Genomic DNA, 144,179 nt, shown 5'->3' with positions numbered 1-144,179 from the left:
AAACAAGTCATATATTGTTTCCCTGTACAGGAAGAGTTAAGAAACTTCACTTGTTATCTATGCAAAAGAGCTTCTCTCTGAGCTCTTTGAGCCAACTTGGTGGCTATAGCACTGTTTTCCAACGCACTTATACATCAAAGAATCAGTGACAGACAGCTTCAGGTAAGATTATCGTAGTTTTTTTCCCTTCAGTGTCACTTGAAACCTCCCATTTGTACACAGATGACACTTAGATTTTCTTTTCCTATCCCTGAGTGGTCATTATCTGTCCTGTCAGCAGTCTCATGATCATCCCTCCCTAACCATCAAAACTACTCCTGGAAACCTCTGAAATGATAAACATAATAGTCATTTTCACTACCCCATAGGAAAGTTGCTTGAGGTCACCTTTGACTTCACTTGACTTGACTGCACTCTCCTTCACTCCCCACATCCAGAGCATCTCTAGGTCCTCCCACTCCTGTCTCCACAACATTTTCCAAAACACGCTCCTTTCCTATCCCCAGAGAATAACTCTGGGAACCTGGTAACGCTATATCTCATCTTGGCTACTGGAACATCCTCCTGCTTGTTATTCTGCTAAGAAGACTCCATAGTGAATGCTGCAGCTAGACGTATCTTTCCTTATCTCCACTTCTCAACCTCTGTTTCTCCTCACACATCTCTCTACTGGCTTAGGGCTGGTTCAGACGGACGTTTGCAGAGCGTTTACTGCCAGCGTTCGGGGCTTGGCGTGAATGGGAGCGTTTGTACCAAGCTTTTATGCGCGTTTGCACAAACGCGGCGTTCGGGTCCCGATTTTCACTGGCGTTTAAGGAGCCCCTGGAAGCTACATGTTGCTTCCAGGGACGGTTAACCGCGACGGGTAATGTCCCCCTAGGGGAAAAAAAACCACGACCGCATCCGAACGCAATGCGAACGCTGCTGAAAGCCTGAACGCATCACAAACGCAACGCCAACGAACGCGACGCCTCCAAACGTCCGTCTGAACCAGCCCTTACACTTCACTTCAAACTAAAAGTCGAGCTAAAATGTTTTCTTTTAACTCACTACACAGCTCTTGTGCCAGCTACATTTCTGAAAGCATACAAATATACAACCTTACCTAACCACACTGAACACCCCACTTACGAAAGCCCAATGATACAAATGGCCTAAAAATGTGAAATTTGATTGTGTGGGAAGAAGTCAAAGGCACAGAGGAGGTACAGGGGACAAAGATGGCACTAGTTACTGACTTATGAATGGATTTAGGTTAAGAACGAACCTGCAGTATCCGGGAAACCTATATCAACTATGGCGATTGAGCAATCGATGGTAAATAATGCGGTGGATCATAGCGGTAGAGCTGTGGACGGATGATTGGTTAGGCACACCCAAGCACTGACAACCCAACAACCCAGGGATATGATTGGCCAAGACAAGCTACAGCCTCATGTAGCCTATAGTGTGTACAGTGTACCAAGATGCATAGTTACTGCACCCTGCAAGTTCTGCTCCTGTTGGTTATTTCCGAGCATGAGATTAGTCCTTTGCGTTTGTCTACCCATCTAATGTGTGAATGTAATTAAAAAATAAAAAGCTAAGTTAGAATGATAGATAACGACCGCCTCAGTCAATAATCAGGTGTGTGTACAGTAGCTCCCAACCCCTGACCTGCAAGCGATCCATCATGCATCGCCGAGCGATGGCCAAATGCAGCATGTGCTTGTGTACGCCGCCGGTAAGCTGGGCGCGGCGTAAGCCAAATGAAGGCTCACCCTGCTGCCGCTCAAACCCCCAGCGGCACAGGCGTCCGAGCCATTAGGCAGCTATAAATTTTCGCCTAATGCGACAGGAAGAGGGAAGGGCGCTTCTGCACTGAGTAGTGAGAGAAGAAATGCCTCTCAGCTGACTCAGGTGTCAGTTTACACAGCAGCAGCGGGGCTGACTGGACTTCAGCTCAATGATGTGTGCTGTGTACAGTGTGCTGTGTGTGTGTGTGTGTTGTGTGCAGTGTGTGTACTGTGTGTGTGTGTGTGTGTGTGTGTGTGTGTGTGTGTGTGTGTGTGTGTGTGTGTGTACTGTGCTGTGCGTGTCTAAAGTGTGTGTGTGTGTGTGTGTGTACTGTGTATAGTGTGTATGTTGTGTGCAGTGTGTGTACTGTGTGTGTGTGTGTATGTTGTGTGCAGTGTGTGTACTGTGTGTGTGTGTATAGTGTGTGTACTGTGCTGTGCATGTCTAGTGTGTGTGTGTGTGTGTGTGTGTGTACTGTGTATAGTGTGTATGTTGTGTGTGTGTGTACTGTGTGTGTGTGTGTGTATGTTGTGTGCAGTGTGTGTACTGTGTGTGTGTGTGTGTGTGTGTGTATATAGTGTGTGTGTGTGTGTGTGTGTGTGTGTGTGTGTGTGTGTGTGTGTGTGTGTGTGTGTGTGTGTGTGTGTGTGTGTGTGTGTACTGTGTATAGTGTGTATGTTGTGTGCAGTGTGTGTACTGTGTGTGTGTGTGTGTGTGTGTGTGTGTGTGTGTGTGTGTGTGTGTACACTGTGTGTGTGTGTGTATAGTGTGTGTACTGTGTGTGGTGTGTGTGAGTGCATGCCGCAATAAGTATATTTTATGGTGAAACGCTCTGCTGCATAACAACTATTTTCTGGTGAACCCATGCCGCAATAAGTACATTTTCTGGTGAAACGCTGCTGCATTATGATTTTCGGGGGTCTTGGGGGTGGGGTTCACCACAGGAGTGGTGTTCACCATGAGGGGTGCGGGGTATGGGACTGGGGGCAATCACGGGGGGGGGGGGGGGATGGGGGTGCCACAGGATTTCTCGCCTGGAGTGACAAAATGGCTAGAGACGGGGCATAAAATACTGATACCCCTTCTCGGAGGGAGATGTAATTCGGGGTTCGGCAGTCGCAGAGTCATGGCCGTTTCTACGGCCGTGCGGGGCGTGCCGCCGCCCGGGGCGCTGCTGGGAGGGGGGCGCTGTGATGGAGGGGGAGCCGCAGCCGCGGGGAGGGCAGCCCGACCTCTCCCTCCCTTCCTCTCCCCGGGCCTCCCTCCGTGCGATCCCCCCTCGGAGTGCAGAGTACTGCAGCAGGGAAGCGCTATGCAAAACTACTCACCTCGCTGGCTCCAAGCGCTGCTCTCTCGCCGCCAGTCTCCTCTCTGCCTACACGCTGATACACACACACGCTCTGCCTCCCCGGGCAGCAAAATCTACATCCAAGAAAGTCGTGGACTTTGCCTCATTCTGCTGCGGGATAGCGGCATTTTAACAGGGGCAAACATGCTTAACATAACCAAAAGGTAAAAACCCATTTTTAAGTGGCTTCAGAGTCTCTTTAAGATGTCGCCGCCTGTGATGTAAATCAGGGAGAGGAAAGATTTAACAATGGGCAAACTCTGACTAAATCATTTACAAAGTAATATTGTAAATAAAAGATAAGCAATTATTATGATTGATTAACAAAGCACCAACATATTCCGTGGCGCTGTACAAAGTAAGAAACATGGAGTACATAATAATACAGACAAAGGTCTGCACCAATACACAAAATACAGAATTGGTGACAAAATACAGAGTTAATGACAGGGACAACAGTAACATGATGAATAAAATGTAAAATGAATTCCAAGACAAAAAAGGGAGATAGAGAGCCCTGCCCTTGCGAGCTTACAATCTAAAGCAGGGGTCCCCAAATGTTCAAAGTCGAGGGCCGGGTCAACATACTTCAGACTGCTGGGGGGCCGGAGTATACATAAGATGATGTAGAAGTCTTTGTGAGCCAGACAGTGAAGCATACCCAGGTGACAACCTGCAGTCCAATTAGACAGCAGCGTCACCTGATGTGGAATTTGATTGGAAACCAGCGAATTACTGCTTTCTGGCTTCCATGTGGATGGGAGGTGCCAGCACTGCTATTCCATACGTGGACCTCCAATATTTAAAGATGTAGCTGACCGCATCTATAAGTAATACATTTTCTGTGTGGGGGTCGGTAAAAAAGCCTCAGGGGGCCACATTTGGCCCGCGGGCCTTAGTTTTAGGACCTCTGAGCTAATGGGATGGGGGGGAAACAAGAGGTGGGGTAGGATACAATAAACATAGGTAGAGGCAGTGTGTTTTAGGATATCTAGTAGGAGTGCAATTTGGCCATAGGACAAAGGGAAATGGGCCTAAGGTAGAGCGCATGCTTGTCGGAAAAAGTATGTTTTGAGAGAGAGTTTAAATGTAACAAAGATTGGAGAGTGACGGATTAGTTGTGGAAGGGCAATTTTATTCATTATGTTATTTTCAGCACAGTTATTCTTTAACCTATTTTGGTAGTTTCTACGTCCAGGAACCATGCGCGCTACCGCACGCTCCTGCGGCCGATCGCGCGCGTGCATGCGTGCTCCCGGCCCGCGGTTCGTTAGCCAGGCAATCAATGTATCGGGCTATGGTGCCCGATCACTGATTCATCTCCCCCGCTGAAAAAGCGACAGCTTATCTCGGAAGCTGCGCCTTTTCTGGCTGTTCCCTCCCCGATGTGACACTCTAAGCGTGTGTTACGCTTAGAGTGACGTCATGTAAACAAACTTGTGGCCAAAAAGTAAAACTACAACAAAAAGTAAAAAAAATTAAAATCAACACACAATTACATTAAAAAACTATGGTTTACATCCCACCCTCCCAAAAATACCCAAATAAAATGTTTAATATAAAAAAAAAAACATTACAATAAAAAAAAAAAAAAACATGTAAATATTTACCTAAGGGTCTAAACTTAATGTAAAGATGAAATATTTCTATATTTTTTTTATTTTAAACTTGTAAATAGTGATAGATGCAAAACGGAAAAAATGCACCTTTATTTCCAAATAAAATATTGTCGCCATACATTGTGATAGGGACATAATTTTAACGGTGTAATAACCGGGACATATGGGCAAATACAATACGTGAGTTTTAATTATGGAGGCATGTATTATTTTAAAACTATAATGCCTGAAAACTGAGAAATAATGATTTTTTTCTGTTTTTTCTTATTCTTCCTGTTAAAATGCATTTACAGTAAAGTGGCTCTTAGCAAAATGTACCCCCCCCCCCCCCCCCCCAAAGAAAGCCTAATTGGTGGCGGAAAAAACAAGCTATAGATCAGTTCATTGTGATAAGTAGTGATAAAGTTATAGGCTAATCAATGGGAGGTGAACATTGCTCAAGTGAAAACGATGGAACGCGAATGGGTTAAAGAGAAACTCCGACCAAAAATTGAACTTTATCCCAATCAGTAGCTGATACCCCCTTTTGCATGAGAAATCTATTTCTTTTAACAAACAGACCATTAGGGGGCGCTGTATGACTGATATTGTGGTGAAACCCCTCCCACAAGAAACCCCTTCCACAAGAAAAGTACGTACTTTTTTTGGCAGTTTCCTGTCTGTGAACCTTGTTGCATTGTGGGAAATGCCAAAAACCATGCAGCAGCTACATCACCTGCCAGCAATAAAAATGTTCACTTCAGTTCCTCTTTAACTGTCATTGAGGAATATAGACTGTTTTTATCCTCTGATTTATTAGGTCTAGTGCTTGATTTTAAAGAGATGAACCACAAATTTCAGCACATCCAGCAGTATTTTCGCAGTTCTGCAAGAAATGGGAAACCACATGTAGCTCCATCTGAAATTTCCATAGTTCTGCTGTTATTTCTCAATGTCTTTCCATATATATTACCCCATACAAAGCATGCAGATTAAAATCGGATTCTAGAGTCAGTGCAGAAATAAATATTTAACTAAATCAGTGAGCCACAGTGACCCTTTGTGGTCGCTGGCCATAACCAACCGACACGATGTACCTTTCAGCAACCCTGACTAGCGTCACAGTGACACCTTGTGGTTATTTTAATAATGGCAAAGACCATGATGTAGAAACTAGAAAAGGGAAGTTATTTTAAAGGGAATTCCAGTTTTGGTATAAAATAGCCATAAACATAAATCCAGACTGCTGCACCACAAGTCTTTTTGTAATTTAATGTTATAAAAAAAACATGTTTTCACTTCAATGAGCAGCCAGCTAAGCTATTTGCAACCATGACCACAGTGCAGTACTCTGGATGGAGTGTGAGTGTGATTCTTATATACTGCTTACCATACTTGACTTACCATACCTCTTCTGTAAGCTAGCTCTTATGGACAGGGCTCTGTCTCCTGGTGTTCACAAAGGCCGCCTTCATAGGGTTCTTCTCCTTGAAAATCTACATCTGTAATGTCACGAATGTCCCCACCACTCTACCCTGCTCTACTGGCCACAGAACTTCCCCTGCAAAAATTTGACTCATCTACAGAAATGCTGGATCCACATGTATTGTAAAGCACAGAAAGCCCTGTTGCCAGTGCTGGATTTCTGCAAAAGCCACCAAGTTCCGGGTCTTGGGCATAAGCTGGCCAAGGGGCAGCTGGACATGGAAGAGGGATTGAAGCATATAGAAGAAGAGGCTACCAATAGAATATACAGAGTAAAGAGCTGAGCAGCGCTACTTAAAAACAGATGAATGCTTACCTGCAAAAGTGTGCAAGCCCCACTAATGGGATAAAGTACACACTGAGCACACACATGACCTGTCTACCGCTTGGAGGATGTTGGTTTCCTCTAACAGCTTGCATGCAACTTGTTAGGTACTCGTCCCTCCCACTGTCGTAGAAGTCTTTCCTCCATGGGAGGGGACCTAACACTAACTAAATTATACCTATGCATATGCATAGCCTGGGCGCGCTACCAAGTAAAATTGAAAATTGCGTAAAAAAAGTGGGATCAGCGCATCACCAGGCCGCCACCGATTGGCCTCAACTCAGAGATGCGCTGAGCCCCCCCAGAGACTGCAAACGCACCTTGAACCAAACAGAAGCTCTGCATATACACCAAAAGCAAAACTGTTAAGTGGGAGCAGCTAGTTAAGTTAGTGTTAGGTCCCCTCCCATGGAGGAAAGACTTCTACGACAGTGGGAGGGACGAGTACCTAGCGAGTTGCATGCAAGCTGTTAGAGGAAACCAACATCCTCCAAGCGGTAGACAGGTCATGTGTGTGCTCAGTGTGTACTTTATCCCATTAGTGGGGCTTGCACACTTTTGCAGGTAAGCATTCATCTGTTTTTAAGTAGCGCTGCTCAGCTCTTTACTATGTTTTAATTTATTTCCGGCCAGCTGCTCCCACTTAACAGTTTTGCTTTTGGTGTATATGCAGAGCTTCTGTTTGGTTCAAGGTGCGTTTGCAGTCTCTGGGGGGGCTCAGTGCATCTCTGAGTTGAGGCCAATCGGTGGCGGCCTGGTGATGCGCTGATCCCACTTTTTTTACGCAATAGAATATACAGGTTGCAAATAAAGAGGGCTGCACAATGAATAGGACTAGGGTGCAGCACATGGTAGAGGAGGGGGTAAGAAAGTTGGCCTAAAGGCAGAAAAAGTATAAATCAGGCCTTGCCTGTGGCCAGAAAAGTGAAGTTGAGCAAGTATCTGCTTATGGCCTACATGTGAGTCTTGGTTGCTGACACCACAACACATAATCCTAATGTGGCAAGGCAGACAATCTTCTGCTACATAGAGGAGCACATTGAAATCGGCACCAGGCTGCTTTTTCACCATTTTTAGGCATTTCTAACAACAATTCCAAGCAGGGGATAAACAATCTTTTCAGACATGCTTGATTCTGATGAGCACCTTGTGTTCCTGTGGACTTCTGATGGGAAATAATCTCTTCCAGGCTGTGGAACAAGTGCCAAGGCCAAGGCCAAATATTTAAAATTCCACAATCCAAGGACCAGTGCCAGTTTTCTTGCTGCCAACATGGTTTATCACAGCTCATTCTCCAACCAAAGAACTGGACTTCCACAACAAACAATTGCTGCTCATGCCTGAAAGTAACGACCATCGTCAGGTCTGTCATTTCACTGCAGATGTTTGAGGGAAACCTGTCGTGAGAGGAATATGGAGGGATATAAAGTCTGCCACATTGAATCCCTATTACTGTATATAATCTACAGTGCTACACTGAATACTAAATACCACTGACTGTCAAGGGATGACTTACTAAGACTGGAGAAAATTAGGGTTGGTTTATGAAACATCTTTTTGAGTTCTTGAAGGCATTTTAAAGCCAGTGGGGGGAGGGGGGGAGCTGTATTGGAGACATTGAGCAGAAAAGTGATTATCACACACCTCTTTAATTCATTATTAGTGAAGGCACACATGTTTTTTTTTTTGAAAACTCTTCATGAAGCTGTAGTGCTCTCAGAGCAGGATCATCCACAAGGCAACCTAGGCAACTGCCTGGGGCCTAGTGGGCATCAAGGGGCCCAGCTGCCACTTTCTTTGACCACTCTCCCACTTCAACTTTTCAAAAAGTCTGTAGGAGGAAGTGAAGGCTAGTACTTTGCCTTGGGCCCCATTTCATTTGAATCATTTTCTGGGTGATCTTCAGTTATCCACTGAGGAGGATGGACTGCAACTGGCATGCCTGACCTGTACTATCACATTGGGAAGTCACAGAGTTTCAGCTCCCACCTCAGAGCTTTATGCTCCAGTCATGGGAAGCAGTGATAGCCAGCAAATTGCACAGATATTGTCAAGGTTCATAAATCATTGGTGTATCAATAAATATGATGCTAATAAATACATTTTTTGTAAATGTTTATGTCTGTAAAATAATAAACAGGTTAGTTGCTCATTCCAATTGTTATTGATCCCCTCAATTTACTTTGGGTGATCAGGAAGCCAGAGCCAGTGAGCACTGGCCTCCCCCTCCTGATCAATACCAACCCACATGTGTACATTCATTTTTGTGGCTTGTGTTTTCTAGTGCAGGACATTGACGAATATTGTTTTTTGTCAATACCTGTCTCTTATTCCTTCTCCCATTCTCACACTAACCTTTTCGCCTTTTCATGTGCCCACCTGGCACACTGCACGCCAAGAGATGTCATTGTTTCCAAGGACAACGTCTCCTGGCATGCGGGTTGTGGTGGGTACACACACAAAATTAGCGATATTCTACTGCTGAATTCTGATAGTAATATATTGATAATGTTTACCGATATTTTACTGTGGCTAAACCTAACCCTACTCTCACACAAAACCTTCCCTCTACTGATGCCTAAACCTAAGACCCCACTAAGGTTGTACCTAACCCTAAGCCTTGGTGGTTCCTAACCTAAGGTTGCGCCTAACCCTAAGCCTTGGTGGTTCCTAACCTAGACAACCCTTGGTGGTGCCTAATCCTAAGACCCCCCCCCCATGATGCCTAACCCTAACCATCCCCAAACCTTAACACCCCACCACCCCTGCTGCAAAGCTGTGATATATGCAGCAATGGAGGTTAATCTCAGTGCCTGAATACCGGGAAATACAAATTGCAGCAGTGCATAGCGGGAACATTTCCGCAAGCCCCCAGGAACCGCAATGTTATTGGGCACCTTTGGGCTCTGAACTTTTACCTTGCTTGCTGCTAATTGGGTACCAAAATTTACCTTCTTTGCCGCATATCATGGCCATAATAATAGCTGAGATTTGCGGCAAAGATGGACTCCTGACCCCTTTTTTTTCCTTGATTCGTTTCCCCATCCTGTGTGTCCCAAAAAATATATTTCTTGCCAAGATAAAAAGATGCCAGAAGCATCTGCTGCCCAGTCTCTACCACAGTGGCATAGCTAAGGAGTTGTGGGCTCCGATTCAAGTTTTACATTGGGGCCCCTCAAGCACTATATACCTAACAATTGATACGGCGCACCAAAACCCGCCAATGCCAACTACAGTGTCAGAGGTGCAAAAAGCGGTTGGGGAGCAGCTTGTTAATGATTAGCACTATGCAAAGTATCTATAGAAGTGATTATTATGAGCACAGGACCAATAGAGAGCTAATATTGCAGTTGAGGGAGGGCCAATCGGGCCCCCTCTGGCCCAAGGGCCCCAATGCGGTTGCTACCTCTGCACGCCCTATTGCTACGCCTCTGCTCTACCATATCCTTTTTTTCACCCATTTAAAAGCGAAGCCAGCTGTTTCTGTGTATGGGAGAGTCACTGGTCAGAATGCTCTGAGGAAGATGCAGTATCATTCCTGCAGGTGAAACAATAGGAGGGGCAGTTGTGCAATCAGTGAGCAATCCTTTATCTTGTGATGTATCAACCCAAGGATCGGTGTAACATCTAATTCCACCCAAACTACATTTTCTTTACATGATGATTGTACATGACCTGACAATGTGTTTACCCTCATCAGGTCAGTCTTCCACAGCCATATCCAGTTCCTTCACTGTGAGCAGCTTGATTTGTTAACTAGTGTTTCTAGTTTTGACTCTGCATGTACTTCCTGTTACTTACTCTAAACCCTGTGCCAAATGACTAATGATTGCACGTGGAACCACCCTGGAACCTGTTTGTATTATACATACTGCCACATCTGGAAGCTTTTTACAGCACTTTCTGACTCAGTCTACAGTTTCATACAAGCTTGCAGTATTTGTCACTGGGAGAGATTGTTCTGAGGACATTCTTGGATCAATCGGATGTACAGACACACTGCTAAGCAGCCTGTTCTGTTCTGTGGAGAGGTGGGGGGGGGGAGCAAGAGGTGGTCATTGTTAAGGCTACAACAATAAAGAGCAGAAGTTGGGAATTCATGATTTTATTAGAAAGGCTATTATAAACTAGATTCTTAGTGTACAGCAATGTAGAATGCAGGAGAAACAGATATTATTCAGCCTCATAGCTAATGGCTCCTGGCTAACACACACCAAGCATATTTTATTCACAGCTTCCTTTAAAGACACAGGATGCAATAAAAAATGTTTTTACTAGAACACACTGCAACCTTGTGGTTATAGCTGGTAATGAATAGATGTAAATTTGAAAACCAGCTCAGATGTAGTTCTACCACTTAATGTACAGATGTCAAGGGCATCCAAACCCCATATACGATAAAGGCTTACTTGCCTTTGCAAATCCAGATTATAAGGTTGCAACAAATGCTCTTTGCATGGATCAGTCCAGTCCACGAAGGCTTCAGGTACCAAATAAATAAGCGGTCAACAGGTGTGCTTCAATGGTTCTTTCTAAATGTCTCCGTGTGAGCTCACAAGTTCATAGGAAAGCATCCATCCCATATACCAACAAAATATATCTAAGTGTAGATTGCTTTTTATTTAAAATACAGTAAAAACATCCAAATATCCAATAAAATCGATAAAAGCCTGAACAACCTAAATTCGGGGACTCATGGCCAAGGGTACCCCGTAATAGGATTCCACGGGATAAAAACATTCAAATACTGGTACTGCTAGTCTCCCACCCGAACAGTTTCGCAGTTCTGCATCCTCAGGGTTATCGGAGGATCTAGCAGCAAGCACCATTTATATACACTTTGTAAAATTAACCCGGATGGCACTTCTGTTTTTTGAGTATCACCCCTTTTAGAAATTTGGCCACTGATTGGATATTGGGCAAGTATCTCAAGGTGGGCATTATTGAAATTATAGTTTTTAACATAAAAATGGTAAATACAGCATAACTCATGTTAAAGCGGTATAAAACCTTGACATAATATTCAATAAAAACATGTTTTCCTACTTTTTATATGCCATACGGTTAGCATATTTGCTTTTGTGCATAAGTATTATTATTCATTTAGAAATGATACGTTCCCAAAGTACACTAATTTTACCCTGAGAGCTGACTTTGCATTTTATTCATAACTGCTTTATTCATCGTCTAACTTAAGCATAAATGCTTTCTGATTGTCTCACTGTCTTTAGGAGACTCTGCAGTGCCAGAGAAGACATTATTTACATTCCTCACTTGATACAATTAAACACAAGATAACATTATCTACAACTTCGGATGCATCCAGCTCTGCTGGCAGGGAAGCTTCTATAAAGGTGCGTACACACGCACTACGCAAGCCAAAGACGGGTCCGTCAGACACTCCCGCTGGGCGGACTTTCCCGTCGTTGCCTCTGGTAGTGCGTGTGTATGCACCTTTAGACCTGTGTTAACCCTTTGAATTCTGTTCTAGTAAAAAAAAAATGCTGGTTGTATATAACATGCTGTAAATAATCTATTAGAGCAAGGTAGAAATGCTGGGTTTCATTCCGCTTTCAGCTACAACTGAAATGTCACATGTATCAAGCCAGATGTGGTTAACCTTCCGAACTGGGTTGGCAGCGGCTAGCAAGCCTTTATTGTTTACGGTGTTTGGGCACACTTTACATCTGTATACAATGTGGGCTCTAGATTTTCAAATTTGCATCATATTTACAAATAGGACTTGCAGATTCTGGCGGCAGCATCACTTACTTCAGAGACAATCATCAGTGCATTATTTGTTTTTATTTATCCAGTTCACCACTGAGGGGTTTTTACCCTTATGGGCCAGAGCAATTTTCACCTGTCAGCACGCCTGCCTTTCATTTCTCAATATCTGTATCACTACTTATCACAACAAAATGATCTATATATTTTACTAAGAATTATTTTTTTCTAAATGAATTTTAATGGGAATAATACAAAACAAATGGGAAAAAAATCATAATTTCTCAGATTTCAGCTATTATAGTTTTAAAATAATACATGCTGCCTAATTAAAACCCATATATTTTATTTGCCCATTTGTCCCGATTATTACATCATTTAAATTAATAAAAGTGTTTTATTTTTGTAAACAAGGGAGGGGAGGTAAGGGGTTAATTAATGGGTATTTTATTTAATGGGATGTGTATGTAGGTGTAATTTTATTATTTGGCCACTAGATGACCCCAACTTTTATTTTTATTGTCTTAGTTTTACTGCATACACGCGTTCCAGGAAGAAGCGTGTGTATGGCTTTCACTTTCCGTTTAGTCAATAAAAACGGCATCACATTGATGCCGGTTTCATTAACTGAGAGGGAATGCGGATGTCTCCTTTTAAACAATACCAGTTGCATGGCTATCCTGCTGATCTCTTTGGCTGCAGTAGTGGCTGAATCACACACCTGAAACAAGCATGCAGCTTATCCAGTCTGACTTCAGTCAGAGCACCTGATCTGCATGCTTGTTGAGGGGCTGTGGCTAAAATTATAAGAGACACAGGATCAGCAGGGGAGTAAGGCAACTGGTATTATTTTAAAAGGAAAAATCCCTATCCTTCTCAGTCTCAGTTTAGGTTCCCTTTAATCACAGGAAGTTATATCCTTGAATGGGAATTGTGTTCCCAATTACTGATCTGTGTACTAACCGGCAGCAACGTGAACGGGCACAGGGACAAGCAGGATCATGCACAGTGGCAATCATGGCGGGGTATGTATATCTACGCTCCTGGAGCTAAGATGAAATCTCCGGGGGTGTAGATATACTGTATGGGAAAAATTAACTGGTTAATGCATAGATATACACATAATAGACTGTTGTTGCTAAATACACATTCCAACTGATTGATATGACAGAACACTAAAAATGTTGCCAGTGGCAACAGTGGATACCTTTTCTCACACTAGATTTGTGAATGAAAATTTAGTGTGCGTAAATAACTTTACTAAAGCCCACCAATCAAGGGTCAATATTTCATTTGGATCACATCTGCCCAGAACTTTATCACTGCCATGTCATTGCTTGATAAGCTTTCAGTTTTGTGTGGTTTATGGATAACCTAACGCATTGTAATATGCCTGGAGATTGGCTAAAAGCCTAGAGTGTGAACCATGTGACATTCTACCTGGAACTTGTTACTCATCTGAGCTCAAGATATTATTTTCACAGATTTTCTAGTTCTGACCATAATAACAGAAACTGCCTGAAGTGTCTACTAATTGCATTTCTGACAGTCTGTCAGTTATATCCAAGAAGATAATTTACCTCATAACATCTTTCTATTTGCAGCATGACTATGCGTTCCTAAGCAAGAAAGTACAGTGGTGTGAAAAACTATTTGCCCCCTTCCTGATTTCTTATTCTTTTGCATGTTTGTCACACTTAAATGTTTCTGCTCATCAAAAACCGTTAACTATTAGTCAAAGATAACATAATTGAACACAAAATGCAGTTGTAAATGATGGTTTTTATTATTTAGTGAGAAAAATAACTCAAAACCTACATGGCCCTGTGTGAAAAAGAAATTGCCCCCTGAACCTAATAACTGGTTGGGCCACCCTTAGCAGCAATAACTGCAATCAAGCGTTTGCGATAACTTGCAACAAGTCTTTTACAGCGCTCTGGAGGAATTTTGGCCCACTCATCTCTGCAGAATTGTTGTAATTCAGCTTTATTTGAGGGTTTTCTAGCATGAACCGCCTAAGATCCACTGGATCTTCACGACGTCTGATGTTCCCTGGACGTTATCTGTGACCTGAGCCATTTTACAACCTTATAATGTGGGTTGTTGGGAGCTGGTAAGCCTTTTCTAACTTTGATGTTTGGCGGATACCTACCTCTGAGCATTTGATATATTGTGGTGAAGAATCAATCTACCATTCCCTACATATAATGACTTTCTAAACCTGCTCTGACCTTTGATGTATGTTTTGGGTCATTGTCCTGCTGCAGCACCCAAGATCGCTTCAGCTTGAGTTGACAAACAGATGGCCGGACATTCTCCTTCAGGATTTTTTGGTAGACAGTAGAATTCATGGTTCCATCTATCACAGCAAGCCTTCCAGGTCCTGAAGCAGCAAAACAACCCCAGACCATCACACTACCACCACCATATTTTACTGTTGGTATGATGTTCTTTTGCTGAAATGCTGTGTTACTTCTACGCCAGATGTAACAGGACACGCACCTTCCAAAAAGTTCAACTTTTGTCTCGTCGGTCCACAAGGTATTTTCCCAAAAGTCTTGCCAATCATTGAGATGTTTTTTTTAGCAAAATTGAGACGAGCCTTAATGTTCTTTTTGCTTAAAAGTGGTTTGCGCCTTGGATATCTGCTAGCAGACCATTTTTGCCCAGTCTCTTTCTTATGGTGGAGTCATGAACAATGACCTTAATTGAGGCAAGTGAGGCCTGCAGTTCTTTAGATGTTGTCCTGGGGTCTTTTGTGGCCTCTCGGATGAGTTTTCTCTGCGCTCTTGGGGTAATTTTGGTCGGCCGGACACTACTGGGAAGGTTCATCACTGTTCCATGTTTTTGCCATTTGTGGATAATGGCTCTCACTGTGGTTCGCTGGAGTCCCAAAGCTTTAGAAATGGCTTTATAACCTTTACCAGACTGATAGATCTCAATTACAGTACTTTGTTCTCATTTGTTCCTGAATTTCTTTGGATCTTGGCATGATGTCTAGCTTTTGAGGTGCTTTTGGTCTACTTCTCTGTGTCAGATAGCTCCTATTTAAGTGATTTCTTGATTGAAACAGGTGTGGCAGTAATCAGGCCTGGGGGTGACTACAGAAATTGAACTCAGGTGTGATAAAACACAGTTAAGTTATTTTTTAACAAGGGGGGCAATCACTTTTTCACACAGGGCCATGTAGATTTGGAGGTTTTTTTTCTCACTAAATAATAAAAACCATCATTTAAAACTGCATTTTGTGTTCAATTATGTTATCTTTGACTAATAGTTAACGGTTTTTGATGAGCAGAAACATTTAAGTGAGACAAACTTGCAAAAGAATAAGAAATCAGGAAGGGGGCAAATAGTTTTTCACACCACTGTATGTCCTGCTGCACACAGCTCTACTCACTGTGGGGTGAATCGTGTCTTGGTGGTTCAGAAAAGGCTCCAGGAAGTGCGCTTAGCACTACACACATACTCATACTGTGCTGTGTGATCTGGTTTGCATGTATTCCTGTATTGTCTTCAGAGCTGGGACAAGGTCCTCCAGCACCCAAGGCTGAGACACCAAAGTGCGCCCCTCCATCCCTCCCACCCCAGCCGTCACATATTGATTGCTATTAGACTAAGAGGCGCTCCAGGGCCCTCAACACCTTAATCTCTAGTTATCTGGCTTACAGTCACTGCCATGTATCCCCTTTTCTTATTTCTCTCTGCTTCAAATACTTCAGGGGAATGATAGCTGAGTGAGTTGTGCGCCCCCTCCTACACTGCGCCCTGAGGCTGGAGCCTCTCTCGCCTCTGCCTTAGCCCTGATTGTCTTATCGCTGTATGTCACCCCTTAATAATGTCTGTAACCTTTGAGTACTTGTTAAATGAGCTCGGCCACAATACACAGGCGCAAACTGCTCACATCTGTGCATTACTTGGAGCACAATGGGCTCTGTGTTTTCCGCTGGGCCTGAGCATTGGCTCCTTGCTACTGCACAGGTGTGAACAGTCCTGCGCCCGTGGAGTGCAGCTATGCCCATTTGTGTACAGAAGCACAGCCGCAAACTTCTGAGGCATACATTTGAAATCGGCACCGGTAGACTTGGGCGCAGGATACAGCCGGTATATGGCTGATCCTGCTTCTGCACAAGTCCGGGCTGTATTAATTACTATTCCCCCTCCAGGTTGCCATGGATAGTGGGGGAATGATTTAATTTGGCTTACAGCAATTGCGGAGGCCGCATTATTGTGTTTTTTAAGCAACCTTGGCTCCGTCTTCTGACGGCGCCGATGTTACTCACTGAGCGCTGCTCAGTTGTGATTCCCTTTATTGCCTATCGAGGCGCCGGCTGCGCCCAAATCTTGCAGCGCTGAAAAGCACTGCTCCGCTTCTGAGGGTCACAACACTGGATAGGTGGTCAAGAGGAGGAAATAGAGGCTTCCCTCTATCGAGGTAAACTTTGAGAACTGTGGAACTCACAGTTTTACTTGTAGTATCTCCTAACCGTGACCCTAGTTATCCCAACCCATATTCCCCTACCCCTAATTCAACCAACCATATTTTCCTAATGATAACAAAAAATGTCTGCTACTACTGTGCTAGTGTTTCGGATGCAGGGGAGCAGTTTAAAGAGAATCTGAAGCGAGTATAAAACTCGCTTCTTCTCTTATATTCAGCAGGGGTATGTGTGCCCCTGCTAAACCGCCACTATCGCGGCGCACAACGGGGGTCCCTTACCCCCCAAATCCCCTCCATCTTCGCCGGGGATCTCTTCCGCATTGAGGCAGGGCTAACGGCTATAGCCCTGCCTCACGCGTGTCTGTCAGCGCGTATCTCCGCCTCTCCCCGCCCCTCTCAGTCTTCCTTCACTGAGAGGGGCAGGGGAGAGGCGGCGATGCGCCGCTGATAGACGCGCTGTGAGGCAGGGCTGCAGCCGTTAGCCCTGCCTCTAGGAGCAGCAAAATCTACGACCAATTTGGCCATTGATTTTTCAGGGGGGGAATTGGGGGGTAAGGGACCCCCGTTGTGCGACGGGATAGCGGCGGTTTAGCAGGGGCACACATGCCCCTGCTGAATATAAGAGAAGAAGCGAGTTTTTTACTCGCTTCAGTGTCTCTTTAAGAGGGGAGACAGTTTGGGGGAGATGCAACACAAGACACCGCTGCGCCATGAATATTTAGAATATTTTGATTCTTGGTTTCTGTCCTCTAAACCTCATCATCTGCTCCTTTTACTCCCAGTGGAGCATATGACATCTGTGAGGACTCTCCTTTCAGATCTGTTCTCTTGATCTTATTCCAGGTTTTTCCCATCTTTCCAATTTCTTCTTCCAACGATCTTCTCCATGTTTTCAAGGCCGTCACCTTCTTTTTGATCCATGTGGATCTGGAGCTCTTCTTTAGATTCCTCTAACTTCCTGAGCGTGTGGCCTATCCAACCACACTTACTTTTCCTTAATTGAATTTCTATTGGTCGTAGGTTGATGTTTTTCCACAATTCTTCATTTGTTACTTTCTCCGGCCATTTAATATTCATAAGTCTCCGTAGGCATCTGATTACAAAGGTCTGGATTTTTTACGGACTTTTCAAGTTACCCTATACGCAGAAATAAAAATATCTCAAAAAGAACAAACTTTTGCATTTTTAATACCTATGTGAAAGCGGTCCTTCTACATGCAAGTGAAATTGGAAAGGTCACACAACCCAAATCCAGACCCTCTAAACCTAGATGCATCTTATGGTAAGGTGTTTATTACAGTACGAAAAATACAGTAGTCTACACATTGAAGAAGGTTTTTCTACTTTTGCAGAGAGGAGTTCTTCAAAATGGGAGTAGTTCAGAAGTGGAATATCTTATTATATGAAGTAGTGATAGCAAGTTTTATACTTGGATGCTTTCTTGACTTTGTAGGAAATCCACAACTATGACTGCTAGATAATCCTAACATTTGTATAGACTCAAAGGCCTAGTGCACACCAGAGCGGTTCGGCTGCATTTTACGATCCGCTTGCGGGTGAGGATCCGCTAGGGTAATGTATTTCAATGGGCTGGTGCACACCAGAGCGGGAGGCGTTTTGCAGAAACGCATACTCCCGGGCTGCTGCAGATTTTGGATTGCGGATGCGTTTCTGCCTCAATGTTAAGTATAGGAAAACCGCAAACCGCTCTGAAAAACGGCACTTCAGAGCGGTTTGCCAGGCGTTTTTTGTTACAGTAGCTGTTCAGTAACAGCTTTACTGTAACAATACATGAAATCCACTATACCAAAACCGCTACACAAAACCGCAAAAAGCTAGCTGAAACGCTGCAGAAAAATAAGAAAAAGCGTTTCAAAATCTGCTAGCATTTTGCGGATCTGCTAGCGGTTTTTGGTGTGCACCAGGCCAAAGAGCTTGAAAGCTACAGCCTCTTAGGGCGTGCTTGGTAGGCTACCCTGCAGTGTTAGGGCATCTTGCCCAAGGTCTCCTTACTGAATAATTGTTTGTTTCTACTTTATGTTCACAATATTTTTACTGTATCAAAACTTGTTATTTTGTTAGACAATTTTTGACAATTTTCTGTATTCTTATGCACGATTTTGTTATAAAATAAACAATTACAACTCTTTTCAGTCTAAGCGTTTGCTCTGAATATTCTCTGCAAAGAATCCTGACTTTCAGAGAAAACCTAAGCATAACTGGTAATTAATTAACAATTAATGTATTGTTATGCCTAGTTAGGTATTATAATAACACTTTCTCCTACAGGATTAGCTAGATTAAAGCTGGCCATACACTAGGCCGATTCCCGCCAGATCGACAGCAGATTCGATCACTGGGATCGAATCTGCTGTCACATCGTTCCTGCAACACGCCGAATTTCGATACATTTCGTCCGATCCCGTCGATCGCTCCGTGCGGAAAATTACCTGCGATCGCGCGCAGTAGGGAGCGCGTCGCTAGCGGCGTTCGAGTACCCGACGACCGACGCTATAGTCCGCATACATTACCTGCTCCGCCGGCACGATTGCCCCCGGTCACCGCTGCTCCGTGTCCGCGCTGGTCTGGTCTCCGGGTCCAGCATGCTTCACTTCTTCTAGCCCGGCAGGAAGTTTAAACAGTAGAGGGCGCTCTACTGTTTAAACTTCCTGCCAGGCAGGAAGAAGTAAAGCATGCCGGTGTTGTGTCCGATTACGCTGCCTGTGGATTTACGCTGCCCCGCATGCGCAGTAGGAGACTGTGTGGCCACAGTTCCCATTGAATGATGCTGCTGGAGGTAAAATAATAAATATCTCCGCTTCCACACCTCTTACACTCCCCAAATTCTCAGGCTAGGGAGGGAACCCCCAGAACGACCTCTATGCCAAATTGCAGCCCCCGAGCCCCGCTGGTTCCCGAGATAGGTTACTGTAATCTCCTGAACCAGCAGGACTCGGGGGCTGCAATTTGGTATAAAGGTAGTTCGGGGGGTCCCTTCCCTACCCTGAAAATTTGGGGAGTGTAAGAGGTGTGGAAGTGAAGATATTTAGTATTTTACCTCCAGCAGCATCATAAACTTCACACTGAGCATGCGTGCTACTCAGTGTGGAAGGGAGCTTCCAGGCAGCGCAATCAGACATTACACCGGACCTGGAGACCAGAGCGGAGACAGAGCAGCGGTGACCAGGGGCAGTCGTGCCGGCGGAGCAGGTAATGTATGCGGCGGGGGGGAGCGGCGGCAGCAGCAGCACCACCACCACAACAGATTGTGAACGGTTTCAGGCTGAAATCGGTTCACAATCTGTTTGCAGTAAAGGTAGCCATACGATCCCTCTCTGATCATATTCGATCAGAGAGGGATCTATCTGTTGGTCGAATCTGATGGCAAATCGACCAGTGTATGGCTACCTTTAGAATTGCGTCTTTTAACGCTAATGGAAAGTGGTGGCATCTTATCTGGACAAGATTGCAGATTATATCGACTGTACAAACAATCAAAATAATGTTGTGTGTGGACTTATCAACCAATCCAAAAGGTTACTTTGTCCACAGTGCTGAATGCCTTCAAAATTCCCTCAGGGTCTGAGCTGGGCCAGTTCTAGACATTTTGCTGCCCGAGGCAAACTTGTGAAGATGCCGACCACCCTTTCTCCCCCCCCCCCCCGTCCCATAGGTAGTATAATTGCCCCCAGTATAGGTAGCCTGGCAGGGGTAGCAGGCAGGAAGGGGGGCACAGCAGTGGGGAGGGCATTGCAGGAAGTGACGAGAGGTAGAACGCACGCTGGAACGTGGAAGGAGGTCAGTCATCGCTTCCCCACTGGCTGCCTACCTATACACTGTGGTAATAGCTGGAGAGGGAGAGACTGGACGGAGGGACCCAGGTGAGAAAGGGGGGGTCCAACCCCCCTCCCCACCGCTGTGCCCACTGCCCCCCTTCCTGCCTGCTACCCCCTCCAACTCAGCGACCCCCCCTCCCACTGCCCAGCAGCCCCCCCTCCACTGCTGCCGCCTAAGGGCTGGTTCAGACGGACGTTTGGAGGCGTTGCGTTTGCTGGCGTCGCGTTCAGCAGCGTTCGTGTGCGTTTGGATGCGGTCGCGTTTTTTCTTCCCCTAGGGGGACATTAGCCGTCGCGGTTAACCTCCCCTGGAAGCTACATGTAGCTTCCAGGGGCTCCTTGAACGCCAGGGAAAATCGGGACCCGAACGCCGCGTTTGTGCAAACGCGCGTAAAAGCTTGGTACAAACGCTCCCATTCACTTGAATGGGAGCGTTTAACACCAAGCCCTGAACGCTGGCTGTAAACGCTCTGCAAGCGTTCGTCTGAACCAGCCCTTAAGAACCCATCTCATGGGCGGCCTGGGCTGGGCTGGGTCTGAGGACTAAATGGAAAGCTGTAGCAAAGGAAACAGGAATTGGAGGATGATGTCACATTGGTGTAGATGGATAAAGGTGATACGTTGATCCAGTCAGGAAAATGATTTGAGAGGTTGAACTGTAATTCTTAAAAGAACACTGAAGTGAAGAAAAAAAACAACAACTTATGATGTAATGATATGTATGTGTAGTACTGATAATAGAACATTAGTGGCAAAGAAAATAGTCGCTTAACTTGCAATTACAAGCCACACTATAACTTATAACAGAAGTAGAGCTAATGACCCTTTCAACTTCCCTACAGTAGAAATCTTATCTAAATCTGTCTCTTACTGTTTCTTTGATGTATAAGTGCTCCAGAAAACCGCAACCCAAGTTTGGTCAGAGTGCTCAGAGAGGCTCTTTTGTATAGATGAAAACTGAAGTGTTCTTAACTCTTCCTGTACTGGAAACAATATGAGACTCATATCTGTGCTACTCATGTTTTATTTCTTGGCCGTACTACACATACATATCTTCTCATTTGTTTATTTTCACTTCAGATTCCCTTTAAAGGAAACAACAATCAAATAATGCTGCCCTATGATAGACTTACCGTACCCGGGGCTTCCTCCAGCCCGTTGCAGCCGTCAGGTCCCACGCCGCAGCTACGCTCCCAGCCGCCGGCCCAGGGTCCCCGCTAGTGCAAAAGACGACCTCGAGGTCGTCTGTAGTGCGCAGACTTGATTGACAGTGGCGCTCACGCACGCGAGGAGGTCGGCCTCTGCACCGGCGGGGACCCCGGGCCGGCGGCTGCGAGCGGAGATGCTGCGTGGGACCTGTCGGCTGCAAGGGGCTGGAGGAAGCCCCGGGTAAGTATATCATGGGGCACCATTATTTGACTGATGCTTCCTTTAAAGTGAATGGGAACCGCATTTAAAAAAAAAATGAAGCAAATACTTACCTTAGGAGAGGGAAGGCTCTGGGTCATATAGAGTCTTCCGTCTCCTCTCTCGGTGCCCTCTATCCTGTGCTGGCTCCCCCCCCCCCCCCCATTTAAATCCCCCGCCGAAAGGGAATTTGGAAGTCTTCGGGAGCCGTGTCCTCCCGAAGACGTGCAGCACCATACTGAACAGGCGTGAGCGTGCAAGAGAGCGTGCTTCCGCAGGCGCAGTACAGGGCCGCCCTTCTTCAGGAGCACTCTGGCTCCCTGAAGACTTCTGAAGCCTCCTTCGGCCGGGTAAAGCAGTATTTGACTAATTTAGTCAAATACTGCTAACGGGCAAGCCAGCACTGGAACGAGGGGATCAGGAGAGGAGCCGGAAGGCTCTATAGGACACAGAGCCTTCCCTCTCCTTGGGTAAGTATCTGTCTCAATTTTTTAAATGCGGTTCCCATCAATGTACTATTTCCACAATGTAATTCACAAAAAGGGTTTTTTCTTTCCCGCTTCTCAGGGACATTTTGCGGGAATACTTTGCATTTCACCCAATGCTGTTTCCCCTTACACAGCAAGATAGAGACATTTCGCTGTCGGTATGGGGAAAATGTACATAAAGAAGTCACTTTCTCCTGACATGCCCCGAAGCTTATGAGAGAAATGCCACAGCTTGACATTTTTTGAATTATTCTAGTGCAGGATTCTTTGGTTTCATGCACTGTCTGAATGCACAGAAAATAAAGCAATTTCCAGGAGAAAACATGAACTCGTCTGACAGTCTGTAGAGCATTCCTGAGAACCAGGAGGAAACTTAGTGACATTAACTCATGACATTATACAAATGCTAAACCAACCCCAAATCTTCCCATGATCAATTATATAATTACTATATCAGTTGCTGTCAGTTATAACTGAAAGGACAACTGATGTGCAAGGTAATGTCCATCTTTCCCTATGGCTCAAGCGATATTACTTGTTAATGGAGTGCTGATCTGCAAGCTGTTAAGGGGTCATTGCCATGTGACCAATGGAGGATGGAGAATCCATTGATCACAGTGGACAAACTAGACACGGGAAAGAACGTACACTACATTGGAGGCAAGTATGATGTGTGTATGCTTATTTTGAATTTTATTTTTCAGTTCAAGTTTGCTTTAAAGAGGAACTCCAGTGAAAATAATGTGATTAAAAAGTGCTTCATTTTTACAATAAATATGTATAAATGATTTAGTCAGTGTTTGCCCATTGTACAATCTTTTAAATCCCTGATTTACATTCTGATATTTATCACATGGTGACATTTTTACTGCTGGCAGGTGATGTAGCTGCTGCATGTTTTTTGGCAGTTGGAAACCGCTGTAAACAGCTATTTCCCACAATGCAACAAGGTTCACAGACAGGAAACTGCCAAGAGTACGTATTTTTCTTGTTTCTTGTGGGAGGGGTTTCACCACAATATCAGCCATACAGCGCCCCCTGATGGTCTGCGAAAAGCAATAGATTTCTCATGTAAAAGGGGGTATCAGCTACTAATTGGGATAAAGTTCAATTCTTAGTCGGAGTTTCTCTTTAAAGGGAACCTGTGGTGGGGACTTAAATTAAAAAAAAAAAACAACAACAATGCTACCTGATCCGGGGGGCTGGGCGGATCGGGTAGCCGCCATCTCCGCTTCTCCTGTAGCCTGCAATGGCTTTGTTTTGGTTTTGTGACTCCTGGGGTCATGAATCTGCAAGAGCTGGATTGTGTGTCTCACACAGAGTAGCGTGCAGGGAGGTGGGGGAGTGGCCAGGGAGAGAGAGCTGCCCAATTGCAGCTGGGGGATGTCTGCAAGAATGCTCCAGTGGGCGTTTGGGCAAGGAATGCCTCTCCTCCTTTCCCCTCGAGATTGGTGACAATTGCAAGTCGGCAATCTCGGGAGGCTTATAGCGCCGCGGTGGAGCGGGGGGGGGGGGGGGGCAGAGAGCGGGGGAGGGGGCACACAGAGGCATGTCCTGCAGCAGGACATGCCTCTGTGTACACCCCCTGGGGTACACTTTAAGCATGTTCCGCCTGCTGTTATAATACTACATAAGCAGTGATGAAAATGGCATGTCTGTGACGAGGGTGGAGGGTCACCAGGAGAATCCCTGAGCACAAGAGACAGGTGGGTGGCTGGCAGGTGGGTTTTTTTGCAGATATGACAGGTGCAAACTATAACATTCATTTTGGTTGAGCTTGAAAAACCAGGGATACATTGCAGTTTCCATATGCAGGTGTGCTGTTTACTAAAGGGCTTTGCCACAGTGATTGCCCTGTATGTGTGTGTACAGGGATTATTTAGGTATCAGGTATTCACACTACACGTTGCCAAGTTAAATATGGCCACATTGTTGTGTAACACTTCTGGGCAATCCTATCCAGCTTAGCTGTTTTATGTTTTTTCTCTTATTTCCTTCATCACAAAAGTGATCCCCCACTGTGCCAGCCACCACTGGAGGGTAAAGAAATCAGTATTACATTTCTTCTTAGCTTGTCTTTAGTTAAAGCGCACTCAGAACTTCTGAACTCAGAACTTCCTCTCTGTTCTAAAAGGTAAGCAACAGAATAATAACCTTTAACCTCCTTGGCGGTATTCCTAAGCTAGGGTCAGGGCGGAAAACTGCAGCTAAGGGCGGTAATCCCGACCTCTGCTCGGGGTAGCCGCCGGAGGGTGTGTGCAGAGCAATGTGCGCAGCGGGCGTTATTACACACCTCCCGGGGGATCCCGACGTCGGCTGGCATTCTTCTTCCGCTCCTCCAAAGCTCTGCTTCCTCCGGGTGAGATCGCCAGCTGTCGCCATTACGACAGCCAGCAATCTCACTTTAGAGTTGCAGTGCCACCTGGAGGATGGAGGCATAACTGCAGCGCCGGAGCCAGGAAAGTGAGTGATTACTGGAACTGCTGCAGATCTCCCTGGCAGCATGATTTTTCCAGGTTTTAGGGTCTGAAAGGGTGCAAAAAAAATTTGCACTGCTTTTAGACCCTAAAATCCGGAAAGAATCATAACACCAAGGGGGCTAAAGAAAAACATTTCTTTATTACAGGTGATAGAAATCCTGCAATAGATCTGCAGTGCATCTACTTTCTGCTTTCATGGAAGCAGACATAGGGTTAACTTCCTGTGTCTACAAATTAGCTGTTCTACCGAGGCTGCCGAGATTCCTGAGCTGACAAAGCTGAGAGATCAAATTATGCTTGTGATCAGTGACAGATGAGGAGGGATTAGGATAAACTCTCTAAATACATACAGGGGCCCATATGCAATTAACTTTTTCTCCTGAGTTTTCTCCCAGGAGATATTTTTCATTGTGTATTTAAAATTATTTTTAAGCTCTTTGCAACTGAAAAAGTACCAACAAGTAGATTACAGAGTACTATCAAAACAAGTTTGAGTATTTTCTTGCTTGCTCGTGGTTTAAAAGGCATGTTATTGTCAAGTTATATAAAAATATCACCTAGGGGAAAACTCAGGAGAAAAAGTTAATTGCACATGGTCCAGGGTGTCTATGTTTCCTTCTGTCCTGTGCAAGAGTTCAGGTCTCATCAAGGTAGGGAACTGTGGACCCCACCCAGGGCCGGCCTTAGGTTTCACAGCGCCCTGAGCGAAACCGGATTTTGTTGCCCCCCCCCCATAAGTAACATAGTTGTCCCCATATAAGTAGCATAGTTGCCCCCAGTGTAGGTAGTATAGTTGCCCCATATAGGTAGCATAGCTGCCCTCAGTGTAGCTAGTACAGTTTCCCCCAGTGTAGTAGCATGGTTGCCCCCAGTGTAGGTAGTTTGCCCCAGTATGCCCCCAGCAGTGTAGGTAGTTTGCCCCCAGCAGTGTAGGTAGTTTGCCCCCAGCAGTGTAGGTAATTTGCCCCCAGCGTAGGTAGCTTGCCCCCAGCGTAGGTAGCTTGCCCCCAGCGTAGGTAGCTTGCCCCAGTATGCCCCCAGCGTAGGTAGCTTGCCCCCAGCGTAGGTAGCTTGCCCCAGTATGCCCCCAGTGAAGGTAGCTTGCCCCAGTATGCCTCCAGCGTAGGTAGCTTGCCCCAGTATGCCCCCAGCGAAGGTAGCTTGCCCCAGTATCATGCCCCCAGCGTAGGTAGCTTGCCCCAGTATGCCCCTAGCGTAGGTAGCTTGTCCCCAGCGTAGGTAGCTTGCCCCAGTATGCCCCCAGTGTAGGTAGCTTGCCCCCAGCGTAGGTAGCTTGCCCCAGTATGCCCCCAGTGTAGGTAGCTTGCCCCAGTATGCCCCCAGTGTAGGTAGCTTGCCTCCAGCGTAGGTAGCTTGCCCCAGTATGCTCCCAGCGTAGGTAGCTTGCCCCCAGCGTAGGTAGCTTGCCCCCAGTGTAGGTAGCTTGCCCCCAGTGTAGGTAGCTTGCCCCCAGTATGCCCCCACATAGTTGTCCCCATATAAGTAGCATAGTTGCCCCCAGTGTAGGTAGTATAGTTGCCCCATATAGGTAGCATAGCTGCCCTCAGTGTAGCTAGTACAGTTTCCCCCAGTGTAGTAGCATGGTTGCCCCCAGTGTAGGTAGTTTGCCCCAGTATGCCCCCAGCAGTGTAGGTAGTTTGCCCCCAGCAGTGTAGGTAGTTTGCCCCCAGCAGTGTAGGTAATTTGCCCCCAGCGTAGGTAGCTTGCCCCCAGCGTAGGTAGCTTGCCCCCAGCGTAGGTAGCTTGCCCCAGTATGCCCCCAGCGTAGGTAGCTTGCCCCCAGCGTAGGTAGCTTGCCCCAGTATGCCCCCAGTGAAGGTAGCTTGCCCCAGTATGCCTCCAGCGTAGGTAGCTTGCCCCAGTATGCCCCCAGCGAAGGTAGCTTGCCCCAGTATCATGCCCCCAGCGTAGGTAGCTTGCCCCAGTATGCCCCTAGCGTAGGTAGCTTGTCCCCAGCGTAGGTAGCTTGCCCCAGTATGCCCCCAGTGTAGGTAGCTTGCCCCCAGCGTAGGTAGCTTGCCCCAGTATGCCCCCAGTGTAGGTAGCTTGCCCCAGTATGCCCCCAGTGTAGGTAGCTTGCCTCCAGCGTAGGTAGCTTGCCCCAGTATGCTCCCAGCGTAGGTAGCTTGCCCCAGTATGCCCCCAGCGTAGGTAGCTTGCCCCCAGTGTAGGTAGCTTGCCCCCAGTGTAGGTAGCTTGCCCCCAGTATGCCCCCAGCATAGGTAGCTTGCCCCAGTATGCCCCCAGTGTAGGTAGCTTGCCCCCAGCGTAGGTAGCTTGCCCCAGTATGCCTCCAGTGTAGGTAGCTTGCCCCCAGCGTAGGTAGCTTGCCCCAGTATACCCCCAGCGCAGGTAGCTTGCCCCAGTATGCCCCCAGCGTAGGTAGCTTGCCCCCAGCGTAGGTAGCTTGCCCCAGTATGCTCCCAGCGTAGGTAGCTTGCCCCCAGCGTAGGTAGCTTGCCCCAGTATGCCCCCAGTGTAGGTAGCTTGCCCCCAGCGTAGGTAGCTTGCCCCAGTATGCCCCCAGTGTAGGTAGCTTGCCCCAGTATGCCCCCAGTGTAGGTAGCTTGCCCCCAGCGTAGGTAGCTTGCCCCAGTATGCCCCCAGCGTAGGTAGCTTGCCCCAGTATGCCCCCAGCGTAGGTAGCTTGCCCCCAGCGTAGGTAGCTTGCCCCAGTATGCCCCCAGTGTAGGTAGCTTGCCCCAGCGTAGGTAGCTTGCCCCAGTATGCCCCCAGTGTAGGTAGCTTGCCCCAGCGTCGGTAGCTTGCCCCAGTATGCCCTCCCTTTATGTGGCAGAAACCGACTCACCTGACATCCAGCTCCAGCGCCGACGTCACTCTTCTCTCCCCGGCTCCGCTCCATCTGTAGTTAGAGCAGGCTACAAGAAAATGGCCGCCGTTTGTCTGCATTTGTGGACATCGGCGGCCATTTTCTTGTAGTCCTGCTCTAAATATGGACTGAGAGGACACCGGGAGACAGCGGGGCGGCGAGGGGCGACAGGGCACATGCGCCCTTGAGACGACGGCGCCCTGAGCGACCGCACAGGTCGCTCATAGCAAAGGCCGGCCCTGACCCCACCCCTACTTGTTGGTGTGAGGTATCCAGGTGATCACCAGTTACCCTTCAGACCAATACCCCTAATCTCCACCACGTTCTTCACCTGCTAGAACGGGAGACTGATAACGTCTAACCAACTTCGGTTGCCCCAGGACTTATTTGTGCTCCGAGCTGAGGCCGAGTATTGGATCTGAGGCCGAGGTAACCAATGAAGCACCCAAAAGCTCAGCTAATACAAAGTCAGGAACGAAGTCTAAGTTCATACACAGGAGGTCAGATGACTTATTAATCCAAGGGTTAAACAAACTCTAAAGGTGCGTACACACATGCGACTATAGTCGTTTGAAACGATCGTTCCCCAATCATTTCAAATGACGATCGTTTAAAAAAAAGCAGCCAACGACCATTAAGTCTAACGGCGGATGAGGTAGACGTTTGCAAAAGTAGTAAATCGTTGGAAACGGTCGTTCGTACTAGGCTTGACATGCGCATTTCGCTATTTCTCCATGGAACTTTTCATTTTTATGTGCAAGCGCAATAGTTGCTTTACGTGATGTAACGTTCGTTCTAACGATCAGATCGTTACACACCTTTAAAAGCTAACTTTACTTAGGTCGTTCTTTCCTCAATTAAAAGTTTGTTCGTCGTTCACAACGAACGATCGTTGTCGCATTTGTGTACGTAGCTTTAGTCAGGAAACAGCCAGCGGTCAAACACAGAAGATCCAGCAGATAGGCAAATAAACCAGGGGATGTGACGGAAGTGTACTCAAACCAAAGCAGAGGTCAATCTAGGCAGCAAACTAGGTAGGTCAAACAAGCTGAGATCAGTCACAGAGCAATCCGACAGCGCATCCTTTGCTGAACAGGAAGCTGAACAACATAACACAGGCAGCCAATCAGGAGGTGGCAGGTTTCAGAGCAGATAAACTGTACTTTGGGAACTTGTCATTTGTAAACAGACAATAATACTTGTGCAGAAAAGCAAATATGATAACTGAATGGGTAATAAGAAGTAGGAAAACACATTTTTATTGAATGTTTTTGTCAGTTTTATCCCACTTTAAACAACAGTTGCCTGGCTGTACTGCTGATCCTTTGCCTCTAATGCTTTTAGCCATAGACCCCGAACCAGCATGCAGTAGATCATTTCCGTCAAATCGGACAAGATTAGTTGCATGCTCGTTTCTGGCCAAGCAGTTCATTTCGCGAGCACCGAAGCTGGGCACCATCATAGCAGCAATGCTATGCTGCGCGCCCCACGTAAGAGTAATTCGGGGATTCTGTGATCACTAGACCCCAAATTACATCTCCCTCTCAGTTGCGACAACTCGGAGGGGGAATAGTATTTAACCACTTAACGACCAGCTAACTCCGATAGGCGGCGCCTGGTTGTTTGTGGTTTTGCATGGAGCGGCCTTTCCATGCCAGTTCACAGAGGGTGTCTCCGTAAACAGTGTGCGAGCCGCAGCATCGCCGTAAAGGAGATCGGCGATCCTCGGCCTCTGATTGGCCGGGGATCGCCGTCATTTGATAGGCTGAAGCCTATCCTACATGGCGCAGGACGGATATCCGTCCTGCGCAGCCCAATGAGGGAGAGGTAGGGAGGGAGAGGAAGGGAGCGCAGAACACGCTGTGGAGGGGGGCTTTGAAAAGCCCCCACCCCCCCGTTCGGCCACACGGAGCGGCGGCGATCAGACACCCCCAGCAGGTCATCCCCCTAGTGGGGAAAAAAAGGGGGGGGGGGAGTCTGATCGCCCTGCCTTGCACACGATCTGCGTTGTGGGCTGGAGAGCCCACGCAGCGCAGATCTGACAGAACAGCCCTGGTCCTTAAGTGGTTAATGCCGCCGGGGAGTTTTGCAGCAGCAGGGAGAGCCGTCATTCAACTCACCCTAAGCCCAACTCACCAGCGTCTAAATAACATGTACCCCGTTTCTGCTGTTATTCAGACACACTACTGCAGCCAAATAGACCAGCAGGGGTGCCAGGCATTGCAGGCAACTGGTATTGTCTAAAAGGAAATAAATACAGCAGCCTCCATATACTTCTCGCTTCAGGTTCCCCTTAATGTAGCTCCCACCCGTGCAATGAATAGACAAGCTAAAAGATTAGATTGTCTTTGGACTTGTATGCTGAGATATTGGCTGAATATCAATGATCAGGATGTATTCTGACAGGCAAGTGTGCCTATGTCAGTCATGAGGCTGAAAGCAGGAAAAATAATCCTACAAGACACAGTTAACTAAACCAAAGTTTTTGTATTCTCCTGGAAACTGCCGTAGGCAGACATAGAGACAGGGAAAGAGGTATGTTTACCGGCAAGACAGTGGGAAACAAAACTGTACAACTAATAAAGATGAATTCTCAGTTATTTGGTTGACTTCTCATGAAAAAAGTCACTGGACAACCAATCAAGTCAGGACAAGCACGGCAAGGAGGCAGACTGAAAATACGAGAAACAATCTGCATCAGAGACCCAGGCAAAAACCAATACAACCATTGCAGTTAATGTTTTCTAATCAGTTGACACCAGCCCAGTGTTTGGCTTCAAACTATGACTTGTCGTTTGTCCCTGCACATGGGCCTGACCGCCTGCCCATGAATGTTGAGATACAATGGTTGTTTTTTTTTTTTGGGGGGGGGGTTAGCCAACCAACAAAACACTCTGGTGGATGCATGGAAATGTACTATAAACATGATGCCCTTTCACATCCAAAACATAACTTTTATTTGGTGTGAATAAAACAGCCACTGGTAGAAAATGCCAACGGTAGCGTGCTGTAAGAGTAGTGAAGGACTAACCGGGTCAACCCAACCCACAGTGATAGATAAATCCCATCTGCAACTACAGTCAAATAAGGACAGTGGATAGAAGGTGCATAAATAAGAAGGTGAATGAATAAGTAAACGTACTCTACATGTTTCACCCTTCACAGGCTTCGTCAGGGGTATATTCAGTGTGAAAAAGCAAAAAGACAGTACCCCCCACCAATGAAGAAAAATACTGTCTGTTTCTGCACAATTCAGTTTACAGACATCGATAATACAATATGCTAGGCTGCACTTCAGTATAGAATTTTATTATTTATGTGATTTATTTCATTTATAGGTTATTATTTATTTAAGAGATGCACATTCCTTGTTTAGGACACAAAATACCAATTTATTAAGTGATAATATACAAAATGGTAGAACAGTATAATAAAACAAACAAACGAACAAACAACATCCTATATAATGCTTTGCTTATAAAATGAAAGGGTAATAAATCAGAATAAACTTTAAAGAGACTCTGAAGTCTCAAAAAAAGTCATTTTACTTCATTAATCTGTTTAATATGTAAGCCCTAACTAAACCGCTGCTATAAACTCTATAAATCTAAATCCCCCCAAACTCCCCGGGGCACACTACAGGGAGCACTTCCATGTGAGGCAGAGCTATGAGCTGCAGCTCTGCCTCTATGGGCGTCTATCAGCGGCGGATCGCCGCCTCTCCCCCGCCCCTCTCAGTCTTCCTTCACTGAGAGGGGTGGGGGAGAGGCGGAGATCCGCCGCTGATAGACGCGTGTGAGGCAGGGCTGCAGCTCATAGCTCTGCCTCACATGGAGGCGCACAGGGCAGCAAAATCCACGACAAAGAAAGTCGTGGATTTTGCAGGGGAGAGGGAGGGGGAGTTTGGGGGATGTAGATAGTTTACAGTGGCGGCGATGCGGCGGTTTAGTTAGGGCTAAGGTATTAAACAGATTTGTTAGATAAAAAGACTTTTTTTTAGAGACTTCCGAGTCTCTTTAACTATGGAGGGATTTCCAGTTGTCAGTGGAAGCCTTGTACACACACATGGTCTGTTTGGTGGGAGGTGGTCTGTCTGGTTGGTAGCTGTAGATCTGTTGTGCAGTCCCATCAACGGACAGTCCATGAACTTTTATCCTGCTTTTATATAACATCCATGCTGGAGATCACCAGGCATTATCCTAATGGCTTTGTAAGGAACATGAGGGCCAGTACGCAATTAACTTTTTCTTCTGAGTTTTCTCCCAGGGATAATTTTTCATCTTCTCTTTAAAATAACTTTTCAGCCCTTTGCAATTAAAAAAAGCATCAACAAGTTTGTGAAAAATTACTGCCTAAATTTATTTGAGTGTTTTCTTGCTTGAGGGTGGTTTAAAATGCATTATATTAGCAAGGTGTGAAAATATACCCTAGGAAAAACTCAGGAGAAAAAGTGAATTGCATATGGGCCCAGGTCACTTAAAGGACACCTGAAGTGAGAGGGATATGGAGGCTGCCATATTGATTTCCTTTTAATACCATTTGCCTGGTAGTCCCGCTGATCTCTTTAGCTGCTGTAGTATCTGGATCACACACCTGAAACAAGCATGCAGCTTGCAACAAAGTCCTATGAGCTTAAAGGACAACTAAAACGAGAGAGATGTGGAGGCTGCCATATTTATTACATTTTAAGCAATACCAGTTGCCTGGCTATCCTGCTGATCCTCTACCTCTATTACTTTAAGTGATAGACCCTGGACAAGCGTGCAGCAGATCATATGTTTCTGACATTATTGTCAGATCTGACAGGATTACCTGCATGCTTGTTTCTGGTGTTATTCAGACACTACTGCAGCCAAATAGATCATGCCAGGCAACTGGTATTGTTTAAAAGGAAGTAAATATGGCAGCCTCCCTATTCCTCTCAGTTCAGGTGTCCTTTAATGAACCTATAACTGTACTGCATGAAAAACACAGTTTCATAAATCATGCATATAGAGTAAACGTGCATAGAAAACCAATAACTTTATATGAGGCAGCTCTATGTATGTAAAGCCTTTGTAGGTCACAGTTGCCGAGCGTCCTCTGATAGGCTGCTCCCTCACATAGCATGTCACTGCTTTCATCTCTACCAGGGAAACGTCTGTCTCAGGTCTCCATGGATGCTGTGAGGGAACAAAAAAAGAAACCAAAATGAAAAGAAAATGTTGTTGAGCTCCTACACAAAGAATTTGGCCAGTATTCAGTAGAGTTACTCGTGTACAGCAGGCCTCATAGAGAAATGTCAACAGGTTAATCAGGTGAGAGATTCGTAAACCTCTGATTTGCTGTGGTCACTTCCTGTTTTCCCCTGCACAGGAAACAGATACAACACATGTTCATGGCCAGTAAATAAAAGTCTTACAAATCTGTCACCTGATCAACTACATATGTTTCACCAGGATGCCTGCTACACAAGAGCAGCTCTGTCCATGACTAATTTAATCATTAATACATATATTTCAGTTTTCTGCCCTTGCCAATGCCAGCCTCTAGTTTAGGTGATGACAGACCATCAGGGACGGATCTAGTCCAAGCTGCGCCTGGGGCAAGGTCAGGCAGGTTTTGGTGCCTAAACTGCCATTCATTTTGCCGCCTTTTTAAGAATTCAACAAACTGCGCCTGGGGCAAAAGACCCGTCTGCCCCCCACCAGATACGTCCCTGCAGACCATGTGTGTTGTGTGTATGAATACAGCACAAGAGAGAATTTCATGTATGAGGGGGAAAAAAATGTGGATCTGGGCAATCATATTTCCAGAACGTACAGTGGCTTGCAAAAGTATTCAACCCCCTTGAAGTTTTCCACATTTTGTCATATTACTGCCACAAACATGAATCAATTGTATTGGAATTCCACGTGAAAGACCAATACAAAGTGGTGTACATGTGAGAAGTGGATCAAAAATCATACATGATTCCAAATATTTTTTACAACTAAATAACTGCAAAATGGGGTGTGCGTAATTATTCAGCCCCTTTGGTCTGAGTGCACTGTTGCCCATAGACATTGCCTGATGAGTGCTAATGACTAAATAGAGTGCACCTGTGTGTAATCTAATGTCAGTACAAATACAGCTGCTCTGTGACGGCCTCAGAGGTTGTCTGAGAGAATATTGAGAGCAACAACTCCATGAAGGTCAAAGAACACACCAGACAGGTCAGGGATAAAGTTATTGAGAAATTTAAAGCAGGCTTAGGCTACAAAAAGATTTCCAAAGCCTTGAACATCCGGCGGTGCACTGTTCAAGCGATCATTCAGAAATGGAAGGAGTATGGCACAACTGTAAACCTACCAAGACAAGGCCGTCCACCTAAACTCACAGGCCGAAAAAGGAGAGCGCTGATCAGAAATGCAGTCAAGAGGCCCATGGTGACTCTGGACGAGCTGCAGAGATCTACAGCTCAGGTGGGGGAATCTGTCGATAGGACAACTATTAGTTGTGCACTGCACAAAGTTGGCCTTTATGGAAGAGTGGCAAGAAGAAAGCCATTGTTAACAGAAAAGCATAAGAAGTCCCGTTTGCAGTTTGCCAAAAGCCATGTGGGGAACACAGCAAACATGTGGAAGAAGGTGCTCTCGTCAGATGAGACCAAATTGGACCTTTTTGGCCAAAATGCAAAAACGCTATGTGTGGCGGAAAACTAACACTGCACATCATTTTGAACACAGCATCCCCACTGTCAAATATGGTGGTGGCAGCATCATGCTCTGGGTTGCTTCTCTTCAGCAGGGACAGGGAAGCTGGCCAGAGTTGATGGATGGAAAGATGGATGGAGCCAAATACAGGGCAATCTTGGAAGAAAACCTCTTGGAGTCTGCAAAAGACTTGAGACTTCCAACAGGACAACGACCCTAAACATAAAGCCAGGGCAACAATGGAATGGTTTAAAACAAAACTAATCCATGTGTTTGAATGGCCCAGTAAAAGTCCAGATCTAAATCCACATCTAGAGACTGAAATCCTTGCCCATTCTTTGCAAAACAATGCAAGAATCTGTGGCAAGATCTGAAAACTGCTGTTCACAAACGCTGTCCATCTAATCTGACTGAGCTGGGGCTGTTTTGCAAAGAATGGGCAAGGATTTCAGTCTCTAGATGTACAAAGCTGGTAGAGACATACCCTAAAAGACTGGCAGCTGTAATTGCAGAAAAAGGTGGTTCTACAAAGTATTGACTCAGGGGGCTGAATAATTACGCACACCCCACTTTGCAGTTATTTATTTGTAAAACATGTTTGGAATGATGTATGATTTTCGATCCACTTCTCACATGTACAGCACTCTGTATTGGTCTTTCACGTGGTATTCCAATAAAATGGATGCATGTTTGTGGCAGTAATGTGACAAAATGTGGAAAACTTCAAGGGGGCCGAATCCTTTTGCAAGCCACTGTATACACTTCGGCGTCATTCACACCTAAAATTGAAAAGGCAAGCATTTTGCGTGCTTTTTGTTTTCCCCCTCCCAGCGCTCCACTGAGTGCTGCATTTCTGGTAAAATCGCTTTTCTAAGCGCTTTTCCAGAGCGGTTTTGCAATTCACTCCCTGACGCGAGTTGAGAAGTGAACTGTTTGACTCGGAAAAGAATAAATACAATGTATTTATTCTTAAAAACGCAAACGCAATCGATGCATTTTCCTATACCTTAAAGAGGAACTCCAGTGAAAATAATGTAATTAAAAAAGTGCTTCATTTTTACAATAATTATGTATAAATGATTTAGTCAGTGTTTGCTCATTGTAAAATCTTTCCTCTCCCAGATTCACATTCTGACATTTATTAAATGGTGACATTGTTACTGTGGGCAGGTTATTTAGCTGTTTCTAGCTGTTAGACAGCTGTAAACAGCCATTTCCTGTCTGTGAACATTGTTACATTGTGGCAGTTTGCCAGGAGTACCGAGGTATTCAGAGCCTCTTGTAGGAGGGGTTTCAGCACAAAATTAGTCACACAGCGCCCCCTGATGGTCTGTTTGTGAAAATCATTCTATTTCTCATGTAAAAGGAGGTATCAGCTACTGATTGGGATAAAGTTCAATTCTTGGTTGGAGTTTCTCTTTAAATTGAGGCAAAATAGCCCCAAAAAGGGTTCAGCTCCGCTTTGCTGCACGCACAGCGCATGGACCACGCTGATATAAACCTTCTCATAGAGATTCATTGCACAAGCGTTTTGATGGCGATTTTAAAAATCGCCTGCACTTGAAAAAAGACCGAAAACGCCCATAGTGTGAACGAACCCTTCAACTAATGACTTTTTTTTTGACAATGGCAGCTACACAATTTAATGTTTGTTGCATAATAAGAGAAGATGTTTTTCAGCAAATATGGATCCGCGCATCATCTATACACCGACACCTTTCTGACCAATAAGCTTATTGGACCATTTATCCCTCAGAGGCTTGGTTAAGAATGTTTCATTGATATAGGGCTACATAGCTCTGCATTGCAATAAGCAGTACTTAGGTTAGATGTACAATTGAAACTTTGAGTTTGAGTAATTTTAGTAATGTTATAAAAAAAAAAAAGTGGTCAATCAACTGCTACTCAACTGGTCAATCCCATGTTGAGAAGTAAATCAGTTTGTAAAGTTAACCTTGTAGATAATGTTGGTGTTCAAATTCGGGACCAAGTGGTTCGGAACAGGGGTCGAGTGGGGCGTGGACGCAGGGGGACGGCGTCCACTTACTATTTCCCGAGGGTGGACGCCGTCCCCCTTGGCATTTGTGGAGGGGAGCAGCGGAGTGGAAGGAGAGCTGTGAGCAGCGATGGGGGAGGGCGGACATCCCCCCCCCTCCCTGACCTTGAGGCTCTCCTTCCCTCGCTCTCCCCTCCAGAAGTAATGTGCGAGCAGCCAGCAGCGGGCGGGACTTACCTCTTCTCGTTCCGGCGCCGGATCTGCGTGCCGCTGCTCTGGTCTGGACCAGACCAGACTTGCGGCACGCAGATCCGGTGTTCCGACGACGAGGAGAGGTAAGTCCCGCCCGCTGCCGGCTGCCCGCACATTACTTCTGGAGGGGAGAGTGAGGGAAGGAGAGCCCCAAGGTGAGGGAGGGGGGGGAGATGTCCGCCCTCCCCCACCGCTGCTCATAGCTCTCCTTCCACTCCGCTGCTCCCCTCATGCTGGGGGGACACATGACTACTTATTCTTAGGACATATACCCCTGACTACATATACTGGGCACATATACCCCCTGGCTACATATACTGGGCACATATACCCACTGACTACATATACTGGGCACATATACCCCCTGGCTACATATACTTGGCACATATACCCCCTGGCTACATATACTGGGCACATATACCCCCTGACTACATATACTGGGCACATATACCCCTGACTACATATACTGGGCACATATACCCCCTGACTTCATATACTGGGCACATATACACCTGCCTACATATACTGGGGCACATATACCCCTGGCTACATATACTGGGGACACATACATCCCTGGCTACATATACTGGGGACACATACCCCTGGCTACATATACTGGGCACATATACCCCTGGCTACATATACTGGGACATATACCCCTGACTACATATACTGGGGACACATACCCCTGGCTACATATACTGGGCACATATACCCCTGGCTACATATACTGGGACATATACCCCTGACTACATATACTGGCACATATACCCCTGGCTACATATACTGGGACATATACCCCTGACTACATATACTGGCACATATACCCCTGGCTACATATACTGGCACATATACCCCTGGCTACATATACTGGGCACGTATACCCCTGGCTACATATACTGGGGACATATACCCCTGGCTACATATACTAGGCACATATACCTCTGGCTACATATAGTGAGACTACTATACTCATGGCTACTTATACTGGGGACACCTATAGACCTGGCTACCTATGCTGGGGGTACCTATTTTGGTACCCCAAAACATTTAAAACACAAACAAATAAGAAGTACATTTCTCCCAGAGTAAAATGAGCTATAAATTACTTTTCTCCTATGTTGCCGTCACTTACAGTAGGTAGTAGAAATCTGACATTACCAACAGGTTTTGGTTTAGTCCATCTCTTCATGGGGGATTCTCAGCATGGCCTTTATTCTTTATAAAGACATTCCCTGAAAATGATTAATACAAAGATGCTGACCAGCCTCCCTGCTCGCTGCACACTATTTTGGCAGTTGGACTGAGCAACTGCCATTCGCTAAGTGCTTTTAAAAATAAAAAAAACCCCGAGAACCCCCCTACGAGAAGATGGGCTAGTCCAAAATATGTCGGTAATGTCAGATTTCTACTACTTACTGTAAGTGACAGCAACATAGGAGAAAAGTAATTTATTTCTCAGAGTATTTTGATTTTTAAATAATTTTTATATACAGTAATAGCAGTGCTTAGTCCAGAAAAATGATATAATAAACCAATCAAAAAACAGTTACTTGTGCTCACCATATTTTTAAAATCAGATGCACATATGTAACTGTATATTTCATGTGTATGCAGGAATCTTTTATTCTTATATATACTGTGTATATATATATATATATATATATATATATATATATATATATATATATATATATATATATATATAATTTATATATTTACTTATTGTATTTATAAAGCGCCAACATATTACGCAGCGCTGGACATTAGTTAAGGTTACAGAAAATATTTAGGGGTGACATACAGCGATAAGACAATACATGAATAAATGCAAACCAGATCACGCAGCACAGTATGAGTACAAGGTAATGCTTAGTCAGTCACTGGATGAGAGCATGGAGATTAGGCAAGTTGAGTTCACTCAAATGCATAGCATGAGTGTATGGTAATGGCGGTGCGTGAACAGGTAGGAAACACAAGGAGGAGGACCCTGCTGAAGGCTTACATTCTAGGGGGAGAGAGGGAAGGACACGAAAGGTAGTGGACCAGAGTTCAGCTGCGGGTTTAGAGCCCCAGTGAGGGGGGGTAGGCCAGAGTGAAAGGTGTGTTTTGAGGGCCTTCTTGAAGATGTTGAAAAAGGGGGTAACCCTAATGGGGGGAGGTAAGGAGTTCCATAGTGTTGGAGCAGCTCTTGAGAAGTCCTGAAGGTATGCATGGGACTGGGTGATGCGAGGGGGCAGTCAGGAGAAGTTCACTGGAGGAGTGGAGTGAGCAGCTAGGTGTGTACCTCTGAGTAAGATCCGAAATGCAGGTTGGGCAGGTTTTGTGGACAGATATCCTACCTAATAAAACCTAACTGTCCTTGACTACACTCCTGTCCCTGTGTCCTTGGGTCCGTGCTTTTTTGCTACTGCGCATGTGCGCTGCATGGACAGCTGTTGGGACAGGAGGACGGGGCCAGAGAGCCGGGCGAGCGTGTGCGCGGCAGATGGGTGCGCGCATGCGCGCTAACATGCGGCATTGGCGGCGGTATCCCTTACCTAGAGCCAGTTTTTGAAGGTACACTAGGTAAACTAGTAGAATATAAATCTGTTATTTAGACATTTATATATAAATCTATTATCTATAAATGTTGTTTATATATACAGTATGTTATATATAATAACATCTAAGCAGTAAGGATATAGTCCAAGGAGTAGTTGTGTCACTAGTAGGGATGATCAATGAGATGCAAATAATTCTGTGTTGATGCAGGTTTATGCAAATTGTGTATGCAAATGTATGCAGCTTGAAAATGGACTAATCAAATTGCACCTTTGATTGTTCCATTTTAAAGCTGCATACCTTTTTATACAAATTTTGCATATTCCTGCATCAACGCTATTTTGCAAACTGACATTCATAAATAATTTTAATATGTATTTTAGTACATTAGCGTCCGGCTAAACAGAAAGCAGCGTGTATATCAGCGTATGCAGACAGAGAGGAGAAGACCAGCGGCGATTGGAACCAGGTAGGTGAGTAATTTAGTACAGGCTTCCATGCGCATTGCTCTCTGCAGTCTGGAAGGGGAGCACGGAGGGCAGCCCTGGGGAAGGAAGGGAGGGAGAAGTCGGGCTGCCCTCCCCGCGGCTGCGGCTCTCCCCTCCATTATCGGGGCACCTACCTAATACTGGGGGCAGCTACCTATCTAACCTATACTGGGGGGCACCTACCTAATCTAACCTATACTGGGGGGGGGGGCAGCTACCTATCTAGGTTAGATAGGTAGCTGCCCCCAGTATAGGTTAGATAGGTAGCTGCCCCCAGTATAGGTTAGATAGGTAGCTGCCCCCAGTATAGGTTATACTGGGGGCAGCTACCCATCTAACCTAATACTGGGGGCAGCTACCTATCTAACCTATACTGGGGGAACCTACCTAATCTAATCTATACTGGGGGGCAGCTACCTATCTAACCTTTGCTGGGGGGGCACCTACCTAATCTAACCTATACTGGGGGGTACCTACCTAATCTAACCTACACTGGGGGGGGGGGGGGGGGCAGCTACCTATCTAGGTTAGATAGGTAGCTGCCCCCAGTATAGGTTAGATAGGTAGCGGCCCCCAGTATAGGTTATACTGGGGGCAGCTACCCATCTAACCTATTACTGGGGGCAGCTACCTATCTAAACTATACTGGGGGAACCTACCTAATCTAATCTATACTGGGGGGCAGCTACCTATCTAACCTTTGCTGGGGGGGCACCTACCTAATCTAACCTATACTGGGGGGCACCTACCTAATCTAACCTATACTAGGCAGCAGCTACCTATCTAACCTGGGGGGCACCTACCTAATCTAACCTATACTGGGGGGCAGCTACCTATATAACCTATACTGGGGGGCAGCTACCTATATAACCTATACTGGGGGCACCTACCTAATCTAATCTATACTGGGGGGCAGCTACCTATCTAACCTTTACTGGGGGGCACCTACCTAATCTAACCTATACTGGGGGGCACCTACCTATCTAACCTATACTGGGAGGCAGCTACCTATCTAACCTATACTGGGAGGCAGCTACCTATCTAACCTACACTGGAGGCACCTACCAATCTAACCTATACTGGGGGCAGTTACCTATGTAATCTATACTGGAGCACCTACCTATCTAACCTGTATTGGGGGCACCTACCTACCTAGCTAGCCTATACTGGTGGCAACTATACTGGCTATATAGGAGGCACCTACCTAACTAACCTATACTGGGGGCACCTACCTATCTAACCTATGCTAGGGGCAACTATTCTGGCTACCTATATTAGCCCACTGCCTTACTATTACAGTTACCCCCACCTTTGTGATGTCATGTCCACACCCATTTTTTTGCCGCTTCGCTTTTTTTGGGGGGGTAAATTATCCGCACCGGGTGTCAAACACCCTAGCTACGCCACTAGGTGCAAAGTCTAGCCATGGAAATCACCATTTACACCAAACTAATAAAACTGATCACGTTAAACCAATCAAGTTCCATCCCACTGGGTAAGGGGCTGTTATAAAGAACACTGCAGTAGCAGGGCAGCAAAACAGCAGAATGGAAATATCCTTACAGCATCAATATGTGGACGAGTTTTCAAAATACTTAAAGGGAACCAGAGAGGAATGGTTGTGTAAAATAGAAAAAGGCTTTTATACATACCTGGGACTTCTTCCAGCCCCATAAGCCTGGATCGCTCCCACGCCGCCGTCCTCCGCTTCCTGGATCGGCGGTACCGGGCCCGTCACTTCCGGCGGACGCGGCCAATTGTCCGCATCACAGGGGCTCCCTCCATACCCGTACGCATGGGGCTGCGCAGTAAGCAGCCACATGCGTACCTGTATGGAGGGAGCTCCCTGTGATGCGGAGAATTGGCCCCGTGCGCCGGCCGACTGGCCGACTTGCTGCAATGATGGGACCCGGTGGCGGCGGATCCAGGCAGCAGAGGACGGTGGCGTGGGAGCGATCCAGGCGTATGGGGCTGGAGGAAGCCCCAGGTATGTATAAAAGCTTTTTTTCATCCTCTCTGGTTCCCTTTATTATGCGAATGGGTTGATGGTGGAAAAAGATGGCATCATGTGAATGTTCATGGTATGTGGATGTTATGGCTATGCCTCTCTTAGTGACTGTTTACATGTTGTCTTTTGCAGTTGCACAGGATGCAAAGGCCAGCCCTGATGCTATGCAGCTATTGGCCTGTGTTTGGCTAATGATGTGCAAAATGGGAGGTGCATTTATTTGTTACAATTATTACAAAAGCCTAGACTATGTAAAAACCCAAGAAAAAGAAGGTTTACATATTAGTCATCTCATAAACAGCTGTAGTGTGTTTTCACAGTCAGGTTCATTGTGGTACTCACTTGGCAAACCAGTCTCACAATTATGACCTGTGTATCCTGGTTTACAGGCACAATTGTATCCTCCTGGAAGGTTGCTGCATTGTCCACCATTCTGGCAAGGGCTCCTGTTACACTCATCCACACCAATGTCACATGATTCACCTGCAGCAGCAAAAGAGGCTAGATTACCCAGAATCCTCTGTCATTCCTGCTGATTTCACAGTGTATGCAGAAAACAACATGTCTAATCTAGAGCATGATATCTTTGGAGCTTTTGCAATATAATACCCACAGACATTTATTTTGACAGCTTCCTTCCCACCCAGGCACATGACCACATCAACTTGTCAGCTATGTTCAGAGGGACTGTGCATGGCAAAGGTGGGCTTGTGGATGGATCAAAGGCTTCCCTCCACTTAGGTAAGTAATAAACTTTTTACTTTTTTTTTGTAGGCATGATACAGGTTTGCTCCATATGGGACGGATGGATTTAAATGGTTGTACCACATACAGTGGCTTGCAAAAGTATTCGGCCCCCTTGAAGTTTCCCACATTTTGTCATATTACTGCCACAAACATGAATCAATTTTATTGGAATTCCACATGAAAGACCAATACAAAGTGGTGCACACATGAGAAGTGGAACGAAAATCACACATGATTCCAAAGATTTTTTTTACAAATAAAGAACTGCAAAGTGGTGTGTGCATAATTATTCGGCCCCCTTTGATCTGAGTGCAGTCATGTAACGATCTGCTCAGCTGTCTGCACGGGCAGACAGCTGTTTGTCCTTGGGCTGCAGGTCTCTGGAAAAGAGACCTGCCTGTGCTTTGCAAGTTTCAGACCTGCTCTGCTGCTGAGCAATTTGCATACACTTGTCATGCAAACGGCCTAGCTGCCTCCTTTTAAGGCTTGCAGTATAAATACCATGTGATCCCAGAATCCTTTGCTGCTCATAGAGGTTTGTTCCTGCTGGACTCACCTGGAGTGTCAGCCACTGCTATCTTAGTATAGTTAATTCTTGGGGAGTGCTCCTTGCATTCCTATTTAGTGCAGTCAGTGTGTGTATAATTTATACTTCCTATTCTGTCCTGTCTTGTCTGTTGCGATTGCGCTGTCGCCAGCGGCGGTTGATAGCGAATCGCTCTGTCTTGTTTAGCTCGCACTAGCCTCTAGCGGTAGCGGCTGTGGATCCTTCTGATATGTATTCTTGGAGTGTAAGCTGGAGCAGCGGTTGCTACTGGCTACCTCATCTGTCCGTCTTGTTTGGATCGTACTAGCCTCTAGCGGTAGCGGCTGTGGATCCTTCTGATCTGTGTGTTCCTGGAGTGTAAGCTGGAGCAGCGGTTGCTACTGGCTACCTCATTTGTCTGTCTTGTCTGTTTGTGCTCATTTGTGTTACTTGTGGCTAGTTAGGGTGGCACGCTTATCACTGGGTGCCTAACGCGCGGTGATCGTGCAGAAACGCGTTCGCTGTTGCGAATGAGTACGGTGTTCGCTTTTAGCTAGCGTTTGTTATTTTCCTTATTCTCTGATTGTTGTTTGCTGTGCCTTTGCTACTCTTGTGCTCTGTCCTGCTCAGTCTGGTGTCACTATTTGGCAGTCGCCATTCTTGCGATTGAGACCATGTGTGTTGTGTGTATGAATACAGCACAAGAGAGAATTTCATGTATGAGGGGGAAAAAAATGTGGATCTGGGCAATCATATTTCCAGAACGTACAGTGGCTTGCAAAAGTATTCAACCCCCTTGAAGTTTTCCACATTTTGTCATATTACTGCCACAAACATGAATCAATTGTATTGGAATTCCACGTGAAAGACCAATACAAAGTGGTGTACATGTGAGAAGTGGATCAAAAATCATACATGATTCCAAATATTTTTTACAACTAAATAACTGCAAAATGGGGTGTGCGTAATTATTCAGCCCCTTTGGTCTGAGTGCACTGTTGCCCATAGACATTGCCTGATGAGTGCTAATGACTAAATAGAGTGCACCTGTGTGTAATCTAATGTCAGTACAAATACAGCTGCTCTGTGAGGGCCTCAGAGGTTGTCTAAGAGAATATTGGGAGCAACAACACCGTGAAGTCCAAAGAACACACAAGACAGGTCAGGGATAAAGTTATTGAGAAATTTAAAGCAGACTTAGGCTACAAAAAGATTTCCAAAGCCTTGAACATCCCACGGAGCACTGTTCAAGCAATCATTCAGAAATGGAAGGAGTATGGCACAACTGTACACCTACCGAGACAAGGCCATCCACTTAAACTCACAGGCCGAACAAGGAGAGCGCTGATAAGAAATGCAGTCAAGAGGCCCATGGTGACTCTGGACGAGCTGCAGAGATCTACAGCTCAGGTGACAGTATCTGTCCATAGGACAACTATTAGTCATGCATTGTACAAAGTTGGCCTTTATGGAAGAGTGGCAAGAAGGAAGGCATTGTTAACAGAAAGCATAAGAAGTCCCGTTTGCAGTTTGCCACGAGCCATGTGGGGGACACAGCAACCATGTGGAAGAAGGTGCTCTGGTCAGATGAGACCAAATTGGAACTTTTTGGCCAAAATGCAAAACGCTATGTGTGGCAGAAAACTAACACTGCACATCACTCTGAACACACAATCCCCACTGTCAAATATGGTGGTGGCAGCATCATGCTCGGCAGTGCATCTCTTCAGCAGGGACAGGGAAGCTGGTCAGAGTTGATGGGAAGATGGATGGAGCCAAATACAGGGCAAACTTGGAAGGAAACCTCTTGGAGACTGCAAAAGACTTGAGACTGGGGTGGAGGTTCACCTTCCAGCAGGACAATGACCCTAAACATAAAGCCAGGGCAACAATGGAATGGTTTAAAACAAAACATATCTATATGTTAGAATGGCCCAGTCAAATTCCAGATCTAAATCCAATTGAGAATCTGTGGCAAGATCTGAAAACTGCTGTTCACAAACGCTGTCCATCTAATCTGACTGAGCTGGAGCTTTTTTGCAAAGAAGAATGGGCAAGGATTTCAGTCTCTAGATGTGCAAAGCTGGTAGAGACATACCCTAAAAGACTGGCAGCTGTAATTGCAGCAAAAGGTGGTTCTACAAAGTATTGACTGAATAATTACGCACACCCCACTTTGCAGTTATTTATTTGTAAAAAAATGTTTGGAATCATGTATGATTTTCGATCCACTTCTCACATGTACACCACTTTGTATTGGTCTTTCACGTGGAATTCCAATAAAATTGATGCATGTTTGTGGCAGTAATGTGACAAAATGTGGAAAACTTCAAGGGGGCCGAATACTTTTGCAACCCACTGTATACTATGGAATATCCGCTCTATGTAATTACTGTAAAACATAAAACAGCACTTTTAGATACCTGTAAATCCCGGCTCACAGACACAGTCGTACTTGTTGATTTCATCCTTACATTCTCCATGCTTACAAGGATTACTGGCGCAGTCATCATAATTGTGCTCACAGTGCTTACCTGAGATACAGGACAGGAAATTAGCACCATGGCATTTACTCTGTTATTCTCGTCATAAGATCTACTGGACAGATTTCACTTTTTGGTCTCTGAAGCCAAGGGATAGGATAAAGAATAATTTGTGCTTCATTATTGTCCTATGTGCCCTATTATTATTAATATTTATTGTATTTATAAAGCGCCAACATATTACACAGCGCTGGACAATAAATAGGGATACATACAATGTAAACAAGGGGTGACAGACAGAGAGGTAGCAAATGGTTATACAACATAGCACAAGGTTATACATACAAACAGGGTATAATATGCATTTTACAGAGACCCAGCAAATCAAGTCCGAGTTAGTCCATGATAAGGGTGTCATTGCTGGTCACAATAAGGGGTGGGGCGGAGGGGGGGGGGGTCACTGCCAAAGGCTTACAATCTAAAGAGTGGGGAAGGGACACATTTTAAAGAAATGTGTTTTGAGGGCTTGCTTGAAGGTGTTGAAGGAAGGAGCGAGTCTAAGAGGGAGTGGAAGGGAGTTCCATAGTAGGGCTGCACGGCTTTTCGGTTTAAAACCGAAACCGCGGTTCGTGTCAAGACGATCTGGTGATCGTCAGTATTCTCGTTTTTTCTGAGTGCCCGCCCACTGCCTGCACGCTTGTCTGGCCCGCCTTCCGCTGTGCGCCGATTGGCCAGAGCCACCAGAAGCAGTGAATATGCATTATTGTTAATGAGCGGGGGGGGGGGGGGTTGGGTTCACTCGAGCGAGCGGCACACAGCTTTACCAATCGCTGGATAGCGATGGAATGACGGCAGCGGTAGGCGGAGCTGTATGCTCTGTACAGCTTCGCCCACCGCTGCCGTCATTCCATCGCTGTCCAGCGATTGGTAAAGGTGTGTGTGCCGCTCGCTCGGGTGGACCCAACCCCCCCCCCCCCCCCCCCGCTGATTAACAATAATACATATTCACTGCTTCTGGTGGCTCTGGCCAATCGGCGCACAGCGGTAGGCGGGCCAGACAAGCGCGCGGGCAGCGGGCGGGCACTCTAGATCATCTTCCCGTGAACCGCCCCTCACATGAACTGTCCCCGCTGCCCGGCTCTTAAAAAGGAACTCCAGTGAACACTGCTGACAGGTGATGTAGCTGCTGCATGGTTTTACTGCTGACAGGTGATGTAGCTGCTGCATGGTTTTTGACAGTTGGAAAAAGCTGTAACAGTTATTTCCCACAATGCAGCAAGGCTCACAGACAGGAAACTGCCAAGAGTACGTACTTTTCTTGTTCTTGTGGGAGGGGTTTCACCACAATATCAGCCATACAGAGCCCCCTGATGATCCATTTGTGATGGGGTATCAGCTACTGATTGGGATAAAGTTCAAGTCTTGGTCGGAGTTTCTCTTTAAGCAATCGTCCGCCTGCAGTATCTGGCTAAATTATACTGGGGGCATAGTAAATTTAGTGCCGAAGCTCGATTTGAAAAAAAATTGTGAAAAAAATCGAAATCGCAATTTTTGAGAGAAAAATTTCAATTTCAATTTTTACCTAAAATCATGCAGCCCTATTCCATAGTGTGGGGGCAGCTCTTGTGAAGTCTTGTAGGCATGCATGGGAGTGAAAAATGCGTGGGGTGGTCAGACGGAGATCACTGGAGGACCGGAGGGGGCGGGCTGGATCTGTTGATGGGCTCAGAAATGTAGATTGGGCAGGTCTTGTGCACAGATTTGTAGGTAAGGCACAGAATTATCCTGAAGCAGATAGGGAGATAGTGTAGGGCTTCGCAGAGCGCAGAGGTGGAAGCAGAGCGATGAGAAAAATGGATGGATCTAGCTGCTGCATTCATGACTGATTGAAGGGGTGCCACTGGCGTAACAATAGGGGATGCGTCCCCTGCTGTCGCGGGGTCGCCCGGGGCCCCCCTAGGGCCTGCTCAGGGACTTTGGGGGGGCAGGAGGGGTCGCAGCATAAGAGGAGAGTGTGGCAGATCGGTGGGGAGGGGGGACATTCCCCCCTCCCTCACCTCAAGCTCTCCTCTCAGCGCTCCCCCTCCTGCAATCATTGGTGGCAGCGAGCAGCAGCGGCGGTGGCAGCAGGCTGAACACATTACCTGCTTCTCGCCAGCGGTCTTCCGATCTCTAAGAGCTTCATGCAACTTCCTGTGTAAACAGGAAGTTGCTCTTAGAGAACAGAAGACCTCCGGCGAGAAGGAGGTAATGCGTTCAGCCTGCCGCCACCGCCGCTGCCACCAATGATTGCAGGAGGGGAAGCGCTGAGAGGAGAGCTTGAGGTGAGGGAGGGGGGGAATGTCCCCCCTCCCCATCGTTCTGCCACACTCTCCTCTTATGCTGCGACCCCTCTTGCCTCCCAAAAGTCTCTGAGCAGGCCCTTGGGAGGTGGGGGGGGGGGGGGGGCCCAGATTTTTTTTTTTTGCAGGGGGGCCTGGGGATTTCTAGGTATGCCCCTGAGGGGTGCAAAGCATTTCAAGGGGAGGCCAGACAGTAGAGCATTGCAGTAGTCAAGGCGGGATATGATGAGGGCATGGATAAGAAGCTTGGTAGTGTCTGGGGTCAGAAAGGGGTGTATTTTGTAGATGTTGCAAAGGTGGAGATTGCAGGCTCTGCTAACATTTTGGATGTGGGGGCTGAAGGAGAGGGCAGAGTGTAGATTACCAAAGCTTCTTGCATCGTGGACAGGTACTCTTACAAGGGCAGTTTGACTGGAGGACCTTGTTCTACAGCCCACATGGCCCTGTCTCTGTACGCTACTCTGTGATAGCCTCCAGCTGTGGCCAAAAGCCTCTTTCATCACAGAACGCTGTTCTTCTAGAATTAGTGGCAAAAGCATTAGTATTTACTTTACATTACACACTATGGGGTTGATTCATTAAAGAGTGTTCTTTCTTTACGTGCGTACGGTAAAGTCCACAAACAGCTGACAAATGTTAAGGAAAACTTTAATACACAAAAAACACACCTGATTAAGGATTACTAAACAAAAATGTACCCTATTGGAAAGGTCGAATAAAATTTAACTTTTAATAAGATTGCATTAAAACATTTGTCATATTTTCTTATTTGCTAGTTAATAAGTAAATTGTGAACCCAGCGGACTGGAGGAAGCAAAAGTTTGGATCACATGACCATCCTCCTAGTTCACGCTAATAAACTATGAACCCTACACCCAAACTCGACATGTTTCATTTCCTAAATTGGAAACTTCGTCAGGAGTGCTAATAATCAAGTGATAGAGTGCTAAAGTGCTATACACAACATTTACAATATACAATTCACATATTTACAAATAATTTAGCAAAGTAGCAGAGTAACGGCCACCTAACCCGGCAGCCTGCTGGAGAATGAACATCCCCATTCTCCTTTTATAGTGTGGTGGAGATCCCTAAGGATGCTGGGTAGGCTGGGGGGAAGTCCCGACCACCAACCTAATCAGGAAGTTGTGTTGTCATTGGTCATTAGGGTTGTCTGTCAAAAAACAGACCAATAAGGGCCAACAGCTATAGTAGCCAATGTGTCCCCAAAAAGGTGCATAGAATCCCGGTGTATTGCCGAGGATCACCTTACCCTGACGTCCACATATTCATATTCCCCTGCTAAGAACTGCAAGAGAAGACTGCGCTTTGAAACGGAGGAAAAGTATCTCTCCGTGTTTCTGGGCCTCTGATTGGTGGTTAGATGTGACGGGGGTGGGTCCATACGTCATGACTGACACCGCCAGCAACCAAACAGAGAGTTACACCTTCCCCAGAGAGGAGACGCCTGCTCCGCGTCAAAGCGGAAATGCAAGACGTGTATAGGTGGTTACCATAGAGACACGTCCACGCTCACAAGGGAGACGTCAGCTCGGCATTCATGCGGAAATGCGGGACGTGTATAGGAGGTCGCCATAGAAACACGTTGCGCAAGCAGTGGGGGGTGGTATATCCATTATAAGGAGCCAGATCATTGGTTAGAAGCGCTCCAGGACTCAGGTAACCAAGGAGACACATAAATAACATTAATACCAGGCGCCCAGTGATTATTATGACAACTTCAAACATCCCAGAGGACTTCTAATCACATATTATTGCAGTCGTGGAACAACTTACAATATGAATTACGTATATCGCCTAGAAGTATTTTACATGCAGGAGGCGACCAATAAATGGTCAGGTGAAGAAAAGTAGATCGTGCTTAGGGGCTACAAACATACATAAAGCCCCATATCCGGGAAATACACGCACGAACTCATATTGATTAACCCTCATTATCACCTCAAATTAGGATTACCAATCTACAGGCAGGGATGAAGGGAGGGGGAGGATCTCATAAGGTGAAATAGGAAGGTATAAAGAAAATAGGGATACAGAGGAAATGATGACCCAAAACAGAGATGAAAGAAACCCACTCAGGGTAAGGAGATACATAGGGGCCAAAACCCCTAAATAAAAGAGGCAAAGGTGAAGCCCTCATTCAATCCATTTGGACTGAGGGTTCCTAGCCTATAAATCCATCTAGCCTCTTGTTGTTTTAATTTTTGGTCCAAATTTCCACCCCTAGGACCCATTTTCCACCTCTGTATAACCCAAAAATGTAGGCAAGATGGATCACTTTCATGTTTTTCTTGCCAATGTCTGGAGACAGAGGTATTCCGTTTATGGGCGATGTCACCCAGGTGTTCTAGAATTCTTTCTTTTACAGGCCTTGTCGTTTCACCTATATATAAAAGGGGGCATGGACATTGTATTGCGTATACGATGCCCTCTGTAGTACAGTTGAAAAAATCCAGTAGGTCATATTTTCGTCCATCTTTGGGGGATTTAAAGCTCTTGCACTTGAGTACATTCACACATGCCTTACATCTCCCACAATTAAACATCCCATTAAGGGGGCCACTCAGCCAGGTCTTTTTCTGCTGCTTTAAACCACCCTGGCCAGTATTAGCTGGCAAAAAGGAGTGCATTAGGTTGTCCCCCAGGTTTTTCCCCCTCCTGTATGTTATTAGGGGCGATTGTGGGAGGTATTCTTTTAGCTGTGGATCTAGCTTCAAAATGGACCAATGTCTCCCCAGAATTCGCTTCACATTGTGGGACTGACTATTGTAAGTACTTATCAATCTAGCTTGGCCACTCTCCCGATTAGTCTCCCTATTTTTGGGGGTCAGAAGATCTTTTCTCTCCACTGTCCGTGCTCTTTCATAAGCCCCGACTATCACCTCCTTCGGGTAGCCACGATCCAAAAAACGTCTTTCTAAGGTTTTACATTCATCAGTAAAATCAGTCACCTTAGTACAATTTCTACGAGCTCTTAGGAATTGACCTTTCGGGATACCCCTCTTCAGGGGTTCTGGATGGAAACTGTTCCACGTTAGAAGTGAATTCGTGGCTGTAGGTTTACGGAAAATTTTTGTGTCAAGACCACCCCCATCATTCTTCGAGATCTGGACATCCAAGAAGTTAATTTTTTCATCATGTATTTCATGAGTAAAGAACATCCCAATATCATTTGAGTTCAGGAGTGCCACAAAATCCACAAAGAGGGATCTGGGGCCGTCCCACAGAATGAAGATATCATCTATGAAACGGCCCCAGAAAAGGACATGAGAGGTAAAGAAAAGCAAGTCCTCACCAAAAACCATCTGATCCTCCCACCACCCCAGGAACAAGTTTGCATAAGAGGGGGCACACGCCGTCCCCATTGCGCATCCCCTCTTCTGTAGGTAGTACTTATTCTGAAATAAAAAATAATTGTGAGTTAAAATAAACTCCAATAACTCCAGAATAAACGATGAATGTTCTTTAAGATGGACACTTCTGGATCTAAGAAAAAAATTGGTGGCGTTCAAACCCAAGCCATGATCTATATTATTGTACAGGGATTCCACATCTAAGCTAGCCAACAAAGTGTTCTCTCCAATGTTCACATCATTTATTTTATTTAGAAGATCCATGGTGTCCCTGAGGTAAGATGGGAGACTTTCCACAAAAGGTCTCAAAAAAGAGTCCACATATCTGCTAATTTGTTCAGTGAGGCAATTGTTCCCTGATACAATGGGTCGACCTGGTGGTGTGTGTAGGTGTTTATGAACTTTCGGGAGCGCATAGAAAGTGGCAACGGTTGGTGATTTTGTTAGAATACAGTCATAATCTTTTTTATCCAAAATATTCTTACCTAGGGCCACCTTGAGTAGTCCTTCAAGTGCCCCATAGAAGACCCGTGTAGGATTTCCCTCCAACCTTCTATATTGGTTTTCATCCCTCAATATGTTTTGGCACATCTCAATGTATGCTACTCGTGTCATCAATACCACATTTCCACCCTTATCCGATTTTTTAATAATAAGGTCCTCATTAGTCATCAGGCTATCCAGAGCTAGCTGTTCATTTTTGCTAAGATTACGGGTAGTATGATGTTTCATTTTTACCAATTCCTCAAGATCTCTTGTTACAGTGTCAACAAAAATTTGTATTGTGGGGTAGCCACCAATACTGGGGCAAAATTTACTCTTACTTGTTAAGTTACTTAGTGGTGCCCCTAATTGTGTTTCCCCTGTTCGATTCTCCTCCAAGAGACCATTTAAAATGGCAAGTGCGTTACTATCCCTTGCTTCATCCCTTTTAGCTTGCATAGTGGGAGAATGCATATATTTATAAACAGCTAGTTTTCTCGCAAATAAATTGACATCTTTTACTGCCTCAAAAAGATCGAAATCAGGTGTGGGTACAAACGTTAAGCCCTTGGAGAGGACTGAGATCTCATCGTCATTCAAAACATAATTCGTCAGATTAATAATACGCATGTCACCGGTAGGATCAACTCTGTAATCTACCACTCCTCCTCCTTTCTCCTCCAATGATTTGCCTTGTAACCCCATCTGTCCCTGTTCCTTAGCTGCCTTGGATTGTTCGGGGAGGTGGGATCTGGCCCTCTTGGTTGCCCCCTGCTCCGTGATTTTCTTGGTTTCCCTGGTTTCTCCCCAGGTTTTGTATTTTTATTTAATTCAGGTTCTGATTCAGTGTCGGTGGTTGTTTCATCACTAGATAGTTCTGGGTCCCGTACAATCGGATCTTTATTGGGTGTCTTTTTCCAACTATATATCTTCCCACTTTTAAAATCGCGCCAATCACGCACAAACTTTTTATGTTTCCTTGTTTTTATGCTCTCCTTATGACTCTCAACTTTTTTTTGGAGTTTCTCTTCCAGTTTTTTATAATCAGGATGTTCTTTGTAATTAATGACTTTTTTATGTTCCGTTGCTAGTTTAACATTTATTTTTTCTAGACACTTAACTTCATAATCCCTCAGGAAAGTCATCAATTCTAGAGTCTGTTTGGTCTTAAGGGCATTCCACCCAGTCATAAAGTCTTTGTCATCAGTGTGTTTATGCGGGGTGACTAAATTGCGAAGACCCCTAAAAGTAATTTGTTCTTTAATATACGTGTTGAAACTCGATATCTCCCACCAACTACGATTGTGATCTTTATACAAATTGAAAATGGACTTAAAAGCCTCATCCACCTCTGAGGTCGGGGAAGAGGTAATTTCTGGTTGAGGGACAGATGAATCATTGCATGAAAACACTTCCTTAGCCTCTGCTAATAATTCAGTCATGTCAGGTATACTGTCTAGGAAACCTGACATTGTTAGGTTTACTGGTAAGATGCTTTTTCCTCTCACTGAAAGGGTAACGATGGCGTCAGGTCGCCAAAAAAACTTTAATACACAAAAAACACACCTGATTAAGGATTACTAAACCCACTAAAGGGGTGGAAATTTGGACCAAAAATTAAAACAACAAGAGGCTAGATGGATTTATAGGCTAGGAACCTTCAGTCCAAATGGATTGAATGAGGGCTTCACCTTTGCCTCTTTTATTTAGGGGTTTTGGCCCCTATGTATCTCCTTACCCTGAGTGGGTTTCTTTCATCTCTGTTTTGGGTCATCATTTCCTCTGTATCCCTATTTTCTTTATACCTTCCTATTTCACCTTATGAGATCCTCCCCCTCCCTTCATCCCTGCCTGTAGATTGGTAATCCTAATTTGAGGTGATAATGAGGGTTAATCAATATGAGTTCGTGCGTGTATTTCCCGGATATGGGGCTTTATGTATGTTTGTAGCCCCTAAGCACGATCTACTTTTCTTCACCTGACCATTTATTGGTCGCCTCCTGCATGTAAAATACTTCTAGGCGATATACGTAATTCATATTGTAAGTTGTTCCACGACTGCAATAATATGTGATTAGAAGTCCTCTGGGATGTTTGAAGTTGTCATAATAATCACTGGGCGCCTGGTATTAATGTTATTTATGTGTCTCCTTGGTTACCTGAGTCCTGGAGCGCTTCTAACCAATGATCTGGCTCCTTATAATGGATATACCACCCCCCACTGCTTGCGCAACGTGTTTCTATGGCGACCTCCTATACACGTCCCGCATTTCCGCATGAATGCCGAGCTGACGTCTCCCTTGTGAGCGTGGACGTGTCTCTATGGTAACCACCTATACACGTCTTGCATTTCCGCTTTGACGCGGAGCAGGCGTCTCCTCTCTGGGGAAGGTGTAACTCTCTGTTTGGTTGCTGGCGGTGTCAGTCATGACGTATGGACCCACCCCCGTCACATCTAACCACCAATCAGAGGCCCAGAAACACGGAGAGATACTTTTCCTCCGTTTCAAAGCGCAGTCTTCTCTTGCAGTTCTTAGCAGGGGAATATGAATATGTGGACGTCAGGGTAAGGTGATCCTCGGCAATACACCGGGATTCTATGCACCTTTTTGGGGACACATTGGCTACTATAGCTGTTGGCCCTTATTGGTCTGTTTTTTGACAGACAACCCTAATGACCAATGACAACACAACTTCCTGATTAGGTTGGTGGTCGGGACTTCCCCCCAGCCTACCCAGCATCCTTAGGGATCTCCACCACACTATAAAAGGAGAATGGGGATGTTCATTCTCCAGCAGGCTGCCGGGTTAGGTGGCCGTTACTCTGCTACTTTGCTAAATTATTTGTAAATATGTGAATTGTATATTGTAAATGTTGTGTATAGCACTTTAGCACTCTATCACTTGATTATTAGCACTCCTGACGAAGTTTCCAATTTAGGAAATGAAACATGTCGAGTTTGGGTGTAGGGTTCATAGTTTATTAGCGTGAACTAGGAGGATGGTCATGTGACCCAAACTTTTGCTTCCTCCAGTCCGCTGGGTTCACAATTTACTTATTAACTAGCAAATAAGAAAATATGACAAATGTTTTAATGCAATCTTATTAAAAGTTAAATTTTATTCGACCTTTCCAATAGGGTACATTTTTGTTTAGTAAATGTTAAGGAAACCCAACTAATCAAAATACTTGCATAATTGCAATTTGTGCGCGTAATAGTCTAAGTTAAACGTGTGTGATCGGCGAAGCGCAATGAAAACGTAGGAAGTATATTTGCAGCGTGCACTGTACATTTATAAAGCACGCTGTGTATGCCTGATGAAAGTTTTACGCGCACTGTAACATGCATAATGAATTTAACGCTATAGCGTTATACATTAGCACGGTTTATAGTGAATCAACCCCTATGTCTCTTCAATAATGTAGTCACATTTTACTTTAAAGCTGGCTATACACATATAAATTTCCACACAATGTTCCAAAACAATCGATTCCCTTTTGAAAGGAATTAATTCAGAAAGAATCAATTCCTACCACACACCAATTTTTAATTCCAGCAGGGAATCGATTTAAGACTAGTTGAACTGCAGCTTCACACTGTTGAATACAGTACACCACTATGGACCGTCGATCTACCACTGCTCCTGCCCCGTCCCCAATACCGACGTGTATATGGGCACCTTAGAGTGAATCCAAACTCAGAACTTCCTCTCTGTTTTAAAAGTTTAGCCACAGCATAACAACCTTTAGGGGGAAAAAAAATCTTCATTACGATTTATGAAAAGCCTGAAAAAACTCAAGTTTAAATTGGTTTCACATTCCTGGGAGCACAGAAAGGGTTAAGTTTCACTGTTTACTTTACCAGCACAGAGCTGAAGCTCTCAGAGGAGGCAGCTGGCAGCTGATTTACACATTCTGATATGAATAATTGGACACTGTGTTGTGGCTAAACACAGACAGAACAGAGCTGTGAATTTTGAGCAACTGTGTTGAATAAAGACTTTTAATTGTGTGCCTTGCTAGAGTTCGGGTCCACCTTAAGCCAGAAAAATTGCTTAACTGCAGGGCCCATAAGATGCTCTGGGAGCGCCGTTATCGTTATCTGGCACTTTACATGTACACGTACTTACTTTTTATTATCTCCACCTCTCATTTTCTTGCTCTAAATCTCACTAACAACAAACCTGTAACCTGTGTAATTTAACCATAATCAGAGGTGTTGATTTTATCTATACCTGTATCAGTATACACAAAGCAAAAATTGTCATCTTTATTCTCATTTCAAAAATACCAGTTGCCTGTTTGTAACAGTCATACTGAAATGGAGGCCTTGTATAGTATCTATCTGGTATTAAGGCAAATTCCTACACTGCCATTCCACCTCATCAGCACCTGCCTGCTCTCATGTTTGGAGCCTCTGTTGGTCCTCATAGTCAGATGAGAAGCGGACTATGGTGCTCAGCCATTAACAGTGCTCCTCTCCACATCAGAGATGTAAAGGCCAGGCTATCATGAGAAAATGGGATCTTTTCTCTTCTGAGTTAAAGGACACCTGATGTGAAAGGGATATGGAGGCTGCCACATTTATTTCCTTTTAAACAATACCAGTTGTCCGGAAACCTGCTGATCTTTCAAGCATCAGTAGTGTCTGAATCACACACACACCTGAAAAAGGCATGTGACAAATCCAGTCAGACGTTATTCAGAAACACCTGATCTGCATGCTTGTTCAAAGTCTATAGCTTAAAGTATTAGAGGCAGGGCATCAACAGAACAGCCAGGCAATATGCATTATTTAAAATGAAATAAATATTGCAGCCTCTTTATCCGTATCACTTCAGGTGTCCTTTAAGACAGTGTTCCCCAACCCTGTCCTCAAGGCCCACCAACAGTGCATGTTTTGTGGAAATCCACAGAGGTGGTTAATCAGCTCTGCTGGGACACTAATTACCTCACCTGTGCATGTTTGTGGTTTCCTGCAAAACACGTACTGTTGGTGGGCCTTGAGGATAGGGCCAGGGAACCATGCTTTAAAGAAAACCTGTAGTGAGAAAAAGTTCCCCAGGGGAGTACTCACCTCGGGTGTGGAAAGCCTCCGGATCCTATTGAGGCTTCCCCTGTCCTCCTCGGCCCCACGGCGGCGGCGAAAATCCTCCCGGAACGGCGGGATGTAAATATTTACCTCCCCGGCTCCAGCGCAGGCGCGGTATCGGCTCTCCGCTCGGAAATTGGCGGAAATAGCCGATCGCTGTTGGGCCGTTCTACTGCGCAGGCGCTAGTCTTCTGTGCCTGCGCAGTAGAGCAGACCCGACAGAGATCACTATTTTCGCCTATCTCCGTGCGGAGAGCCTCAACAGCGCCCCCCGCTGGAGCCAGGGAAGGTAAATATATCAAGACTTGTCGGCTTGTCGAGCCCGGGACTGCGGGACACTTCGGGGGAGCCAGCGATGGATTGCCTGCAGCTACAGCTGAAGGGGAAGTCTCATTGGGATCCGGAGGCTTCCCCCTACCAAGGTGAGTCCCCCCCCCAGGGGACTTTTTTTGTTACAGGTTCTCTTTAAGAATGTCAGATTACACAATATCTACTGTAAGGGAATGCTGCATATGTAGTAAAAAAATTACAGTGCATTTTTACTCTGACAGTCATGTACATCGTATATGTAAGTGTGCATGGTGTGTGCTTTACAGTTTTTTGGGGGGCATAATTGTCCTTTATGTGCGGCTAATAAAGGCTTCCAGTGAATACTCAAACAGCAAACATGACACTAAGGGCCTGTTTCCACTATACGCAGATTGGATGCAGAATGGATGCAGAAAAACTAACTCCAATGAATGCCTATGGGAAAATCTGCATCAGAAAAATTGCGTTTAGTGAAAACAGGTCCATAGACATTCATTGGAGTCAGTTTTTCTGCATCCAATTTGCGTATAGTGGACACATCTGGCTTGCTTGTTCTCCACACACAATCCAACGTACGCAATCTCTCTGCATGATGCACAGTGCTAAGTTCAGAGTCTCACCTGAAGTTCCTGGCTGGCAGTAGCACAGGTATTTGTTGACCAGGTCAATACACTTTCCTCCATGCAGACAGGGGTTACTGTGGCACTTCTTTATCTGGTTCTCACAGCGATGGCCAGTATAGCCAGGGTCACATGTGCAAGTGAAGCTAGCGATGCCATCACGGCATTTACCATGGTGACAAGGGTCTGGCGAGCATTCATCTACATCATCTACATTAAGTTCACAGAGAGGTCCCTTAAAACCTGCAAGAGATGTAAAGAATACATGAGAATGTCACACAGGAGGAAAGACTGTAGACATGTGGTGGAGGGTGGCAGAAGTAGCAGAATATGCCAACACAGAGGGACCAACTAATTTGAAAGGTTAGAATGTAAGCATGATATGCTTGAATTCTTAGGCCTCAGTTACCTTAACTGAGTTTAGTTAAAAGACTTGATTTGCAGAGAGTCTCCCTTCAAGGAGGATTTTTTAAAAGCACTGGAGAACAGTGTGCTTCTGACTACACAAGGCCAGAGGCCTTATCTCTCCACGATGTACAGACATCCAGGCAGCCTTTACTGTAAACATCAAGTGTTTTCATATTTCCTAAAGGTAAACAATAGCCAGGGAACGTTTCACCTAATTTCTGGGTACAAGTAGAGGAAACGCCATATTTGGCTTGTCCCATCGGAGCAGGCGTGGATAGGGTCATCCATCACATACTATTATCAGCCAATTGCATGCGATGGGAACTGGATCATCCCTGCGGGATGATGTCACATTTAACTCTTTAGAGGCTAGTATAAGAATAGCCAACATGGGCTCCCGAGGGGGACTTCTCACTTATGACTTTACTTCTCACTCCTGTTTATACTTTCCTTGTACATTATCTGTATGCTGTATATATGCCTAAGTGCAACTAGCATAGATGTAACAAAAAGAATGCCTGGTCTAGTCACTATGGATAGACCAAGTCTGCATGGAACGCATAAGATTCTACAGACCGTTTGCTTTGCCGAGGTTAACATGTAACGAAGATATAAGATTTCTGATGAACACATCTGTATATTTGTTTTACAAATAAACTCTTGAACCTTTGACAATGTCTAAGAAGTTCTATCTCATATGCTGTTTGCTGTGATGTGTTTCAAGTTATCACACTTCCTGTGATATGGTGCCGAACAAAGGTGTATTGTTGTTGCCTATAGCAACCAACAAATATTTATTACAATTGGTGCCGTGAAACCCAGAAAAGGCAGAAAAGGTCCGGGGCCAGAGATATCAGTCTATCAAGGACTTTCACAGCAGAAAAAGTGGAGAAGACGCTGGAAGGCTTATCAAGAAAGATAAGTGATTGCGGGGCTGCAAGGAGCCCGGAGCAAGGAATGAAGTTCGAGTAATACAGCGGCGAATCTCTAGGACGTCAGAAACTGTGCCGTACACACAGTTAGTGCCAAAACAGGATCCAGAGGAGAAGCAGTCCCGGGCACAGCCAGGCAGATTGCCGTGAGGGGAACACATGGATCCACTGAGAGAGGTCTCAGAGCTCCAGGGGTGTCCAGAAATTTGTGAGAAATATCTGCCATGGCTGTATGAACTGTCATTCGAGGAACGTCGGAATGTTCAGGCAAGTTTTTATTTGTTTGTTAATATACAAGTTTTTTATAATGCATTCTGTGCTGTGTTGCACTGTTTTGGGGATTTTTTTGGCTGCAAAGTCCTCCCCCCCCACCCGCGAGTATTGGGGGGGAGCGCAGCAGAGTGTGTGATGTTTTTTCAGCGGCCCCTCGGGGGCCCTCCTGGTGGGGATAGATATTGAATCCTTGTATACGTCGATTCCCCACCGGGCGGTCCTCGAGGCTGTTTCCTTCTTCCTTGGGGAAACATATCCAGCATTGGTAGAACATAACCAATTGATTGTGGACCTCTTGCAGTTGGTCCTGGGAGAAAATTTCTGTTTGGGGGGAGGTTTTACCACAAGGTGACCGTGACGTCTATGGGGGTGGCGTGTGCACCATCATACGCCTGTCTCCACCTGGGGTACTGGGAGAGACGGGATGTATACGTAATGGAGTTGTTTCAACGTCACGTCGACCTATGGATAATTTTTTTTTTTAATTATTATTTAGTATTTATATAGCGCCGACATCTTACGCAGCGCTGTACAGAGAATATAGTCTTGTCACTAACTGTCCCTCAGAGGAGCTCACAATCTAATCCCTACCATAGTCGTATGTATTGTGTAGTGTATTTATTGTAGTCTAGGGCCAATTTAGGGGGAAGCCAATTAACTTATCTGTATGTTTTGGGGATGTGGGAGGAAACCGGAGTGCCCAGAGGAAACCCACGCTGACACGGGGAGAACATACAAACTCCTTGCAGATGTTGACCAGGCTGGGATTCGAACCAGGGACCCAACGCTGCAAGGTGAGAGCGCTAACCACTACACCACCGTGCTGGTGGTGTGGAGAAGCAGCAAAGAGGAATTGAGTGACTTTATAATATTGTTAAATAAGAACGACAAAAATATCGGTTTAACCTATGTTTGTGACGAAAAGGAAATCTCGTTTCTGGATCTTAAAATTGCGATCAGAGGCAGCTCTCTAATAAGTTCTACATACAGGAAACCGACTGCAGAAAACACGATTCTCCATGCCACCAGCCATCATCCCAGTCACCTGGTGGGGAATATCCCGTATAGACAGTTCCTTCATTTAAGAAGGAACTGCTCTGAGGAGGAGGAGTTCTATAAGGAATCAAAGAAACTTTATGCACGGTTAAGAGAGTGAGGTTACCCTCATAGGGTTCTGAGAAAATGTTGGCGAAGAGCTAAAAATCGTGATCGAGAAACCCTCCTTGGTCCAAAAGAGGAAGACGGGTCGGGCACCGTCCCCAGAGAAAGAACTGTGACACAGTTTGGGTCCCATTGGGATGGTTTGAAGGAAAGCCTAACCAGGGTTTGGCCTGTCCTGACAGCATCCCCAGAAATTGCTGAGATCGTGGGACCCTATCCCATGATCGCAGCTAGGAGAGCAAAGAACTTAAAGGAAGTTTTGGTCTTGTCTGAATTCCGAAACAGAAAAGAGGAAGATGAGAGAAAAACCTGGCTTGGTGCTAAACCACCACCCAATGGGATGCACAGATGTGGGAGATGTAAAGTCTGTCCTCCTATCCAGAAGATAAAACGTTCTGGGATGCGAGACATGAAAGAAAGTACAGAATAGGAGCGTTCATGAACTGTGAGACCACAGGGGTAGTGTAAAGGGTGACATGCCCCTGCGGTCTACACTATGTAGGTATGACTACACGAGCATTTGAGACCAGAATTTTGGAACATATGTCCAATGTTAACAGCAAAAATGAAAATAAGGGGCCTCTAAGAGAACATTATAAACAATACCATGGAGGGAGGTTTAAGGGCAGTACTGTGATAGTATAAATGTCTATTAAAAAAGGTGAGAGGAAATTAGACATAGAGAGGGAGCTATGACGTGCTGAAACAATGTGGATTTATAGATTTGGCACTTTATCACCAAATGGATTGAATTCTGAGATTGATTTCTCAGTATATCTTGAATTAAATCACTGTTCTCCCCCCTCATTGTTTAGGGATCTTACCACTCAGATCTTGGGTGGATATGATAGGCAAATTGGCAATGGTTGCCTAGATAAGTGACCGGAGTGTAAGAGTGAAACATGCATCTATGTGTATTAAATGTTACCATCTTTTTATAATGATCATGTTGTGGATGCAATTTACTCACTACACACCTGCCCCTTTAAAAGAACTAAAAGGATTTATCAGTTGGCACTGCGGTATATACCGTAATTTTTTATTGCATTTGTCTCTGTCCACATGGATTTGTATGTATTAACAAATGAGGATTGTTTCCCTTTAAGAATCAGTGGTGAATGAATGTTTAAATGGTGAGAGGTGTGTCCAAATGTCATGCAAGGATCTATATCAGGGGTCTCAAACTCGCAGCCCGCGGGCCATTTGCGGCCCTCGGTACAACATTTTGTGGCCCGCGCCGGCAAAAGCAAAAGAGACACGGAAGCTAACTATTTTACCTTATAGTTCGCTTCAGTGCTCCCAAGTAATCCGCAGCATCCCCGCTGCTAAACGAGGGCTGCAGAGCCCCCAAATCCCCCAGGCAAACATCCACAACTGCACTGAGGGGCAGAGCTTCCAGCTGTAGCTCTGCCCCTCCTGACGTCAATCGCCGCACGGATCGCCACCTCTCCCCGCCCCTCTCTGTGAAGGAAGAGTGAGAGGGGCGGGCAGAGGTGGCGATCCGCCGCGATTGACGTCAGGAGGGGCAGAGCTACAGCTAGAAGCTCTTCCCCTTCCAAGAAATGCCTGCGGATTGCCCCCCGGGCGATTTGGGGGCTCTGCAGGCCTCGTTTTGCAGCGGGGACACGGCGGACTACTTGTAATGGGAGCACTGAAGGGAACTATAAGGTAGGACACTTCATGTTCAGAAGAAATAATTAAAACTGTTAATAATGACATTTGAGGACTTTTTTTGTGTAATCCCTTATGCGGCCCAGCCTCATCCTGACTTTGCCTCCTGCGGCCCCCAGGTAAATTGGGTTTGAGACCCCTGATCTATATGCACAGTCCCTGCCCCATGTGAAATGGGAATAAATGTATTCTCTCTACACATCTTTTTTACTTTATTAAAAGATTACTGACATCACAACGTTTCGGAGGACTAACCTCCTTTGTCAAGTATAGCCAGTATCTGACACATATAACAACGAATACATCTTATATAGTTCCTCATTTCAAACCTTAACCAATCAGCATTGATTGTCGCTCTATGGCGACCAATTGCCTTCCGTCCGCCAAGCGGACCTAGTGGGGAACTTGTCATTAATATGCACATATGCTGTGCCTCCAATCATTGAGCAGGAAGGAGCGGCTTGACGCGCACAGAGAAGGGGCGTGTCCACTCTGCCGCCCCCGTGGCGCCCACCAATAGGGGAACTGTCCACAGATGACATGGCGTGAGGCCTCGCCCACCATGCGAGTGGACCTGACGGAAGACAGTTTCCCAGAAGGCGGAGCGGAACTCCGCCTTCAGGTCATGCCACGTGACGGTGTGACTGAGCGGACGAGTCATCGTCCGCCCGCCCACCATTGCCATTTTTATCCAGTGTTTACAAACAAAAGTGTTTTAATTAGTGTGACTTGGTGTCTGTTTTGAAGGTATCCCAATAAAGTTTTTGTATTTTTGAATTTGAGGTCTTATGTCACCTTCTTTACCTTTCAAATTAGTTCATACCACTAGCTGGAGACCCAATAAAAATAATATTAATACAAAGGGGCCAGAGGTGTGTGACACCCGACGAACTGTGTGGAATCCTATCAAATAGAGAGGAGCCTTTTTTTATAATTATTTTTTGAACACAGAGGGGCCGCACAGCACAAGATGGCTTTGCATGGAGGAATTATTAAAGTGTCAGATACCACGGTGTCATCTTTTCTTGAGGGCCCTGTCACACTGAGGCGGCACCCCACCTCAGCCTAATGAAAGTCTATGGGGGAGTGCCCTATCTAACGTGTGTCCATACCTACGTTACTGTGCGGCTCCTGCGGCATCCTCAGACGGTCTGCGTCGGACCGGAAGTTAGGGCCATTTTCCACTAGTGGCGATTGCGATGCTGAATCCCAAATTGCTAGTGATTTTTAAATCGCTACGGTTTGCCTAATAAAATTTCCACTACCGCGATTTATTTTTTACTTAAGCGCGATCGCGTCGCAGAACGATTTTTGCCGCGATTTTGCTATGCAGTGCATTGCATAGCAATATCGCCGGGAAAATTTGGAACTTTGCTGAATCGCAATCGTTAGCGTTTAGCGCAAACGCTAGCGATTGCTAGTGGAAAAGGGGCCTCATGGTCTGTAGTACATTGCGTGTCTTAAAAAAAACCACCGCAATGTTCAGCGTTGCGCATGCGCAGAAGCGCATTTTAACAATAAATTTCCGCGCACGTCATCGATTGCCGAACAGGAAGTAAGCGTCACATCCTGCTTGGCCGGATGCCAGACGGGGATTACTGCGTACCAATGCGGTAATCCCCGAAGGCCCGTTTCTGAATCTGCAGTGTGAAGTGTTCACATACATAAGATCTTGTGTCACAGTCAACAGTCAATGCCAGCCAGCATTTCATCATCACCTTTACAGCAAGGTAATGTGAGGGCAACAATTACATTTGGGGATTAGTAAGGGTTGAGCTGGTCTAGATCACAGCTTCCTGTAATTAATCACTCAGGGTTGGCAAAGATAACATTAATTAGGGGCCCCAGTTCAGCCTGCTTGTATATCAGATCTCTCAGCATCAGAAATCAAGACAAACGTGTTAATGGCTTATATTCATAGGGACAGATTTATCAAAGCAATGATGACAGTTTTTTCTTAATTCCTACCAACTTCATCACAGGTCTGGCCCTCCTCCCCACTGCTGTCCCCACTGCCCCTCCATTTGTTGCTTTCCTTCTCCTGCTACATGGCCTCTGAGGGAGGCCTTGGTGACACCCCTGTCCCGTCGGTGCGCTTTGCCCTCCTGCGCCCAGTGGCTCTCATTTTGCATGAATTTCCAGAAAAGTCATACAGTTAGAAAAGTGCAAAACCAGTGCTAATCTGTCATAGAAATAAGAAGTGGTTGATAGCACTTTTAAAACCCATGCAAAGCTGCCACACTGAGGGATGAACTGTCAGCTTGTGCTGTATGTGGTGTTTTATTCCCCACGACTGAATAAAGGTTTTCTTTCACAGCTGTCATTCACATCTCTTCCTTGTAATGCCCAGACAGCAGCTATACTGAGAGATATTTTTTTTTAATGAAAGTAGGGGTTTCTGGACTGGACCCTAGAAAGTGCTCTAACTGCTGCTGTTTTCATATCAAAATACTACTACTTACCTCTCACTCAGGGGATTCTCTCACAGATGGCACTAATTCCGAGAATTCTTCTCATCTCCTCCTGTTTTAGAACAGTTTTAGAGGAAAACTGCACCTGCTTAAAATGTCTGAGACAGTTCTGCACGATTTCTAGAAAACTTCTAGGATTTTTCACAGACACTATTGATAAATCTGGCCCAGAGATCTAAAGCTAGCCATACTTCATATCAACCAGCTACAGAACCTATTCGACCCCTTGGGATTAAGTTTTGTTTCCTGGAATTAAAATTGATTGAGTTTCCACCATTTAACATGCCTCCAACTCTGAAGATATATCAGTTGGTTTATTGTGACATAAACAAAAAAAAAAAATAGGACAAAATAACTGAAAAGTCAGTACTTTCTGGAGCAAACTTTTGTGACAATTACAGTTGCAAGTAGCTTTGGGTAAGTCTCGAAGAGCTTGCCACATCTTGTCAATAGGATTTTTGCCCATTCCTGAAGGCAGCACTGCTCCAGCTCTTATGTTGGATGGCTTTCACTCACGTACAGCAATCTTCAAGTCTGACCACAGATTCTCTAATGGATTGAGGTCTGGACTTTGACTAGGCCATTCTAACACATTTAAATAATTCCCATTAAACCACTCGAGTGTTGCTTTAGCAGTATGCTTCAGGTCATTGTCCTGCTGGAAGGTGAACCTCCATTCCAGTCTCAAATCACTGGCAGCATGACACAGGTTTTTCTCAAGAATATCCCTGCATTTAGCACCATCCAGCTTTCCTTCTACTCAGATTAGTTTCCCAGTCCCTGCTTCTGAAAAACATCCCGCAGCAGGATGCTGCCACCCCCATGTTTTACTGCGGTGATGGTGTCCTTGGGTAATGGAATGTGGTGGGTTTACAACAGACATAGCCTTTAGCTTGGAGGCAAATTTGGCAATAAGGTGCCTTGCTTGGAGCACCAAAATGACTAGAAACAGCCCTGCAATCTGAAGTTCATAGTTTATGCCAAGCACATCTGGTTCATCCAGCAACACAAGTACAATACACATTCATAGTTAATGAAAGGTATAAAAACATGCAACAATTGAGTTACATGTTTATATGATAGAATAAGTACCATAGAAACCAGGGCCAGCCTTAGGTTTTACAGCGCCCTGAGAGAAACCTGATTTTTGTGCCCCCCCCTTCATCCTCTTCGTCCATGTGCACACACATGCACGTACGCACACACAGGTCCACATGCAATGCACCTTTTCTCCTGAGATATCTCCTAGGACAGTGGTTCCTAACATTTTTGACGTCGTGACACATCACGGCAAATGCTCAAATCTCCGTGACACATCACATATGTATAATACTAGAAATACTATTCAAACGAATGGATGGAAAGAGTGCATTATCCTGAATATACTTGAAAATGAAGGCTAGAACCTTTCAGGAATATTAAAAAAAACAATCAGTGGGACAGTTAGTCGCCCCCCATACGTTCCCCCCCCCCCCCCATTTAGAATGATAGCACAGCACCGACAATTTGCACCACACATTATAGCCACAGTGCACCCCCCCCCCCCCCAAAAAAAAAAAACCCTCAGACTCAGTACAGGGAGGTAGCCAGGAATAGGTGCCCCCAATATAGGATCTCATGTGTAGGTGCCCTCAATATAGGTTGCCAAGCATAGGTGCCCCTAGTATAGGAAGTCAGTTGAAGTTCTCCATCCCCCCATAGGTTGCCAAGCGTAGGTGCCTCCAGTATAGGTAGCCAGGTGTTGGTGCCCTCAGTATAGGAAGTCAGTTGAAGGTCTCCATCCCCCCCATAGGTAGCCAAGCGTAGGTGCCTCCAGTATAGGTAGACAGGTGTTGGGGCCGTCAGTAAAGGTAGCCAGCTATTGGTGCCCCTAGTATAGGAAATCAGGTGTAGGTGCCCTCAGTATTGGTAATCAGCTATAGGCGCCCCCTTGGAAGCTGGCGCTCCAATCCGCTCCAGTCGCTCAGGTCAAATGCCGGCTATGATAGAAACCAGAAACACTGGGGAAAGGACCCTGCCCTTGCAAGCGTACAATTTAAAGTTTACCAGCAAAGTGTGGGATTTGGAAATTCGAACAAATATAAAACATCAGCCTTAAAGTGAATCTCCGGACTAAAAATCGACTCAGCAGCACTGAATAGGCCTGGTGCTTCTTTAACAGTATCACAGCATCAGAACTTTGTTTCTCTTATCCAAGCCTCATTTTTAGCTGTACAGAAGAAAACTGCCCGGGCTTTTTTCCCCTGATGCTGTGCAAAGCATGATGGGATTTCTGATGTTGTTGCTCTTGTTCTGCTGTTTTGGCGCAATTTGTTTTTTTAACATTTTGAATTTGACATTTGAAGCCTAGCGTGTGCAGCTGGAAGGGGTTATCAGGACACAGGACGGTTGGAACTGTGTCTCCTGCTCCTTGTCACCTCCTTTCAACCAAAAAGATGGCTGCCCCCATGACAAAGATGGCAGCCCCCATGAATCACAAACATTTGCCTGTTCTTTTAAAACAGGGTGGGTAAAAAATTATATTACCTATCTATTCTAATTAACATAACTAATGTAACATAATGACAGTATGTTTGTTTAGGCTGAAGTTCCCCTTTAAAAACATGACCATAGTGATAGGCATCATACTCTACTGTTCTACTAGTCTAGAATAAAGCAACTCACCTGGCTTACAAATACAGACGAACTTTCCTATTTGGTCCAGGCAGAAGGCACCATTTTGGCAGGGTGATAACAAGCACTCATTAATGTCTATTTCACATCGTGGGCCAGTGAAACCCCGGCGACAGCGGCACTGGAAGGACCCCCGAGTGTTCACACAGCGGCCAAAACGTCCACAAGGATTGGCACCTGCATAAAAGGAGCAACAAATGAATGCATTTAATAGAATGTATTCAGTGCAGATTACTGCACATGGGGCAGTGTAGCTGCAGACTGATGTTAATATCATACTGAATAGCACTGCTACTGTGATTTGGAAAGTGGAAGCCTTCAGCAGCTGTAACAGGAAACAGGGTTGGCGTACCACGCATCTTAGAGATGGCTCCCTATTGTGCATTCACAATATGCAATCACAAAAAGCAGGGCAACCGGGGAACCATTGTTGGGCTTCACGTGTGCCCACGGCTCACTGACGATTGTGGGGAGCAAAGGATAACCTGTATAGACCAAGCCCACAGAAGAGCTACTAAAACACAAAGTTAATGCTGGCCATTACACAAAGGTGTCAGAACAGACAGTGCATTGTAGTTTGCTGCACATGGGGCTGCATATTATTATTATTTAGTATTTATATAGCCCCAACATATTCTGCAATGCTTTAGTGAGAATATAGTCATGTCACTAACTTTCCCTCAAAGGGGCTCACAGTCTAATCCATACCATAGTCATATGTCCATCTATGGACAATTTATGGCGAAGCCAATTAACTTATCTATATGTTTTTGGGATGTGGGAGGAAACCCAAGCAGACACGGGGAGAACATACAAACTCTGCAGTTAGTGCCCTGGCTGGGTTTCAAACCAGGGACCCAGGGCTGTGCAAGGCGAGAGTGCTAACCACTACGCCAACGTGCTGCCCCCTTAGCTTCAGACCAGTCAGACTGCCTTTTTTTAGGAATTGTGGAAATGCATCACCTACCTGCCTAGATAGTGCACTATGTCAGAGACAGTGCCCTTAACTAGGAGACCAGGGTTTGAATCTGGGCTTTTCCTATTCAGTAAGCCAGTAACTCTTCAGTAGGGAGACTTGGGCAAGATGCCCTAACACTGCAGGGTAGCATACTGAACTTAGCGGCTGCAGATCTCTGGAACCTTGAGTCCAACAGGAGAAACCAACAAGAGAAATGCACTATACAAATGTTAGAATCATTATTAATATTGGTGAAGACCACCTACAGAAAATACAATTCTGATCCATGGAGGCTCCATCTTACAACTTAAAGGACTGTAAAAGACCTGCTGCTAACATCTTGGTGCCAGATAGCATATAAATCCTTTTGAGGTATTGTGGAGTACATGGCTCAACTGGTAGCACCATTTTGGTGCTACAAGGGGAACCTACACAAGTGGGTTGAATGTTTTGGCTGATCAGTGTAGATCAGCTGGAGCTAAATGTATCCTATATTTATGCACTGACCACCATATTACTGAAAAGCAATTTAATCCCCAATGTGAGATTGAAAGAGAGAGGTAGGCGGGGGCACATTACCTATTGAGCATTCATCCACATCCTGGTCACAGGAACCTCCAGTGAAGCCAGGTAGACATGTGCAGATTGCTCGCCCATTCACTGGGTTGGTGTCACACATGGCATTGTTGTGGCATGGATTGCTGAGACAGGCATTCTCCAAATGACAAAGAAGACCTGGAAAAGAGAAGACACAAATTATACTCTAGTCACTAGAGTATAGAGTCTAGTGGGTACCTACTGGCTGCACCAACAGTCCTTCAACCTAGATCATATCATTAGAAGAAAGAGAATCTTTGTGCCCCCCCTTCCGCACCAGTTTTAGGTAGATAGAGGTGCCCCAAGTATTAGGTAGCCCCCCAGTGGGCATTTCCAGGGAGTTTATGGCCTATTATTAAAGACTAGAGGAACAATGGAAAGAAAGTGGACTAGAGGAAGGAAAGAAAGAAAGAAAGAAAGAAAGAAAGAAAGAAAGAAAGAAAGAAAGAAAGAAAGAAAGAAAGAAAGAAAGAAAGAAAGAAAGAAAGAAAGAAAGAAAGAAAGAAAGAATCACTCTAATAGAGTAGATCACCTTTTGTTTAACCTCCTGGGCGATAATCCCGAGCTGAGCTCGGGGTATATCGCGCAGGAGGATTTCTCAGGCCCTGGTGGGCCGATTTGCCTAATTTTTTTTTTGTTACACGCAGCTAGCACCTATGCTAGCTGCGTGTAACTTCCGATCGCCGCCGCTCGCCGCCGATCCACGCCGTGCCGCGCAGTTCCTCCCCCCCCCCCCCGGACTCCCTGCGCAGCCTGGCCAATCAGTGCCAGGCAGCGCTGAGGGGTGGATCGGGACTCCCTCTGACGTCCCGACGTCCATGATGTCGGTGAAATCATCCCGCCCCGTCGCCATGGCGACCGGGGAAGCCCAGCAGGAAATCCCGTTCTGAATGGGATTTCCTGCTTACTCTGATCGCCGAAGGCCCAGGGCTCGCTACATGATTTCAAAAAATAAATTTTTTTTTAAAAAGTGCTGCGCTCCCTCCTGGGCGGTGCAATTGTATCGCCCAGAGGGTTAATGGACAACTTTGCTAAAATTGCACTTACCATGTGTGCATAGAACATAAGCATGTACAGTAAAGGCTGATGTAACCAGTAAGTCATCCTCCCGGCCAGTGACGGGATCAGCAGTAGGTGCAGAAAGGGAGGGTGAGATCATTACAGCTCACTGACTAGGTGTGCATCTGGGCCTCCCACTACAGCGCATTTCAAGGCTCCTCCTCTTCAATCAACTGATGAAGCATAGTGGGTGCCCTATTCAGTCTTACGAACAATAAAAATCAAAAGACCTGGGAGGGTGAGCTAGGCTTGAAGAACATTTCATATTTGTTCAATTTAAGATATCCAAAAATGTGTTTCCTACAGACATTTCCCAAGGAACATAAATGCCATTCCCTTACCAGTCTTGCCTGTGGGGCACTCGCAGTAGAAGGAGGCCACACGGTCATGGCAGGTGGCACCATTGAAGCAGACAGCCATGGCACAGTCATCAATGTTCTCACTGCAGCTCACTCCTGTCCAGCCATTAGCACAGATGCATTTGTGTCCACCTTGATTGTTGACGCAGGTCCCACCATTGTGGCAAGCATTGGGCTGGAGATGGCAATAATCTACTTCCGTACATAACTGACCTGTAACAAGAATACGATGTTTATTGTAATTTACATGGATCCCTGTAATCTAATGTAAACTATAACACTGCTGGAGCAAAGGGCATGGTAGGACACATTCATTGTAGAGTCAACAATACATCTTCCATCCAAGCAGTCACAGGTTATATCAGGGAACTCGCCTTCAGGGCTACCAAGGCTCGGGCCCTGGGCGGCAGCTGGCCAAGAGGCGGCTGGACATAGAAGAGGGATTGCTGCATATGAAGGAAGAGGCTGTACATGGAATACAAAGGTTGCAAATGAGGAGCAACACATGGAAATAGGAGCTGCTGCCCAAGGGACCTGCATAGAACTGAAGGAGGCTGCTGCACATGAATGTTAGACATGGAAGAAGGGGCTGCACAAGGAATAGGAGGGGTGCTACACATGGAAGGGACGCTGCAAGAAAGTTTACCTCGGGGGCAGAAAAACTATAATTCCAGTGTGGCCCGCCTTTGGTACTGCTCGTTAACTGATGAGAGGGCAGAGGGGAAATTTCTGTCGCTCATAATCTGGTTTAACCCATGACCACCCCACAACTCTGCAGGCAACACCATCGACTACAGGGGCAAGTATCCAAGCCATATCATATGTATGGTGGTACCACATATACTGAAGAACCTCCCAGCTCTATGTAATCGCTAGAAAACATAAAATATTAGCATTATTAAATACTACAAACTGGGTTAGGAGGTGCCAACAATAGTATTAAAAAAAATATCTAAAAACTGTTTACAAATAGGGGAGGGGTGGTTACTTACTTCCTCCAAGGATGACAAGCAATTCATTAAACCAAATTTATTAGACACACAATGCTAGGCATTTTGCAGGTCTAGCTTGCTTCATCAGGTGAAAGGGCAGTGTCAGGATAGCAAGCAATGGCCCGTAAAGCGCCTCCAAAGATTAAAATGTGTGTCATCTTTGAAGGAGGGTAGTAGTCAATTCCCCCCCACGTGTGCTCGCGTGCACACACACACACACACACACAGACACAGACACACAGACACACACACACACACAGACACACACACACAGACACACACAGACACACACAGACACACACACAGACACACACAGACACACACAGACACACACACACACACAGACACACACAGACACACACAGACACACACACACACACACACACACACACACACACAGACACACACAGACATACACAGACACACACACACACACACACACACACACACACACACACACACACACACACACACACACACACACACTTTTAAAATGTTATTAGATTCCTTACACCATTGTTGGCACCGTCTACCCCGTTTTATAGTTACTTATCTTAGTTGTTTTGTGGATATTTTGCTCACCCTTGTGATCCACACCTGCCTTGTGTTTGGTTGTCTTTCTTGCAACCTAATTTTGTGAGTAGTGTTTTTTTACCTTTACCCTTTATAATTTGTACTAACATACTGCACCACAAGAGGCTCGATGACGTCAGCCGTGATGTCCGATCGTCGACTGAAGCTCATTGGGGAGGCTGCGGCTCTCGCGGGATCGCGGCTAGGTTACTATAGCGACGGCGATCGGGGGGGGGGGGGTTCAGAAAGGTGCGGGGAACTTGGGGGACAGTGCTAGCTACAAAGGCTAAAGCAAATTTAACTAAAAAAATCCCTCCCGCGGACGCAGCCTCAGAAACTGCGTACCACCAGGGAGGTTAATTTCTTAACCCTTCCTGCAATTACAGGAATTCACTAAGTGTATTTCATCACCCTCCCCAAATAAGGTACTGCCCATCTATGTCAATAGAAATGCCCACATGCCCTTATTTTGGCACACTTACCGATGTGGGCTACCTTCATCACTATCTGTTGTCTATAGAGTAGCGGACTCAATTAATTGAGGGACGGATGTATGACCCCAATTGGGCTCTGTCTCTTAAATTAAGCATTTACCATAACTTTTCCGCTTCATTGACAACAACATATCCCATTAGTCCCTTGTTGATCTCATATACCCCATACCGCTGCTATACTTCCCATTGGGCCTTGCAACAATACTAGTCTTTATATTGCTCTGTATGGGGCGGAGCTGGCTTGCCGCCCTACATCTTTAAATATGCTGATAAATGTTGTAAGTTATATTATGTACGTTATATCTATCACTTTTATTGTGACCTTATCACTTCTTATACGCTTGTTATGTACCGTTTGTACTATTGCTCTTGAAATTTAAAACAAAATAAAAGAATCTTTAAAAAAAAAAAATTCTTAACCCTTTTGTTACTGAAATGTTAAGACCAGAAGACAAACACTATACACAAACACTACCAGAAGACAATACTATATACAAAAAGTTTGTTGAAGGTTTTTAGTTGTGCTCTAGATACAGTTTAACTGAGGCATCGCCACACTGGCCCTAGAATGTACATAAAAAAAGCATACAGTATTAAAGGACTTTAAAGCGGAATATAACCCTGCATTTCAACTTTGCTCTAAAACATTATTTACAGTATATTATATGCAACCAGCATTTTTTTTTTTTTACTAGACCAGCATTCGAAGGGTTACACACAGAGCTTTAAAGTTCCTGGAGAGAAATGCAGACACATCCAAGTTCAGATAGATACATTTTGTTTACATAAATGTATCTAAGTGTGAAATGTGACTCACTCTCTCTGATTGTGCAGGAGCTGGAGGACAGCCAAAGAGTGTGTAACAATTACCACTTGTTACATTCTGTTTAGTTAAATGTATCTATCTGAACTTCTGCATATCTCTCCACGGGACTTTAAAACTCTGTGTGTAACCCTTCGAATGCTGGTCTAGTAAAAAAAAAAAAAATGCTGGTTGCATATAATATGCTGTAAATAATGTTTTAGAGCAAAGTTGAAATGCAGGGTTATATTCCGCTTTAAGTCATAAGCTTATGGGTCACGGAAGGAAAAGTTGTACCAAATATACTGTAGAATCTCTTAGGTACACCAGAAAACATAAAACATTAGCGCTATTAGATACCTGTAAATCCTGGCTTGCAGACACATTCGTACTTGTTGATTCCATCCTTACATTCTCCATAGTCACAAGGATTACTGGCGCAGTCATCAAAATTGTGCTCGCAGTGGGTACCTGAGATACAGGACAGGAAATTAACAAGATGACATTTACTCTGCTAGCTTCTTCCTAAGGTCTACTACTGACCAGATTGCGGCTTTTGGTCACTCAAAGGAAATCTGTGGTGACTGAAATTGATTTTTCATGCATCAGTACTGTCTAAATCAAACACCTGAAACAAGTATGCAACCAATGTAGTCAAACTTAAGTCAAACTCCTGATCTGCATGCTTGTTTGAGGTCTATGACTAAACGTGTTAGAGGCTCGATCAGAGGATCAGCAGGAAAGCCAGGCAATTTGCATTGTTTAAAAGGTAATAAATGTCAGCATCCATATCCCTCTCAGGTCAGTTGATCTTTAATGCTGGGCATAAACGGCCCAATTTCTTCTTATCAATTGAGCCGCTGATGGCTCGATTGATAATTTCCGACATGTCCGATCACCGCGTGGATCGATACTCGGCTCGATCCCCTCGGGCGGACAGTAGGCAAAAACGAAGCGCTGATAAGCACTGATTAGAAAGAGCCCGCGGGGAAGAGCGGGAATTGATCCGCGCGCACGCGCCGGCATCGAGACGCTGGCTCGATACCGGCGCACTATCCACCCGTGTATTCCCAGCATAAGAGCACTCAGTAAAAGCTGCCAGCACATACTTAGACATAATAATGGATGCCAGATAAGGCAGCAACCAACTCATGCCTATGGGCACTATTACACTAATAACACCCATCTTCCTGGCGTATTCTCCACAAACAATACATCGAATGCAATCTATCTGCGTGATGCCAAACATTTCACACTGTAAAGCTTTGTGCGTAAAACATAACCAAATCTGGGTCTCACCTGAAGTTCCTGGCTGGCAGTAGCACAGGTATTTGTTGACCAGGTCAATACACTTTCCTCCATGCAGACAGGGGTTACTGTGGCACTCATTTATCTGGTTCTCACATCGATAGCCAGTATAGCCAGGGTCACATGTGCAAGTGAAGCTAGCGATGCCATCACGGCATTTACCATGGTGACAAGGGTCTGGCGAGCATTCATCTATATTACGTTCACAGAGAGGTCCCTCAAAACCTGCAAGAGATATGAGAATGTGAAAGGAGGAAAGATGGTAGACAAGTGGTGGAAGAAAGCAGAAATAAGCAGAACATGCCAACAAGGAGGCGCAGAACAGCACAGGATGGCTTTTGCATGAGCCAGGAGTTGGAGACAAGGCATGAAGGAGCTGAAGGCCAAGCATGGCGCTACAAGCCAAGTATGGCCGCCAAGGAACTCTGGCCTGGCAAAGCAGAAGATGAGGGAGCATGAAGCACAGCACACTGCACCAGCTAGGCCAGAGGGAGGAAGCGAGCTGCAGGCAGTTGGAATAGGTGGAAATCTACAGACAAGACTTACCGCCCTGAATATATAAAGAGACATCCAGAGAGCGTGAGAAAGAACAGGAAACAGCATCAGAGACAGACCCAAGGAGCAAGGTTACCCTCAGCCAGATAACCTGGAGTGAGGAACTCACCCTCTGCACAGCGACACTCGTAGCCATTGGGTCTATCCACACACTTGGCTCCGTTCTTGCAGGGAGTGCTGGCACACTCATCGATGTCAATCTGGCACATGGTGCCCGTGAAACCTGAAGGATACATTATTATATGCTGGACAATAAATAGGGATACATGATAACAAGGGTTGCCAGACAGACAGAGGTAGCACACGGTTATACACACAAACAGGGTATAAGATACATGATCATGAGGCCCAGCAATTCAGGTCCGAGATGGTCCATTGGAGGTTGCGAAGGGTGTCATAGCTGGGGTTGCAAAATCAAAAGGAATGGGGGGGGGGGGGGGGAGGACCATGCCAAAGGATTACAATCTAAAGCAGAGGGGGAGGGACACACTATGTGGGGCTGCGGAATAGGGAATAGGGTAAGCATTAAGGTACGGTAGGGGAATTCAGCTGTTTCTTTCATCCCTAGTGATCATAGTGAGAGGCACCATACTCTACTCTTTTAGCATAGAGCAACTCACCTGCCATGCAGACACAGGTGAACTCCCCTATTCCCTCCAGGCAGGTGCCATCGTTCTGGCAGGGAGTTGACAAGCACTGGTTAACTTCTGCTTCACACCGAGGACCGATGTAACCTGGATCACACTGGCACTGGAAGCCCCCCTGAGTGTTCACACAGAGGCCAAAGTGTCCACAAGGATTGACACCTGCATAGAAGGAGCAACAAGTTAATATCACACTGAACAGCATTGCTTATGGAATTTAGGAAGAGGAAGCCTTGAGCAGCTATAACAGAAAAGAAAGGAAAGTATCACCTGCATAGATGTAGTACCACTTTGGCACACAGTTTTCTAGAGATGCTTCCCAACTGTGATTGTGAGCCGACGGGGTCAGAGCATCTCCAAAATGTCAAGTCTTGTGAAGTATTACCTTCATGAAGTGTTTAGTACTTACCAAGAGTGTGTCCAAAGAAGGATAAGCTGAGAACTGGCTATAGTGTCATGTGTGCTCAAAGCTCATTGATGAGTGTGGGGAGCAAAGGACACAAAGTCTGGTCTGAGCCCACATAAAAGCTACTATAGCACAAACTGCTGTAAAAAATGAATACTGGTCATGAGAGAAATGTGTCTGAACACACAGCACACTGCAGCTTGCAGTGTATGGGGCTGTGTAGCCAGAGACCAATTATGGTGTCCTTGTGGACCTGAAAGAAAGTGCCTATAATGGGTACATGAGTGTGAGTGGACAATAATGGGTACATGAGTGTGAGATAGGACAACACTCTAGGGGCTTGATTCACAAAGTGGCGCTGACACTAAAGGTTAAAGCCTTTAGTGCCCCTTAAGTATCGTCGCACCCAGTGCGGCGATAGCGGCGCACCGGGTGCCCCCAAAGTGGCGCATTGATGCGCCATTTCAGAGTCACCTGATGCGCCATTATCGTCACACCGGGTGCGACGTTTAAGGGGCAGCAGGTGGGACGTTATCGGCTGTTCCAGCGCCGCGATCTGGGTGGTCCTATGGGCGCAAACCACCTAACGCTGTAGTTTAGCGCCGGTTAGTGAATCAAGCCCTGAGACAGCTTAAACATAGCATTAGGCTGTGTCAGGACTGTGTTGCGCTATGTACATACTGAACTGTGAATTACTTTGGAAAATACTGGCGCACCATCCTGTACTGCTGATAAAGACTGCATTTGCGTGCCTTAAGATAATATTTACATGAGTGTGAGGACAGGGTGTGAGAGGTGGGGGGGACATTACCTAGGGAGCACTCATCTACATCCTGGTCACAGGAACCTCCAGTATAGCCAGGTGGACATGTGCAGATTGCTCGCCCAGTCACTGGGTTGGTGTCACACACGGCAATGTTGTGGCATGGATTGCTGAGACAGGCGTCCTCCAAATGACAAAGAAGACCTGGAAAAGAGAAGACACAAAGTATACTTTTCAGCATGGTATCGTCATGCATTGTTTTTATTATTTGATTTATATAGTTCCAACATCATCCGTAGCGCTGTAGTACGAAACAAACATCGGGGGCATAGATAGACGAGAAGTTCAAAACACTGTACAATCAGGGCATCCAGCAATACAAGTACATACATAGGTGATGTGTGGTTTCAGACATCATTAAAATTGGTACATGCCCATATGATAAATTACAGCAAAATAAGAACCAACGGGGCTGATGCACAAAACAGCGGTAAGACTGCGGTTCACATTCCAACAACAAGACAAAGTGACAAAGAAGACCTGGAACAGAGAAGACACAAAGCATACTTTACAGTAAGCTATTGTCATCAACATTTTAAGCTTTTACTGCATACTCTTGGTAGCAATACGTACAAGTTATATGCTGCTGAAAGTACTTGGAATAGCACTGGGTTGGGTAGGGGTGGGGGTGGGGGGGTGAAAGTACTTGGAATAGCACTGGGTGTGTGTGGGTGTGTGTGTGTGTGTGTGTGTGTGTGTGTGTGTGTGTGCGTGCGTGCGTGCGTGCGTGCGTGCGTGCGTGCTGTGTGTGCGCTCCAATCAACTTCATCATTTAATCGAATAGACGGAGAATTGATTACATTCCATTCAATTCGATCGATGGACATTGGCTGATATTTTGAAAAGGGGGGGGAGGGGGAGTTCGCGCATCCCAAAAAACATGCTGCAATTGACTGGTTAATATCGCTCAGGCATGCACCACCTCTATTAGGCTGAAAATGCATGCCCTGCGTCCAAAACAAATGCTACATTTATTATACTATAGAGGAACTTTGGCTTCCACCATAGTTTGCATGCAAAGTATACTATACTGGACACTTTAGGTGCTTACACACATGCGACTATAGTCGTTTGAAACGATCGTTCCCCGATCGTTTCAAACGACGATCGTTTAAAAAAAGGCAACCAACGATCATTAAGTCTAACGACGGACGAGCTAGATCGTTAAAAACGAACGATCTAGCTTGGCGGATTTTTACCAACGACGATCGTTTGCAAAAGTAGTACATCGTTGGAAACGGTCGTTCGTACTAGGCTTGACATGCGCATTTCGCTATTTCTCCATGAAACTTCTAATTTTTATGCGCAAGCGCAATAGTTGCTTTACGTGATGTAACGTTCGTTCTAACGATCAGACCGTTACACACAATTTAAAACTAACTTTACTTAGGTCGTTCTTTCATCAATTAAAAGTTCGTTCGTCGTTCTCAACGAACGATCGTTGTCGCATGTGTGTACGTAGCATTACGCCAAAGGGAGGTAAACCTCTGGGAAAGTGGCCAAAATGTAGCATTTGGATTGGAAGCAGGGCATGCATTTTCAGCCTAATAGAGGTGGTGCATGCATGAGCGATTAACCAGTCAATTGCAGCATGTTTTTAGGGATGTGCAAACTCCCCCCCCCCCCCCCCCCCCCCCACCTTTCATAATTTTGCTAGTATGTAACTACCAGGTTAGTTGCTCCCAGCCTGTATTCCTGAGTTTCCTGTTTGCATGGTAAGTAATAGTAGTTTTGCATATGATTTGCATCTGAATTAAATGCGAAGTGTGCAGATAGCTTATTAGAGGAGTTGCAAATGTGAGCTGTTGGTCATTTCAGATGCAGCCTTTGTGTTATGCACTGGCCCTCTCCTCGCTGTCCATTAAAATGTAAGTTACACATTTTTGCTTAGCTGCTCCCAAGGTTATACATATGTTGTTTTTAATTTACGTTAGGCCACTTGCCTGGAGGTCTACCTCACCATGGTGCAAGTGTCCAGTATATTATACTTTGCATGCAAACTATAGTGGAAGCCAAAGTTCCTCCATAGTATAATAAATGTAGCATTTGTTTTGGACGCAGGTCATGCATTTTCAGCCTAATAGAGATGGTGCATGCCTGAGCGATTAACCAATCAATTGCAGCGTGTTTTTAAGATGCGCAACCCCCCCCCCCCCTTTTAAATAATTTTGCTAGTATGTAACTACCAGGTTAGCTGCATCCAGCCTGTATTCCTGAGTTTCCCATTTGCATGCTAAGTAATAGTAGTTATGCATATGATTTGCATCTGAATTGAATGCGAAGTGTGCAGATAGCTTATTAGAGGTGCTGCACATGTGAGCTGTTGGTCATTTCAGATGCAGCCTTTGTGGTATGCGCTGGCCCTCTCCTCATTGGCTGATATCTACTCAATTGGACAAGATTGAAGATATCATCAATCGTGAAGGAATAAACTTCCATTCACATGATTTCGAATGACACAGAATCGAGTTTTGGTTTCAGATAAAACATTGATTTACTGCTTTAACTGGTTCCGGACCGACACAGTTTAAATCTACGTCCTGCATGTGGCTGCGTGGATCTGACAGGACGTAGACCTCAACACTTGTCGCTATTTGGTTCCGCCGCTCCCGCCGATCATGCTGCTGTCTCCCCGACGCATATCACTTGCCCTGCCGTCTATATGACGGCAGAGCTGTGTGAGCCAGTCAGGAGCCGATTTGATTGTTTGTGATTTCATGATGACAGCCATCTTTTTGGTTGAAAGGAGGTGACAGGGAGCATGAGACACAGTTCCAACTGTCCTGTGTCCTGAGCACCTCTCCCAGTTGATAGGCAACGTGAACAACAACAGAGGCAATCCCATCATGCTCTGCACAGCATCAGGGGAAAAAAGCCGGGCTTTTTTTCTTTGATGGGTGGAGCTTAGATAAAAATGCAGCTAAAAATGATTATTTGGTAAGAAAAACAAAGTTCTGATGCTGTGAAACTGTTAAAGAAACACCAAGCCTTTTCAGTTCTGCTGAGTAGATTTTTAGTCCGGAGGTTCACTTTAAGGGGGCAGACATTGCTGGTACAGAAGTAGTTAAACTGTAGATTCAAATATTTCTTTAAACCTGTTTAAATATCTAAAGACAAGAGAATATCTGAAACAGCATCTAATTTTCCCACGCAGTCTATAACTTTAGATCAGTAACTCATTTAGGCTGGGAGCTCAGAACTGTTACTTGTTCTTCTAGCAGATTACTGAACAGGAAGACGGCTGCGCATTGAAAAATATATCACCAACAGTGGCGGACATACGGCCGTGCAGGCAGTGCCGCCGCACAAGGGCTCCTGAAGTTCCATTGCTTCAGGGGCCCATTAAGTATTGCTGTTTTTTTTTTATTATTATTATTTATTTTTTTTCCTGGGGGGCCCCGACTCCTATCCTCCCCCCTCACCTCGGGGCCCCCTTCTCATGCGGCGGGAGAGCGGCAAATACAGGAAGTCTCCGGGGCTCCAGGCAGGCCCTAGAGGCTCAGCGGCCGCTTGGTCTCCGATGTCTCCAACTCTGTATACTGCTCGCTACTAAACCAGGAAGTAGCGAGCAGTATACAGAGTTGGAGACACGGGAGACCAAGCGGCTGAGCCTCTAGCGCCTGCTGGAGCCCCGGAGACTTCCTTTATTTGCCGCTCTCCCGCCGCGCATACCGGGAGGGGGGCCCCCCGAGGTGAGGGAGGGAGGATAGGAGTCGTGCCCCCCACCCGGATAGCTACCCACCCACCCGGCTACCTACCTACCTACCCGGCTACCTAAAGGCTACCTACCTACCCACCAGGCTACCTACCTACTAACCCGGCTACCTACCCACCCACCCGGCTACCTACCTAGACTCGGCTACCTACCTACCTACCCACCTGGCTACCTTCCTATCCACCAGGCTACCTAACCACCCACCCGACTACCTAACCACCCACCCGGCTACCTACCCACCAGGCTTCCTACCCACCCACTCGGCTACCTACTTAACCACCCACCCGGCTACCTACCTACCTACCGGGCTAGTTACCCACCCACCAGGCTACCTAACCACCCGGCTACCTACCCACCCACCCGGCTACCTACCCACCCACCAGGCTACCTACCCACCCAGCTACCCAGCCACCCGGCTACCTACCCACCCGGCTAAGGGCTACCTACCTACCCACCAGGCTGTCTACCTACCTACCCACCCACCAGTCTATCTACCTACCCACCAGGCTACCTACCTACCCACCCACCCACCAGGCTACCTACCTACCTACCGGGCTATTTACCAACCCACCCACTAGGCTACCTAACCACCTGGCTACCTACTCACCCGGCTACCTACCCACCCACCTACCCACACAACCGGCTACCTACCCACCCACCAGGCTACCTACCCACCCAGCTACCCAGCCACCCACCAGGCTACCTAATACCAGGCTACCTACCCACCCGGCTAAGGGCTACCTACCTACCCACCTACCAGGCTGCCTACCTACCCACCCACCAGTCTACCTACCTACCCACCAGGCTACCTACCTACCTACCCACCCACCAGGCTACCTATCCACCCAACCACCCATGGGAGCTGCGCGCCGGATGGAGGCTGGGACAGGAGGTCTGCTGCTGCAGGTGAGTAAATGTTTTTTGGTTTTTTTTTATTTATATTAGCAGGTGTATGTTCTGGGCAGGTCTGCCGACATGATTGCACGTATTTTCTGGGCAGGTCTGCCGACATGATTGCACGTATTTTCTAGGTATATCTGCCGACATGATTGCACGTATTTTCTGGGCATATCTGCCGACATGATTGCACGTATTTTCTGGGCATAAGTGCCGACATGATTGCACGTATTTTCTGGGCATATCTGCCGACATGATTGCACATATTTTCTGGGCATATCTGCCGACATGATTGAATGTATTTTCTGGGCATATCTGCCGACATGATTGCACATATTTTCTGGGCATATCTGCCGACATGATTGCACGGATTTTCTGGGCATATCTGCCGACATGATTGCACGTATTTTCTGGGCATATCTGCTGACATGATTGCACGTATTTTCTGGGCATATCTGCCGACATGATTGCACGTATTTTCTGGGCATATCTGTCTACATGATTGAATGTATTTTCTGGGCATATCTGCTCACATTATGTGTATTTTCTTGAGAAAACCTGCACAATTATGTGAATTTTCTGGGGAAAGGGTCACCAAAACTTGGGCCCACTGTCCTTGCGTTGCACTTTTCAAGGGAACCTGAGGTGAGAATAATATTGAGGCTGCCATATTTCTCTCCTTTTAAGCAATACCAGTTGCCTGGCTGCCGTGCTAGTCCTCTGCCTCTTATTCTTTCAACCATAGACCCTGAACAAGCATGCAGCAGGTCAGGGGTTTCTGACAATATTGTCAGAACTGAGAAGATTAGCTGCATGCTTGTTTCTGGTGTAATTCAGTTTATTACTGCAGCCAAATAGATCAGCAGGGCCGCCAGGCAACTGATATTGTTTAAAAGGAAATAAATATGGCAGCCTCCATACTCTCCTCACTCTCACCCCGGGATCACTTTAAATTACAATTAGCTCCGCCCTCATCCGGTCATTGCCACACCCATTTTTTGCCGCGGCACTTAACGCCGCAGGTTCTATCCACGCCCGTTTTTGCCGCAGCGCGCGCCACAGGTTATAGCCACGCCCACATAGGGGCCCACAATTGAAATTTTGCACAGGGGCCCACTGCTGGCTGTGTCCGCCACTGATCACCAACATCACACCTTCTTGTTAAATATCTTCAGTTCTGTGAAACTTAAACTAGTTTCATATAATTCGACTCGTAATGAATGTTCAGTGACATTTTGCAAAGACCTTGAGATCGGTTGTATTTCAACTTTAAAAAACAAACAAACAAAAAACCATGGCAAGTACTTATAGAATATATGGTATTTTGAGTCATTTTAAAGCACATGTGTTGAACTCCAGGCCTAGAGGGCCGGATCCATGCCAGTGTTTAGGATGGACTGAGAAAGAGAGGAATGTGTTCTGCCTGATTGACCACACCTTTCCTTATTCAGACCCACCAATTGATTTGAGCTGTATCAAAAATGTGTGAGGATCTCGGCCCTCGTAGGATCAGTTTGACATACCTGTTTTAAAGCATTGGGAAGGTTCTCGGCAAAAGGGAAATAAAGTGAGCATTTAAAGGGAACCTAAACTGAGAAGGATATGGATTTTTCTTTTTAAAATAATACCAGTTGCCTGACTCACCTGCTGATCCTGTGTCTCTAATACTTTCAGGCACAGCCCCTGAACAAGCATGCAGATCAGGTGCTCTGACTGAAGTCAGACTGGATTAGCTGCATGCTTGTTTCAGGTCTGTGAAACACACACTACTGCAACCACAGAGATCAGCAGGACTGCCAAGCAACTGGTATGGTTTAAAAGGAAACATCCATATCCCTCTCAGTTTAGGTTCCCTTTAAAGTGCTTGCAATTAATTTCTAGCATAGTTCTTAACAGTTCTAAACCAATTTTAAAGCTTCCATCTATCCTATGGACCTTCCCATGGGTTTCAAATATTTTTAAGTGCTTCACAACGAGCGCAGTTAAAACCGCGCAGGAGATTTGGGCGTAGCCAGCATCACCATAGGCAGTGATAGGAATTACGGTAATATCGGCGCACAGTGAGTAACTTAGGCACTGTCAGAAGACAGAGCTTAAGTTACTTTTAAAACACTGTAATTTCAGCAATAGCGAGCAGCCGAATTACATCATTCCCCACCATCCATATGGACCTGGAGGGGGAATAGTAATTAACCCCGCCAGGACTTGAGCAGGATAAACCGTATATCTGCTGTATCCTGTGCCCTAGTCTCCCAGGGGCGGATTCATAGGAACGCTTTCACAATGCTACGATTTTCTAAAATGTGTAGATTGTCTGTTCAACTGATTCCCTACATTTGGGAAATGGTAAACTGTGTATATTTGCTAACATTAACCCTTTCCAATCCAATTAATCAATCAACTACATCCTGCCAGCACTTACTCTATCTAGTACAGATCAGAATGCTGACAAGAGATAGTTTACAAATTTGCAGAGGTTTTGCTACTGGTAGCTTCTGAAGCACAAACACTCTGCAATCTGTATAAGTGACACGTTATTCTTGTTCGATGCTTAGGCCAATGAGATTTCATGGAACGATTATCCTTAACAGGACAAAAACTATCCTGGGCTGGTAAAACTTCATGCTTAACCACCCTGGCGTTCTGATTAAATCGCCAGGGTGGCTGCGGGAGGGTTTTTTTTAAATAAAAAAAAAACTATTTCATGCAGCCAACTGAAAGTTGGCTGCATGAAAGCCCACTAGAGGGCGCTCCGGAGGCGATCTTCCGATCGCCTCCGGCGCCCAGAATAAACAAGGAAGGCCGCAATGAGCGGCCTTCCTTGTTTTGCTTATATCGTCGCCATAGCGACGAGCGGAGTGACGTCATCGACGTCAGCCGACGTCGTGACGTCAGCCGCCTCCGATCCAGCCCTTAGCGCTGGCCGGAACTTTTTGTTCCGGCTACGCTGGGCTCAGGCGGCTGGGGGGACCCTCTTTCGCCGCTGCTCGCGGCGAATCGCCGCAGAGCGGCGGCGATCAGGCAGCACACGCGGCTGGCAAAGTGCCGGCTGCGTGTGCTGCTTTTTATTTCATTAAAATCGGCCCAGCAGGGCCTGAGCGGCAGCCGCTGGCGGTGTTGGACGAGCTGAGCTCGTCCAGACCGCTCAGCTGGTTAAAGAGAGCCTGATGAGGAAAAAAATTGTTATACATACCTGGGGCTTCCTCCAGCACCCTTCAGGCTGATCAGTCCCTCGCTGTCCTCCTGCGCCGCCTGGATCCTCCGCTATGCGGCCCATTAACTTTGCAAGTTAGGGCATACTGTGCATGCACGGTCCAGCCATGCCTGCCCCTTCACGCTCCTGACGCGCAGAATGTTCCCGGCCATGGGAGCGCACGAGCAGCCGAGCTGCACCGACTGGTGCCGACTTGCAAGATCACCGGGCCGTCTAGCGGAGGATCCACGAAACATTCCAGAGGGTCCGCACACTCTTAAACACCAAGTCCTGTTTATTCAAACACGTGACGCAACCATTCCAAGAACCAACAAATCGTTTCGGGGCCCCAAGGGGTCCCCTTTGTTAAGGCAACAGTACAGAATGTTCTTATTGCTGACTGATTGATTGAATCGGGACAGTATCACACTATGGTCTCGATTCATAAAAGTGTGTGCGGTAGTTCAGAGAAGGGTGGGAAATTACCGCTAGTGGTAAATGAGGGTTTTTGCAGTGAATTCATTCAAAAAATTCAGAGTGCAATGTGATTGCGATAGCAGTCGGTAAGTGTGCGGTGTGGTGCGGAAAGATGTCGGTATAATTTGCTGAGTGCGGTAGTTTGCCGCTGACTTCCTAATGACAAGGTGCATGCTGGGTAGAAGTGGGCAGTTTTAGACACACGTGACTTATTTATTATAAATTATTATATTATATAATATATATATTTTTTTTTTTAATTTATATTATTATAATATATATATTTCTTATAAATTATCTAACTCTGTGCGATTTCTAAAAGCCTGGGTGATATTACAACCACCAGGGCCGGAGCTACCATAGGAAAAAATAGGCAGTTGCCCCAGGGCCCCAGAGCCTGTAGGGGCCCCCAAGGTGTCCCTCCCCCATCTTAACTATTGCTCCCCAGGGACTCTGCAGAGTCTGTTAAGTTGGGAGGTGATTGGGGGAGGGTCAGCAGCCAGCTCAGGGGCCCAGGAGGGACATTTGGCTGCAACAAAGGGCCTCTAATTATGCTTTTTTGTCGGGAGGGGAGGGGTGTCTGTTGAGGGGCCCCCAGGCTAATTTTGCCCTAGGGCCCAATTGTTACTTGAACCGGCCCTGACAACCACTCTTCCTCCTCTGTATCCATAAAAATTGCATAACATTAAGTTCAAAGGGCTCCATTTGTCACCTAAAATGCTACTGAGTAGAGCAAACTCGCCAGGTCTTTGTTAGTTTGTTGTTTATCGCTTCCTTACTTCCCCTTTTTTCTTTCATGAATACACTTCATTCAGTTTATCGACACAAACAACGTTTTCATTACCGCACTATTACCACATGCAGTAAAACATGCGTTAAATTTTATGAATCCACTATCAGCAACATACTATGCGGTAATTTACCGCTTGGGAGATAACGCATGTGGTAATGCTTTATGAATCGAGGCCTATGTGAGATTTGTTTACAGGTATTAGTGACTGAGGAGGAACGTGCAGCAACAAGCTCTGTTGAGCTGAGTATTGTATTTGAATCCGTCTGGAATATTGCTGCAGCAAACCTAATTAGTGAGAGCGGTTATTGATAAATGAACTGGCGCAGTAATCAGTTCGAACTGAACTTCACAATAAAAATCAAAAACATCTGGGAGGGTGACCTAGCCTTTAAAAACATATCATATTTGTTCAAGGTAAGATATCCAAAGATGTATGTGCTACAGTAATTCCCTGAGGAGCATGGATGCCATTCCCTTACCAGTCTTGCCCATGGGACACTCGCAGTAGAAGGAGGCCACACGGTCATGGCAGGTGGCACCATTGAAGCAGACAGCCATGGCACAGTCATCAATGTTCTCACTGCAGCTCTCTCCTGTCCAGCCATTAGCACAGATGCATTTGTGTCCACCTTGATTGTTGACGCAGGTCCCACCATTGTGGCAAGCATTTGGCTGGAGCTGGCACTCATCTACTTCTGCACATAACTGACCTGTAACAAGAATATGGTGTTCATTACAATTTACATAGATTCTCGGTAGTCTGGTTTTATACACAGGAGTCACACATCCCTGAAATCTAATGTAAACTATAACATTGCTGGAGAGAAGGGCATGGTAGGACATATTCATTGTAGAGTCTACAATACGCCTTCCATCCAAGCAGTCACAGGTTGTATCAGGGAGCTGGCCCCGAGCGGCAGCTAGCCAAAGGGTGGCTGGCATGGCACAGGGACTTCTGCATATTGAAGAAAAGACTGCACATGGGATACAAAGGTTGCAAATACACATGGAAATAGGAGCTGCTGCCCAAGGGACCTGTATAGAACTGAAGGAAGCTGCTGTACATGAATGTTAGACATGGAAGAGTGGGCTGCACAAGCAATAGGAAGGGGTGCTACACATGGGAAAGCTGCAAGAAAGTTGACCTAGGGGCAGAAAAACTATAAATCCAGTCTGGCTCGCCTATGGAACTGTTTGTCAACTGATGATAGGACAGAGAGGAAATTGCTGTCACTCATAATCTGGTTTAAACCATGACAACGTCACAACTCTGCAGGCTACACCATTCACAACAATGGCAATGTGATGATCCGCTCAGCTGGCTGCACAGGCAGACAGCTGTTTGTCCATTCCTCTAGTTTGTGGGCTGCAGGTCTCTGGAACAGAGACCTGTCTTTTCATTGCAAGTTTCTGTTCTGTTCTCTTGCTGGGGAATTTGCATACATTCGTTATGCAAATCCTCTACCTGCCTTCTTTGATGACTGGCACTATAAGAGCTTTATGTTTCCCAGAATGCTTTGCTGGTCATTTCCCTTCCTTGCTCAGTTCCTGATGGACACTGCTGGAGTGTCAGCCATTGCTATCTAGTATAGTTAATTCCTGGGGGTTGCTTTTGGCTCCCCTTCTAGCCCAGTCAGGTTGTATTATCTGTATTGCCTGTTCTGTCTTGTCTTGCCTGTTTGCCATTGTCCTGTCCCTATGGTGGTTGACAGGAAATGGTTCTGATCTATGTTCTTGGAGTATAGCTGGTGCAGCGGTTGCTACCAGCTATCTCTTCTGTTCTGTTTCCTGGGATCGCGCTAGCTACTTTGTGCTAGCGCTGGGGATCCTTCTGTTCTGTTTCCTGGGATCGCGCTAGCTACTTTGTGCGAGCGCTGGGGATCCTTCTGTTCTGTCTTGTCGGTCGCGATTGCGCTGTCACCAACGGCGGTTGATAGCGAATCGTTCTGTCTTGCTGAGATCGCACTAGCCGCTAGCGTTAGCGGCTGTGGATCTTTCTGATCTATGTTCCTGCTTGGATCACACTTGCTCTGGCGGAAGAGCGGTGGATCCTTCCTGCCTAGTTCTTGTTTTTCGTGTGTCTGTCTTGTCCGCTGCGCTTGCTACAGGCTCGGTGAGGTAACCGTTAAGCAAGCGCTCGCGTCCCGTTTCATGTTTGTCTGTTTATGGTTAGTTAGGCGTGCTTGTCTCTATTGTGCTTATCACGTGGAGATCGCGCATAACCGCTTGCACTGTTGCGAATGAGTGCGGTGTTCGCGGTTAGCTAGCGGTTGTTGTTTTCCGTATCTCCTTATTGTATTTGCTGTGCCTTTGCTACCCTTGTATTCTATTCTGCCTTGTGTCACGTCTCGCGATCGCACCTCTCGCGATCGCGTTCCTATTTCGTATCTGCTGTTGTGTGTGCGTGGTCGCGGAGTGGCGACTGGATTGGCGCACACACATACAACCTATCCCTTTTGCTCAATCTCATTCACTATCGCCTCTCTTGCGATTGCATTCTGCGCTTCGTACAATTCCTGTCTGGCACTTGTGGAGGTACAGAGGATTGGTTCCTCTGCACTCCCCAGCGCCATCTGCCGACAGGAATTTCCCTCTACAGGTGCGTAGCACCTTTTGCTGGGTTCCTGCAAATTATACGCTTGTGGAGGATCTCCGCCGTGTCAGCGCACGCGTTGTGCGCTGATCACGGGGAAAGTTCCACAATCGTGACAGGCAAGTATCCAAGCCATATCATATAAAACATAAAGGGCCCTTTTCCATTATATCAGTTGCTGTCAGGTATAACTGAAAGGAGAACTGATGTGGAAGGTAATGTCCATATTTCCCTATGGCTCAATGGGCAGTATTTTAGGTTAACAATGTGCTGTTAACCTATAATAGTGGTGGATTTACCTCCCCATAAGTAGACACCACAGTCTGTAAACACTGAAAAAGATTCTCAATTGGAGCTACAATTGGAGCTATCTGTGGTTTATAGAAGCCAAAGTGCCTCCGGCTTATACAATCCACAGATAGCTCTAAATGTTGCCTGAGGAAACTGGGTGATACCCGCGAAAAGCGTTTCTTTTTCCGTGGATACAGACTGTGGTGTCTACTTATGGGGAGGCAAGTCCACCACTTCCTCCTCTTCTTAAACGGTTTTTAATCATTTTTATCCTGAATTGGCGCCTATGTTATTTTACACTATATATTAGAGGGAGGAGTTATTTGCCCTTTTTTTTCTATGGAGCGCGACAATCTTAACCCGAGTGGGATCGGGTCGAATCTCCCCACCTGCTATCTTAGTGGTTGCCAATGGTAACCCAATTTTGTGAGTAGATTTCCATATACACGTATGTTGTTAATACCCAATTGAGTTGACACACTGCATTATTTTTGGCTCTCCATTTCTCTTTTTCTTTCTGAATATCTATATGGTTGTACAGCTGCATACTGTACAGTCACACCGCCTTGGCAGGACTGCCTGCTGCCATGTATAGGGCTTTGCTGGCCTTCAGTAATTCCACATATCCGGATGAAAAGTGGACTATGGGCTCAACCATCAACTGCATTTCTTTTCTCACCTCTGCATCAGTATAGAGCCCAGCAGAGCCGGGACAAGGTCCTCCAGCACCCAAGGCTAAGACACCAAAGTGTGCTCCCCCCCCATCCCTCCCACCCCAGCCATCACACACCGATTGTTATTAGATTAATAGGCGCCCCAGGGCCCCCAACCCCCCCCCCCCCCCCCCAAAAAAAATGACTTGTACTCACCCGGGGCTCCCCTCAGCCCCCTGCAGCTGAACGGTGCCCTCGCCGTGTCTCTCCGATGCAGCTGGACTCGCCGGCGGCCACTTCCGGTTTGGCCGTCACCGGACGACAGGCTGGGAACGCGGCTGATTAGCCGCGTTCCCGGCCGCAATAGCATTACAGAGGGCGCTATTGCAGCCGGGAACGCGGCTAATCAGCCGCGTTCCCAGCCTCTCGGCCGGTGACGGCCAAACCGGAAGTGGCAGCCGGCGAGTCCAGCTGCATCGGAGAGACACGGCGAGGGCACCGTTCAGCTGCAGGGGGCTGAGGGGAGCCCCAGGTGAGTACAAGTCATTTTTTTTTTTTAGGAGACTTAAGTTTTCCTTTAATCTCTAGTTATCTGGCTTGCAGTCACTGCCATGTATTCCCTTTTCTTATTTCTCTCTGCTTCAAACACAATAGAGCAATGATAGCTGAGTGAGTTGTGTGCCCCCTCCTTCACTGCGCCCTGAGGCTGGAGCCTCTCTCGCCTTTGCCTCGGCCCTGCCCTGGAGCCCAGGCTATGATAAGAAAAGGGGTGTGGAGCAGATTATACCAGCACAGCAGGGCTACATGAAATGATGTAGGGGTACATGGAATGATGCTCGCAAGACATGGCAGGGTTTTCACAGATAGCAATACAATAACAAATAGGCTAGTTGCTCATAGGTTTTGTGAAAAAATAGAAAAATTGGCTTTAATGAAAAACGTTGTGCCATACACAGACCAAACCAATAAAAACAATTAAAATAGCCGTATTGGAACTTTAACCACACTCACACTGTCCATACATGCCACCCCATTCATATCTCCCTACTGGTACCGGTACCAATTGTACTATGGTCTTCAGAGAGGGGGAGAGAGGGTATTATGCTACTAATGGGCAGTATGGTAAGCGTTCTCCCATGTGGTCTGCCGCTTGCGTGTGGAGTGTAAGTCTGGAGCGATCTCACCACTTCTGCTGTCACCAGATTGGTCGGATTGAGTGGCCCACTCCTCCCACGTTTGCAGTTGGATCTTCGGTCGCGACCCTTTCTTGTCGTCAAGCCTTGTCCCCAGCTCTACCCGCCCTGCCGGTATGCATAGGCGGGGAGCTTCTGGTAATCCTGCTGTACGTGCGGTGACAGACTCTCCAGTACCACGCTGTTTGGCTGCAGTCACACACGGAGTTCCGGCTACGGGACTTGAACCCGCCCACCTACGCGTTGCGCCCGCCCACTTGCGAGCTTCGTCAGGATGTGCGCCGGTTGTGATTGGCCGGGCTGCGCTTTTATTACAGACGCACCTTAAGGGCAGCGAGGCACTTCCGCCTTCTTACTTCCGCCCATAGTAAGCGTCACCATGGCTCCCATCACTGTCACGCACCAGCAAAGGTATCGTCTATAGGAAGTTATAGCTTATTCCTATGCATCTATATCCGCATATAGTTTTTAGTTTTAGCTTCAGGTACATTGTGCAGATACTTTTTCACAGGGAACGTTCCATCTCATTTTTCAAGTATTTGTTATATAGAGTAGTCACTGTTCTTAAAGATATATACCATCCCGTTACTGTGCTTATATGTATACATATTCTTCTTCTTCCAGTTTTCACATATATGGAGGATTCAAGGAGTTCCAATTCTTGTTAATTATTACCACCACCTCTCCCCCTTCTCCCTAATCATTTTTCTCTTATTACAGATTTCACATTATGTAAGGAATGGAGCATAGTTCAATTCCATATTCATCCCTTCAGGGCTCATAGAGCCTAATAAATAGATCCATCGACTTTCGTGCTGCATCAGCGTCTTTAGTCGATCTCCCCCTCTCCTATTTGCCTGGATGTGACTTATGCCCATCGCTTTTAGACTATCAGCATCTCCATTATGTTCCAGGCAGAAATGCTCCGCCACTGAGCTTTTATACTGTCCATTCTCCTGCAGTCCACTTTTTATATTGGATACATGTTCCATTATACGTGTTTTAAAGAGAATCTGTATTGTTAAAATTGCACAAAGGTAAACATACCAGTGCGTTAGGGGACATCTCCTATTACCCTCTGTCACAATTTCGCTGCTCCCCGCCGCATTAAAAGTGGTTAAAAACTGTTTTAAAAAGTTTGTTTATAAACAAACAAAATGGCCACCAAAACAGGAAGTAGGTTGATGTACAGTATGTCCACACATAGAAAATACATCCATACACAAGCAGGCTGTATACAGCCTTCCTTTTTAATCTCAAGAGATCATTTCTGTGTTTCTTTTCCCCTGCAGCTATCTTCCACTGAAGTGTCAGGCTGTTTCTTCCTGCAGAGTGCAGACAGCTCTGCCTGTATGTAATTCCTCAGTATTTGAAAGCCCAGCCAGCTCAGAGGAGGATTTATCCAGCTTGTAAAAGATAATAGAGCAGAGAGAAGCTGCACTAATCTAAATAACACACAAGCAGTGTGCAGAGAGGGGCCTGGAGGGGGGAGATGCATCACAGAACCACAACACTGAAGAACTTGGCAGCCTTCCAGACACAGGCTGACAAGTCTGACAAGAGAAAGATAAGTTGATTTATTACAGAGATGGTGATAGTAGAACCAGTGGCGTACCTAGGGTATTTGGCACCCGGTGCTGGTTATCCACAGTCACCCCCCCCCCCCCCCCCCCCCCCCCCCGGGCTGTGGAGTCGGTACAAAAATCTTCCGACTCCTCAGTTTATGAAACCACGACTCCAACTCCGACTCCGGGTACCCAAAATAGCTTCAACTCCGACTCCTTAGTCTTAATACTTAACAGGGCTGTGGATTTTGTACCAAAATCACCCGACTCCTCAGTTTATGAAATCAACGACTCCGACTCCAACTCCAACTCCAGGTGCCCAAAATTGCCCAGACTCCGACTCTTCGACTCAGACTCCACAGCCCTGCCCCCCCGTAATTGGGGCTACGTTGCGCAAAAAATGTGTGTGGTCATATACCAAAATGTGGGTGTGGTCACGGGTGGAGACTAGTTTACATGAACTTAGCAATGGTGGGACATTAGATTAGGACAGTGGTGGCGAAAAGTCACTTATCTATCGCAAAGTGCCAACAGCAATTTAAACTAAATACAAACATTTTAACTCATACATGAACATTATGGAAAATCCAAGTTGAAAATAAACTGTGAAGATAAACAATTTCATCCATCCTACTCCTGAAAAATGTATTTTTTTTTTTTTAAAACCCCCCCAGTTTTATTTTCTGTTTTAAAAAGCTAAAAAAAAAAAAAAAAAAAAAGTAGGTTTAAAGGAGTTATCCGGGCAGTTTTAATAAAATGAACGCCCCAAGCTCCCAGGACCTCCCTCGCCGCATCTCTGCTCTCAGCCGTTCGCCGGAGGCTAAGAACTACTACCACCTGCGCAGTCCGCTCCGGCCCACGTGGCGGTGATTGACAGCGCCGATCGCGCAGGCGCAGTACAGAGCAACCTCCAGGTCGCTCTGACATCATCGCCGGGGACCGGGTCGGAGCTCCGGCGAACGGCTGAGAGCAGAGATGCGGCGAGGGAGGTCCTGGGAGCTTGGGGCTGGAGGAAGCCCCCGGTTAATTTTATTAAAACTGCCCGGATAACTCCTTTAGGGCTGGAACCCACAGGAGCGCTTTTGGCAGCGTTTTGGCAGCACTGCGATACGCTAGCAGTTTGCCAAAACGATGGGCTAATGTTAATGGATGGGGCAACTTCCACAGGAGCGTTTGCGTTTCTCAGAAACGCAAACGCAGGACATGCAGCATTTTGGGAGCGTTAGCGCTTCAATGTAAAGTATTGAACCGCTAGCGGAAACGCTCAGCAAAACCTAAACTGAGCGGTTTTGCTAGCGTTTTGCGGTTCAGCACACTGTAACAAAATGAAAAATAATTCATAGGACCAATCAGGATAAAAACGCAAAACGCAAAACGCTAGGCACCCGCTGGGGAAAAAAATACAATGTTGCAAAACACGACCAAAAACGCGCATGAATCCGCTTGCAAACCGCTCAGACAAAACGCTAGCGGTTGCGTTTTGCGTTTGCGGTTTTCAGTGGGTTCCAGGCCTCAATGCTATTGTCTCATATGAGGTTGAATCCGCTTTTCCCATAGTCTCGCAGTTAGCAATCATGAGGCCCCCAACAAGACAAATTCAGCAATCTTGAGGCCCCCAACAAATCATGAGGCCCCCAACAAGACAAATTCAGCAATCTTGAGGCCCCCAACAAGTCAAATTCAGCAATCATGAGGCCCCCAATAAATTATGAGTCCCCCAACAAGACAAATTCAGCAATCATGAGGCCCCCAGCAAGACAAATTCAGCAATCTTGAGGCCCACAACAAATCATGAGGCCCCCAAAAAGACAAATCCAGTAACCATGAGGCCACCAACAAGACAAATTCAGCAGTCATGAGGCACATAAATAGACAGCATTTCAAATAAATAGGCAAAATGCCCCATTAATATGGTAGACACCTCTCACCTGGCTTCTGAATTCTCCTCTACTGGCTGCTGTGCCTGGCTGGCAATACTATTTTTGTCTGGATTGGCGATGATGTGTGAGCTGAAAGGCCTGGCAGTGATGCTGTGGCCTGACTGGCGGTGATGCTGTGGCTGGGCTGGCTGGCGGTGATGCTGTGGCTGGACTGGCTGGTTGAAGTAAATGCTGGCCTGACTGGTGGTGATGCTGTGGCCTTTTTGCCAGTGATTCTGGGCTGGTTGGCTGGTGGTTATGTTGGGCTGGCTGGCCTAGATAGTTTAGGTAGTGAGAGGTGCCCCACAGTTTAGGTAGTGCCAGGAGCCCCCCAGTTTAAGTAGTTACAGGAGCCCCCCAGTTCAGTTAGTGACTGGAGCCCCCCAGTTCAGTTAGTGACAGGTACCCCCCAGTTTAGGTAGTGACAGGTACCCCCCAGTTTAGGTAGTGACAGGTGCCCCCCAGTTCAGCTAGTGACAGGTGCCCCCCAGTTTAGCTAGTGACTGGTGCCCCCCAGTTCAGCTAGTGACTGGTGCCCCCCAGTTTGTGTAGTGACATGAACCCCCAGTTTAGATAGTGACAGGAACAGGAAAAGTTGTGACTGGGCACACCATCTTTGGTAGGGTGCTTGGTATTGTGGTATAGGCAAACCACCAAAGTATAAGTCCAGAATTCAAATATACCAGCACTCCAGCTTTCTCAAAGAATCACGCTCTTTTATTGAGCTAACATATCCACAGAAATGACCGACAATTGTTTCGGGGCCTCGCAGGGTCCCCCTTTCTCAAGGCGTGTGTGGTTACCAATATCAATAAAAGAGCGTGATTCTTTGAGAAAGCTGGAGTGCTGGTATATTTGAATTCTAGATAGTGACAGGGACCCCCAGTTTAGATAGCGACAGGGACCCCCAGGTTAGACAGCGACCCCCCCAGGTTAGACAGCGACCCCCCCAGGTTAGACAGCGACCCCCCCAGGTTAGACAGCGACCCCCCCAGGTTAGACAGCGACCCCCCCAGGTTAGACAGCGACCCCCCCAGGTTAGATAGTGACAGGGACCCCCCAGGTTACATAGTGACAGTGACCCCCAGGTTAGATAGTGACAGTGACCCCCAGGTTAGATAGTGACAGCGACCCCCAGGTTAGATAGTGACAGCGACCCCCAGGTTAGATAGTGACAGGAAACCCCAGGTTAGGTAGTGACAGCGACCCCCCAGGTTAGATAGTGACAGCGACCCCCAGGTTAGATAGTGACAGGGACCCCCCAGGTTAGATAGTGACAGCAACCCCCAGTTAGATAGTGACAGGGATCCCCCAGGTTAGATAGTGACAGCGACCCCCAGGTTAGATAGTGACAGCGACCCCCCCAGGTTAGATAGTGACAGGGACCCCCCCAGGTTAGATAGTGACAGGGACCCCCCAGGTTAGATAGTGACAGCGACCCCCGGTTAGATAGTGACAGGGACCCCCCAGGTTAGATAGTGACAGGGACCCCCAGGTTAGATAGTGACAGCGACCCCCGGTTAGATAGTGACAGGGACCCCCCAGGTTAGATAGTGACAGCGACCCCCAAGGTTAGATAGTGACAGGGACCCCCCAGGTTAGTGACAGCGACCCCCAGGTTAGTGACAGCGACCCCCAGGTTAGATAGTGACAGGGACCCCCCAGGTTAGATAGTGACAGGGACCCCCCAGGTTAGATAGTGACAGGGACCCCCCAGGTTAGATAGTGACAGGGACCCCCCAGGTAGATAGTGACAGGGACCCCCAGGTTAGTGACAGCGACCCCAGGTTAGATAGTGACAGGGACCCCCCAGGTTAGATAGTGACAGCGACCCCCAGGTTAGTGACAGCAACCCCCGGTTAGGCAGTGACAGGGACCCCCCAGGTTAGGCAGTGACAGGGACCCCCCAGGTTAGGCAGTGACAGGGACCCCCCAGGTTAGGCAGTGACAGGGACCCCCCAGGTTAGTGACAGCGACCCCCAGGTTAGTGACAGCGACCCCCGTTTAGATAGTGACAGGGACCCCCCAGGTTAGATAGTGACAGCGATCCCCCAGGTTAGTGAAAGGGACCCCCCAGGTTAGATAGTGACAGGGACCCCCCAGGTTAGATAGTGACAGCGACCCCCCAGGTTAGATAGTGACAGCGACCCCCCAGGTTAGATAGTGACAGCGACGGCAACCCCCCAGGTTAGATAGTGACAGCGACCCCCAGGTTAGTTAGTGACAGCGACCCCCAGTTAGATAGTGACAGGGACCCCCCAGGTTAGATAGTGACAGCGACCCCCAGGTTAGTTAGTGACTGCGACCCCCGGTTAGATAGTGACAGGGACCCCCCCCAGGTTAGATAGTGACAGCGACCCCCAGGTTAGATAGTGACAGCGACCCCCAGGTTAGATAGTGACAGCGACCCCCAGGTTAGATAGTGACTGGGACCCCCCCAGGTTAGATAGTGACAGGGACCCCCCCAGGTTAGATAGTGACAGGGACCCCCCCAGGTTAGATAGTGACAGGGACCCCCCCAGGTTAGATAGTGACAGGGACCCCCCCAGGTTAGATAGTGACAGGGACCCCCCCAGGTTAGATAGTGACAGCAACCCCCAGGTTAGTGACAGGGACCCCCCAGGTTAGATAGTGACAGGGACCCCCCAGGTTAGATAGTGACAGGGACACCCCAGGTTAGATAGTGACAGGGACACCCCAGGTTAGATAGTGACAGGGACCCCCCACTGCCCCAGGTAAGATAGTGACAGCGACCCCCAGTTAGTGACAGGGACCCCCTAGGTTAGATAGTAATAGGGATCCCCCCCCCCCCCAGGTTAGATAGTGACAGGTGCCCTTCACTCGTTGTGCAAATTTGGGATTTTACACCCCCCGTGGCCGTCCCCGCTGACAACCTACCCCCCCCCTCACCTCACCTCACCTCACCTCACAGGCCTTCCCCGGTGACAGGCAGGAGCAGCCCAGCTTCAGACCTCAGTATCAGCCGGCGACCAGTATGCGGGCGCACCGAACTCAGTGAACACCACGCCGTATATGCGGAAGTGATGTCACTTCCGCATATCAGTGCGGTGTCCGCTGGGTCCTAGCGCCCGCATACTGGTCGCCGGCTGGTCGGAGGTCTGAAGCTGGGCTGCTCCTGAGTCCTGCCTGTCACCGGGGAAGGCCCCGGGGGGGGGGGGGACACACATAGGTTGTCAGCGGGGACGGCCACGGGGGGTGTAAAATCCCAAATTTGCACAACATGTGCACTGACTGCAGCGGCAGGGGCGGCAACACAGGACTCCCGGTGTCACCCCCTAAGCATCAAGACACCCGGTGCGGGCCGCCCCTGCCGCTTGACGGTAGGAACGCCACTGAGTAGAACGTGCTGCAGTAAGCCAGAGCACATTAGAATAGATTTTGGAACTTGTATGATGGAAGAAAACCGGATGAAATTTTTGTTACGGAGTCTCTTTAAGTTTTCTCGTTGTCATTCCCACATATATTTTATGGCATGGACATTCTAAACGATAGATAACCCACTCAGTATCGCAGTTTATGAAACTTTTTATTGTCCAATATTTCCTTCCCTGGGCATCAGTAAATGTTTTGGAGGGCATCACTGTATCACAGGCAACACACTTACCACATTTAAACATTCCCATGGTCTTACTTTTTCCTAACCAAGTTGTTTTTTCCGGGGGGATGTATTGTGAGTGGACCAGTGCATCTCTTACATTTGGGGCTCTTTTGGCAACTAACAAGGGACGATTCCCCACAATTTTGTTGAGGATGGGGTCATTTTCAAGAATTGGCCAGTGTTTGGCGAGTATCTCACGGATCTTTCCCCAATTGGAATTATAAGGTGTAATGAAACGAGGAGGAACCTCCTCTTTTCTTAACCCTTTTGGATGTTTGCCCACTTTTTCCAACAGATCCCTCCTCGGGCGCTCCTTGGCTCTCTCAAGGCTGGCACACAGTGGTCCATGTTGATACCCCCTTTCACAAAAACGATCATATAGTTCAAGCGACTGACGCGCAAAATCAGTCTCTGCTGAGCACTTTCTGCGTAATTGCAGGAACTGGCCGTACGGTATCCCCATTTTGAGGTGCTGTGGAAGATGGCTGGTGGCTTGGAGAAGGGTGTTACCCGCAGTGGGCTTGCGGTACGTTGAAGTGCGCACAACATCACCATCCCTATGGATCAATAGATCCAAAAAGGACAATTCTGTCCTGTTTGAGGTAAAGGTAAGCATGATGTTGCGCGTATTACTATTCAAACGGCGCATGCAGGCATCAAGTCCCTGCTCACTCCCCCTCCACACCACCAGCACATCATCAATAAAACGCAGCCATAATCGAACGTGCTGTTTGTATTCCGGAAGGGGGTATACATCTTGGCGCTCCCATTGGCCTAGATGGAGACAGGCATAGGCAGGTGCGCAAGCCGCCCCCATCGACGGGCCGCGCACCTGCCTATAATGGGAGCTTCCAAACATGAAGCAATTGTGCTCAAGCACAAAGCGCATCGCATCCACGACGAAGGAATTGTGGGATTCAATGTCGGGATTTTCTTCCTCAAGGAAGAACCGGACAGCCCCGATGCCAACCTCGTGGGGGATCGACGTGTACAAACTCTCCACGTCGATCCCCACAAGGATGTCATCGGGGCCGAGCCTCAGCTCATTCAATAGTTTTGACACATCCGTGGAATCCTGAACAAAGGATGGAAAGGACATCACATGGAAATAGGAGCTGCTGCCCAAGGGACCTGTATAGAACTGAAGGAAGCTGCTGTACATGAATGTTAGACATGGAAGAGTGGGCTGCACAAGCAATAGGAAGGGGTGCTACACATGGGAAAGCTGCAAGAAAGTTGACCTAGGGGCAGAAAAACTATAAATCCAGTCTGGCTCGCCTATGGAACTGTTTGTCAACTGATGAAAGGACAGAGAGGAAATTGCTGTCACTCATAATCTAGATTAAACCATGACAACGTCACAACTCTGCAGGCTACACCATTCACAACAATGGCAAGTATCCAAGCCATATCATATAAAACATAAAGGGCCCTTTTCCATTATATCAGTTGCTGTCAGGTATAACTGAAAGGAGAACTGATGTGGAAGGTAATGTCCATATTTTCTTATGGCTCAATGGGCAGTATTTTAGGTTAACAATGTGCTGTTAACCTATAATAGTGGTGGATTTACCTCCCCATAAGTAGACACCACAGTCTGTAAACACTGAAAAAGATTCTCAATTGGAGATACAATTGGAGCTATCTGTGGTTTATAGAAGCCAAAGTGCCTCCGGCTTATACAATCCACAGATAGCTCTAATTGTTGCCTGAGGAAACTGGGTGATACCCGCGAAACGCGTTTCTTTTTCCGTGGATACAGACTGTGGTGTCTACTTATGGGGAGGCAAGTCCACCACTTCCTCCTCTTCTTAAACGGTTTTTAATCATTTTTATCCTGAATTGGCGCCTATGTTATTTTACACTATATATTAGAGGGAGGAGTTATTTGCCCTTTTTTTCTATGGAGAGCGACAATCTTAACCCGAGTGGGATCGGGTCGAATCTCCCCACCTGCTATCTTAGTGGTTGCCAATGGTAACCCAATTTTGTGAGTAGATTTCCATATACACGTATGTTGATAATACCCAATTGAGTTGACACACTGCACTATTTTTGGCTCTCTATTTCTCTTTTTCTTTCTGAATATCTATATGGTTGTACAGCTGCATACTGTACAATCACACCGCCTTGGCAGGACTGCCTGCTGCCATGTATAGGGCTTTGCTGGCCTTCAGTAATTCCACATATCCGGATGAAAAGTGGACTATGGGCTCAACCATCAACTGCATTTCTTTTCTCACCTCTGCATCAATACAGAGCCCAGCAGAGCCGGGACAAGGTCCTCCAGCACCCAAGGCTAAGACACCAAAGTGTGCCCCCCCCCCCATCCCTCCCACCCCAGCCATCACACACCGATTGCTATTAGATTAATAGGCGCCCCAGGGCCCCCAACCCCCCCCCCCAAAAATGACTTGTACTCACCCGGGGCTCCCCTCAGCCCCCTGCAGCTGAACGGTGCCCTCGCCGTGTCTTTTCGATGCAGCTGGACTCGCCGGCGGCCACTTCCGGTTTGGCCGTCACCGGACGACAGGCTGGGAACGCGGCTGATTAGCCGCGTTCCCGGCCGCAATAGCATTACAGAGGGTGCTATTGCGGCCGGGAACGCGTTCCCAGCCTCTCGGCCGGTGACGGCCAAACCGGAAGTGGCCGCCGGCGAGTCCAGCTGCATCGGAGAGACACGGCGAGGGCACCGTTCAGCTGCAGGGGGCAGAGGGGAGCCCCGGGTGAGTACAAGTCATTTTTTTTTTTTAGGAGACTTAAGTTTTCCTTTAATCTCTAGTTATCTGGCTTGCAGTCACTGCCATGTATTCCCTTTTCTTATTTCTCTCTGCTTCAAACACAATAGAGCAATGATAATTGAGTGAGTTGTGTGCCCCCTCCTTCACTGCGCCCTGAGGCTGGAGCCTCTCTCGCCTTTGCCTCGGCCCTGCCCTGGAGCCCAGGCTATGATAAGAAAAGGGGTGTGGAGCAGATTATACCAGCACAGCAGGGCTACATGAAATGATGTAGGGGTACATGGAATGATGATCGCAAGACATGGCAGGGTTTTCACAGATAGATAGATAATAATGCAACCAATACTAGTGAAACTCACCTGCCTTGCACTGGTTAACTTCCGTTTCACATCGAGGGCCAGTGTAACCCCGACCACAGTGGCACAGGAAGCCTCCCAGAGTATTCAAACACAGGCCAAAGTGTTCACAAGGATTGGCACCTGCATAGGAGGAACAAGTTAATATCACACTGAACAGCATTGCTTATGTGATTTAGGAAGAGGAAGACTTTAGCAGCTATAACACAAAACAGCTGCTTAGTTTTATGTAAGGAAATTATCACCAGTATAGCTGTAGCAACACTTTGGCCCACAACATATCCCAGAAATGCTCCCAACCATGATGGCGATTCGGCTGGATCAGAGCATCTCCAAAATGACAAGTCCTCCGGAGTGCTCCCTTCATGAAGTGTTTAGTACTTGCCAAGAGTGTCCAAAGAACGACAAGCTGAGAACTGGCGATAGTGTCATGTGTGCTCAAGGCTCACTGATGAGTGTAGGGAGCAAAGGACACACCGCCTGGTCCAAGCTCACATAAAAGCTACTATAGCACAAACTGCTGAAAAAATGAATACTGGTCATGAGAGAAATGTGTCAGAACACACAGCGCAGCAGCATATGGGACTGTGTAGCCACACACCAATCATGGTGTCCTTGTGGACCTCTGCTAAAAAGGCCTACAATGGGTACATAAGTGTGAGAACAGGGTGTGAGGGGTGGGGGGGACATTACCCAGTGAGCACTCATCTACATCCTGGTCACAGGAAACTCCAGTATAGCCAGGTGGACATGTGCAGATTGCTCGCCCAGTCACTGGGTTGGTGTCACACACGGCATTGTTGTGGCATGGATTGCTGAGACAGGCGTCCTCCAAATGACAAAGAAGACCTGGAAAAGAGAAGACACAAAGTATACTTTTCAGCATGGTATCGTCATGCATTGTTTTTATTATTTGATTTATATAGTGCCAACATCATCCGTAGCGCTGTAGTACGAAAAAAACATTGGGGGGCATAGATAGACGAGAAGTTCAAAACACTGTACAATCAGGGCATCCAGCAATACAAGTGCAAATACATACATAGGTGATGTGTGGTTTCAGACATCATTAAAATTGGTACATGCCCATATGATAAATTACAGCAAAATAAGAACCAATGGGGCTGATGCACATAACAGCGGTAAGACTGCGGTGCACATTCCAACAACAAGAACCACGTGGGCAACAGTAAAATGCACACTGCTGTGTTTATTGGCAAGAGTTCAGCATTCCAGCAGATGTCACAATAAAAAGGCATTACATCACCCTTCCCGGGTACACCCAGCATAGAGATCCTTCGGTAGACGATTGTTTCGCATAAGGCATGCATCATCATGGACCGCTCGATGTCTCTGCGGCGAGGAAAGAGCTCCATGCCACTGAACAGGCGCCTCCCTTTCAACTACTTCCGGGTGCGCTCACTTGCTACAGACTGCCAATCAGATTCCCCTTACGCATGACTCAAGACAATACATCACAATGTACGCGTGAGCATGCGTCACGTCTTCTTGTGCGATGCCTTCCAATTACCTGCAGTATGCACTCCAACGAGCACTCCTCTGTAACTATGGAAATGGGGAGGATTAAACCTCCACCCAGCGCACGGCAATATTACCTTTCCTCCCGCCTGCTGCATCGGGAGTAACGCTATTACTCTGGTACTCGAGTAGGGCGACCACCTCTACAGTAAGGCTGGTTTCATATTGTAAACTAGAGGCAGCGATGTAGTGCGTCACGCCGCATTGCCAGAAACAGGCCTTCAGGAAACACCGTGTTACTACGTGGTGTTCCCTGTCAGGCCACCAGCCAAGCAGGAACTGACTCGTGCTTGCCGTCACTCCCTGCTTCGGGAAATGCGAAAGTGCACGGAAGGGTATTGTAAAAATACGCTTCCACGCATGCGTGCCACTGCGTTGGTAATTTTTTTAAAAAGCTACACGTCACCATAGACTAACATGACTTCCGGGCCGATGCAGATCACTGCAGAATACGTAGAGGGCGCACTTCTCTTGCGCAGACTGGCCACTACTGGAGGAAGTTACAGGACCCGGTACTGGCCATAGAGATGGCTGAGGGTGGCTGTGTGGGAGCAATCCGTGCACATGGGGCTGGAGGAAGCCCCAGGTATGTATAAAACTTTTATTTTAAAACGTCTCTGGTACACTTTAAGAACATTTCATATTTGTTCAAGGTAAGAAATCCATAGGTTTGTGTGCTACAACACTTCCCCAAAGGACATGAATGCCTTTCACTTACCAGCCTTGCCCGTGGGACACTCGCAGTAGAAGGAGGCCACACGGTCATGGCAGGTGGCACCATTGAAGCAGACAGCCGGCGTGGCACAGTCATCAATGTTCTCACTGCAGCTCTCTCCTGTCCAGCCGTTAACACAGGCGCATGTGTGTCCACCTTGAGTGTTGGAGCAAGTCCCACCATTGTGGCAAGCATTGGGCTGGAGCTGGCACTCATCTACGTCTTCTGTACAGAACTGACCTGAAACAAGGGAATGGTGTTCTTATCCATTAAACGTGACCCAGATTCTTAGCAGTCTAGATTTATGCACAGGAACCATTCCTCCCTGAAGTATAATGTAGACAATAACACTGCTGGAGAGAAGGGCATGGTAGGACACATTTTCTCTACAGAGTTTTTATTTCCTTTTAAAGCAACGCTGAAGTTATTTTTAAAAAAAGAGATCAGATACTTACTTACCTAAGGAGAAGGAAGGCTCTGAGTCCAATAGAGCCTCCCGTTCCTCTCCTGGTTCCCCTCCTTCCACCGCTGTCCTCCCGTTAGCAGTCTTCGATTGGCAGGTCTGCTCTGTGCCACCGGGAGAGGCTTCATAAGTCTTCGGAAGCCTTCTTCCCTCATGCAGTACACCTTCTGAACTCAACCTCGAGCTCCCCATGACCAGTTCAGCCATCCCGTCCTCACTGGCCCCTGTTCTGAATGCATGTCATGTTTTGATATGTTGATGTAGTATATGCTATGTTGTATATGTTCGACTGCCATGCCATGTGTACCAAAAACAATTCAGGGTACATCACTCCGTGTACTTGGCGAATAAAGCCGATTGTGATTCTGAGTTGGAGTCGGAGTCGTGGTTTCAGAAACTGAGGAGTTGGAGTCGGAAGATTTTTGTACCGACTCCACAGCCCTGGTTGCATTACACACTGTGAATTGTGGATGACAGCACCCCAAAGGTTCCGCAATATCCATCGAGGTATGGAATACTGTGAAATGAGATATCAAAGTCTCATTAAGGGACATGTCTCTGGGTTTCTGCAGGACCAGCTAAGTGAAGAAATGTGGTCACCTAATGATTTTATGACGGGTCTAGCAGTCCAGGCATAGCTAGTATCACCTTTGAGGTAGGAACCAGTGACTCTGCCATCGTGGTTTATGGACCCCTCGCTAGGGCAGGATAAACACCACACCATTTCCTCTAATATGTGAATGACTCTGGTTTAGGGTTTATTAGGGCTCCCTCTAGGGAACAATGACTGTAAAGTGAATCTGTTGCTTTATGGCACCTTTGCCAGGGAGAGATATACAACTCATCGATGTGTAGCAGAGGTCTGGGCTGAATTAAACACTGTTTTCTAAAAGCAGGCTAATACATTTAAAGGGGCTCTCCAACTCACATCTTGTGCGCATTTTTGTATGATTGCGCAGATGGCATGGTTCTGCTGGTGAACCCGACCGTCACAGTAGCCCGTTGACTCTTCCCTCTAGCATAGGCAGCCAGATGACCCTCCCACCTCCAGTATAGGTAGCCAGATAACCCTTCCCCTCCCGTCCAGTTTAGTCTGATGACCACTCCCTTACCTCCAGTATAGATAGTCTGATGACACCTCCCCCCTTCCCTTTAGTAGCCAGATGACCCTCGTTCTCTTACATATAGATAGCCTGATGAACCCCCTCCCTCCAGTATAGGTATACAGGTGACCCTTCCCGCCACCCACCCCAATATAGCCTGCTGCCCACCCGCCCTTGATCTTGTGGTGCCCTATGCCATGGCCTATGTGACCTTACCTTAAATCTGGCCCTGCTCACCTGTCCACTCAGGGGGGCACTGACAGTTATAAGTGTTGACTCCATCCACACAGGTTCCACCATTCATACACTTGTGATCGGGACAATCATTGGTGTTGATTTCACAGTTTGGTCCTTCAAGCCCTGCAAGACACAGAATGGAATGTCACATATTACAAAGCCTTAAGATGACAGGAAGGAACAGAAAAGGATATCACATAAACAAGCCACAAACTGACAAGGAGGGCTAAAGTCTGTTTCCACATGAGTCCATGCTTCTCCTCACCTGGCAGACACATACACTGGTAGGAGTGGTCTCCGGTTGGGCGGCATGTGCCTCCATTCTGGCACTGGGAAGGTGAACATGGCACATTGTTGGCTTCACAGTACTGGCCGGTGAAACTACTTGGGCAAAGGCAGCGGAAAGATCCAAGAGTATTAATACACCATCCTCCATTCTGGCAGAGACCAGGCGTTCGGCATTCATTAATATCTTGCCGGCAGTGACGCCCCCGGTATCCCGGATGGCAGGTACAATAGAAATTACCATTAGAATTGGTACACTGGGCACCATTCTCACATGGGTTGGAGACACAGGCATCAATGATAGAGCAATCTTGACCTGAAGAAGGACAAGACAGGCCTCAGATTAGCATGTTCTATCACCACACATTAACAGTTCAAGATGTACAAAGACCACCTACCTCTAAAACCTTTGGGACAGCTACAGTCATATTGGACAACCCCTATTCTGATAGTGCTCTGGCAGGCTCCTCCGTTAACACAGGGTGTGGGCACACAAGGATCCTTAAACTGGCAGTATTCTCCAATCCAGCCATTGGGACATCTGAAGGAAACATGAGAACTCATTGCAGAGAGCCTAAAAATCAGCAGCATGTATTATCTTATATAACTAGCCATCTCGGTAGGGCGATGTTGTGGCAGCATAAGATTTATCATAACACTAAAAGTTGGCCACTAATGATACAATTTGCTGAACGATCGATTACGAACTATTCTTCGTATTAACAATTGTAAATGATTGTTTGGGACCACTTATGGTCAAAAATCTCCTAACCAATTCGACCAGTTTAATGAAATTGATCCAAATTTCGGTTCGATCCCATCAATCGGATTGAGATTTTTGTCCATTAGTGGTCCCAAGCGCTCATTTACAATTGTTCATACGAAGAATCGTGCGTAATCTATCGTTCAGCAAATTGTATCATTAGTAGCAGAGCCGGGACAAGGTCCTCCAGCACCCAAGGCTGAGACACCAAAGTGCGCCCCTCCATCCCTGCCACCCGAGCCATCAAACACTGATTGCTATTAGACTAAGAGGCGCCACAGGGCCCACAACCTCCCCAACACCTTAATATTTAGTTATATGGCTTGCAGTCACTGCCATGTATCCCCTTTTCTTATTTATTTCTGCTTTAAACACAATTAGGAATGACAGCTGAATGAATTCTGCGCCCCCTTCTACACTGCGCCCTGAGGCTGGAGCCTCTCCAGCCTATGCCTCGGCCCGGCCCTAATTAGTAGCCACCTTTACACTCAGATGAAGGAAGTCAAATTCAGGAAGCACTATTATTTCAGATCACAGGGAGCATGTGTGAATTATATTCTCTATAATATATCATTTAGCCTTCTACAGAATGTAAATTGTAATTTTCACTTCACCGTGAGCGGAAAGCCACACCTACATTGCAGAGGGCAAGAATGGGCAGCACGGTGGCATAGTAGTTAGTGCTCTCGCCTTGCAATGCTGGGTCCCCGGTTCGAATCCCAGCCAGGTCAACATCTGCAAGGAGTTTGTATATTCTCCCCGTGTCTGCGTGGGTTTCCTCCGGGTACTCTGGTTTCCTCCCACATTCCAAAAACACAGATAAGTTAACTGGCTTCCCCCTAAATTGGCCCTAGACTATGATACATGCACTACATGATACATACATAGACATATAACTATGGTAGGGACTAGATTGTGAGCTCCTCTGAGGGACAGTCAGTGGCAATACAATATACTCTGTACAGTGCTGCGTAATATGTCAGCGCTATATAAATACTTAATAAAACAAATAAATTCCTCTATGCCCTTGTAACCAAGGCTTTCACCCAGAACTGCTGATGCACAACAATAGCTAATTCTAATAGCTAGTTCACAAACGCCTGACCCAGTACCTTAATGCCAACTCACTAAGAGACCCACTGCAATCTGGATTTCGGCCTGCCCACTCAACCGAAACTGCTCTCACCAAAGTGGTCAACGACCTTGCCTTAGCTAAAGCTGAAGGTAAATACTCCATTCTCCTCCTCCTTGACCTTTCAGCAGCTTTTGACACAGTAGATCATCCCCTACTCCTCCAGTCCCTCCAGTCCTTGGGCATTCACGATCTCGCCCTGTCCTGGCTTTCATCCTACCTCTCCAACCGCTCCTTCACAACCGCCTTCAATGAGTCCTCGCCCACCCCCAACCACCTCTCGGTGGGAGTCCCCCAAGGTTCGGTCCTTGGCCCCCTACTGTTCACCCTATTCCAGGGGTCTTAAACTCAATTTACCTGGGGGCTGCAAGAGGCAAAGTCAGGATGAGGCTGGGCCGCATAAGGGATTTCACGTGTCCCCGCCGCAAAACGAGGGCTACAGAGCCCCCAAATCGCCGGGGGGGCAATCCGCCAGCATTTCCTGGAAGGGGGCAGAGCTTTCAGCTTCAGCTCTGCCCCTCCTGATGTCAATCACGGCGGATCAACATCAGGAGGTGCAGAGCTTCAGCTGGAAGCTCTGCCCCTCAGCGCAGTCGTGGATGTTTGCCCGGGGGATTTGGGGGCTCTGCAGACCTCGTTTAGCGGCTGGGATGCGGCGGATTACTTGGGAGCACTGAAGCGAACTATAAGGTAAAATAGGCAAAATAGTTCGCTTCCGTGTCTCTTTTGCTTTTGCCGGCACGGGCCACAAAATATTGTATCGAGGGCCGCGAGTTTGAGACCCCTGGGTTAGATACTTATGTAAAGCAAAATAATGCTCGGTCCGCCCCATCCTTGTTGGCGTAATTACACCTGCTAGGTCGAATATCCCTTCGGCACTCCTTTGACAGCCTTTGAAAATTCTTGCCTCCTAGAGTAGTTCGAAAGACAAGGGCATCTGTACTATGAACATGCGAGTCTGGGGTTTGCACATGCGCAATATGGATGTGCCAGTTTTTGGAAGCACTCTGGGATGTGGGTACTTCCAAAGGCTGCCTGAGGAGTGCGGAAGACACAGCCGGTCGCATAACTTCAGCAGTAGACTGTGCTGGAACAACAGTACAGACCGAGGACTGGGAAGGCTCTATGGTATTTAGAACCTTCCCTCTATAAAAGGTGTGTATCTAATCTAAAGTGAGTTTCCTCTCTTCAGGTTTGTTTTAAGTGAAAACGGTACTCCCAAGTGGTTCCTATACAACACTTTTATGCTAGGTTCACATGCTTGATGGTACCCAGCTGTCACGGCTGTTCAGCACCATCTTGGCCAAGAACTTAGCACATGTACAGGTGTCCCCTGACGTTGCATAAAGTTCCAACAGGCAGGATCTTTAGTGACAGCAGCGCCCAACAAACACCTGCCCATTGTTCCCGCTGGAAGCCAAACTATCCTGCGTCACACCATCATTCTTCCTACCCCCTTCATAACAACAGAACGCATTAGAAGGCTGTAGGCTTCAGACAGATCTTGTACGGCACTCAGCTCCAAACTGTCACCCAAGGGATTAAGCTTCAATCGATGCGGGCAACAATCTTTGTGCGTGTGTTTATACTCTTTAATATACTTTTTAATATCAACCACACCAGAACAAGGGATTTCACATTGGTCAAATGGGCACATAAGTGCTCATGTTGAGAAACAAAGACGACTAGGGGAATTTTACAAACAAAGAATCAGAAGTGGGGAAAATGTGAGAAAAAAAGGATTTGAGTAAGCAGGAAAAAGGAGACTGGAGGGCGAGGAGAGCTAGATGAGAAACATCTGGGAATGCGTTTTCGAGGAGCACAAGCTAACCCTTTGCTGGCTTCACAGTCAAGGCTTGGAAAGTTGTCTCTTGGATGAATGCCAAGAAGACCTACCGAACAATGAAATCCAAGAGATGGGATCTTGTATGTTGCCAATAATTGTATGGGAAACTGGCAGAACGGGCCTGAAGAACACAATATAGGACAATATGCTGCTGGGGGGTTGACATCATTTATCAATTAATCATTCTTGTTAAAAATATTCCTAGTACTACACACTAAAATAGTAATTTGCACCTTTTTTGTTAGATTGTGAGAAAGATGAATATGGGTCCTTTTTACAAGCCAGGCAGAATCTAGTTTTAAAGCAATCCTGAAGTGTCCCAAAATAGATACTTACCTCATCAGTGGGAAGCCACTGGATAGTCCATATGCTTACTGGATCCTCATAGGGTCCACCGATTCAAAGTGTGGTCCCATTTCATCTTCTGGCCAGGAGCTTAGCTGTGAATGGCCACATTCGAGTACGAGTACGGTCCAAGTCTGCCCAATAGAACAAAGTTGCTCATGCATTGCTTTTTTCCTTCCTGAACCATACTCGTGCAAGCAGAGCGCAGAGGTTCTTATTTACGCCCACATGCCCAGCCAGAAGATGCATATCCAACTGTTTGGGTTAAATAGGTTTAGAGAGGGACCTTGCTTCGGATCTGGAGAAGGATTCGTGCGGCAGCCAGAATTATCCACTCCTCCTATCGCTCCACTTGCTTCCTATCCAGTCTAGAATCAGATTCAAGATACTGTGTCTGACCTACAAATCTGTCCACAAAACATGTCCAACCTACAATTCCGATCTTACTCAGAGGTACACACCTAGCCGCTCACTCCGCTCCTCCAATAAACTACGCCTGACCGTCCCCCCGCATGACTCACTCCCATTCAAGCCTCCAGGACTTCTCAAGAGCTGCTCCAACACTATGGAACTTCCTACCTCCACCCATTAGGTCAGCCCCCTCCTTCAACATCTTCAAGAAGGCCCTCAAAACTCACCTTTTCACTCTGGCTTACCATGCTTCATAAGTGCTCTAAACCCACAGCTGAACTCTGGTCCCCTACCTTTCGTGTCCCTACCTCTCCCTCTAGATTGTAAGCCTTTGGGCAGGGTCCTCCTCCTTATGTGTCCTACCTGATCATGCACCTCCATTACTGTACACCCATGCTATGCATCTGAGTGAACCTAACTTGCCTAATCTCCATGCTCCCCTCCAGTGACTGACTAAGCATTACCTTGTACTCATACTGTGCTGCGTGATTTGATTTTTCTTGTATTCCTGTATTATCATATTGCGGTATGTCACCCCTAAATATTGTTACATAGTTACATAGTTATTTTGGTTGAAAAAAGACATCCTTCCATCGAGTTCAACCAGTATAAGTATTGTCTGTAACCTAAACTAATGTCCAGCGCTGCGTAATATGTTGGTGCTTTATAAATACAATAAATATATAATAAATAAAGCCTCTGGACTTCCCAGAAGCTTCTCACTAATGTGGTAAGTAAATGTTATATTTTAATGCCACTTCAGGATTGATTTCATGTTCTAGCTCAGGGTGACAACCATATATATGTAATTATTTTTATTTATTGCATTAGCTGCTATGCAGATTAACCACAAGACACGCACAAACAAAAATGAATGTGGACATACTGGGCAGCACGGGGGCATAGTGGACAGTATGGTGGCGTAGTGGTTAGCTCTCTCGCCTTGCAGCGCTGGTTCCCCGGTTTGAAACCCAGCCAGGGCACTATATGCACAGAGTTTGTATGCTCTACTGATGTCTGTGTGGGATATCAGCCCTATAAAAATACTGTAACGATTGGTGTCAGCACACACAGAGTATCTGATCACTGGTGATCTGCAGTATCACCAGTGATACAGATGTACACCTGATTATTAGTGATCTGCAGAATCACCAATAATACAAGTATGGCTAACCTCTGGACACCTATAGAGTGTTTAGTGTTTGGTGCAACAGTAACTCAATGCTTTTAATGAGGCCCCACCAGAGGGGCTGGTGAGGTCTAAACAGTACACTGAGGTTGTACTAACGTACAACCTCCAGCCAGCTGGAGGAACAATGCTGAAGAGGTTGAATCTCCAGAGGAGCGGGTGATTCAGACTCTACTGCAGCCTACGAGACACAGATACTAAAACGACAGGTACCTACTGAGCAGGTAATTAGGACTAAACTATGGCCTAGCAGAGCTGCTAACCAGCAGAGCTGGTGTAGTTAACACTTCACCAGTGGCGAGCACCCACTGGCGAGTAGAATGGTAAGACAGGCAAGGTTCGGCAACGGAGAGGTAAGTATCAGTACAGAATCGTGAGACAAGAGAGTAAACGGTAATCAGGCAGAGGTTCAGCAACGGGTAGGCAGATAGGCGAAAGTACAGGATCAGAAGGCAGAATCAGAGTCAGAGAGAATAGCTAAGAGTCATACACAGGAGATCAATACAGTAGTAATATCCTAGTCTGGGTGTGAAATCCGTGGCATCAACACCCGGGAACTAGTCTACAATGAACAATAACAAATCAGCAATATCCTAGACTAGGTGTGAAATCCTTAGCATCAACACCAGGGCACTAGCCTAAGGTCTGCGTGCTAACACGCAAGTATTCACGACAACAGACAAAGTAGCAATGCAGCCCGGAGGCTTATGAAGCAGAGGAGACCTCACTGGCACGCCCCCCTCTCATCAGCCAATCCAGGGCGCCGAGGGTCTCCTCTGACGTCAGCCGACCAGCAGGTCAGCTGACGGGCTTCCTCCCCGCATAAAGGTCCCGTCTGTGTGTGCGCCCGCTGCACAGGAGAGCGTTCCGTCCTCGGCGTCCTGGACGCCGAACGGATGGATGGCCGCATGGAGGCAGCTGCCGCGGCGGTGCTGTTCGCCGCAGCTGCCTCGTTTCTTACAAATACTAAATAATAATAATGCTGGCATTACGTGGCTCCTGCCTAGGGATTTAGGAAGGAATTCTTTCAATGTAAAACAAAATAAGTACTTCATAGAAATGATGACCCTTGCTCACTCTTAGGCCTCATTTCCACCCAAATTAGCACATAAAAAATGTATCATTTTTATGATTTTTTTTTTCTGTGCAATTGCTAAGCACTGCAAATAAGTGTACCAGTCACTTGCCTTAAATCACATGTGCTTTAAAACGGTGTACAGCAGTGTGGGCGGAGAAAAGGCTTCATCTGCATCACTCCCGCATACAGCATCTCCTTGTGTAAAGTGCGCCGAATGGTTGAACAATGCACAGTGACTCCATCTGCAGCAAGATGATGTTGTAGATCTTTGGTGCTGGTCTGTGGGTTGAATCTGATTGTTCTTACTATTCGGCGCTTCTGTCTGAGATTTTTCTTAGTCCTACACTTCGTGCCTTAACTTGAACTGAGTCTGTGGTCTTCCATTTCCTCAATATGCTCCTAACTGTGGAAACAGACAGCTGAAATCTCTGAGAAAGCTTTCTTTTGACCAGGATGACCAACACTTTTAGACTCATGGAATTGTTGTAACGCCTGCAATCTAAATTGTACTGGAACAAATAAGGTATGGACTGGCTGCCACGGTGGTGGATCATCTTGAAAAGTTTTCAAGAGACTGGATAAATCCTCTGACAAAGTGGACCTAGACAAGGCTGCAATAATATATTGAGAAGGAAGGATTGGTTCAGGAGCATCTACCTTGGAAGAATTGACTTTAAAATTACGGGATAAAGCATCTGCTTTCGTGTTCTTTGAGCCTGGCTTGTAAGTTATAATGAAATTAAACCGTGAGAAAAATAAAGCCCAACGTGCTTGACGAGGATTCAGCCTTTTGGCATTTTCTATATACTCCAAATTTTTATGGTCAATGTATACAGTGACTGTGTGAGAAGCTCCTTCCAACCAATGTCTCCATTCTTCGAATACTCATTTAACTGCCAGTAATTCTCTGCTGCCAATATCATAATTCTGTTCAGCAGAAGAGAATTTCTTGGAAAAGAAAGCACAAGGATGCAATCTCTCCAGTTTGCCTGCATACTGAAAAAGCACTGCCCCCACCCCTCGCTCAGAAGCATCAACTTCAACAACAAATGGGTATTGAATGTCAGGATGGATTAAATCGGGCACAGTACAGAAGGCCTGTTTTAAAACCTGAAAAGCTTTGATTGCTTGTAAAGACCACTGAGAAGGGTCAGCATTTTTTTCTTGTAAGGTCAGTCAATGGCGCTACCTTAATAGAAAAAGCATAATGAATTTTCTATAAAAAATTAGCAAACCCCAGAAACATTTGAAGTGCTTTGAGATCCTGAGGTTGAGGCCACTCTAGAACTGCAGATAACTTGGATGGGTCCATGGACAATCTAGAGTCAGAGATAACATAACCTAAAAAGGAAACCTGTCGGGTCTCAAAGATACACTTTTGCATATTGACGATTTTCACGTAATTTTTTTAAAATTATTTTAACATGAGTACGATGTTCAGAAACAGAAGATGAAAATATTAAAATGTCATCCAAATAAACAACAAATTTTCCTAAAAAAATCTCAAAAGATCTCATTAACAAAATCCTGGAAGACTGCTGGTGCATTACAAAGACCGAATGGCATGACTAGGTATTCATAATGACCCTCGTGAGTGTTAAATGCAGTCTTCCATTCATCTCCCTGCCGGATGAGGTTATAAGCTCTGCGTAAATCTAATTTAGTGAAAACTCGAGCTCCAGCCACCCGAGTAAAGAGATCGTCAATGAGTGGGAGAGGGTAACGATTTTTCACTGTGATCTTGTTTAACCCCCTATAATCAATGCATGGTCTGAGTCCTCATCTTTTTTTCCACAAAGAAAAACCCCGCTCCGGCAGGAGAGGAAGAAAGTCTGATAAAACCCTTCTCAAGACTCTTTTATATAATCCCTCATAGCCTCTTTCTCAGGACCTGAAAGGTGAAACAACCTACCCCGAGGAGATATGATACCAGGTAATAACTCAATAGGGCAATCATATGGTCTATGAGCGGGAAGTTTGTCAGCCTCCTGTGGAGAAAATACATCTGAAAATTCTTGGTAACATAAAGGCAATTGATTGGTTTTAACCTCAGTACTACGTAAAGGAAGCAAACTAATACAGTTTTCAAAACAAGTATTAGACCATGATGTGAGTTGAGCAGACTGCCAATCAAATGTTGGATTATGCAAGCGTAACCAAGGAAGACCTACAACGACTGGGGTGGAAGGTAAATCAAGCAAAAAAAATAAAAATAAACTAATCTTTTCACAATGACAAACACCAATTTTTAACAGAACTTCAGGTATGACAGTTATAGGTTGACTCAACAGCAAATCCACAAAAGCCTGACCATCAAAAGACTTGTCACTCCAGATAATATTGCAAGGTAATAATAAACGATTCTTATGAGGAGAAACCTGACCGCCTAGGTGAGTTTCCTCGATCTCACCTAGGCGTTGGAGTTTTCTGGCTTCTTTACAGGGCAGGAGCAGACCATATGACCTGAAAGCTCCACAGTACAGACAAAGATCCATAGAGCGTCTTCTAGTTTTTTCGGCAACAGATAACTTAGAAGCCCCCAATTGCATGGGTTCTGGATCATCTAACCCAGATGGTTTTGGAGGAGAAACAGGAGGTGGCAGGACTGGAACTGAACCAGTTAGGACCGAAGGAAGAAGACTTCTCCTGACGTCTCTCCCTGAGACGTCGATCTATCTGAATAGATAATTTGTTGAGATCTTTAAGTGTGTCTGGAATCCCGACCCAGGCAAGCTCACCAAGTCTGAATTGGTGCTTCAGAGCTGCATCAAACCATACTGTATCCCCTGACCATTGGTGGAATTCCGTAACGTACTCCTCCACAGGGCGTCTACCCTGATGGAGTGACTGAAGGGCCATCTCTGCTGCGGCCCCTTTACTTGTATACTCATAAAGTTCAGCCAGTGCTTCAAAAAGAGTCGCAGTACAAAACATGCACTGTTGGTGGGCCTTGAGGACAGGGTTGGGGAACACTGCCCTAATCTATCCCCACCTTCTTTACCCTTTCCGCTTGAATGGGAGGTGAGCAAACAACACCTGCCCGACTTCGGTTACACCCAGGCCTTGTAGGTGCAAGGTATAGGAGTTGAACGTAGAGTGAACTATGTAACTCACCAGAACCTAACAGGAGATAAGCAAAGTCCAGTAACAATCCGAGGTCATCATACACGTACAATCAGAAGTATCAAGGTACACAAGGAGCAGGCGAAATCTAGGTCAGGTAATCCTAGGTCGGGCAGAGATCAGAGAGTAATCAGGAATCAGGCAGAAGGTCAGTTCAGGTGGCAGGAAGAGACCAGTCAGATTTTAGGCAGAGGTTGGTTCACAGGTAAAAGGTAATCAATAAGCAGTAAATCACACCCAGCAGAAGCACACAGCCAAAGCTATGACGGGTGATGACAGAAAGCACTCAGCAGGCTTAAATACTTCATGCAACCAATCAGTGCACACAGCAGCCAATCACACGCAGGCAATAATCCTGTTTAAGTGTCAGCTGAAGAGATCAGCTGACACAGGTAGCAATACATGTCAGCTGACTAACCACTCAGCTGACCAGCAAAACCTCCTGACCGTGTGTCAGCTATAGCATACTGGTCAAGGGCATCCCTTCCGGCGTGAGAGATCAGGGTTCAATCCCGGCCAGGGTCAGCATTCATTATTTTATATTTATTAAATAAACCCCTGCCTAAGTGTCAGCTGACTATCCTGTCATCTGACACTACCTCTGTCGCCGCCTCAGACCATACTGCGGCCGAGAGGAGCAAGACATCCGCCAACCAGTATGCGCAGAGCAATCCCCAGTGCACGCATCACCAGCGGAGGACGGCCGTCGAAATACGGTAGTGAAGGACCCGACGCGACTCTGGTCAAGAGCGGTCACATTGCGGGAACCTCCAGGTGAGTTCCTAACAGAGGAACGGTCCAAAATGCCTTCAACCAGAATCCAGACTCTCATTGGAACCTACAGGAAGCGTTTAGAGGCTGTAATTTCTGCAAAAGGAGGATCTACTAAATATTGATTTCATTTCTATTTTGTGGTGCCCAAATATATACACCTGCCTAATTTTGGTTAAACAATTATTGCACACTTTCTGTAAATCCAATAAACTTAATTTCACTTCTCAAGTATCACTGTGTGTGTCTCCTATGTGATATATTTAACTGACATTCTTTTATCATAACAACCAACGATTTATACAGTAAAATCATGACGAATAACAAGGTTGCCCAAACTTTTGCATCCCACTGTAAGTACTAAATAATAATATTAATATTCATGCTGTACATATGGAACATTGGAGCAGCAGTTCAAGGGTTAACAGAGCACATTCATACTGTACAGTACATATGTAACATTGAAGCAGCAGTTCAGGGGTTAACAGAGCACATCCATATAGGGATGCATAAGTTCAGAGGTTAACAAAGCATATCCATACAGTGTTGCAGATGTTCAGAGGTTAACAGCCTTTTCATACCGGAAGTATTTAACAGCGATGAGATAGTTCAGAGGTTAATAGCAAAATAATACCTGTAAGACAAAACAATGATGTTAGCCCAAAAGCAAAGAGCATGAAGATAAGTGACATGTAAGTGATCCAGACTGCCTGGATATTCATTAGCAGAATACATTCAGGAGTGATGTGGCATATGTGATTTTCAGATGCATATAACACTTGCCCATGTGCAATAACATACGATAACTTTTCTGTACTTTTCAATTGAAAAAGTAACAAAAAGTAGGTGAAAAAGTACCACAAAATTATTCTGAGTATTTTCTTGCTTGCTGGTGGTTTAAAATGCATTTTATGATAAGGTGAGAAAATATCACCTAGGGGAAAACACAGGAGAAAAAGTGAATTGCATATGAACCATTATGTACAAAATGTACAATTGGGCAAGTCTCTCACTGACACATGGTGAAACCTCCTTAGGATCTCCTCCCAATCCCCCTGATCCAGTTCAACATTATTGTTACTCCAATTAGGATAGGAGGGTTCTATATACAGGTTATGAAAGGAGAGCAAACCTTTGGTATCACTAAAGACTAATACACACATCCATTTGATTGGCCAATTGACAGTTTACCTACCTACTCATGACAGCTTACCTACACAATCTGTTCATAGTGTTCGTATTCTGTGAGCCCTTATACTACAAGGAGGTGGTAACATTGGCCGGTCATTGGTCAATCAAAATTAGAGATGTGTACCAGGCTTAAAGTGAACCTAAACTGTAGGTAGGAAAAAGAGTTTCACTTACCTGGGGCTTCTACCAGCCCCCTGCAGCCGTCCTGTGCCCGCGCCGAAACTAAGACACTGCAGGGGACCTGAGGATCATAGAGGACCTACGATCCTCAGGTCCGCTGCAGTGTCTTAGTTTAGTTTCTGCTGACTGATTAGTCGGCGGGTCACTGTCCATGTGTGGCACAGGCCGTGCGCGTCCTCGTTAGTGCTTCTGATGGCGAGAGCGTCCTGTGCAGGTGCAGTAAGAGGTTTTCTCCAGGTTGGGCAGTAGCCCTCAACAAAAAATAAGAATAGTTTGCATGTGTCACACATGTCTGTAGTTACTTACATACAAGCAGCTTCTCCATTGGAATACATGGTGCATCTCGCTCCATTCTGACATGGTCTGGAAGAATCCACACACTGAAAGCCTGCGGGTGACATAATTGACTATACTTAGAACAGTGTCTCAATGTCAGACGATCTGCATACAAAGTACATCCCTCAATGATAAAAGTTTTGTTTTTTGTTTTAAACACTCATTGTAATGCCACCCTCAACAGTCTACGGAAACAGTTCTCACTAAGGTTGCCAATGACCTCCTAGTTGCTAAAGCCAAAGGCAGATTCTCGGTACTAATACTCCTAGATCTGTCATCCGCCATCGACACTGTTGATCATACCCTACTTCTCCAGACCCTCTCCACACTGGGCATCAAGGGCCTAGCACACTCCTGGATCAACTCTTACCTGTCTGGACGTTCTTTCATGGTCTCCTATGCCAATACCAACTCCTCTCCGCGCCCACTGTCTGTAGGAGTACCACAAGGGTCCGTCCTTGGACCCCTCCTCTTTTCCATTTACACCCATGGCCTGGGACAGATAATAAGCTCTTTTGGGTTTCAATATCACCTCTATGCTGATGACACCCAAATTTATTGTTCTGCCCCAGACCTCTCCACACTACTATCCAAAGTCCCCGAATGTCTATCCGCTATATCTACATTTATGTCATCCCGCTTCCTCAAACTCAATATGAGCAAAACGGAGATTGTGATATTTCCACCTTCGCTCTCTGTTCCACCTTCCATTGTCACAATCAATGTAGATAACACCCCAATAGCATCAACCCCCAAAGCTCGTTGCCTTGGTGTAACTCTGGACTCTGAGCTCTCCTTTAAACCACATATTAACACTTTAACTACCTCCTGCTACTTCCATCTCAAAAACATTTCCAGAATCCGTCCCTTTCTTTCACAAGAAGTAATTAAAATGCTTGTGCATGCACTAATCATCTCCCGTCTTGACTACTGCAACACCCTATTCTGTGGTCTACCAAAAAGCAGACTGGCACCTCTCCAATCCTTACTAAACTCCACTGCCCGTCTCATCCACCTCTCTTCTAGATCCTCTGAGGCAGCCCCTCTCTGCCAATCCCTCCATTGGTTACCAGTCGCCCAAAGGATCCAGTTTAAACTTCTCACGCTTGCATACAAAGCTCTTCACAAGCTGTCGCCTCCATACATTTGCTCTTTAACCACTTACCGACCGCCCACAGCCGATGGGCGGCGGCAAAGTGGACGCCGAAAGGACCGCAATACGCCCAAGGGCGTTGCGTCCTTTCGGCATGCCGGGAGGAGCGATCGCATCATTGATGACGCGCGCTTACCCCGGCAACTGGCTCCGCCCACCCGTGACGACAACCCGCCGGCCGTTCGGAAGCGCCGGCGGGTTGTTAACCCCGCGATCGCTGCTACAAAGTGTATAATACACTTTGTAATGTATACAAAGTGTATTATACAGGCTGCCTCCTGCCCTGGTGGTCCCAGTGTCCGAGGGACCACCAGGGCAGGCTGCAGCCACCCTAGTCTGCACCCAAGCACACTGATTTCTCCCCCCCCGCCCCCTGATTGCCCACAGCACCCCTCAGACCCCCCCCTGCCCACCCCCCAGACCACTGTTTGCACCCAATCACCCCCCTAATAACCCATCAATCACTCCCTGTCACTATCTGTCAACGCTATTTTTTTTTTAAATTCCCTAAACTGCCCCCTGGGGACTCCTGATCACCCCCCCCACCCCTCAGATTCTCCCCAGACCCCCCCCCCCCCCAGAGTACTGTATGCATCTATCCCCCCTGATCACCTGTCAATCACCTGTCAATCACCCGTCAATCACCCATCAATCACCCCCTGTCACTGCCACCCATCAATCAGCCCCTAACCTGCCCCTTGCGGGCAATCTGATCACCCACCCACACCATTAGATCGCCCGCAAACCCGCCGTCAAATCACCTCCCAAGTGTATTGTTTACATCTCTTCTCTAAACACCCACTAATTACCCATCAATCACCCCCTATCACCACCTGTCACTGTTACCTATCAGATCAGACCCTAATCTGCCCCTTGCGGGCACCCAATCACCCGCCCACACGCTCAGATTGCCCTCAGACCCCCCCTTATCAATTCGCCAGTGCATTAATTACATCTGTTCTTCCCTGTAATAACCCACTGATCACCTGCCAATCACCTATCACCCATCAATCACCCCCTGTCACTGCCACCCATCAATCAGCCCCTAACCTGCCCTTGCGGGCAATCTGATCACCCACCCACACCATTAGATCGCCCGCAAACCCGCCGTCAAATCACCTCCCAAGTGTATTGTTTACATCTCTTCTCTTCTCTAAACACCCATCAATCACCCATCAATCACCCCCTATCACCACCTGTTACTGTTCCCTATCAGATCAGACCCTAATCTGCCCCTTGCGGGCACCCAATCACCCGCCCACACGCTCAATTACCCTCAGACCCCCCCTTATCAATTCGCCAGTGCATTATTTACATCTGTTCTTCCCTGTAATAACCCACTGATCACCTGTCAATCACCCATCAACTACCCCCTGTTACTGCCACCCATCAATCACACCCTGTCACTGCCACCCATCAATCAGCCCCTAACCTGCCCCTGGCAGGCAATCTGATCACCCACCCACACCAATAGATTGCCCGCAGATCCGACGTCAGATCACCTCCCAAGTGCATTGCATCTGTTCTCTCCTCTAAACACCCACTAATTACCCATCAATCACCCCCTGTCACCACCTGTCACTGCTACCCATCAGATTAGACCCCTATGTGCCCCTAGGGCACCCAATCACCCGCCCACACCCTCAGACCCCAGCCCTGATCACCTCGCCAGTGCATTGCTTGCATCTATTCCCCCCACTAATCACATCTTGAGACACCCATCAATCACCTCCTGTCACCACCTGTCACCCCCTAGCACACCTACCCATCAGATCAGGCCCTAATTTCCCCCCTGTGGGTTCCTGATCACTCGGCCAAACCCTCAGACCCCCTTCCGATCACCTCCCCAGTGCATTGATTGCATCTATTTTCCCCTCTAACCACCCCCTGTATCACGATCTGTTCCTGCTGGTGACGTTTGTGAACTGTATGGACTTCCTCTGTTCACCAGCAGATGTCCCCTCTCATTTCAAGAACATTGTACATTCCTCCTGAAGTTCCCTCTGCCCACCAGCAGAGGTCTCCGTATTCAAGAACTGTGTCTCTGCAGCCTTGGAAGAGGTCACATGACCATCCTGCAGAGTATAAAAGTCCAGCTACAACAGAACACTGTTGCTAGTTCATTGGTGATGATAGCCTAGAGCCTGTGTTCTGGTCCTTTACCTGTTACCTGTTACCTGATTCCTGTTACCTGATTCCTGTTACCTATAACCTGTCTGCCTGTTACCTGATTGTTTGATTCCCTGGTTTATGATATTGGCTTTGTCTGACTATTCTTCTGCTCACTGATTGTATTGCTTGATGTCCTGGTATCTGATCTCAGCTTGTTGACTAACCTATTGCCTGCTGCATATGTCCTGCGCTTGGTTGTATATTATCCTGTGTATATATTAGTTAGTTAGCTTAGTTAGACAGGGTTCGGGGTTCACTGTGTGCACACTGTATATATTATTATTGGTTTGTGTATGTCTGATCGCAAGACAATTGTCTGCAATCATATTGCTAGTTGTACAGTTCATTTGTATTTATGTTCATGCACCAATTGCAGCATCACTTGTGTATATATCCTGTCCTTGTAAATAAATCATTACTTTATTTCACATTTACCCTGGTTTTGGTCTTCAGTATTTCCACATTAAGTGACATTCTGCATTCAGTGCAAATCTGTGTGCACTGCTCGTTACACCCTGAGACACCCATCAATCACCTCCTGTCACCCCCCTAGCACTCCTATCCATCAGATCAGGCCCAATACAACCTGTCATCTAAAAGGCCACCCTGCTTATGACCGGTTCCACAAAATTCGCCCCCTCATAGACCACCTGTCATCAAAATTTGCTGCCTGCTTACGTGAACTACAGAAATGGATGAATGACAGCTGGCTGAAACTAAATGCAGACAAAACTGAAGTCCTTCTGATTGGAGGGCAGAGCATGATAACAAAACAACTTAACTTGCAGTCTTCACCACTGGGAATAGGAGGCACGGATCTACGCAGCTCTGATCATGTGCGTAGCCTGGGAGTTCTAATTGATTGGGATTTAAACTTCAGAACTCAAATCTCTGCTGTGGTGAAATCATCCTATTTTCACCTGAAGAACATTGCAAAAATCAAGCACCTCATACCCCCAGAAGATCTGCCAACCTTAGTCCACGCCTTCATCACATCCCGACTGGACTACTGCAATGCTATCTACACTGGTCTTCCAAAAAAGGCCTTGTACTGTCTACAGCTGATACAGAATACTGCTGCCAGACTGCTAACCAACCCCGTCACTGCCACATAACGCCAGTCCTGCACTCCCTTCACTGGCTACCTATAGAATGGAGGGTCCTATTCAAGATCGGCCTACTGACATTTAAATCCCTGAATAATCTAGGCCCTGGATACATGAAAGATATGTTGCAGCTACGTAGCAATCCCCGCATTCTCAGATCAACAGGTTCTAATAATCTAGTCATACCCAGAGTCCACCTGGAAACGTTTGGTCCCAGAGCCTTCTGTCATGCTGCCCCTACGTTTTGGAACTCCTTACCTCAACAGATCAGGACAGCTCCATCCCTGGATGTGTTTAAATCCAGACTGAAAACCCACCTGTTCAGTTTGGCATTTGCAGAAATATAACTGTTGTGTGAATACTTCATCCTACTAATTACTGAATCTGAGAGAGCCTAAGCGCTTTGAGTCCTATGGGAGAAAAGCGCTATAGAAATGTTATTGTATTGTATTATATAAAATTTGAAGATGCTTATACCCCTGAACAGTCATTTTGAGACATTTGGTTTCCAGACTACTCACGGTTTTGGGCCCGTAAAATGCCAGGGCAGTATAGGAACCCCACAAGTGACCCCTTTTTAGAAAAGAGACACCCCAAGGTATTCTGTTAGATGTATGACGAGTTCATAGAAGATTTTATTTTTTTGTCAAAAGTTAGCGGAAATTGATTTTTATAGTTTTTTTACAAAGTGTCATTTTTCACTAACTTGTGACAAAAAATACAATCTTCTATGAACTCACCATACACCTAACGGAATACCTTGGGGTGTCTCTCTCTAAATGGACAATTGTGTGTAAAAAAAATCGAAAATTGTCATTTACAGAGATATTTCTCCCACCCAGCATGGGTATGTGTAAAAATACACCACAAAACACATTATACTACTTCTCCTGAGTACAGCGGTACCACATGTGTGGCACTTTTTTGCACCCTAAGTGCGCTAAGGGGCCCAAAGTCCAATGAGTACCGTACCTTTAGGATTTCACAGGTCATTTTGCAACATTTGGTTTCAAGACTACTCCTCACGGTTTAGGGCCCCTAAAATGCCAGGGCAGTATAGGAACCCCACAAATGACCCCATTTTAGAAAGAAGACACCCAAAGGTATTCCGTTAGGAGTATGGTGAGTTCATAGAAGATTTTATTTTTTGTCACAAGTTAGCGGAAAATGCCACTTTGTGAAAAAAAAAAAACAATTAAAATCAATTTCCGCTTACTTGTGACAAAAAATAAAATCTTCTATGAACTCACCATACTCCTAACGGAATACCTTGGGGTGTCTTCTTTCTAAAATGGGGTCACTTGTGCGGTTCCTATACTGCCCTGGCATTTTAGGGGCCCTAAACCGTGAGGAGTAGTCTAGAAAACAAATGCCTCAAAATGACCTGTGAATAGAACATTGGGCCCCTTAGCGCACCTAGGCTGCAAAAAAAGTGTCACACATGTGGTATCGCTGTACTCAGGAGAAGTAGTATAATGTGTTTTGGGGTGTATTTTTACACATACCCATGCTGGGTGGGAGAAATATCTCTGTAAATGGACAATTGTGTGTAAAAAAAATCGAAAATTGTCATTTACAGAGATATTTCTCCCACCCAGCACGGGTATGTGTAAAAATACACCACAAAACACATTATACTACTTCTCCTGAGTACAGAGGTACCACATGTGTGGCACTTTTTTGCGCCCTAAGTGCGCTAAGGGGCCCAAAGTCCAATGAGTACCTTTAGGATTTCACAGGTCATTTTGAGGCATTTGGATTCTAGACTACTGCTCACGGTTTAGGGCCCCTAAAATGCCAGGGCAGTATAGGAACCCCACAAATGACCCCATTTTAGAAAGAAGACACCCAAAGGTATTCCGTTAGGAGTATGGTGAGTTCATAGAAGATTTTATTTTTTGTCACAAGTTAGCGGAAAATGGCACTTTGTGAAAAAAGACAATTAAAATCAATTTCTGCTTACTTGTGACAAAAAAATAAAATCTTCTATGAACTCACCATACTCCTAACGGAATACCTTGGGGTGTCTTCTTTCTAAAATGGGGTCATTTGTGGGGCTCCTGTACTGCCCTGGCATTTTAGGGGCCCTAAACCGTGAGGAGTAGTCTTGAAACCAAATGTCGCAAAATGACCTGTGAAATCCTAAAGGTACTCATTGGACTTTGGGCCCCTTAGCGCAGTTAGAAGTAGGATAAGTAGTATAATGTGTTTTGGGGTGTATTTTTACACATACCCATGCTGAGTGGGCGAAATATCTCTGTAAATGGACAATTGTGTGTAAAAAAAAATCAAAAAATTGTCATTTACAGAGATATTTCTCCCACCCAGCATGGGTATGTGTAAAAATACACCCCAAAACACATTATACTACTTCTCCTGAGTATGGCAATACCACATGTGTGGCACTTTTTTGCAGCCTAACTGCACTTTTTTGCAGCCTAAGGGGCCCAAAGTCCAATGAGCACCTTTAGGCTTTACAGGGATGCTTACAATTTAGCACCCCCCAAAATGCTAGGACAGTAAACACACCCCACAAATGACCCCATTTTGGAAAGTAGACCCTTCAAGGTATTCAGAGAGGAGCATAGTGAGTCCGTGGCAGATTTCATTTTTTTTTTGTCGCAAGTTAGAAGAGATGGAAACTTTTTTCCATTTTTTTGGGGGGGTCACAAAGTGTCATTTTCCGCTAACTTGTGACAAAAAATAAAATCTTCTATGAACTCACCATGCCTCTCAGTGAATACTTTGGGATGTCTTCTTTCCAAAATGGGGTCATTTAGGGGGTATTTATACTATCCTGGAATTTTAGCACCTCATGAAACATGACAGGTGCTTAGAAAAGTCAGTGATGCTCCAAAATGGGAAAATTCACTTTTGGCACCATAGTTTGTAAACGCTATAACTTTTACCCAATCCAATAAATATACACTGAATGGTTTTGTTTTTTTTATCAAAGACATGTAGCAGAATAACTTTCGCACTCAAATGTATAGGAAATTTTACTTTATTTGAAAAATGTCAGCACAGAAAGTTAAAAAAGTCATTTTTTTGACAAAATTCATGTCTTTTTTGATGAATATAATAAAAACTAAAACTCGCAGCAGCAATCAAATAGCACCAAAAGAAAGCTGTATTAGTGACAAGAAAAGGAGGTAAAATTCATTTAGGTGGTAGGTTGTATGACTGAGCAATAAACCGTGAAAGCTGCAGTGGTCTGAATGGAGAAAAGGGCTCTGGTCCTTAAAGAGAACCTGTACTGAGTAAAAATATTTAAAATAAACACCTGAGGTAACTTCAAATGAACATTAAATAGTTACCTTGCCATCAGTTCCTCTCAGAAGCTCACCATTTTCTTCTGACAATAATCCCTTCCAGTTCTGACAATATTTTGTCAGATCTGAAATATATCAGTTGCTGTCAGTAAAATATCAGTTGCTGTCAGTTATAGCTGAGAGGAAAACTGATGTACCAGGTAATGTCCATGTTTCCCTATGGCTCAAGAGGGCGATGTTACAGTTTAACTGTGTGCTGACCAGAAAGCTGTTATGGGTAATGGCTATTTTCAAAATGGAGGACGGAAAATTCCCTTGATCACAGTGAACAAACAGGACGCGGGAGAGGAGAAAGACACTGAGGAGTAGACTACATGGAAGGTAAGTATGACTTGTGTATGCTTATTTTGACTTTTAATGTTCAGTTCAGGTTTTCTTTAAGGGGTAGAAAGACTGTGGTCCTCAAGTGGTTAATCTCCAGATACCTCCCCGGCCGCATCCTCCATTCCTCACAGGAGACCCTTTTGTCCTCCAGCCTAGGTCACCTCCTCTCACTCTCGCATCCAAGACTTCTCACGGGCTATCCCTTTCCTTTGGAACTCTCTCCCTCAGCCGGTTCGTCATGCCACGAGTCTGGAAACCTTTAAAAGTACTCTGAAAACACACCTGTTCAGACAAGCCTATAATTTTGCTATAGGCAGCACTGAAGGCACACTGGCTCACCCACTAATCCTTATGTTTCCTTCCCTTTTGTTTCCTCCCCACTACCCTCTAGATTGTAAGCTCGCAAGGGCAGGGACCTCCTCCTAGTGTTTTTTATACTGCTGTAATTTTAACATATGTACATGTACCAACTACACATCAACGATGTATGTATTTGTATTTATTCTATTCAATGTCATGACTGTACAGTGTCTTGTATTTCTTATGTATATTTGTTCCCCATTATTTGTTTGTACTATGTACATCGCTACGGAAGATGTTGGCGCTATGTAAATAAATAATAATAATAATAATGCTGCAGGGTCATACTTTCTGACCACCCAGCACAACAAGGCTAAGAGCTGGACAATGTAAGAGGCTACACAGGCTGCCCAGAGCAACTGCAGCTCTGGGCTTCCGATATTGCTACAAATAAGATGCAATGGCAGCGCGGTGCGATGTTGCGCTGCTCTTGCAATAGCAAGCATTCAGACAGATACAAGACAGGACTATAGATTGGAGCGTAACTAGTAGCAACCGCAGCTCAAAGTCACATCCACAGAAGAAGAGCAAGCAGGCTAACAAAAGTCACCAGCAAGCATCCACACAGGCAAGACTACAGGAAAGAACTATGTAACGAAAAAGAAAAAAAAACCACAGAGACACCGGGAGCCCCTATTGTGTATTATCCTTGCAATCTGGTCAAGATGTACAAATGATACTACTCACAAGTATAGGTTGCTTGGAGAGGCAACCACTCGAATAAGCATGTGGAGAAAGCCCGTCTCCACTACGTCTTTGGGGTGGATGGTCGCAGCTCCTTCGAAAAAAACTTTCTTGCCACAAGTTTGTGGCAAAAAATAACAATCCCACAGATGTGGGATGTTAAACTGAGAGAAAAACAGCAGTAGGAGGCGCCCTTGTTGTATGGTTTGCACTTATGCTTACTTATAACAAATAAAGTATGTTGTAGATCGCCTACCTTAAGAATGGACACTCCACTCGGTAGGATAGATGTAATAATTTAATGATCAATGCTTACCATAATTTAATGCTTACCATAATTTAATGATTAATGCTTACCATCATTAAATTATTACATCTATCCTACCGAGTGGAGTGTCCATTCTTAAGGTAGGCGATCTACAACATACTTTATTTGTTATAAGTAAGCATAAGTGCAAACCATACAACAAGGGCGCCTCCTACTGCTGTTTTTCTCTACAGGAAAGAACTTAACTAATAGCAACACTATGCTAGCTAAGCACGGGTGGTCACGATAAGCGCAACCTACTGAAACGTGCTAAACTGATTAGCTAACAGTAACTGAAAAATCTCCGTAGCTCGAATAAAGAAAATAGAACTAATAAGAACTAGCTAAAGCACAAGTAATGGTAATTAACAAGACAGACAACAGACAGACAGACGGAATGCTCAGCCAATATAGTCGCTGTGTCAGCAACGGCGACATTCACACTGAGATAGACAAGACTAACAGGTAGGCGCGAACTAATGGCTACCGCTGCTATAGTTCGTCCTCAAGAACAAGGCTAGAGGGAATACTACCAGTCACCAATGTGGTGCTGGCAGAATCTAACTATCAGGATCAGAAGGATTTCACTGAGCCCCCGCAGGACAGCAAACATCCAGCAGACATGACAATACAGAGCAACAATAACAACTTTCACAGCATAGACTCAACGACAACTCAGAGAGCTGAACGCTATGATGAGCGAGGTCTAAAAGGGGAGGCAGACTTTTAAGCCGGCATTGACCAATGGATGCAAGCATGCAAATCTCCACACAGCTGAATGGTAATCATTCAATCCTCAGCTGGCTTGATTACCATTTGCTAGCTGGTTGTGAATGCAAAGGACTCCTGTAACGATCGGTGTCAGCACACAGAGAGAATCTGATTGTTGATGATCTGCAGAATCATCAACAATACAGATGTATACTCGATTATGGATGATCTGCAGAATCACCAATAATACAAGTATGACTAACCTCTGGACACCTAATGAGTGAAAGTATTTGACGAACTGGAGGCTATCTCCCGAGGAGCGGGAGATATAAGAGACTCGGCCAAGAGCCACCTGAGGGGCAGGTGGCCCTGGGCAGTGCAGAAACTATTTCTTGATAGTGAGGACCTGGTAACCAGGGATAACAGTATTAGATGGTGAACTGTACTGCAGCCAGAGGGAGGGACCACTGGCTGCTAAACAGGCCGGACTCTCTGAGGAGCGGGAGTCCTGGTTGCAGCTGACACCTGATGGAATGGTGTCACTGCTAATACTGATAGACTGAGCACTCAGAGAGAGTGACAGCTAGGATAGTCAGGCAGGCCAGGTTGGCAACACACGAGCAGATGAGGTACAGAGGCAGAAGACTGATTCGGTAACCGATACAGGCAGGGTCTGGCAACAGGTAGACAGATATGCAGAGGTACCGAATCAGAAAGCAAGAGAAAGGTCGACAGAGCAAATAGTCATAACATATAAATATAACAGAGTTCTAGACTGGGGTGTGAGCTCCTTGATCTCGACACCCGGGAACTAGTCTAGAGTATAACACAGTAATGACACAGAGTCCCTAAGCTTGGGTGTAAGGTCCTTGGTCACAACACCCTGGAACTGGTCTAAAGTATAACACAGCAATGATCTGAGTGCTCACACGTGCTGAGTGCTCACGGCAGACAACCAGCAACTGACAGGCAAGAAGTATATATAGAGCAGCGCTCCTCAGCGCCGCCCAGCCCCACTTAGCCAATCACCTACTACGCTGGGATCAGCTGATCGTCCTGGTCAGCTAATCCCTCTCCTATTGGCATAAAGGTCCTGCCTCCTAGCGCGCGCGCGCGCGCGCGCGCGTAGCTCTCCATCTGTGTGCACTACTAGGCTCAGACACACCAGACGCATGCTGCTGTGCGGAAACCGCCGGTCTGAACGCGGAGACTGCCGCCCCGCTGCCAGACCGCGCGGCGGTGTCTGCGCAATCCATTACAACTCCCATAGGAAATACATGCAGTATCATTTAACAACATGCCTGCAGGAAATCCAGGGCTATCTGGCCGCAGCTCAGCTGTAGTAAGCCATTGGTGGAATGATGACAGCATCATGAGCTGCCCAGAACTGCAGAGCAATTGCAAATGACAATGTGACTCATTGCAAATGCATAACCGAATGCAGGCAGACAAGCCAGAACTGTCCGTTTGCGGCTCCACCACAACGGACAGAACACGCCACAGGAGGAATCCTTACACTCATAAAATCAATTCTAAAATAAATGTATCCTTAACCACTTCAACCCACAGTGTTGTTCATGTATCCGAGCAACTTTCCACTCCCATTCATTCGCCAATAACTTTATCACTACTTATCACAATTAATTGATCTATATCATGTTTTTTCCGGCACTAATTAGGCTTTCTTTGGGTGGTACATTTTGCAAATAATTACTTTATTCTAAATCAATTTTAACAGGAAAATTAAGAAAGAGATGGAAACGCTCCTAATGAGGTATCTCCTTTTTTATGGGAAAAAAACTATTGCTATAGAGTGGAAAAGCAATTTGGAACCCTCTCTAGAAACTTGGATCCGCTTAATTAATCAAGCCCTTCCTCTATACAAACTTACCTTGGAGAGACGTGGTGCCGTCTCTAAATTCTCTAAGATTTGGAAGCCTTGGCTTGACTCTGAGGAATCAGTTTCTGCTAACCTGGATATCACTCCTCAAGTTATAGATATGTTATAATATTTCCTTAAGTTTTATGTATCTCAATGCCTGTCTTTGGTGATTCTGCTGTGTTCCCCCCCTCCTACTGTTGTGAATATTCACCTGTATTCACCTTGCTGCAAACATTCAAGTAATTATGTACGAATGAACTGTACTGGAGGACTGTATATTTACTTCTTTGATGCTGTCATGATCTACAATTTTTATTTTCTGTGTTTTTGTGTTATTGTTTATATGTTCTTTAACACAATAAAAAAAGAATTTGAAAAAAAAAAAAGAGAGAGAGATGGAAAAAATCATTATTTCTCAGTTTTTGGCCATTATAGTTTGAAATGAACACATGCTACTGTAATTAAAACCTATGTATTTTATTTTCCCATTTGTCCTAGTTATAACACCATTTAAATTATGTCCCTATCAAAATTTATGGCGCCGATATTTTATTTGGAAATAAAGGTGCATTTTTTACATTTCCGTCCATCCCTATTTACAAGCTTATAATTTAAAAAAAATTATATTAATATACTCTCTTGACATGCATATTTAAAAAGTTCAGACCCTTAGGTGACTATTTAGGTTTTTTTTATTGTAATTTTTTTAATTAATTTTTTATTTTTATTAAAAATTTTATTTGGGTAAATTTTAGTGTGGGAGCTAATTTTAAATGTGATATAATGTGTTTATATACAGGATCTTCTAAAAAAATTAGCATATTGTGATTAAGTTCATTATTTTCTGTAATGTACTGATAAACATTAGACTTTCATATATTTTAGATTCATTACACACAACTGAAGTAGTTCAAGCCTTTTATTGTTTTTCTTCTTGATGATTTTGGCATACAGCTCATGAAAACCCAAATTTCCTATCTCAAAAAATTAGCATATTTCATCCGACCAATAAATGAAAAGTGTTTTTAAAACAAAAAAAGTCAACCTTCAAATAATTATGTTCAGTTATGCACTCAATACTTGGTCGGGAATCCTTTTGCAAAAATGACTGCTTCAATGCGGCGTGGCATGGAGGCAATCAGCCTGTGGCACTGCTCAGATGTTATGGAAGACCAGGATGCTTCGATAGCGGCCTTAAGCTCATCCAGAGTGTTGGGTCTTTCGTCTCTCAGCTTTCTCTTCACAATATCCCACAGATTCTCTATGGCTTTCAGGTCAGGAGAGTTGGCAGGCCAATTGAGCACAGTAATACCATGGTTAGTAAACCATTTACCAGTGGTTTTGGCACTGTGAGCAGGTGCCAGGTCGTGCTGAAAAATTAAATCTTCATCTCCATAAAGCTTTTCAGCAGACGGAAGCATGAACCCACTTTTGAACCAGAAACAGCGGCAGAAGCGCCTGACCTGGGCTACAGAGAAGCAGCACTGGACTGTTGCTCAGTGGTCCAAAGTACTTTTTTCGGATGAAAGCAACTTTTACATGTCATTCGGAAATCAAGGTGCCAGAGTCTGGAGGAAGACTGGGGAGAGGGTAATGCCAAAATGCCTGAAGTCCAGTGTCAAGTACCCACAGTCAGTGATGGTCTGGGGTGCCATGTCAGCTGCTGGTGTTGGTCCACTGTGTTTTATCAAGGGCAGGGTCAATGCAGCTAGCTATCAGGAGATGTTGGAGCACTTCATGCTTCCATCTGCTAAAAAGCTTTATGGAGATGACGATTTCATTTTTCAGCATGACCTGGCACCTGCTCACAGTGCCAAAACCACTGGTAAATGGTTTACTGACCATGGTATTACTGTGCTCAATTGGCCTGCCAACTCTCCTGACCTGAACCCCATAGAGAATCTGTGGGATATTGTGAAGAGAAAGTTGAGAAACGCAAGACCCAACACTCTGGATGAGCTTAAGGCTGCTATCAAAGCATCCTGGTCCTCCATAACACCTGAGCAGTGCCAAAGGCTGATTGCCTCCATGCCACGCCGCATTGAAGCAGTCATTTCTGCAAAAGGATTCCCGACCAAGTATTGAGTGCATAACTGAACATAATTATTTGAAGGTTGACTTTTTTTGTTTTAAAAACACTTTTCATTTATTGGTCGGATGAAATATGCTAATTTTTTGAGATAGGAAATTTGGGTTTTCATGAGCTGTATGCCAAAATCATCAATAAGGAAAACAATAAAAGGCTTGAACTAATTCAGTTGTGTGTAATGAATCTAAAATATATGAAAGTCTAATGTGTATCAGTACATTACAGAAAATAATGAACTTAATCACAATATGCTAATTTTTTGAGAAGATCCTGTATATAAAAATGTATGTGGGTGTAGTTTTACTATTTGCCCACAAGATGGCCACAGTCAAAAAGTCCTGGAAGCGAACGATCTCGCTGCCAGGAACCAGAAAGAGGAAGAGAAACTTTTTTTTTTTACGCAGAAAGACTGCAACCTCTGATAAGAGGCCGCAGATTTTTGTGCCGGGGACTTTGATTGATGAATGGGAACTATATTTCCAGTCATTGATCTGGGGGTTAACGGCAGGCAGCGGGAGCGCGCGCGATCGCACGCCTCGTCCAGATAGGCTTAAGTGGTGGACCTAAACTCTTGCACGGGACACAAGGAAAACATAACAGAAATGAACCCTGTATGTATTTAAAGAGTTTAGCCTGTGTAATTCCCCCTCATTTGTGTCTAATAACTTGTTGTAATTTGACCTCCCCCCGTGTCACATGGCTGCTTATGGCAGATAAGCAGATAAGCCCATTTGAAAGCACAGGCTGTAACAATATGTCTGTTTCCATGAATCAGGAAGTAGAAACTGTGCAGATTTAATTTAAAATTTGTATCAGCTGTAACAAAGAAAAGTGTTTTTGTTTAAGGTTATTATGCTGTTGTGTATCTTTTAGAGCAGAAAGGAGTTCTGAGTTCAGGTCTACTTTAAAGCGGACCTAAACTCAGAACCTCCTCTCTGCTCTATAAGATAAGCAACAACATAATAACCTTTAAAGAAAAACATTTATTACAGCTGATAGATTATTACAGTGGTTCAGGAGGTGCGGTTAGCTAACAGGGACAACAAGGGCCGGATTTACCATAAAGCACTGTAGGCACGTGCCTACAGGCACCTAATGATGGAAGGGCGGCTCACTTACCTCTCCAAGCGCCTTCTTCCGTATGTAGAGTCCTGAGCAGAGAGTAAATGAGAGGTTACTCACACAGCTCTTGGCATTTCATTGACGAAAGCTCCGTTCAGTCAGGTGAAAATGAATACAGAGGGTACCTCTGGCTACCTAAATCTAGGCGGGATGCCTGTAGTTACCTATAATGTGCAAGGGAAGTAAGGGAGAAGTGACAGCTGGGACAGCCAACACACCTGTGGTGCACTTTGGTGGGGATTTGTAGGTCCATGGAGGGCGAACTTTAAGGTGCCAGGAGATCTGTGCCTATAGGCTCCGGTGAAGTAAATCCGGCCCTGGGGACAACAAAGGATGATTTGCATATGCTCACTCCAATCTAAATAATTGCAAATACCTTTTGTTTTAAGAAAGCAAACTTTTGTTTTAGCATTTTAGTAACAGGGCTTTTTGGTCCTTTGTAGCCCCTTACACACTCCTAGGAGTTCTGGTTCATCATGAGCTTGCTGGTTAGTCTGTACCTCTGGGTGCTTCAAATCCTACCCCATAGAGCCACATTAATCTATGCCATACACTGATGAGGATCAACCAATCTGAAACAGTCTGTATGCATGCCGGGTTATTGTGATGGATAATTGTTGGATAAATAGCAGGCTGACACATCATTGCATTCTGGACCTGGAGGTGTGGCTAGCTTACCGGGACAACAAAGCGGAAAATTGTATACTCACCTATCGGTAATTTTCTTTTCCTGATGCATCCATGGCAGCACATTGGGTAGTGGCCCCGCCCCCCCTACCCCATAGGACCAGTCAGTATTTAAAAAGAGGTTAGAGGAGGTGCTCGCTGTCTTTTTGTAACTATTAATCTCACCGAATAGTCGGGTGGGACCCATGTGCTGCCATGGATGCATCAGGAAAGGAAAATTACCGATAGGTGAGTATACAATTTTCCGCTTTCCTTATGCCTCCATGGCAGCACATTGGGACCTAACTATTATAAATAAGGGAGGGAGACTAATATATGCTGCAAAATGAAAGAAAAATTTATTCATTACTGAATACAGAGGAGGAGATTACAGCTCTCCCAAACTCAATTGGAGTATTCACAGAAACGTCTACTTTATAATGAGAGATGAACGTATTAATTGTAGACCAATTTGCCGCCTGGCATATTGTGGTTGCTGATACATTTGAATAGGCTGCCCACGAGGAGGAGATTCCTCTAGTTGAGTGCGCCCCTATTGTCTCTGGTGGTTGCAAACCGACAGCCCTGTACGTTGTTTGAATTGTCTTTATTAGCCATGAAGCTATGGTTCTTGTGGAAGCAGTTTGCCCCTTTCTGTACCCTGAGGGTACTATGAAGAGACGGTCTGATTTTCTGAAGGACTCTGTGATTTCCAGATATGCCTTTAATGTTCTTGAGACGTCCAGGGTATGTAGAACTGAACTAGAGTCGTCCTGGAAAGATAGTAATGACCAATCTTGGTTGATGTGATATGACTTTACTACCTTAGGAAGGAAAGAGTCTACTGGTCTTAGCTGGACTCTATCATGAAAGAAAGTCAAATGAGGCTCCTTGTATCCTAAGGCACCCAATTCTGAGACCCTGCGGGCGGAGGTTATTGCCACCAGGAAGGCGGTTTTAAGGGTCAGATTCCAGAGCGAGCATGACTGTATTGGCTCGAAAGGATTGCCCGACAGAAAATTCAGTACTAGGGGAAGATCCCACTTCGCATATGTTGACTTTCTCGGTGGTCTAATTTTAATCAAGGCTAGCATAAATTGCTTGATGAGAAGGTGCAAGGCCCACCTAAAATCTGACAGTGCTGAGATGGCAGAGACTTGGACCTTAATTGCGTTGTAGCTTAGACCCTTCTCTATGCCCATCTGTAAAAAGGCTAGAACATTATGAGGCAAAGGCTGATGGGGATTGAAAGAAGATGACCTAGCGAATGATGTGAACTTCTCCCAGATGTTATAGTATGTTATGTTAGTAGAGGGTTTCCTAGCCTGAAGAAGAGTGTCTATGACTTCTGCAGAACATCCTAGGGCCTCCAGTTTCGCCCTCTCAATTGCCATGCCGCTAAATTCAAACGACTCGGATTCGGGTGTAAGAATGGTCCCTGTATTAGTAAGTCCTTCCTGAGTGGTAGTGTCATTGGCTCCCCCACTGCCAGTGTCCGAAGAAGAGGGTACCATGGGCGGCGAGGCCACACTGGTATTACCGCTATTACAGAAACCGGCTCCTGTTGAATTCTTCTCAGGAGGTTGTGAATCATTGGTGTTGGGGGGAACACATAGCCCTTCGAAAAGTTCCATGGGGCCGTTATTGCGTCTACTGCTTCCGCCTGATTGAAGGGGTATCTTGCCATAAATCTCCTGCATTTGGCATTGCGACTCGACGCCATCATGTCTATGTCCGGCTGCCCCCAGCGACTGCATATCAGGTCGAATGTTTCCTGATGTAAGGACCACTCGTTGTTGTCGAGGGAGTTTCGGCTGAGGTAGTCTGCCTGTGTGTTCAATCTCCCGGGAATATACACTGCCCTCAGAGACAAGAGGTTCGTTTCCGCAAGCTGGAAAATCTGGTTGGCAATCTGTAGAAGATGACGGCTCTTTGTCCCCCCTTGTCTTTGAATGTACGCTACCGCTGTACTGTTGTCGATACGGAGGAGACAATTTTTGTTGAGAATGTGCTGTAGGAAGTGGAGCAGTGCTTGTAGAACTGCTCTGAGCTCCAGTGAATTTGAGGATTGTTTCGCCACATCTTTTCCCCAGAGACCCTGAGCTACCATATCCTGGCATGTAGCGCCCCATCCCTTCCTGCTGGCGTCTGTCGTCACAATTATTGGCGGGTCTGGTGTCAGCTGCACCTGGCGGCAGATTTTGTAGTCCAGAAGCCACCAAGCAAGGCTGTCTGTCATCGGCCTGTGAAGTGTTATACGCTGATCTAGTCTTACCCTGTCCCACTGATCGAGGAATCCGATCTGAAAGTCTCGAATATGCCAGTGGGCCCAGGGCAGCATAAGAATGGTCGCCGATAGGGTACCTAGAAGTTTGAGACATTGTCTTGCGGAGGCCCAAGAGGAGCTCTTGATATTTCTGACCCTCTGTTGGATAACAGGGATCTTCTCTGTCGGGATGGAAATTGCGTTTAGACGAGTCTGGAAGCAAGCTCCGAGAAAAATAAGATCCTGGGTCGGTGTTAACTGGCTCTTTTCTGGATTGATCAGCCACCCGAATTGTTGTAAAGTTTGAAGCAGAATCTCCCTGTGCTGATGGATTATCTGCAGGCTGGACCCCAGAAGCAGTATGTCGTCCAAATAGTGGTAAGTTCTCAGTCCTTGGACCCTGAGCAAAGCGATGATTGACACTAGGACTTTCGTGAAGGTTCGCGGTGCAGTTGAAATGCCAAAGGGGAGACAGGTGAATTGATAGTGGTCTCCCTCTACTGCGAACCTTAGGAACTTCTGGTAGTCTCTTTGGATAGGTATGTGCAGGTACGCGTCCTGCAAATCTGCCGAGATCATTCAGTCGTCCTTCAGGATAGCCTGACTGATCGATTGGAGCGACTCCATTTTGAAGGTTTCTAGACTTATGTGACGATTCAGCCTTTTCAGATCCAATACAGGGCGAAGCTTTCCTGATTTCTTTTCCACTAGAAAGAGAGGGGAGTAGAATCCCTCTGTTCTTTGGTCTACAGGAACCCAAGATATTGCCTGCTTTTGAATCAGTTCTTGCACGTAGGAGAGTAAGATGTCCCTTTTCTCTTGTGTAATTGGAATTCTTGTTTCGATAAATCGATGTTTCGGGATGCGCTTGAATGTCCAGAAATGTCCTGTGGAAATCATTCTGTTAAACCATTGTGAATCTATCTTGTTTGCCCAGACTGAGCTGAAAGAACTCAGTCTGGCACCTACAGGTACATCCTGGACTCGGACACCGTCAAAAGGATTTCTTTTGATTGGCGGGAGCCTCTGTGGTTCTCTGCTTAGCGGATCTGTTTGATGGCCCCTGTGTGCTTTTCCAGTCCTTCCTATAGTTTTTGCCTGGGCGGTATGCCCTCGCGTTCTTATATCTGTTTTGTTGCTGTTGTGAGGCGGTATAGTTCGGTTTGGTAGACCTTCTATCTTGGGGCAAAAGACCAGATTTGCCTCCAGTGACTCTTGAAATGGCTGCATCCATCCTCTCGCCGAACAAAGCCTTCCCGTCGAACGGTATCTTGCACCATGCCTGTCTCGAGTTTATGTCTGCTGACCATGATCTGAGCCAAAGGGCTCTTTTCGCTGTTACGGAGTAAAGCATTGCTCTGGAGGCTCCTCTCACGACATCGAATGATGCTTCCCCTATAAAGTCTGCGGATATTTTTAAATCTTCTAGTGAAGAAATAATCGTGTCCTTGTCAGCATCTTCTTTAATAGCTGTTTCAATGCCCTCTGTCCAGGACTTTATAGCTTTCCCTACGGCTGCTAACGTAATAGCGGGCTTGCATGCTCCCCCAGCCGAGGTATATATTTTCTTTAGATCCAAATCGGCTTTCCTGAGTAATACATCCTTAAAGGATATGCAGTCTTCTAGAGGTAGCGTCATGTGTTTTGCTAGCCTCATGATCGAGGCGTCCACTACAGGGGCATTGTCCAAGGACCTTGATTCCTTCTCTGGTAGTGGATATAATTTTGAGAGCCGATTGGCCAACGGCGCTTTCTTTTCCAACCTTTGCCACTCATCTTTAATTACCTCCTCGATTTCTACAAGGTATGGAAACGTATCCTTGGTTTTATCAAGATGCTTGTAGTATCGCTTCTTTTCCTTTTTCTTAGTAATAGATTCCTCCATCTCTTCCTCAGATTCCCATTCAATTGCTTCTCGCACTGCCTTGATGAAGGGGGGGACAAGAGAGAAATCGAAGCCCCCTGTGACTACATTTTCTGTGGGTATTTCACCGGCTGAAGTATTAGGCGACACTCGATCTAATGGATGGGAGGGAGGAAGGTTTGCGATATATGTGTCCATTGATTCCTGGACAGCCTTCTTTATTAGTGCCAAGACATCCATTTCCGAGTGCTCTGGTTCACCGGACTTTTGTTAAAGGCAGGTCCTGCACACCAATTTACCCGTCATTACAGAATCTCCACAGGCCCAGCAGCCCCTTTGCCGTGGGTGACGGTCCGGTGAATGGTGTCTGGGAGGCGGACATCTTCTCCTACGGTATGCATAATACTCATCATCATAATAGTCGTAATGATTCCTGCTGGGAGGAGAGCGACTTCTTGAATAGCGCCTTGTATATGAAGGTGCATAATATCTCGGAGGGGAAGATCTCCTTGCTGCCTTTCTTGGATCTGGATCCCTTTGTTTTCTAGGGCTGAAAACAGAATGGCCATAGATCAATAATTGCCATTAGTGCACTCCCAAATAGATATCCTTCCTGTAATGCACCTACCTATCTATGATTTGCTGGTCTCTGAGAGGCGCATGTGTGTCCGCAGATGAAGAGGAAGAAGAGAAATAGCTGAAAGGAGAAATAGTATCTGAGATAGGCAAAACGTCATACATAAGCACAAATAAACAAATAAAGCAAAAGTTTTTTTTTTTTTTTTTTCAATGCTACTCTGCAAATGAACAGGCATAGCAGTGCAGTACAGGCAATAAGAGAAGAAAAGGAAAAAGTACTCACTACTCCGCCACTATGGAGACATCTGCTGCCACAGCAGAGTTATCGGGCTCCATCTGTCCGACCTGTGCCAAAGCTGCGTTGGGCTGCACGGAAGACGCTGGCCGCCGCTGCCACCAGGCTTAAAAAATGCTTCCTGTGTGGGCGGCCGCCGGAGGACCAGGGAGGAGTAAGCTACGTCACCGCCCAATCAGAACAGAGGGCGGTGACGTCACGGGCGAGAGGACGAGAGAGCGCTGCTGCGACAATACCCCGCCCCCCTGCGCTCCAGCGCGGAACGCTGTGGAGCGCACGCCCAGGACAGCGAGACTTAGCAGGACACGCGCCGGAACAAGACTCATTTAGAGTCATAAGCAGCCGAAGCTGGTAAGCTTAAGACCACCAGGTGGCCAGAACCTTTTGTACCCGATATACATTTTATGTATAAAGAGCATGTGGAGATAAGCACAAAAGGTGCTTCCAGTACAGCATAACCCGGCTCTTTGCCCCCAAGCCCAGCAGAACGGGGCATCCCCTCAGATCCTAATTTATAGGACATAAAAAGGGGATCATCGCACAGGGAGGCAATGTGCGGGGACTGCAGGAAAACAGTCAGGTAGGTGCAAAAAAAAAAAGGAATTTTTCTGTATGGACTGTAGCTTCTGATCCTATGAGGTGAGGACGGAGAAAAAAAGACAGCGAGCACCTCCTCTAACCTCTTTTTAAATACTGACTGGTCCTATGGGGTAGGGGGGGCGGGGCCACTACCCAATGTGCTGCCATGGAGGCATAAGGAAAGGATGATTTGAATATTCAGCAGTGGTGCATCGTGGGAGACATCAAATGCTCACTTTAATCTGAATAATCACAAATACCTTCTGTTTTAAGAAAGCAAACTTTTGTTTTACAGCTGATATAAATCCTGCAATAAATCTGCAGTGTGGCTTATTCCTGCTTTCATGGAAGCAAGGTTAACATCCTGTGTTTAGAAATAAGGTGCTCTGCCAAGGACTGCTGATATTTCTGAGCTGACACAGCTGAGATATCAAATTACACTTGTGATTAGTCACAGATGAGGGAGAATTAGACGGACTAAACTCTCTAAATACATACAGGGTGGATTTCTCTCTTTTTTTCCTTCTGTCCTGTGTAAGAGTTCAGGTCCACTTTAACCTCCCTGGCGGTACGCAGTTCCGATGCTGCGTCCACAGGAGGATTTTTTTCAAATAAAAGTTGGTTAAAGTGCTTAAGCTAGCGCTTTGCTACCTAACTGTGACCCCCAAGTCCTCCGGCACCACTGTGATCCCCCCGATCGCCGCCGGCCACGAGAGCTGCAGCTTCACCATGTAGCTTCAGTCGTCTCTATCGGACATGACGTCATTGACATCATGCGCAGTCCCGATGCTCCCCCATAGTGAACCCTGGAGATGATTGGGAGGCTGCGCCTTCGCAGGATCCCTGGGGGGGTGTACGTATAACGGCGGCGATCGGGTGGGGGGGGATCGGGGGAGAGAGCGGAAGGACTTGGGGGGCATGCTTAGCTAGCAAAGTGCTAGCATAAGCATATAAAACAATTTTTATTTAAAAAAAAACCTCCGGGGGCCGTGCAATCCTCTCCGGCGGCTAGCTCGAACGAGAGTTCAAGAGGTTACAGCCAAGGGAAAGAAAAAAAGAGGTCCTGGTGGAGATGGCCTGAAACCTCTGGCCTGAGGGGAGCAGGCTGAAGAAGTGATGACCTGGCTGGTTGAGATCCTTGGCAATCCCCAGCACTCTAGAGCGCAGTTTGGAGTTGTAGAAAAGGTCCAGTAGTGGGATGGGTTTCACGGCGCAATTTTTCAAACGATTTTTCCCTTTGCGATGTGCAGCAATGATGACCGTCACGGCAGACGGTCTTAAAGAGATACTGTAACATCGAAAATTTCCCCTGGGGGGTACTCACCTCGGGAGGGGGAAGCCTCCGGATCCTAATGAGGCTTCCAACGCCGTCTTCTGTCCCACGGGGGTCTCGCTGCAGCCCTCCGAACAGCGGCAAGACAAATCCGTCAGCTTGTTCAATATTTACTTTTCCAGGCTCCAGCGGGGGCGCTGTTGTGGCTTTCGGCTCCGAAGTAGATGGAAATACCCGATCTCAGTCGGGTCAGCTCTACTGCGCAGGCGCCGGAGACCTGCGCCTGCGCAGTAGAGCAGACCGACGGCGATCGGGTATTTCCGCCTATTTCGGAGCCCAGAGCCGCCACAGCGCCTGCGCAGGAGCTGGGAAGGTAAATATTTACATCGCCGCTGTTCGGAGGGCTGAAGCGAGACCCCTGAGGGACGGAGGATGGTGTGGGAAGCCTCATTGGGACCCTGAGACTTCCCCCTCCCGAGGTGAGTACCACCCAGGGGAACTTTTTGATGTTACAGGTTTTCTTTAAATATCCCTCCCGACTCCCACACAAACCACCCCGATCATTTGAACTCTCGTTTGCGCCCATCGTCTGCCATCACATGTTCCCGCGGGTAGGAAGATGGTGGATCGGGAACACTCGTTCATTGGCTGCCTCGCTGAGCGTTTCCCCAAAGCATCTAGTAGAGAGTACAGATCTTAAGGGCTGGGGGCCACTAGAAATCACAAAACACAATCGCTAAACAATTTTAGCCTTGTTTTCCAGAGTGATTTCTGGTGATTTTAAATACAATGCTAGCAATATTTATAGGGATTACCTTTTTTCTTTTGTGGTTCTGGGTTGTACAGCGATCGAAAAGTGACAATGCAGGGATCCTATACGTTGTACTGAAGCGCAATGGCTCCAAAAACACCGCAAGACCCGTGATAGTGGGGAAATCTCAATCGCTCCTGTGGAATCACCTCCTATGACTTTCCAAAGCGTGGCAGAAACCGATTCTGTGAGTCCCAGCCCTAAAAGCTTCCTTGTGAAAATTTCTCTCTGAACACCCTCAAAGGGTCCTGACAATACATAGAATTGTGGCGGCTCTGAAATCTAAAAATTCCAGTCAGACACTCTCAGTGGATTTTGTAGGTTAACAACCCTTCATTTACAGAATGACAGCTTGTTTGCCGTATTATTCCCCAAAACGATGTTACGTGATATCCTGGCCTCACACTTCCCAGAAGCACTGAACGGAAAACACTGAATCATCATATTCTGATGAAATTCCATGGAAGCCGAAGATAACAATGGATCTCTGGGTCACTTATAGGTCAGAAATCTAAATTATGCAGAAGCAAATTCTATTTAATGTGGCCATACATCTACTGATTTTGCAGCTCCCTCATTGCCCGTGCAGTGTAAAATCTCACCTGTCCAGCCGCCGTGACTCCTGGTCTCCTCCACTGTTTCCCCCAGGCACGTGTGTGATGTCACACAGGCGTCATGTGGTATACGTGCCACCACGCCCCGCGCTCGGGGGAGACAGCAGAAGAGAATGGGAATCACGGCAGCTGGGCAGGGGCGGCCAGGCAGTAGGGATGGCCCTCCTTAGGAGAACTCATGTAGAAGCATGTGATCAGTTTGGTCAGCTGATAGATTTGTAAGGTCCTGATTTGCAGTGATGACTTCCTGGTTCAACACATGATCAGGACCAGCAAATCAGAACCTTACAAATCTATCAGCTGATCAAACTGATCACATGCTGCTCCATGAGTTTTGAAGGGCCATCCCAACCAGGCAGTGGCATAATCTGTGGTGGCGCAACACTGATTCCTGAGAGATTTCATGCTGATATCTATTGGGAATAAGGGCCTGTTCAGACTATCTGCGTATGAAGAATGCGTTTAAAATCAAAGAAACGCAAGGTGAAAAACGTATGTGTTTTTCTTGCGTTCTAATGCGTATTCTATTGCGTTTTGCACACACGTGACCCAGGGGAAAAGAAATTATGGGAACCGCAGAGGAAAACGGACGCTAAAAACGCAATAGTACGCGTTTTTGATACGTATCCATAGACTTTAATTGCGTCCGTTTCTATGCGTATCGCACAGAACTGCGTGCAGCAATGCGGATGAGAAACGTATGCGTCTCATACGCATACATGTGAACTAGCCCATTCAAAAGCATTAGGAGCCGTTTCTATGCGTTTTGGGTACCCAGACACGTTCCCTGAAAACGTCCAGGAACGCGCATAGTCTGAACAGGCCCTTAGTCTGCGATGTATGGGCAGCCAACAGATCTCTCTCCAATCAGAGATAAATCTGTCTCTTTGTCGATCTGCCCATACATTGCCATACCTCCCAATTTTTGTTGCCTTTAGCTCCTTACTGAATAAGTAGTGACCCTAGCCAGGATTCGAACACTGGTCTCCCATGTCAAAGACGGTGCTCTTAACCAGAACATTTATCAAACACACACAGAACATTTATATCGCGCTTTTCTCCTGGCGGACTCAAAGCGCCAGAGCTGCAGCCACTAGGGAGCGCTCTATAGGCAGTAGCAGTGTTAGGGAACCTTGCCCAGGGTCCCCTACTGAATCTCTGACCCAGGTCACACATTACATTATCCAGCCACCGCTTAGGGGCGCACAACTTTTAGGACACTCAGGTCTAATACTTACCTAAGTATTAGGAAAGGCTCTGAATAGTACATAAAGAAAGTATCAAATTATATATAGTAAGAAGCAACTGAACTTCAGACTAGTAGTGAGAGTCAATGATGCCCACTTATAGAAAGATGCATAAGATAAGCATGACAGTCACATTGCAGAACACAGAGCCCAGAGCCCTCCGCAAGGCAGCAGCAGCACCTGGAATGTACAAGAATCAACAGCAGCCAGGCACAGTACTCACCGTGCGCCCCTCTACCGCGGCTCAGCAGCACTGCAGTCACCCAGATAACTCCGCATATCCCCGGCCGCCCCATTATTGTATCCTCCAGCAGCAGCTGTTCTCTATCCGCAGACTGAGCCACGCTGATCTAGGGGGGAGGTTGGGAAAAGTTTCGTTATCAGATGCATCCTATAAGTTGCATACATCCAGTGAGTGATGAGATCTGACCACGCCCCTCTGTCTAGCTGCTCTCTTCTTTCACACACACTGCAATAAGATGAGGGGAGGGCAGTTCTGTGTACATTGCTGCTCTGCTCTGCTAATGCTTCTACCTCCCTTCTCTAAATAAGTCTATCCATCGCCAAACACATTGTTCTACATGCTGCTGCTGCTGCTTTCCAAAAGTTCCTTCCTTATTTTCACCTCTTTACATAAAGCTGTACTGTGGGTACATGCAAAAAGAGTGTCAGGGAAAAAAGGGCGTGTGGTGTAAACGATAAGCGGTAATAGCGTTTATAAAAATATTGTGTTGTATTTCGTTTACAAATAATGTTTTACTAATTAAAAAACATTTAATAATGTGTATGAAATCGCAAATTGTGAAAATGATAATCTTCCCTGTTTTAAAAGTGAAACTTATAATTAAGTTTGTTAAAAACACTATATTATATGTTTAATTGTTATAATTGTATATTATCGTGAATAACCTTCATTTATCGTTTCTTCATATAATAAAATCTGAAAATATTGTTTATAACTATGAAAAAAAAGTGTGAGTTCGTAATAACATTAGTAAATATTACTAACATTTTACTACAACTAAACCTAAGCCTACTCTCACACAGAACCCTCCCTGTACCTATCCCTAACCCTTAGACCCCCCTGGTGATGCCTAACCCTAAATCTCCCCTGGTTGTGCCTACCGCTAAGACCCCCTGGTGGTGCATAACCCTAAATCTCCCCTGGTTGTGC

The 144,179-nt window shown here is 46.1% G+C and overlaps 1 protein-coding gene across 1 annotated transcript; it reads right to left on the bottom strand.

The window, feature by feature from the left end:
• Positions 1–31,572: 31,572 nt before the first annotated feature.
• Positions 31,573–143,461, bottom strand: LOC137562834 (neurogenic locus notch homolog protein 3-like). Its single transcript, XM_068274579.1, has 21 exons — positions 143,229–143,461; positions 117,540–117,621; positions 105,603–105,745; positions 105,185–105,520; positions 104,920–105,042; positions 103,120–103,356; positions 101,556–101,711; positions 100,866–100,985; positions 86,415–86,645; positions 76,849–77,004; positions 75,608–75,793; positions 75,097–75,210; positions 74,424–74,657; positions 73,485–73,595; positions 70,246–70,476; positions 68,828–68,983; positions 67,282–67,467; positions 57,702–57,944; positions 45,421–45,531; positions 42,067–42,207; positions 31,573–32,924 (listed from the first exon to the last, which is right to left on the bottom strand). Exons 1-21 carry the CDS (start codon positions 143,299–143,301, stop codon positions 32,908–32,910), a joined length of 3,387 nt encoding a protein of 1,128 aa, XP_068130680.1. The 5' UTR covers positions 143,302–143,461; the 3' UTR covers positions 31,573–32,907.
• Positions 143,462–144,179: the final 718 nt, after the last annotated feature.

Source organism: Hyperolius riggenbachi, chromosome 3 (assembly GCF_040937935.1).
Source record: "Hyperolius riggenbachi isolate aHypRig1 chromosome 3, aHypRig1.pri, whole genome shotgun sequence".
In the NCBI taxonomy this organism is placed as follows: domain Eukaryota; kingdom Metazoa; phylum Chordata; class Amphibia; order Anura; family Hyperoliidae; genus Hyperolius; species Hyperolius riggenbachi.
Note: the sequence above shows the minus strand (reverse complement) of the source record. Positions and strands in the feature narration are given on the sequence as shown.

Bases quoted from the DNA above. Each gene is read 5' to 3' on its own strand.
- LOC137562834 (XM_068274579.1), bottom strand. From the start codon at position 143,301: ATGGGGCGGCCGGGGATATGCGGAGTTATCTGGGTGACTGCAGTGCTG. The intron at 70,477-73,484 runs GTATCTAATAGC...TTCTTGTTACAG, and splicing joins CTGCAAGCCAGGATTTACAG to GTCAGTTATGTACGGAAGTA. The intron at 68,984-70,245 runs GTAAGGGAATGG...TCTCTTTTCCAG, and splicing joins GTGCCCCACAGGCAAGACTG to GTCTTCTTTGTCATTTGGAG.